Source organism: Marmota flaviventris, chromosome 4, assembly GCF_047511675.1.
Source record: "Marmota flaviventris isolate mMarFla1 chromosome 4, mMarFla1.hap1, whole genome shotgun sequence".
Classification (NCBI taxonomy): Eukaryota; Metazoa; Chordata; class Mammalia; order Rodentia; family Sciuridae; genus Marmota; species Marmota flaviventris.
Genome location: NC_092501.1, coordinates 89391077 through 89535255, shown reverse-complemented (window position 1 = coordinate 89535255; position 144179 = coordinate 89391077). Strand labels below are relative to the sequence as shown.

The following is a 144179-nucleotide window of genomic DNA, read 5'->3' as shown; positions in this document are numbered from 1 at the left end:
TGCTGATTGATGGTATCTCTTCTGTAAAGTATATGTTCAGTTTCTCAGTCCATTTATTGATTGGCTTATTTGTATTTTTGGTGGGGTTTTTTTTTGAGTTCTTTATATGTTCTGGAGATTAGTGCTCTATCTGAGGTGTGTGTGGTAAATATACATATATTTTTTTCCATTCTGTAGGTTTCTCTTAATGTTATTGTTTCCTTCCAAAAAAAAAGATTTTTAAACATCTACTTGATATACATATTTGTTGTGACAGGCAAAAAACATAAGGTTTTATTTCATTGGCTGTAGGGGACCTTTGACAGATTCTAGATGCCATGTATTTTAGATAGTACCACACTGGGGAAGGCCTGTCTGGCAGGAGAAGGAGGAGACTAGAGGCCAGGAATTAACCTAAGTGAACAGGATTGGAGAGACACCAGGTGGGGGAGGAGGGAGCGGCCTCATATGGATTGTTTCCTATAGCCCGAGGGCAAAATCTTGGTCCAGAAAGCACAGTTCCATCTACTGGAAGTGAAGAAAATAAAAGCCTAACAGTGCTTTTTTTATTGTAATTTTTATTTTACTTTATTTTATTATTTTTTTTATCATTTCTTCTTTTTCTTTTCTATTCGTTTTTCACTTTCTTTCTTCTCTCCCTCTCTCTTTCTTGGTTTGCTTCCTTACCTTTTTCCTAACTTTCCTCCCAAGCATGACCACTCTGATTACGTGTAATTTACTAAATGCAAATAGATGAATGTTACGAGATGGTCTATAGTCTGCCTAAGACCTTAACTACCCCCAAGTACTCCTGTCTGTTCTCTTGTTAATATCCGCCTGCATTTGAGCAACCCTCCAAAGAAACTAAGATATACTAACCTCCATAACCTTACAACTCCTGACCTCAACATAAAATCCTAAGTTCAAACCTCAATTGTCTATATGCCATCAAAATCCTTAGGCCTTTAATGAAACTAATGAATTTACCTTAAATCACAATTAAATCCAACATCTCTAAATATTGTCTCTCAACCCAAAGGAGAGATCTTGGAGTTATACAAAACCAAAACAAATTTATAGGAGAAAATAATAACACAACAGTCAAACAGAGCTGAAAAGAAACATGAGCACCACGAAAAAAGGAAGAAAAGGAACACAAACAATGCAGGACAGCATAAATTTACAGGAGATGCTAGATGCATCAGAAAAATGGTCAAATAAAGAACTCAAGGCATACCTGACTCAGATTGAATGGAATCTTAAAGAGATCAATAGACAGCAAATGCAAGCAATGAAAGAACACCTTGACAATGAATTACACAAATTCAAAAAGCAAACGAGCAATTCTACAGGGATATAGAGGTTATTAAAAAAAAAAAAAAAAACAGAAATCCTAGAAATGAAGTAAAGTATAAACCAAATTAAAAAAATCAAATGAAAGTATCACCAGTAGAATAGACCAAGTAGAAAACAGAACATCAGACAATGAAGACAAAATATATCATTTCGAAAAGAGTCTAGTCAACTCAGAAAGGTTGGTAAGAAATCATGAGCAAAACATCCAAGAGATATGGGATATCATAAAAAAAAACACAATTTAAGAGTCATTGGGATAAAGGAATGTATAGAGGTCCAAAACAAAGGAATGAGCAATCTGTTAAAGGAAATAATTTTAGAAAACTTTCCAGACATGAAGAATGAAACAGATTTACAAATACTAGAAGCCTACAGGACACCAAACATACAGAATCACAATAGACCAACTCCAAGACACATTGTTATGAAGACATCCAACATACAGAACAAGGAGAGAATATTAAAAACTACAAGAGAAAGGAGGCAGATTACATTTAGGGGTAAACCAATTAGGTTAATGGTGGATTTCTCAACACAGACACAGAAAGCAAGAAGATCCTGGAACAACGTTTTTCAAATGCTGAAAGATAATGGGTGCAAACCAAGAGTTTTGTATTCAGCAAAACTAAGCTTCAGGTTTGACAATGAAATAAAAATCTTCCATGATAAACAAAAGTTAAAAGAATTCATAGCCAGAAAACCAGCAGTGCAAAGCATTTTGGGCAAAACACTACACAAAGAAGAAATGAAAAACAAGAAAAAACAACAGTGGGCAGTACCTCAGTAAAGGGGGGGGGATGAAAAACTAAACAAAGAGGAAAAACAAACCAAATCTTAAAAATAATTAAATAAATAAACAAACATGTCTGGAAGTACAAGCCATATAAAAATAGTAACTCTAAATGTTAATGACTTAAACTCACCAATTAAACGACATAGGCTAGCAACATGGATTTAAAAAGCAAATCCAACGATATGCTGCCTTCAGGAGACTCATCTGATAGGAAAACACACACGGGCTGAAGGTGAAAGTCTGGGAAAAATCATACCATGCACATGGGCCGCAGAAGCAAGCAAGGGTGGCTATACTCATATCAAATAAAATTGACGTCAAGCCTAAATTAATCAAAAGGAATAAAGAAGGACACTATATACTGTTAACGGGAACCATTTACCAACAAGACATAACAATTATCAATTTATATGCCCCAATCAATGGTGCTGCTATGTTCATAAAACAAACCCTCCTCAAGTTCAAGGGACAAATTGACCACAACACAATAATTACAGGTGACTTCAACACACCTCTCTCACCACTGGACAGATCTTCCAAACAAAAGTTGAATAAAGAAAATATAGAACTCAATAACACAATTAATAACCTAGACTTTACCGACATATATAGGATATGTCAACCATCAGCAAGAGGATACACTTTTTTCTCAGCAGCACATGGATCCTTTTCAAAAATAGACCATATATTATGCCATAGGGCAACTCTTAGCAATTATAAAGGAGTAGAGATAATACCATGCACCTTATCAGATCATAATGGAATGAAACTGGAAATCAACTATAAAAGAAGAAGGGAAAAACCCTACATCACTTGGAGAATTAACAATATGTTACTGAATGATCAATGGGTTACAGATAATATCAAGGAGGAAATTTAAAAAATTCATTGAGATAAATGAAAACACAGACACAACATATCAGAATCTATGGGACACAATGAAAGCTGTTCGAAGAGGAAAATTCATTGCTTGGAGCTCATTCCTCAAAAAAAGGAAAAACCAACAAATAAATGATCTCACACTTCATCTCAAAGCCCTTGAAAAAGAAGAGCAAAACCACAGAAAATGCAGTAGAAGGCAAGAAATAACTAAAATCAGAGCTGAAATCAATGAAACTGGAATAAAAGAAACAATTGAAAAAATTGACAAAACTAAAAGTTGGTTCTTTGAAAAAATAAATAAGATCGACAGACTCTTAGCTATACTAATGAAGAGAAGAAGAGGGAGAACTCAGATTGCTAGCATACGGGATGAAAAAGGCAATATCACAACAGACACTACAGAAATACAGAAGATAATGAGAAATTATTTGAAACCTTATATGCTAATAAAATAGAAGATAGTGAAGGCATCGATAAATTTCTTAAGTCATATGATCTGCCCAGATTGAGTCAAGAGGATATCCTCAACTTAAACAGACCAATATCAATTGAGGAAATAGAAGAAGCCATCAAAAGAATACCAACCAAGAAAAGCCCAGGACCGGATGGGTATACAGCAGAGTTTTACAAAACCTTTAAAGAAGAACTAATACCAATACTTCTCAAGCTATTTCACGAAATAGAAAAAGAGGGAGTACTTCCAAATTCATTCTACGAGGCCAACATCACCCTGATTCCTAAACCAGAAAAGGACACTTCAAAGAAAGAAAACTACAGACCAATATCTCTAATGAACATAGATGCAAAAATCCTCAGTAAAATTCTGGCAAATCGGATACAAAAATATATCAAAAAGATTGTGCACCATGATCAAGTAGGAATTATTCCTGGGATGCAAGGCTGGTTCAATATATGGAAATCAATAAATATAATTCACCACATCAATAGACTTAAAGATAAAAACCATATGATCATCTTAATAGACGCAGGAAAAAGCTTTCGACAAAATACAACATCCCTTTATGTTCAAAACACTAGAAAAACTAGGGATAACAGGAACTTACCTCAACATTGTAAAAGCTATTTATGCTAAGCCTCAGGCCAGCATCATTCTAAATGGAGAAAAATTGAAGGCATTCCCTCTAAAATCTGGAACAAGACAGGTATACCCTGTCTCACCACTCCTATTCAACATAGTTCTCGAAACCCTGGCCATAGCAATAAGACAGACAATAGAAATTAAAGGCATAAAAATAGGAAAAGAAGAACTGAAATTAGCACTATTTGCAGATGACATGAACCTATACCTAATGGACCCAAAATGTTCTACCAAAAAACTTCTAGAACTAGTAAACGAATTCAGCAGAGTGGTGGGATATAAAATCAACACTCATAAATCTAAGCCATTCCTGTATATCAGTGACAAATCCTCTGAAAGGGAAATCAGGAAAACTAACCCATTCACAATATCCTAAAAAAAAATAAAATAAAATATTTGGGAATCAACCTAACAAAAGAGGAGAAAGAACTTTACAACGAAAACTACAGAACATTAAAGAGGGAAATAGAAGAAGACATTAGAAGATGGAAAGATATACCTTGTTCATGGATAGGCAGAATTAAAATCATTAAAATGGCCATACTACCAAAAGTACTCCATAGGTTTAATGCAATGTCAATCAAAATCCCAACGGCATGCCTCGCAGAATAGAAAAAGCAATCATGAAATTCATCTTGAGAAACAAAAGACCCATAATAGCTAAAGCAATCCTAAGCAGGAAGAGTGAAACAGGTGGTATAGCCATATCAGATTTCAAACTATTCTATAGAGCAATAGTTACAAAAACAGCATGGTACTGGTACCAAAACAGGCGGGTAGACCAATGGTACAGAATACAGGACAGAGAGATCAATCCACAAAATTACAACTACCTTATATTAGACAAAGGTGCTAAAAGCATGCAATGGAGAAAGGATAGCATCTTCAACAAATGGTGCTGGGAAAATTGGAAATCCATATGCAACAAAATGAAATTGAATCTCGTTCTCTCACCATGTACAAAAATTAACTCAAAATGGATTAAAGAACTAGGAATCAAACCAGAGACTCTGCATCTAATAGAAGAAAAAGTTGGCCCTAATCTCCATCTCGTGGGATTGGGCTCCAAATTCCTTAATAGGACATAGCACAAGAGTTAAAATCAAGAATCAACAAATGGGACATATTCAAACTAAAATTTTTTTTCTCAGCAAGAGAAATAATAAGTGAGGTAAATAGGGAGCCTACATCCTGGGAACAAATTTTTACCCCTCACACTTCAGATAGAGCACTAATCTCCAGAGTATACGAAGAACACAAAAAGTTAAACAACAAAAAATACAAATAACCCAATCAACAAATGGGCCAAAGATCTAAACAGACACTTCACAGAGGAAGATATACAATCAATCAACAAGTACACACACAAAAAAATGCTCACCATCTCTAGCTAACAGAGAATTGCAAATTAAAACCACTCTAAGATACCATCTCACTTCAGTAATAAAGGCAGCCATTATGAAGTCAAACAACAACAAGTGCTGGCAAGGATGTGGAGAAAAAGGTACACTTGTACATTGCTGGTGGGACTGCAAACTGGTGCAGCCAATTTGGAGAGCAGTATGGAGATTCCTTGGAAAGCTGGGAATGGAACCACCATTTGACCCAACTATTCCCCTTCTTGGACTATACCCAAAAGACCTAAAAAGAGCATACTACAGGGGTACAGCTACATCAATGTTCATACAATGGAATATTACTCAGCATTAAAAAATAACAAAATCATGGCATTTGCAAGGAAATGGATGGCACTAGAGCAAATTATGCTAAGCAAAGTTAGCCAATCCCTAAAAAACAAATGCCGAATGTCTTCACTGACATAAGGGAGGTGACTCAAAACAATGTAGGAAGGAAGAGCATGAGAAGATTACCACCAAATAAGGAAAAGAGGGAGGAGGGAAAAGGAGGGAGAAGGGGAATTGCCCGGAAAACAGAAGGAGACCCTCATGGGTTCGATGGTGTGAGGGGGAAGGGAAGGGGAAAAAAGAGAGAGAGAGAGAGATAAGTGTCACAGTAGAATGAGTAGAGAATAGGGATGGGAGGGGAGGGGAGGGGGGATAGGGAGGGCAGCAGAATACAACTGACACTAGGATTGCTGTATGTATAAACATGGATGTATAACCAATGTGATCCTGCAATCTGTACACGTGGAAAAATGAGAATTCATACCCTATTTGAATCAAATGTATGATATGTCAAGATCATTGTATTGTCTTGAACAACTAATAAAAAAGAAAAGAAAAGAAAATTACCAACCTATTATTAGAAAAAAAAAAATCATAGCAGAGAGAGGAAAAGGAAAGAGGAGAAAAAGGAAAAGAAGGAAATACAAGGACAATAAGAATAAGGAGAGCCATGAGGAGAAGAAAAAGTGGGCAAATAACTGAAATTTTATGTATTTCTTCACTATATTTGGGGGGAATACTACACTGGTTATATATGTAATATAATATTAAAAAACTATACTGATATGGAACCTTTATATAGTTCTCTTTTCACTCATGCCTTAAAACAAACAAACAACAAAACAGTGCTGTGTTTTGTCTCATGGCCTCATGTTAGCTTTCATTTCTTTGAAGTGCACTGAAGGCAAGTAGCTGCTGATATGGGTTTCTCCTCTAATAAGTCTCTGAAGATAATTAACACTAAAAATTATCATAAACTATGGCTTCTTTTAGCATCTCTTACCATAAATTTTTCTATGATGAGCACAGGCAATCAACAGTGATGAACCTCATTACAGGATTGAAAAAATCTTGTAGCTAGTTGATTTTTGAAGAAACAAATCATCAGACATTTTTTTTCTTTTATGTAGTATGGAGGACACACAGGACATTTAACCATCTTCAGTATTGTAATTAAATATGATATGATAGGCTTTGCTATCACTGAACCATAGCAATTTTGACAGACATAAAGAAAATGGAAAAACCTGGGAGTATGCAGCTAAAATGCCTTTGCTGGAATAAGAGAAAGAAGGGTGATTATATGTTTAGAATATTAAGTAGTTCAATAATAATTGAAGTTTTACCACCTGACTATGGGACTTTGCTCTCAGGTCTGGACTTTTGCTTTATGATTTTTAAAGTGTAGAGACTGGAATAGACTATCTTAAAGTTTCCTTTAGTTATAAAATTTCACAGTAATTCTGAGGCATACCAACTCTAAGACTAATTTAATGTTAGAAACATCAACAGGCAAAGGGCTCTTATGTCAGGGAGTTGTACATATTTGAATCAATATGGCAGGAAGAGAATATCAGGGATTGTCCCATTTAAGTAGTCTTACTCTTAGACTATGTCTCAGAAGCACTGATTTCTATTTAACTTAAATCATATGAAACTGTCATTTGTGTATGTCAAAGATAGAGAATTTTGTATGTTTTTATTTATTATTCTAGTATCAATATAAGCAAGCCATTGCATTTTGTTTTGATTCATTTTATTTTTGGAAAATAAAAATTTGATAACCAATTCCTTAACACACAAAGGGGTGCAACATTATACAGTGAAATATTTTGAAATATTTAGAAATATAGATACAATATAATTACTACACCGATGGAGTGTTGTGTAAAAAAGACATAGTGTTCAATATATGATAGAGGCTTTTGATACAGTACTAAAATTCTTTATTCAGCAATTGTTCTGTTTCCATATCCATCTGGATAAAATCTTCCTTTGTATAGAATCGACTTTGCCTGCAATATTCTATATCAGAGCAACCCATCTTTGTCTTTCCAACAAGATCAATCAAAACTAGAACCTATCTCACTTCGGCAGCACATATACTAAAATTGGAATGATACAGAGAAGATTAGCATGGCCCCTGCACAAGGATAACACACAAATTCATGAAGCGTTTCATAATTTTTAAAGTTTCCTCATAGATGATGTATTGTTGATACTGGGAATTGTTAACATTGTCTTTCTCCACAAAAGAGAGATTTTGGACTTATACAAGAGCAATATAAATATATAGGGGAAAAAACATTAACACAACAGTCACAAAGAGCTGGAAAGAAATGCAAATCAAAACTACTCTAAGATATCACCTCACTCCAGTCAGAATGGCAGCTATTATGAAGACAAACAACAAGTGTTGGCGAGGATGTGGGGGGAAAGGTACACTCATACATTGCTGGTGGGACTGCAAATTGGTGCAGTCAATTTGGAAAGTAGTATGGAGATTCCTTGGAAATCTGGAAATGGAACCACAATTTGACCCAGCTATCCCTCTCCTTGGTTTATACCCAAAAGACTTAAAATCAGCATACTACAGGGACACAGCCACATCAATGTTTATAGCAGCACAATTCACAATAGCTAAATTGTGGAGGCAACCTAGATGCCCTTCAGTGGATGAATGGATAAAAAAACGTGGCATATATACACAATGGAATTTTACTCAGTAATAAAAAAAAGAATAAAATCATGGCAGTTGCAGGAAAATGGATGGAGTTAGAGAAGATAATGTTAAGTGAAGTTAGCCAAAAGTTTTCTTTGAAATAAAGAAGTTGATTAATAGAGGGATAGAAAGAGGGAGCATGGGAGGAATAGAGGCACTCTAGATATGGCAGAGGGGTTAGAGGGTAAGGGATGGGGCATAGGGTTAGAAATGATGGTGGAATGCAATGGACATCATTATCCAAAGTATATGTATGAAGACATAAATTGGTGTGTATATACTTTGTATACAACCAGAGATATGAAAAAGTTGTGCTCTATAAGAATTGTAATGCATTTGCTGTCATATATAAATAAATAAAAGTAGGAATTATATAGCTAGCTCATAAATTTACTGGGAGGGGTTGGGGTAGAGCTTAGCAATAGAGTATCCACTTAGCCTGAGCAAGGTCTCAGTTAGATGCATAGCAGTAAAACAAAAACAGAACAGAACAAAAACAAAACAAAAAGTTGTTGGAAGAATTAAATAAATGATATCATATCTCTAAATTGTAAAGCAAATTACCTAGCCCCTTTCACAGGGCTCACTAATTCTCACTAATTTATTATCTCCTCCACCCAAAAGGCTATATATTTGCAGATTATATTACAATATTTTTAAAAATCATTATAACAACTTAGACATTTAGAGAATTTACATATGCAAGTTTTGATTGCTTTCAAGGAACTTCAGTGGTCCACATAATGTAATACTTTAAACTTTGTCAATGCACACATGGTTTGCAGAGTTTTCACTTAACCTGGGCTCGAGCCTGTTCAGCAGTAACCATCCTCATCTCATCCTGAATTTATAGTTCTTAGCTCATGTTTCCATCCATGTACCTGTTGTGAAACAGGAAAGTCTCTATATCTTTTGGGAAATGCCCACTCTAAACAAAAGAACAAATAGGAAAAAAGCAAAATAAGGTAACAACAAAAACATTCTAAATCTAACCAGCAAATAGTATCAGCCCACAACTGAAGAAAAAGTGCAGAAATCTGTGCTTACTCAGAAAAATAGAAATTTAGGATGAATTATGGAGTTGGAATGCCACATGGACAAGTGGCTTGGATGCATATGATGAATTTTGTCGTGCATTCTGTGAGGAGGTAGAGGAAACTCACAAAATTTCAATAAATTTTCCAGACAGAATTTTATTATTTAGCTTTATTAATGAGTCTAGCTCTCAATTTACAGACATATATAAGTCTTAAGGAGTTAATTAAAAGGTTTTAGTAATACTGTACTGCAATTTGTGAGAGAAATTCCATGCTATAATGGTATTTCTAGTTTGGAGAATTTGTAAATGTCTCAGGACCCATCTCTTAAGATTGCTTGCTACATAGCATGAGTCTCTAAGATTTCATCTCACTCCACTCAGAATGGCAGCTATTAAGAATACAAACAACAATAAGTGTTGGTGAGGATGTGGGGAAAAATTCACACTCACACATTGCTGGTGGGACTGCAAATTGGTGCAGCCAATTTGGAAAGCAATATTGAGATTCCTTGGCAAGCTTGGCATGGAACCACCATTTGACACACCTATCCCACTCCCCAGTCTATACCCAAAGGACTTAAAAACAGCATACTACAGGAACACAGCCACATCAATGCTTATAGCAGCACAATTCACAATAGCTAAATTGTGGAAACAACCTAGATGTCCTTCAGTAGATGAATGAATAAAGAATATCTGGTATATATACACAATGTAATATTATTCAACCTCCAACAAGAATGAAATTATGGCATTTGCTATTAAATAGATGGAGCTGGACAATATGATAGTAAGTGAAATAAGCCAATTCCAAGGAACCAAATGCTGAATGTTTTCTGATATGTGGATGCTAACCCACAGTAAGGGAGTAGGGTAGGGAAGCATAGAGGAACTTTGGATTAGACAGAGGGGAGTGAAGTGAGGTAGGAAGGATAGTAGAATGAATCAGACATTATTACCATATGTGCATATATAACTGCATGACTGGTATAATTCTACATAATGTACAACCAGAAGAATGAGAAGTTATACTTATGTGTGATGTTCAATATGCATTCTACTGTCATGTATAACTACTTGGAACAAATAAAAAAATTAAAAAATAAATTTAAAAAATTCTTTATGCAAGAATCACAGCAAATAATCCATTCCTAAAATAATCTATAATATTATTTATTAATCTAAGTAATCTAAAATAATCTCTAAAATACATTTTGATCTACTTCACAGTGTTACTGTGGCTCACGGTAAATTCTCAATAAATACAAACTCTTAGAATTACGTTTTTTTTTTTATTGTTGTTGTGCTGGTGGTGGTTTGTGGTACTAATGATTGAACCCAAGAATGCTCTACAAGTAAGCTACATTCCCATCTCCATTTTCCTTTTTATGTTTTTTTCTGGAACATGGATTCCTACTGATTCAGCCTCTTGAGTATAATTTATCTTTTTGAAGAATATACTCTCTGTTTTTGAAGATGTTGTATAAAGACATATGTGATAATGATAATATCCTCAAAATTGATTTTCCCATGAGAACATATTTGGTTTCAACTTAAAATATTCACTATCCTAAACCAAATTTTATTCTCAAATGTCATATTCTATTCACTATTCCATAAGGTCCAGGATGAGCAAGTAAGGAATATGTTATGAAATGACAGTAAGAGATCCACGTTCCAGCACATGCTGGAGTGTAACCTGTGTATGTCAATGTAATCTGTCAGATTAGGAGAATGAGTTTAATATGAATGAGAAATACAATATGATTATAGTACAAAGCACTTCTCAATTTAGGCTGCATTATTATGAAATGGCCTCCCCAATACAAAATAGAATGGGCCTCTTATATAAGCAGCCAATAGGGCTATTCTTCAACTATCATCTGTTATTATTCATCTTCTATAGGAGTATGTAAGTTACCAAAATCAGCTGCAACAGAAACAGGTAGAAATCAGCCATCTTCAAGCAAGCCAGATGGCACTACAGGAGCAATTGTTGAGCCTGCAGTCAGCTGCTCAATCAATAGCTTCAGGAGCAGGTGGTGTACCTGCAACCAGCATACTTTGTTTATTTGGTTATGGACTTAGTGAAGTCTGCAAACTACAAAATACTATTAAGTTCCTGGAACAAAACCAAAGTCAGGACAGGGATCATCACCAACATGAAATGTCCATTTTGCAGAATGCACATCAACAGAAATTGGCAGAGTTAAGTCACCAGCATCAACAGGAGTCAGATGACTACGAAGGACGGATTGCAGAACTTGAAAAGCTGTTACATGAAGGTGACTCAGGAGTTACGGTAACTGATGAGTCTCATGTCTGGGAGATGCAAAACATGATTCAGGTTCTACAAAGTGAAAACTAGAGTCCACAAGAAGAATTAAAGAACTTGAGGATACAATAAGACATAAAGAAAAAATTATCCTCCACAGAACATGACAGAGATGTCCTGAAGGGAGAAAAAGAGCAGCTCAGTGTGGAAAAGCAACAAATAATTGAAGAATGTGAAAACTTGAAACTGGAATGCAGTAAATTGCAGCCTTCTATGATGGAGGAGAGTGATCCTGTGGCAGGAAAGGGAACAATTCCTCCACAGAGTTCATCAGTGGGAGAAGTGTTCAGACTACAGCAAGCCCTGTCTGATGCTGAAAATGAAAAAAAATGAGACTGAGTAGCTTAAGACAGGATAGCTGTCTTGCTGAAGACAATCTGAAACTTCAACATGTGCAAGTTTTAGAAAAAGAGAAGTCATTATTGAGTCAAGAAAAGGAAGAACTTCAGATATCACTTTCCAAACTTAGCTGGGAATGTGAAGTCATTAAAAGTAAGGCTTCAACAGACATGAATTTGAATATACAAATACATGACTTAACACTGAACTTGGAGGCTAAGGAGCAAGAACTGAATGAGAGTATTAATGAAAAGGAAATGCTGATAGCTCAGTTAGAAGAACTGGACAATGAGCACCTGGAAGCTACAAAGCACATGAATTTGATAATAGATGAGCTATCAAAACAGCAAAATGAAGGAGATGGTCTAATCAAGAAGTTGAAACAAGATCTAGAGTATGAAAAAGAGAGAGTTCATCAACTTGAGGAGGATAATATGGACATAACTAAAGAGTTGCATGTACAGAAAGAAAAGTTAACTGAGAGTGCACTGAGCCTCCATGATTTGCATTTAACCAAGCAGAAGCTTGAAGATAAAGTCGAAGATTTAGTAGGTCAGCTAAGTCAGTCACAAAAAAGTAGTTTAAACATCCAGCAGGAAAATCTGGAACTTAAGGAACACATTAGCCAAAAGGAGGAGGAACTATGTAGAGTTCAAAATGTGTTAAGACATGCTGTTACACATCATCAAAAGGTCATTGAAGATCAAAACCAGAGTCACATGCAACTACTTCAGTCACTACAGGAGCAGAAGGAGGAAATGGATAAATTTAAATACCAGTATGAGCAGATGAAGGCTGCACATACCCAAATGTTTTTTCAAAAAGACAAGGAAATTAAGAATTTGCAGAAAACCATTGAACAAATAAAAGCCCAGGGGCATGAAGAGAGACAGGACATTCAAACAGAGAATGCTGATAGTTTTCAAGAAACAAAAGTGAAAAGCCTTAATACAGAAAATGGGAGTGAAAACGATGCCATATGTAAAGCCAAAATGGAAAATTTTGTGAAAAGAGTCAAAGAACGAGTACTTGAGATTAAACTTCAGAATTCAAAGAATATATCTTTAACCAAACAGATAGATCAGCTGTCTAAAGATGAGGTTGAGAAACTCACTCAAATTATCCAGCAGAAAGACATGGAGAGAGGAGCTCTTCCTGCTAGAATGTCTCTAGTTTCATACACCTAGGATGTCCTTGACCTCCAGCAGCAACTCCAGACCTTCGTTATGGAAAAGAGAACAAGGATTAGTATTTTGATTGGGAAGTTCCAAAAGTGACCCCAACATACCTTTGAGACCAGCTGAGAAAACTGGGCTTAATAGATCTTTTTCAGGACTTTTTATTCAATTTCTGGAAACAGAATCTCATCCAGCTATTCTACCATGAAAAATTTCTGATCATATCTTGAAACTTTTAGATTCACCAGGAAGGAGAAAGCCAGGTATAAAAGTACCAGGAAGTTTTAAATATGAAACATAATTCAGCCATTCTTGGCTCCCCATTTGGAAGCTGTGACTTTTATTAACCCAGCTGGACTTGGTTGGACCTGGTGGACCTGGGCATCTTCATTTGACCTCTACACTATTGCCAATGCCCCTTGACAACAGCCCCAGAGTTGTATTAAAGGACCTTTTAAGGCAATAGATAATTATCAAGCCAGAGATAATTTAGCACTTTACAGAATCCATAAACACAAGGTACTTTTTCCTTTTGGAAAAAAGTCATATATTTGTAGAAAAAAGATAAATAAAAAACCTGATATATAGAGCTACCAGGTTTTTTGTTTTTGTTTTTATTTTTGTTTCTCTTTTTTTGATGTAGCACTTAAAATTGTTCTTTGTTTCTGTAGCACTTTTGGTTTATTAAAATTTGTTCTGATGTTATGAGGTAATCATATGCTGTAATCAATTCTTAAATACTTTGATTGTGAATCAGAGCAGTATCAGTGAACTATACAGCTCAACTTCTTTTTTATAGTATTTGTTAAATTTAATTGTATTAAAATAAAAATGATACACTTAAATAACAAACAGAAAAGAAGAAAAATCCAACCCATATGATAAAGATATATCTCCAAAGTTAGAGTATATGAAAACAAAATATGATGTTGTGAATTCTTTATCAAAGAAAACGTTGTACAACTACTAACATAAAATTACAGTTGGAGGGCCCAAACATGAAATTTAGTGGATTAATTTTAAGAATCTTTTAATCAAAATACTATGAACCTATCCATTTAACTATTTTCAATTGTCTAAAAAGTCACTTCAGGTTAAATTCAATTTTCTAGGTGTTAAATATGTCCATAAGGAAAATAGTTTCTACACGTTAAGTTTGAGTCAAACCAAAAGACTTACTACATCATTTCCAATGAAAAGTTAATTTGTAAAAATGTATCATTAAAATCTGGACTGTTTATCTAAACACTTCTCTGGGTTAACAAAAAAGTATTTAAAATTAATCTTTTTTATTTTTCTAAATTAAGATAAAAGATGAATCAAGAGTTTCCAGCTTGAGTTGGGTGAAGTTGGAGATGAGAGAAAGCAGATTATGTGGCAATTGCTTCTCTGAAACCTGTAGTTTTAGAATAATAAAGAGACTGACAGCATCATTTTTTTTTCAGAGTTTATTAGTAGGGGAGAAGAGAAAAGGGATATACTCAAGGGACAGAGTGGGTCATCTCTGACAGGTGAGGAACATTGTGCCTCTTCTTCACTCCAGTATTGGGGATCCCAAAGAAATTACCAGATGGTCCCACTCAGGTACACTTCTTGACTTTTAACTGACAGCAAGGTGATATCACATTGTCAAGTCCCCAAAAGCACCATTTTTTGAAAATAAAAAAAACAGATTTTAGAAAATAAGCGGTTCTTATAAAAGTAATTGAAAAGCAAGAATGTTTTAATAACATATGTATCAAAAATATAACCTGATAAAATATACAGAAGGTGCTTGTAAAACTTATGACTTTTTTACTTTATGATGGTATGAAGATAACTCACTGTCAGTAGAATCCATAGTTGCAGTTTTGAATTTTGATCTTTTCACTAGTTAGCAGTTTGTGGTTCCATACTGTGATATGATGCCCAGGGCTGTAGCAGTGAACAGCCTGCCATCACAACTGATACCCAACAGAAACTGTACTGCTAAATCGTTTGGTAGGAAGGGGTATTAAAGGGATTTTCAGGATGTTTTCACTGTAGAATGGGTTTAAGAGGACATCCTACCCAACATGATATATCCAGGAACATATATGCAAATGCTGGACTTGAATGGGGATATCAATAATTATCAATCAATAATTGTAGTAGGATAATTTACTACAAACTTCTTAAAGCAGCTAAATTGAGAAAACATAAAGCAAGCAATGATTCAGAAGATCTGAAAAATACAAGTAACATGAACAACCTAGTAGACAAAACTCCATAAGCAACTTTTGTTTTAATTTTTATGTGAAACTTTTTTGAAAGATTATTCCTATGCTGGGCCATAAGAGAATTAATATTATGTTGCATTAATAAATGTCATATAAACTATGTTCTGTGGCCAAATGTGATAAAAATTACCAGAACAAAATAAAGGTTGTATAAATCCCACATATCTGGAAACAAAATAACCTATTCTAAAGAGTTTTAGGGTTTTAAAAAATTTTTAAAAATTGCAAGAAAAATTAAAATGTTCATAGAATTGTACAACATATAGCATTTCCAAATATTTGTAGAAACTGTTAAAACCATACTCCAAAGAAAATTTAAATCATTAATGAGGATGAAGTGAGATACTTCATAGTTATAAAAGAAATAGCACTTCAAGAAGATAAAAGAAATCATGATTTTAATTAATGTTTAAAAGGATATTTGGCAATAAAAAAGTTATAAGACCAAGTTGACAAATTTATAATTATTATATAAAATTTTAATGCATCTTATCAGAAACTGATATTTATTATTGATTAAATGGTGGTTCACTCATACAATTTTGTCATACTTTGTAATCTTAAATGTTCCACTGTAGCTCTGTGCTTATATACAGCAATATTCATGGCACATTTAAAGGAAAAAAAAAAAAACATAAACTAATGTCAGTGTAAATTTATGTGCATGTGTATGTGTGTGCATATGAGTTGTATAAACAAAAATCTACCTAGCTTTTTCAGAGACTGAGGCAGAATTTCAATGCTAGCCTGGGCAATAGTGAGAACCTGTCTCAAATTATAAAATGGGGGAATGGTGATTTAGGGTGTAGCTCTTTGGTAACAGCCCCTGGGTTCAAACCCCAGTACTACAAAACAAAACCACAATAACAACAAATACTAGAAGAAATTATAATTTCTTGGTGGTGGGGTTATACTTATTCTATACTTCTTCTTTATGTCTTAAGTATATTACTTTTTCAGTGATCATGTATTAACTTTTATATTCAGAAAAGAGCAAACAGTAATAATATTTTGGAAGAAAAAAAAATCAAGACTATTTGCCCCTTTATGGTGCAGAATTTCTTTATAAGAGTTTTTTTTTTTTTAATTCTTAATCTCTTTATAGTTAGAACCACTTCCCTTATCCATGAAACCTAATTCATGAAAGGCATGAAATTCTTCCTATCCCCATAATTTGGTTATTTTGGGAATGCCAAATAAATGGAATCATAAACTCTATGACCTTTTGAGATTGGCTTCTGTCACTTTTTAACAGAATGTCCTTATTTCATCCCAGTTACTCTGAATACCAGTAGTCCATTCCTCTTTGTTACTAAGTTGTACTCCATGCTATGATGTACCACATTTTTTCTAGACATTTACAAATATACATTTTGTATATATACAAATATACATTTTTAACAAATTAAAATAAACATTTAATAACATTATTTTATTTATTTATTTTTATGTGGTGTTGAGGATCGAACCCTGTGAATCATATGTGCTAGGCAAGTGCTCTACCATTGAGCCACAATCGCAGCCCCCAAATATCCATTTGTATTAGTACTTCTCTCAGTAAATCTTTTTATACAAATTATACAGTAATCATAAATCTGTATTAATGAAATGAACCATTTTTTCATGGCAAATTTGCTTTTGTTTCTACTATCATTATTTAAATAATTAAAAGATGATATTGCTAGCTAATATTTTAATCTTCCTTCTTTTTGTTTAATTTTCTGATTATATTTTAGAAATCTATGCTTATTGTTGGCAAAGTAATGGTGACTTCTGCTTTATTAGTGGCTAAAAATGGTAAAGATACATTGTAATAAAATTCTTTTAACTGAGCCTGCTTCACCAAATCTCAACACAGATTCATTTTCTACAAGCCTTTTTAGACCTCATCTTATGTTTAATGACCAAATTATATACACAACATAAATGTAAATGATGATCCTTTATGTTTATTTCAAGATTATCTCCTCTTTCTGGTGAGTACTCAAGGACCTGGCATTTCTTATAGGGCAACCACAATATTTAGTAGATTTATGTTGCATATTACTTGCTTATAGGGCAAGCACAATACAGGGCAAACATCTACTGCAAAGGAAACTTAAGCATCTACATCTCTGCATCCCAGACGGTTCTAAAGAAGTCTTTTAAGAGGTTCTGCTGGAGAAGTACACGAGACCAACATGCCTGCTTGGAGAAGTGTACTCATTAAGTATATTATTTTCCAGCTGTCAGCTCTCTACAGTGGAGGGATCCATCTAAAGCATCAAGTCCTTGATGACCTTATGGTAGAATTAAGGAATGCCCTCAGATAGGCAGAGTAAGGTAAAAATCCCCTCCTATATCCACAGACAATAATGAGAAGGTGATGCAAAAGCTCAGTCACCTAAGAGAAGTGTTACTCCAGACCCTGTTCTGGAAGGATTGAGAGAGAGCTCCATGGTAAATATTTAGGAAGAAGTACAGTAGGCAAGGGAGAGTCCAGGTTTGCTTGGGGAAGTGGAAGCAGGAAAGGTAGTCTCTCAAGAAGTAAGGCTATCCAGTTAGGCTAATGCATTTCTAGAGGTAAACTGCTCAGCAGGCAGTCAAGAAAAACTCTGAGGATATTCACTTTGAAATGCAAAAATTGTGGAGCGTGGGTAACCAGCCATAACTGGACTCTGGTTCTTGACAACTGTTAATGAGAATACTCAAGATATATCACTTCATAATATAAATGCATACTGTGAATCATTCTTTGGGACGAATCTTGAATTACTTGACTGCTAAGACCCCATCCAACCCAAAGATTATGATTTTAAGGTATTAAATATTGACAAATAATATGAACTCAATAAATATTTGCCCAAATGAACTTAGTTGAATTGAATTCAGGAAGTAAAAGGGTCTCTATTTTACGATCTGTTTTTCTAATTCTCACAAAGAACTGTATGAGCTTCCTTTTCTTTGAAATTCTTACATTTGCTCACTACATTTCCCTGAGAAAATCTGCAAGGTAGAGCTCATCCTACTATCTATATTTCAAAGGGCAAATTGTCTTCATTGGTTTATTTTCGAGTGTCCTTTCTCTAATGTTATTATTCCAAAAACAGAGTTTTCTTATTTTTTATCTAAAAATAAATTACATGAACTTGATTGCACATAGGTTCATAGAATAATAAACATGGATTTTTGCTTAGCATATATCCATTTGTTTCTTGCAAAGATACTTTATGATTTATGTTCCTTAATGTCCCACTTATTTGAAAAAAATACAAGTCTCAATGAGTTTTCTGCAATGAGTTAAAATATCATGCATTTCTTTCACTAGTTCAGACATCTTTTTCTTTCATCCCAATTCACAGAATTTAGTGAGTATGTAGAAAAGAGAATTGTTACAGAAATGAATGAACCACATGATGGACAAAGGATCATAGAAATAATAAAATGTTTTTTTAATTTCAAAAATAAGTCTGAAAATGTGAGAATATTTAGATAAGGAAACAAAATCTCACTTTAGCAGAAATTTGTGAATCTAATACATATTATATATTCTGACCAGAGGAACCACATTTACTTATAATCATGAACCCTCTGATAATATTCTTTCTAATAGTCTTCTGAAATTCAGCAAGACACTTTTGTTGTTCATAGTTACTATAAGAATAGTATGAAATATCAAATATTTAGTAGATTTATGTTGCATGTTACTGTTACAAAACTATTTTATATGCATATTTGATTTTATCTTCTTGTTTGTATATACAAGATGATCTAGATATTATCAAAATGGATTATATAATCAATATTATTAGCATCCAGAAATGATTTTCTATGACTTTTCATGATTTAAACATTTCAATAAATGAACATGGCATAAAATTATTATATTTTTTAATAATATGAAAATATAAAGCATAATTACTAATAGATCAGACAACTTATTTTTCTTACCATGTTTGTTTTAGTTTTATAAAAACATTTGTATTGATTTGACAATTTTTGCTAAATTCATTTAGAACTTGCTTTCACCTTCTCTATTCAAATAATGTAGCAATGCCATAACCTAATTAGGAAAACCTCAAGAGATAGTGGTTATTTCTTATGATTAATATGAAGTGAGAATCTTGTCTTATTTTCTCAATTCACAAATTTTTTAAAAAATTTATTTACCTTTAATAAGACTGAAAATACTTTAACAGTGATCCTGTTCAAAGTAATCAAAGCTTAAAGGGTATTTCTCCTATATAATTTTTTAAATAGGCATATATAAAAAGTTGCCAAGTCAAAAAGGATTATATATCAAGTGGGTTGTCTAAGACTTGGAACACATTTTCTTAGAAACAATGTTGTAAATAATGTTCAAATGCACTACTGATTCATGAATATGTTTATCACATGTAGAAATGTTGCATATATTATAGAATGTATACTACCACTTTTTTCAATAAATAAAACAAAAAGAGGTTGAAATACAATTTTATTTAATTTATGTACTATGCTAGAAGTAAATCCAGCTTTATTAGGGATATTTATCAGGGTAATTTTAAAAGACACATAGGTCACTGTCTTTTCAAACACTTTTTACAAATTCTATACAATTATTGTTTTCATATATTAAGTAATAAACTTCACTGGAGAAAATTGTGGAAATATGAAAAGTAGGAAAAAATATAAAAGTCCTTCTCGAATATAACCATTCTTATGATAGTAGCAGTAGTTACCTGTTGCTTTATAACAAAACACTTCTAAATTGTCAACTTGAAATCAAAAAACATTGATTAGTTCATTGTTTATGAGGTTTAGGTATGTAGGAAGGGCTTACCTGAATGATTCTTTTTAAATTTTTTTTTCTATTATTTTATTTCCACCTAACCCTATTATTAAACATTACAAAATAAAAAAAACAAATATAAACTCCATCTAATTATTGTTCTGTAATTAAACAACAAAACACTATGATGACATACTCAAACACATCTCTCTCTCTCTCTTTTTTTTTTTTTTTTGATACCAGTAGATTTAGTAGATTGAAGCTAGCAGCAATAAACACTGAGCCACATCCCCATCCTCATTTATTTTGAGAGAGGGTCTCTCTACATTTCTGAGGCTGCCTTTGAACTTGTGATCCTCCTGCTTCAGCCTCCCAAGTTGCTAGTATGAGAGACATGCATCAACATGCCCAGCTAAACATATCTCTTAATCAGCAAAAATAAAATTAAAACTTCTTAGTTTTTTTCTATGTACTTCACACCTGTCAAACAGTGTATCTTACTTCATTTGAGCTTACAGTATATGAAAATAATTTTAAAGGCGTAACAGGACAAGTCACTTTATTTTGATAAAAAATTTAAATTCCTTTTGAAAAATCCTTGAGGAAGGGCTGAGGTTGTGGCTCAGTGGCAGAGCACTTGCCTCCCACGTGTGAGGCTGTGGGTTCGATCCTCAGCACCACATAAAAATAAATAAACAAAATAAAGTTATTGTGTCCATGTATAACTTTAAAAAAACTTGAAAAAAAAAATCCTTGAGGAAGAGATGAAGGGGTCTCCTAAAGTTCAGAAACAGAAGCACTTGTTTGCCCTTCCATTTTCAGGCTTTATCAGTGATGTACTGCTGTGAATCAGAACTATCCAGGCAGCTCTGACTTCAGGCAGAACAGCCAGCTCAGCAGCCTGCCTTGTGCTTCCAGGACCTACAGACAGCCTGAACTCATGAGCTCAGAACCCAGCTTCTCATTAGCGCTACTAGGTGCTAGATGAGTCCCCAGGGTATTTTTCAGAACATTTAAAGAATAAAAGTACACACATGAACAAGAGTTGGGGGGCATTATCTAAAATATTAAGACCAGTTCCACCATCTTTAATAATAACTTTAATAACAAATATATATTATATACAGATTAAAGTTATTTTTCTTACCAAGGAACGTTTCTTTTAACCTAGATTGTTCTTCTATGCCTTCAGTCATAATCCACCACCTCCACATTCCTCTCCCTGAAGTGCTGAGCACTGAACCCAGCATCTCACACATGTCAGTCTAGTGCTCTACCACTGAGTCACACCCCCAATGGTTTCAGTTTTAAAATGAGTCATGTTGAGACTATGGGTAAATCTTAATGTGGGAAGTCAGCATGTAATTGAAAAATAGCAGGTAAGTGCCTTAAATTTTAGAACACAGGACTCTTCCTGTGCATCTTTCCAGAGTTGCTTCTCAGAGAAAAAACTACAGCACATTCAGGGGACTATAGAGATAGAGAAGAACCAGAGCATACAGGGTGAGCCCATTCTACTCTGTCTTCCTTACTGTTTTTACCAGAAGGGTTACTAAGAAGGCAAAGTCACTTACTCTTTGACAAACAATAGTAAAGGCACTTACAGGTATTTGAACAACAGCCTGTCTGTGGCAAGTGAAGTTTCCCAGAAAAGTAGTCAGGGAAGGCAGCTTTTTTTGAGGGCTTCTCATAAATGCTTCTAGAAACAATGACACAGAATCACAAAACTGGGTGAAACCCATTTAGGTGGTCTTCCTGGATGTTCAGGAGACAAACCAAAAAATATGCTAATGGTAATAAAAATCCTGCCACAGAAATTTTGCATTTAATTGAAAAACTAATCTAATAGAAAATGAAAACCCTAAATGTGTTATAAAATTTTTAGTGTAGTTTATCTGTGTATTTAGTACTGGGGATGGAACACAGGGGTGTTTAACCATCATGCCACATACTCCAGTTCTTTTTATTTTGAGACAGAATCTCACTAAGCTTTTGAGGCTGGCTTCAAACATGGGATCCTTCTGCCTCAGCCTCCCCAGTTGCTGGGATCACTAGTATGTAGCACCACATTTGGCATTTTATATATCCCTAACCATTTATTTATTCATTTATGGTATAAATGAAACCAATACCTTTATTTTATTTATTATTTTTTATGCATTGGTGCAGAGGATAGAACCCAGTGCCTCTCAAGTGCTAGGCAAGCACTCTACCACTGAGCTACACCCCCACCCCCTGTAGCCTTAGACTTTTGAAAACTGCTGATGAAAGCACTATTGCCTTCTGGCATTTGAGGACTGAAACCAAGTTCTTTGAAATCTTATCTTAGGAAACAAAGGCAATGTGAAAACCCTCTGTAGTGGAATTTCACTGCAGCATTATTAGAGAACATAACTGAATGGTCACAGAAGCATTTGCTCTTTCAACCTGTTTTGACTGTTTGGGAAACAGAGCAGGAAGAGGTTAAAAAGATATGACCCTAAAAACAAACAAGTGACTAAGCCTCCAACTAGCAACCAGCAAAAGAAATATTCAGTATTTCAAAAGCATCTTAAGAGTAAAGTAGTAAAATAATTTTGGTATCTCAGGACATCCAGAAGGCAGAGTTTGCATTGAAAACAGCCAAACGCTTGCTTCTGAACTTTTAGATTTTTAACTATAAATCTTCAATGATAAAATTTGATCCTTAAAATTTGCACGTTTGTTTTATGTAGGAGATACAGCAGTTCGAGAAATTTTTGAATAGACTGGTATAAAGTCCGAATTCAGGTTCTTCCTGCGTATTGGACAACGGCACACCAGTCCTGCAGCCTTCAGGAAGACGGATATGTACGTCATCTGCCGCCTCCAGCCATATTCATTCCGCATAAACTGCTGCCAGCATGAATGTCTAAGGTGCGAGAGGATGGACCTCGGAGATCTGGTCAGGACAACTGGAGTTATTTCCTTGACCCGTAAATATTGTAGTTATTTTATTCCATCATTCAAAAAGAAACACTCCTGCGTAACACATTTACAGTCAGCGGCCTCCCATCCTCCTTCATGGCAAGGTGGTGGTTCGCACACACTCCCTTGATGGACACCACCCCTCTGTCTTCTGCTCCTAGACCCGTCCACTTGCTGTCCGGGTGCATGTGCAGGAAGAAGCATCCATTTTTTGCAATACAACCCCTTGGGGTCCTTGAAGTGGCAGGGCAAGAAAGCGCCCTCAGGCAGCATAGGCAGGTGGTGATGCTCCTGGCTGCCCTGTCCCTACCTGGGGCCTGCTGGACCCCTGGGCCGCCTGGGCTGCTGTAGCCTCCACACCTGGGTTCTGACCCCGCCCGGCCTGGCTCCTCTCCTGGGCTGCAGCCTAGGCCCCGGGGTCCCCAACCTAGGGCCGTGGCAGTGTCCTGCTCAGGTTGCCGCTGTGTATGCGCCCTGAAGGATTCTTGTTCAGATTCTTTCATGAGGTTGTGATCAAATTGTTAGCCAAAATCTAAACTACCTCTAATAGAGACAACTATCAAAGAAGATCCTGCTGCCAAGGTCACTCACATAGTCACAGGGAGCCTCTGTTCTTCCTGTCTGTTGGCCCAATATTATACTTGCCCACCATTTAGGCATCTGCTTAAGAGTGATCATACATGGAGCTTGCCTGAGCCAGTGATATAAGTCATAGATCCAGACCCCTAGATGAAAGTCACCATCTGTTTTACATAAGTTCACGTAGCATACGATCACGTGTGTCATATGCTATTAGTCATTCAAAGTAAGCCTGAACATTAAGGGAAGGGACAACACAAGGCCATTAATTCTAGGAGGTAAGGATTATTATGGTCCCTCTTGAAGGGTGGTATCACAATGGTATGTTTCTTATGGGTCGTCTTTTGATAAATTCCTGTATGCTATGGTCCCATTAAATAATATAAGAACAGTTTATTTCATTAATCCTTCCCATAAATATTATTTTATTGGCTAGACTATATTGTATTTTGTTGACATTTTATATTGTTTCCAAATAATGTGCTATTAAAAAATTCTAATGACAAAAATCTTTTACATAAAACTTCTTTATTTGCATATCAGGTCATTTCTTTTGGATTAAAATGTAGCTAATTTAACACAAATAGCCCAATTGTTTTCCAATTAGGTTCTATCAGTTCACTCACAGGGTATAAGAGTATGTGTTTCACTTTTCCCTTATTGGATGGACTTTCAGTGTGGTGGTATATATCTCTAATCCCAGAGACTGGGGATGCTAAGTCAGGAAGATCATAAATTCAAGGTCAACCTCAGCAACATAGATACTCTACCTCAAAACAAAAAGTAAAAATAGAAAAAGGATGGGTGTTGTAGATCAGTGGTAAAGTGCCTCTAGGCTTCATCCCCAGTACCAAAAAAAAAAAAAAAAAACACAAAGGAAACAAAAATAAGAATACTAGTATTTTATTTTCACGTTAGTTTTCCTGTTCCTTGATTCCTTATATTACCATCTCTGCTCTTTAATGGAGCAATGATAATTGTGTGTTTATGTATCTGGAAGAGAAGAAAGATGAGAAATAGAATTAGGAAGAGGTGCTCTCCTGAATTAAATGAGAAGTGGGAAGGAATTTTGACGGGTGAGAATATACAACTGAGAGTGAGGGATAAATATTAATTTATTGAGGGACTGGAGTGAAAGATGAGAGGCAGGAAACCAGCATGTGCCTAGATAGGATAGAACAAGGTGGTTGGTGGGAGAAGACAAAGGGGAATGTAATTCCCTATGACTTTCTCCAGGATACCCTCTTGTCTTTCCTCTATTGAGAGTTAGAGAAGATAATGGGAGAAGAAAACAAGCAAATCCCTTCTTCAATTCAGAACAGTTATAAATTCTTTTCCTTTTTCCTTGTCAGTTCTTTTGCTTTTACTTTCTTTCCATTTTCTGTTTCAAAACTGATATCTTGTGGTGAAATTATGACACATTAGGAATAATATTTGGATAAAAGTGTATTCCATGAGCAAGAGTAACATGAAATAATTAAAGGAACTGATTTAGTGCCTCTTCACAGTTGATAACTCATCATTTTCTTTTATATAACTATCTATTATTTTACCACAAATTTGTGATTTTTTCCAAAGACAATAAGTTTTCTAAGGCTGCTATTTGATGAACTACATATTTTTATCAAAAGTTGTATTTTTAACTTTGTTTTTTAAGTGATGAGCTAAAATTAACTAAAAAGTAGGGCTGTGTTACTTTGTAACTGAAGCCTCCAGTAATATTTTATCTGGTTCCACAGTGTACTAGAACTACCTCTATATTATATTTTACTGAAATGCATGCCTGACTGAAATGATCTACTTATATATTGTATTTCTCTTACTAGAATATAATCTGGCCAGGGTTCTAAGCTTATACATCTTTAATTCTCAGATTAATACTCAGAATACCTACCACATTGCTTAGTATATAAATGTATGTTGAGCCATTAAATGATGTAGTTGAGAATTTGAATGCCAGATTTAATATACCTTTATATCTAGGTGTTAACTTTTTTAATATGGAAAATAATGAAAATATTCCATTACAACTGTTTTAGTAAGATATTTTGGTAGCAAAGCAGACTCACAAATTTTCTAAAAATGATACATAGGTAGAAATAAATCTGATAATGTTGTGACAGAATATACTTAATATATAAATATATTTTGTGGCGTATAATTTTCATTCATTCGTTTTAAAAAAGATTTTTTTACTTTTATATTTTACTTTTTATTGGTGTATTATAAGTATACATAACTGTTTGATTTTTTTATAGTATATTCTTGTATACACACAATGAAACAGTATAATTTGATCAATTTCATTCCCCAGTACCTCCTCTTTTCCTTCCTTTCCTCCCTCTGATTCCCTTCTTCTATTCTACTGGTCTTCCTTCTATTCTGACAGCAGAATGTATTTTGACACATTGTACTCAAATGGAGCACAACTTCTAATTCCTCTGGCTGTGCATGATTGCACCAATAATGTAATATATATATATATATATATATATATATATATATATATATATATATATATATATATATATATATATAATATCAATATCTTTCTACTATCTTTCCCATCCCCTCAGCTCCACCTCCAACCCTCATTCCCCTGTGCACAATCCAAAGTTTCTTTATTCTTCCTTACTCGCCCCCCACACACAATATGATCAGCATCCACTTATCAGAGAAAATATTTGGCCTTTGGGTTTTTTTCTTTTTTTAGATTGGCTTATTTCACTTAGCATGATGTTCTCTAGTTCCATGCATTTACCTGAAAATGCCATAATTTCATTTTTTTCTTTAAGGCTGAGTAATATTCCATTGTGTGTATGTACCACATTTTCTTTATCCATTCATGTATTGAAGGGCATCTAGGTTCATTCCATAGTTTAGCTATTGTGAATTGGGATGCTATGAACATTGATGTGGATGCATCACCTGGAGTATGCTGGTTTTAAGTCCTTTGGGTATAAACCTAGGAGTGGGATAGCTAGGTCAAATGGTGGCTCCATTCCAAGTTTTCTGAGGAATTTCCAGACTGCTTTCCAAAGAGGATGCACCAATTTGCAGTCCCACCAGCAATGTATGAGTGTACCTTTTCCTCCACATCCTTGCCAACACTTATTATTGTTTGTATTTTTTATGATTGCCATTCTGACTGGATGTGGGGACAAGTGCATGGAGTACTGCATACATGGCATAAGTTCAGGGTGTCTGAGTGGCAAACCACTCCCCTGTGCTAGGCATGTGAGTGGCAAACACTTAACCCATAGGCACAGCCCTGGGCTTGTTATAGTCCCTGAGCTTTCTCCATGGCCCACTCCTCAATTGGTTGCTGCAAGAACAGTTAGCCAGCAATTGTATGGGTGGCTACCTATAATCTGCCTAGCTACTGCCTAAGTGTATATATATATACAATCATGCACAGCCAGAGGAATTAGAAGTTGTGCTTCATTTGAATATGTGTGTGTGTATGTATGTGTGTGTGTGTATATATATATATATCAACTGAACAAAAAAAAAAAATCAGACCTGCTTCCTGCTTGGTCTCCAGAGGTCTTGATTAGCGACTCTGCAGCCACACTCACCTCTACCCTGTTCCATGGACCTCCTCACTGGACAAGAGAGAGCCCACTCAACTGGAGTGAGATGAAATAGTAGAGTAGTTTTGATTTGCATTTCTCTAATTGCTAGAGATGATGAATATTTTCCCATGTGTTTGTTGATTGCTAGTATTTCTCCTGTGAACTGTCTGCTTAGTTTCTCAGCCCATTTATTGATTGGCTTATTTGTACTTTTGGTGTTAATTTTTTGAGCTCTTTATATATTCTGGAGATTAGTGCTCTATCTGAGTTGCGTGTGGTAAATATTTTTTTCCCATTCTGTAGGTCTTTCTTAATGTTATTGATTGTTTCCTTCAAAAAAGATTTTTTAAACATCTACTTGCTATGCATATTTGTTGTGACAGGCAAAAATGTAACGTTTTATTTTATTAGGGGACCTTTGACAGATTCTAGATGCCAGATGTTTTCGACAGTAATAAGGGGAAAGTACTGGAACAAAGAGATATGAACATCTTTGTTTGTAAGGTGATGGAAAGTTATAAGAATGACTGAGTAAGAATTTGTGAAGGATAAAAGTTAGGTAGCAACTCTGGGGGTAGATGGAAGACGGAAATGGAAGAAAATAGGTAAGAATACACAAAGCTAAATGTTATTTGGATATGAGAAGATGGAGGGATTGACTTAGATCTTTTTTGCTATATTTGTATATTGCCACTCTGACTGGATGTGGGTTAAATTGTGATTGACAATAAGTTGAGGTTAAAATATAGGTGGCTAAGAAGATAGTGGGCAAGCTGGTACTTCCACACCATTCTGATGGTGCAATAATAAACAATCAAATAGACAGATTTGGTATTTGGGTAAAATATAGCTGTGGGAAATTTTAGAAGTTGACATAGTGAAAATAGTGACAAAAAAGGAGGAGGAAAAAGAGGAGAAGGAAATACAAAGGACAATAAGAATAAGGAGGATCATCAGGAGAATGAAAAGTGGGCAAATAACTGAAATTTTATGTAGCTTTTTACAATTAATCACTTCACTATATTTTGGGGCATAGTACACTGGTTATGAGTGTCATATAATATTCAAAATAAAAATCTATACTGATATAGAAACTTGATATAGTTCTCTTTTTACTCATGGCTTAAAAAACAAAACAGTGCTGTATTTTTCTCATGGCTTCATATTAGCCTTCATTTCTTTGAAGTGCACAGAAGGCAATTTGTTGCTAATATGGGTTTATCCTCCAATGAGTCCCTGAAGATAATTAACCCTAAAAAATATCATAAATTATGGCTTATTTTAGCATCTCTTACCATAAGATTTTCTATGATGAGCACAGGCAATCAACAGTGATGCACCTCTTTACAGGATTGGAAAAAAAATCTTGTAGTTAATTGACTTTTGAAGAAACAATTCATCAGATATTCTTTTTTCCTATGTAGTGTGGAGGACACACAAGACAGTTAACTATCTTCAGGATTGTAAATATGATATGATAGGCTTTGCTATCACTGAACCAAAGCAATTTGATGGACATGAAGAAAATGGAAAGACCTGGGAGTATGTGACTAAAATGCTTTTTCTGGAATAAGAGAAATAAGGGTGGTTATGTTTAGAATATGAAGTATCTCAATAATAATTGAAATTCTACAAACTGGCTATGGTACTTTGTTCTTACATCCGGGCTTTTGCTTTATGATTTTTAAAATTTAGGGATTGGAATAGACTATCATGAAGTTTCCTTTAGTTTTAAAATTTCACAAATTCTGAGACATATCAACTCTAAGACTAATTTAATGTTAGAAACATCAACAGGCAAAGGGCTCTTATGTCAGTCAGTTCTACAGATTTGAATAAATATGGCAGGAAATAAATATCAGAGATTTAACTTAAATCATATGAAATTGTCTTTTATGTAGGTCAAAGATAGACAATTTTGTATGTTTCAACCTATTATTCTAGTATCAATATAAGCAAGCCATTGCATTTTGTTTTGATTCATTTTATTTTTTGGAAAATAAAAATTTGATAACTAATTCCTTAACACACAAAGGGGTGCAACATCATACAATGAAATACTTTGAAGTTCTTAGAAATATAGACACAATATAAATACTACATCATCATAGTTTTGTGTAAAAAAAGACAGTGTTCAAAGTATGATATAGGCTTCTGATTCAGTACTGGAATTCTTTATTTGGTAATTGTTCCTTTTCCATATTCACCTGGATAAAATCTTCCTTTATATAGAATCTATTTTGTCTGCAATACCCTATCCCAGAGCAAACCATCTTTGTCTTTCCAACAGGATTTATCAAATCTAGAACCTAATATTAACTATCTTCCATTTTTTGACACTCGCATTCAACTTCTTAGCAGAGATATATTGTATTTATATGTTTGAGATTAGATATACTAACAAAAATTAGGTTGTATTTATTCAAGAAAGAACTGGGCATCATTTTTTACTGCAAGAAACTGCTGGCCCCTGAAGTTGAGTCTTCATGGTTCATATCAGCAGCTTACTAGATCCCAGAGTAGGGTCTGGGGGTGATGGAAATCTGCCGACACACAGCTGAGTTGAAAGGGCTTTATCCTCAGGTTGACAGATGTGGGGTATTTATTTTCTGAAGAGTAGAGAATCCTGGTAGAAGTACAGGGCTTATGAACAAACATTTGTTTCCCCAGAATCCTCATAAATTCAGAACACAGGTTATGGAAACACAATGGAAAGTATAGGAAAAAAAAAAGAAAAGAAAATGTTGGGGAAGCTCATTAAAATTTATTATAGGTCCCAAATTTTGTAATTCTGAAGCTTAACGACAGATGGTGGTGTAACTCCACCAATTTCACAAACATCTACATACAATTTTCATTATAATACATATTATCCTTGTTTTGACTTTGGTGCAACTAGAATTTTCTTTTTTTTTTTTTCTAAAATGTATCTGGGAGGAGAGTGGGGATAGACTGCCGAAAAGGAGTCTGTTTATTTGCTCATCTTTGGAAAACTACAGTGGAAGTGAAAAATAGTAAGCTGGCAAGAGAACAGTCTATTTGAAGTAATACAACTTTGAAAGTGGCATCTTTAGGAGGAAAAAATATTTTTAAAAATTGTGATCTTCCAGACATCTAACAAGTGAGTTAAAATTTAGGTGTAAGTCATAAATATTCCAATAAGATGGCGCTAAAAAAAAAGTGTAGTTTTTGTTAGACTCAAAGTTCTGGAGAAAACAGATTATGTATGTGAGTATTTATAATTATTCCTTACATTTTTATAACAAATAACTAAAAATCCATGCGGCTCACTCAGACTATCCTTAAAATTGAACCAACATTTCTAGTGTGTCATTCACGTCCCTCACTTTTCTTCAAAATACCTTTAGTTAGTCTTATTTCGTGTGGTTTATTTTGCACAAGATTCTCTAGCAGACATCATTCCAAATGAATTTACCTTTCCTTGGGACAGCAAAAGAGCAGTGTTTCAGATTTTGTTGATTGGTGGTTTTATCATAAAATAAACTAGAAATCAAATAAACTTTTTGTGAGGGAACCTCGAGGTCCTCTTGCTGAAACTGCTGTAATCCAATTTAACTTTTCCTTGGAATCTCTTTAAATGCCTTTTGCAGATCCATGTGCTCCAAAGAAGACCTGAACTGTGGCTATGAGCTGGGTGGGAACTTCAAGGACAGGATTTGGCTTTCAGTCTCTCTCCTATAGGTAGCATTTCCTTTAAGCCTGGCATGATCCAGTGAGCTGACCAGTGACAAGTGCAAAAGAAAACTATTCGTTCCTTGTTTGTCTTTTCAGTGTTTTCCTCAGCTGCAGAAACCCAGTTTTCCTGTTATTATACTTGAACCTTTTTGGAGTCTGTTGTAAAGAGTGCTAAACCCCTGCTGGCTCCAGCAGCCTAGACAAAGAAAAAAAAAAGCCTGCAGTGTTCTCAACCAAGCTGGGGCAGGGTGGTGGGTGAGTTCAAGGAATTACAAATTAATATATTTTTTGACCACCCATCAACAAGTAGGTGCCAAGGTGGCAGCCCCTGGTAGCCAGCTGTGTCTGCAGTGTGGCCAGAATTGGGGGCTGGAAGGGAGGAGAGGGACAAGGGGAGCAAGCGCAAGCTTAATAACTGCCCAGCTCTACCTTGGTCCTCATACACTGCCTGGGGCCGCCTTTTTAAGACCAGCCCCATGGCTTATTGACTTAATTGGTTTCACTAAATAACCTGAAGGTGTGTTTACAAATGTGGGTGCCAGGGCTGCTTCCTCCCCAGGAAAACTGTGGGTTCTGATTGGGATTGTTAGTGTCCTGTGCCATGTGCCTTCATATAAAAGGGCCTGCTGCCCTTTGAGAAAAGGGAAGAGTAGGGAGACAAGTTGGTGCTGCTGGCCCCTCTCCCCAATACCACCCTCTCTTCTGCCACTTAGATGCTAAAGTTTTCTGGTTTTTCTCCAGGAAGGAAGGTCAGGAAGAAGTCCCCTGGGGCGAGGCTGGGTTCACTATTGCCTCTTGGCAGCAGCTATTTGGAGGAAAGTTTCAGCGCCTTTTGGAAAGCCACACTTTGAGATTGACTTAGGAGCAGAGCACAGGCTCAGGCAGCAAGGCACAGTGAAGGTGTGGGGGGGAAGGGGGGCAGCAGCCCCAGGGCTGGAGGGACTGGTGGGCTGGTGGGAAATGGCAGAGAGGGACTGCTTGCCCAGAGCTAGGGTTGGGAAGGGGCTCAGGAGGAAGCTCCTCCCTGATTCAGGTCTTGCTGCCCACTGGGGCTATCTTGCCTTTTGCCTTTCTCCTGTCATTTCCCTGGGTCCTTAGCTGGCCATGGCCAGCAAGCCTTGTCACACCCTGTGGATGGGAGCTGGGAACAGGTGCTAGACAAAAGACCTAAGCATCCCTCATACTGGAGCTTTTGGCTTTGAAGTGTGTATGGAGCAGGCTCTGGCAATCTCTTTTTTCCTTTTTATTTTTGCTTGCCCAGTAACTGTTAAGGGTACTCATGAAAGTCTCAGAACCTCGTGGCTCCATTCTCCCTAGACCCGCTTCGGTGACCTGGGCTTGACCACCAGGAAGCCCAAGAACTCCTGTGCCCAAGTGAGGCAGGAGCCACTACAATGAAGAGGGAGAAAGACACTCAACCTGTCTCCATCCCAGGACCTAGAGGTGCACAAGGGGAAAATAAAGACCAGTGTGTTAACTCACTCTCAGGTCTCCCTTTCTGACTCCCTTGTACTTTACCTGCCACCAAGGGCTTTGAATCCCTTTGAGGCTTTCTGTATTTCACGTGGAATCCCCTTTCATTTGCCAGCAGCTACATCTGCTGAGAGGACCTATTTGGGGACTGCCAAGAAGCAGCAGACGCAACTTGGTTTTGCCAATACAGTATGTGGTTTTGTTCTCCTCTCCTTCCTCACCCCATTTCCTTGACTCGCTAACTGGGGAAAGCAGGAGGAGGCAGAACAGAAGGTGGGCAGAAGGGTAGGGATGGGGGAAGATAGGGTGCAGAACAAACAAGTTCTCCAGCAAGTTATTTACATTACAGGTGAACTGACATCAGTCTGGAGGCTCCACTGACAGTTGGAACAATATTCTGCCCGGCAGGCATTTTCCCCTCCCTTGAAGTTGGGAAACAGTGGGGATAGGTGGAATGGGGAGACAGGCATCTTATCCGGCTACGGCTACTTCCTAACCACTTTTTGGATCAAGAACAAGGACTACAGTGACAGCTTAAAGACAAAACAAGCAAGTTTTGTCTCCCCCCCAATGGGCCCCTTGGGAAGGAGGCAGCTCAGCACACGGTGAGTGAACAGTTTGCACAGCCAACAACGCGAGGGCCCAGGTGTGTATGCACGCCCACTAGCGCCTACATACACACACGCAGGAGATCCGGGTGGGGGGAGTGGTTGCAAGAGAAGGCGCGGGCCTCTGAGCTTCCCAGAAAGCGGTAGACACGCCGGCTGGCGCAGGGAGCTCCAGGGCTGCAGCTTCGCCAGGCCTCAAGCACAGAGCCTTCGAAGTCCGCCAACGACAGCCAGCTGTGGTTATTTATGTGACGGCGGGTCAGCCGGCTGTGGTTCCTCAGCCCCCATCCTGGCGCGCCTCCATCTGCCCGCAGCAGCTGCCGCGACTCGCGCGTGGGTGTGTTGTTTGGGTTGTCTGTCTGGGAACCGCGGGTGTCACCTTCTGGATCGCTGCCGACTGTGTCCTCGGTCGCGGTAAGTTTCTTCGCCCCCATTCTGGGACATTGTACCTCCGCCCTGCACTCTGTCCCAGCCACCTTCAGGCCCCGGGCCAGGCTGCGACTTTATTCCGTGCTCCTCCCGCCGCCGCAGCAGAGTTTGGCCCCGCCGCCTGCTCTCCGCGCCAGGGGGCGAGTGTAAGGAGTCAAATTTGCTTCAGCCTTGGGGTCATCACCATTTGTTTTCTTTTGCATTTTGCTATGAATGGGGGAAGGAGGAGTCGAGAAGGGAGAAAGGAGAGTTTCGCTGTTGGTTCAGGGATTTTTAGTTTTGAATAAGCAAAATACATCTTCCAGAGAGACCGCAGCTGGGGGAAAATGTGTATGGAAACACCAGATGTGTGTTTGTTTACTGTTCTTTTAAAAATCATTTCTTGTCTTTTCCTCCTCTTCCCTCCCCCCCACCACCCTAGAGAAACACAGTAAAAATGTGTTGATTTAGAAACACACACTTTAATAATCCAAGTGCTGATCTTTATTCAGTTGGGCTAGTGCACGCCTCTTGTTCCTAAATTAGGTTCTTAGGTGTTCATTTCCAAAGTACTTTTCTTTGCACAAGAAAGGACAGTAAAGAAACTCGTGACTCTTCAGGACAATCTTATGTCTTAATTGCTGCCCCTGAGGGAGCTCTTTACCAAGTGCATGCTCTAGCATTGCCTGCTTCCCCCCAGATCTGTCCTGGTGTGTACTTTTATTTCCCTTTGGGCTGGAATCTTTACTTTTGGTGGATTTGGAGTGAAATCATGCCTCAGGGTATTCAGAGAGGAAATGTCGGAGGGGCACAGACACCTCTGGCAAAAGGGAGAGCTTCTTCCTTGGCTTTTATCTGTAGGTCCACAAAGGTCCTCCTGGCAAAGCAAAGGTCCCTAGGACCCTTCCTGCTTGCTGAGGCGCAAGTGTGGCAGCAGTTGTTGGGGTGGCAGAGGTGGCACATGCATCTCTCCCTTTCCCTGAGGCCAGACTTCTCCCTAGCCCTGACCTGGAAGTGGGCCCTCCCTTGGTGTGGGTGTTTGGGTCTGTAGCCCAAGGATGAAAAATTGTCTTACTGTCCTAACTCTGAGTGCTCTTAGGTAGGTGCTCTCAGGGCACCTGGCATTTAGGGTGACACTTTGATTAGACTGAATAGGAAGAGAAAGGCTGTGTACAGGGCTGGGGCTTTGGAAAGGGGAGCCAAAGGGCATTTTGCATGAGAATGAGTCAAGAGAGGCCAAATTGGCCACCTTGGGAGGCGCCTCAGAATCCTGAATGGCCAAGAACTAGACCCATCTGTGTATTTGTTTACTCAGCTTTTTAACCAACAGATTTAAACCCCTTAAGGGACAGCTGCTATCGGTATTGCTCATATGCTTCCCCCCCACACAGGTTTCCTCTCACCACATGTTGAAATCCAGTCAATTACTTGATCTTGAGGATTATTCCTCTAGTACTGAATACTGGTTGCTTCCAGGTGGGCAGGCATTGGCAACAAGAAGAGCACCAAGGGGCCTGGGTGAGTTTCAGAAAGGGCAGGAAGGAGGAGAGGGTCACATATCTGTGGGAGTGTGTAAAATGTAATATTTTCAGTGATCATGGATTTAGAACTGCTAAAAAGATCTACCTCCCAACATGCTCACAGTCTACTTGGAAGGATAGTTACATAGTAGCAGGGAAGCTCAAAGGAGAAATGTGACATCCTGAAGTGGACACTTTCCAAGGAAGTGGACATTTCCAACTTTAAGTATTTGGGGGAGGTTTACTTCAGAAAACAAAAGTTTGCCTGGAAGGCACATCTTTGCACTGTCTCCCTCAAATAGGTTGGTTAGGCAGCAGTGGAGACAGGAAGGGGTGTGTTTAATAGGAAATCTGTCTCAGAGGTCAAAGCTGAATTGAATATGAACTTTGAGATAATTTCATCTTCGAGTTTGCATTGTGCCCTACCTTGGCAAATGTTTTATGTTGTCAAGGGACCTGTTTATTTTTTTCTGTCACTATGAGTTATGGATACATATATTATCAGTGTACTGGAGTTTTTTAAATTTTTTATTTATTTTTTGTAGTTGTAGATGGGCAGCATGCCTTTATTTTATTTGCATATTTTTGTGTGTGGTGCTAAGAATTGAGCCCAGTGCCTCACCCATGCTAGGCAAGCACTCTGCCACTGAGCTAGAGCCCTAGTCAGTCCTGTACTGGAGTTTTTAAATGTAGTGTTTTATTAATGTAGTTAAACACAATTTACAGTTTTGATTCATTTGCATCTACGTTCATACAGTGAATATAAAGTTATGTAAAGTGATCATTAGGGCCATAAAATTTCATATGCTAGCTGGGGTTGTGGCTCAGCAGTACAGGGCTCCCCTATCATGTGTGAGGCACTGGGTTTGATACTCAGCACCACATAAAAGTAAAGTAAAGGTCTACCTACAACTAAAAAATAAATGTTTTAAAACAAATTTTATATGAGCTTTAGAGCTTTTTAAAGTCCTTTTTCCTGCCTTCCTTCATTCTTTCATTCCTTCCATTACTTAACTTGACACATGTTCAGTGGTTTGGTCAACTCAATACTTCCTTAAGAAACCTACTGCTTCTCTGTTCTCTAAAAATTAAATAAAAGAAAAGAGGGCACTCAATGTAAGTTAAACTCAAAACTCACTTTAAGCACACAGAATAAAAGGGCTTTTCAGGAAATCATTTTTAACATTCAAATTGAATAGGAATGTGATAAATTTTAGTTTCTATACATAGCTGATAAAATGTTACCATTCCACTTTAGTGAGTATTGTAATAAACAAAGCAGTTAAAGGAGAAGATATACAAATAACAGTTATGAACTTCTTGTAATTGATTTTTTTTTTCAAAATGGCCTAAATTATGCTTTGGGATATCATTTTCATAGAATCCATATTCTGAAGTGGAAAGAAAGGCCTTAGTTACATTATGATATGAATAGATTTATAAACTAGCTTTGTCTGAGTAAACTGTCTTTGGAGTTTTATTTATTTGCACTCATAATAGTGTAGTAGTTTTGTTTAAAAATTTATAACTTTCTAGGAACCTTAAATAGGGAGAAAATAGACATTTTTATCTATACAGATAACCTGTGATGAGAAGTGATATTTCCTTTGTAGGAACATGATATGAAAAGTACAAAAGAAAATACCTATTAGCTTATAGGTATGCTTATGCTTTATGAAAAGTGTAAATAGTCAAAATAACACCTGGTTTGATAGAGATTTGTAGAGCATATAACACTGTAATGAATGTAGTTAAATGAATTTACCAACTGTTTTTTATTTCAAGAGAAGATGTGACAGATACAGAATGGACTTACATAAAAAGGATATTCTTTGTGATTTTTAAGAGGATTTATAGTTGGCTCTGCTTTATCACCCTTATTCTATTTCTGTGTTGAGAGTCTCATGTTAAATCTGCTATTAGTTATAGTACTGATTTAAACAACCCAGAATGATGGACATGACATATTTTCTGCCTTTCTGAACTAAATCAGAAAGTGGTAATTGATTTTAAGAAAAGAATATGATTTAGGACACACTTCACTAAGAAGTTTTCTTTACATGATTGTTAGTAGACAAAATTGGAAATCCTAGTTGAATTCAGCAATGCTCTCAGCTCCAAGTCAACTACTGAATATTAATTTTTGGCATACTCCAACTATTTTCAAAGCTTTGTGATAAATAGTAGTACTCTTATCAATAAATGAAGGGACCCAAAATGTTCTAAGCAGTGCCCAAATACATACTGCTGCTTGATAAACGAAAGCCTATTTCCTTTATTAGTCCAATCAGATCTTAATATTTGTATACGTTTCTGATAGAAGCCTTATAGATGTGACCTTTAATTCAGAGTGCCAACAAATTGGAGGAAATCCAACCCAGAAAGAGCTGCTTGTATTCTTAAGACTTCTGTAATGGTAATTCAGGTGCTTGAAACTAAAAAAAAAAAAAAAAAAAAAGATCCCAATGTTTGTGGTTTGCAGTTTGCAGGTAGTTTAATGCCTAATTTGAATTTCACATACTATTGGCTACATCTGTTTTTTCTTTGACTGCAATAACATTTTCTTAGATCTGACTATTTATCTCTTCATATACTTGGACTAGTGTTGTATCTTTTGTATAGTCTTTATCAAGCAGAATAATATAAATTCTTTGGGCATTTTTTTCCCCCTCATGTGGCCTATCAGGTCATTTTTATTGTTTTCTTAAGATTTCCTTCTAAACTTTTAGCTTCTTCATGTTTTTCTCAGAACTTTGAAGTGGGCCCCACAACTACTTTTTGTTTAGTTTTCTCTTAAATTTTAAACATAGCTAGAAGGAGTGTCTAAAAGTGTCATTACTTTTTTTTTTTTTTAAACCAAGCATTGGTTATGTGAAAATTCATCATTTTTAAATTATATAAATACTCATAATGTATTCTTTCCTATAGAAATTCTTTGCTTGTAGATATTCTCTCTTCAGAAAATACTTCTATTTGTGTATTTGCTTATCATTTATATATACTATTTTTGCTCTGCCCCATCTGTTTATCTATTCTTTGCCCTAAATTTTCCAGACAAAACAAAGAAGTGATGAGCTTTGGTAAAATGGAAAAAAATATGACTAAGAAGCTAATATTAAAATATGAAGATGCCATAGAGAGGGTTTTAGAGAATATTTCTCTGTATTAAGTGCAATAAGAGTAATATTCAAACAAAACAAAGTCAACTTATATGTATGTAGTGAGTTGTTTGCAGTAGAATTAGACATTAAAAGTATTTTTTCTTTATATAGTTGCTTTGCTAATTTGCTGTTTCTTCAAAGGAAGTATTATGAAGTATGTGCCTAATTAATTTTAGAAGTATAATTTCCATTTTATAATTGACTAGGTATTCTGTTTATTCATACAGATATTTTCCTAGCAGCCTACTAAACAGAATATATCTGTGCTCTAAAATGGGGTATACTGACATCATGCTTATTTCATTTTTTTTAAAAAAAAGATTGTATTTAGGTTATTTGTAGCTTATGATTCACTTTTACTTTTTCATTTTTTAATGGTGAACTTTTTTTACTCCCTGTAAGTCGTGTTATGTTAAATTTCCCAACTTTCCACATACACTTTAAATTCAAAAATTAGTTCATTTAAATTTTATCTAAATTTTTATTTAAATGCATTTTCTCCATAAGTCTCCAAGGGGATTCCTTTGCATCTGAAACATTTGTTCTTGGACCAGTACTCAACTCCAGCTAGCTTTCAGCTTTCTAATCAGTTGCATTTTTTCCTCTTCCTACTATCCACTAAGGATATCTAGAACATACCCTCTCTTTATATTGATTAGGATGTCATAGGACACTGTTGTCTTCATTCTTCTCTGCTATGGCAAATTATTTTCATTAGCAAGAGTGAATAAAATTTAATGTTGAGAAAGCACATTGCTATAAAGCAAATGAATTCCCAGGGGTTTAAAAGCTCCCAGCATGTTTAGTTTATTAATGTTCCTCAGTTTCTTTCAATTAAAATATACTTTGTGGAAGATAATGTTTATTTAAAATTTATTTAAGTCTTTTGCAGTTTCTTTTGAAGATTTTTCTAAGGTAAGTCTAAAAGATTGTACCATTAGAATGTCACAAGTGTTTTTTTTTTTTTTTTCAACAGGGTAAAGAAATTAACTTTGACTGACCCAAAGGATGCTACTACAAAAGAACTTAAAGTTTTTCTGGTATGCATTTATTTTTTTCTTTTTTCTCAATTTTTAAGTTATTTGAAAGCATATTCTTTGAAAGCTTTCTGCATAATTTTGTTTTGTAACATTTTAGAACACATATTACAACCATAGCCATGATTTTGTAACTTTATTTAAACCTTAAGAAAAACCAAACTTTGTTAAGGTGTATTTCAAGGAGAAGAAAAAGAAATCGATGACAGACGTATTTTGGAGAAAGCTTAACATTTCTCACTGGTGGATCATGAGGAGGAAGTTAACAGTACACTAATCCAAATATCTTATTATCTTAGCATATGTATACTGTCATAAAATCATCTCATTTAAAAATGATCCCTAGCATCTTTCAGAACTATTCCTCACTGTTACTTCACCCAAACTTATGTTCCAGGTTTTGGTTGATTTTCATATATGAACCTGTTTCTAACTCTCACTTTCTTTTGTCTTTTGTTTCTTCCTTTTGGAATCTGCCTTTAGTTAAAGGGCAACACAAAAATGATCTTGTTTTATGTGTGTGTGTGTACACATGTATCTATTAATTTGTTTTATATATATATTACATGTACTGAATTACATGTATATATATTTGGTTTATAATACCAACATGGTCAAATACAACATTGTCTCCTACCTGAACTGTTGCAGATACCACAATTGATGCTTCATACAGTATGTTGGTCTACTCTAGATACACTGGTATTCTTGATATGCCTAAAAGTAAGATAACTGATTTCTATTCCAGACATTTTCTCTCTGTTCTCTGTCTGGAATGCTCTGTACTCAGATATCTCTGATCTGGTGTATTCCTCTTTGGGAAATCCTCTCAATGCACTGTATAAAACAGCAAATCCTTACTGTTCATACTTTATATCCTTTACCATATTTTACTTTTCTCCATACCACCAAAACCAACTAACATTTTAGAAAGTTACTTATTTTTCATCTGTTCCCTAAGTGAGAATGTATATTACAAGGTGCCAGAGATTTTGTTTTGTTCTGTTCTCTAGCTCAATGCGTACAAAAGTGCCTCGGCACATGGTAGGAACTCCATAAATAAATGTTGAATGAAAGAATGAATAACTCACTGGAGGCCCCAGATATAACTTCCATCTATGTCATTGTATAACTTGTTTGTCACATAATCAAAATTAGTTTTCATCCTGCAACCATTTGATACCATTTCATATTTGGAAAGATTCTTCACTATTACATTGTCAGAAATATCCAAGATGGACTTATGTCTAGCTCTAGCTCAATTTTATAGATCCTTTTTTAAAATTTAACCTTTTTTTTTTTTTGGGGGGGGGTGCCACCGGGAATTGAACTCAGGGATACTCAACTACTGAGCCACATCCCCAGCCCTATATTGTATTTAATTAAGAGACAGGGTCTCACTGAGTTGCTTAGTGCCTCAGCTGTTGCTGAGGCTGGTTTTGAACTAGTGATCCTCTTTAATTTTTGTTGTTGTTATAGATGGAGAGGATGCCTTTATTTTATTTGTTTATTTTATGTGGTGCTAAGGATTGAACAAAGTGCCTTACACATGCTAGGCAAAGTGCTCTGCCACTGAGCTACAGCCTCAGCCCTTTTATTTAATTCTTGATCTGAGAAATAATAATATATTTAATTTTGAACGTTGGGAGTGGATATATATGGTTTGGAAAACAAACTCTCAATAGTTGAATGCTTTAATGTAATAATGCTGAACACAAGTTAAAAGTGACATTTAATTAATTAATATATCTTAGTATAAATGTTTCTAATGGATATACCATGAATACAACATGGACAAACCACATATTTCTGGGTCTTTTTGCAGTAAAAAATGGAGGGAAGTGGATTGAATCCAGGTCTTTTTTGAGATTCTGGGTTTTATAACCAACCTAGATGGTTTTACTTCTTTGCATTGGAAAACATAACAAAAGTTTACAAGTTCCTTTTGTCCGTTTCCTCCCCAATATATACCCTTAAACAGAACACACTGAAGGTTTATGATTTAATGAAAACTCCAACTCTTCAAATTTAAAATCCCACCCTTTAGCTTGCTTGTGAATACTAACTCATGAATGAACCATAGAACTTTTCATATAATGAAACACAGCCCCAACTACAGGAGTACTGCATATATTACTGTAGATTGTTTTAAAGAAAATGGAAGAGAGATTTTGTACAGTGCACCACGTAAGACATTTTGTGTCAAATCTCATGCGACATGTTTCTTCTTCCCTTGGGGACTGCCAAAAGTGTGTAGAGCCTCATGGAGGTGGTCCCCCATAGCTTCCCTTCCCCAGGCCCCAATGTGTGATGCGTGTGTTCATGCTGAGCCAACAAACTCCATGAAGTGTGCTGTCTCTGGTGTTTTCTTCTCTCCTTCAACACTCTGCAAATTTAGCACAACCAAAGGAACAGAGGGCAGGGAATAATATCTTGTTAGTTTTTTACAGTCATACAACTTTGTAAATATTCATATTTCATTACATTTTACCTTGTGTATGGTTTGGAGTATGTCTGTTTGACTAAAAATAATATTTCTTTTACACACTTTATGTTATCCCCAATAAAATAGTGTTAAAACTCAATTTTCTTTCTGGGCACAGTGGTGCATGCCTGTAATCCCAGCAGCTTGGGAGGCTGAGGGAGGAGGATCATGAGTTCAAAGCCAGCCTCTGCAACTTAGCAAGGTCCTAAGCAACTCATCAAGAATAAGTCCCTAAATAAAATATAAAAGGAGCTGTGGATGTGGCTCAGGCTGTGGATAAGGCTATGGATAAGCAACCCCAGGTTCAATCCCTGTACCACGAAAAAAACAAAATTTTTTTTCATCAATTTCTTATACTTCCTTAAAAGTATGACTTTAAAATTTCTCTTTTGTGACACTTTGCTTATTTGTAACTTTAAGAATGTCATGATATTCCCAATCGCACATGTCTGTTCCTGAGATTATTCTATTAACGGGAAAAAGGCAATGCAATTTGTTATTTCTAATTGGCATTAGAGTTTACATATCTGTTCTCTTAGACATTCCTCTAATTGTGTCTTGACAACATCTTGTTAGCTGAAACAAAGCCAAATTCTAAAATAAGGTGAAGTACATGTTTATTCATCCTACATTAAAAGAAGTTCTGTTTTACTTTTGGAGATGACTTGTTTTTCTGTCTTTGAACCAATTCTAAGTGCAAACATACTCTCACAATTGGTAGCAAAATATAGGACATATGACTAATGAAAAAACAATATTTTTTATTGGAATTATATGTCTTACTATAGTAAGATAATTTAAAAAGTAGCATGTGACTGGATAATTTTATTTTTTACATGATACCTATTCATGTAAAAGTGAAAATGTATTATTTATAAAAAGCAAGCTGCTTATATATTTGACATTTGAATTTAAGGTAAGATTAATTACTATATTCTAGAAATAATTCTGATAAATCTCAATATGTTTATTTTTATTATGTTTGTTAGTTACATAGCCATATTTTCGTAACTGATTATTACAGAGTTTTTTCAAAGAGTTTTATTTTTCTATTTTGCAGTCAAAGGTTATTTACATGGAAAAAAATTCACCCCTCTTTAGTGTTTAGATCTTCATATTTTGACAAACATACAGTTGTGTAATCACCACTACAATTAAGATATAGAACATTTTCCTCACCAAATTTCTTCATGTGGCTTTTCCTCAGTCCTTCCTCCTATCTTCCAGTCCCTGTGTATCCATTAATCTGTTTTCTATTACTTTTCAAGTCTGTTTTATAAATAGAATCATGTGGTATGTAGCCTTTGAATCAGAGTTTTTCAGTTAACATAATGTTTTAGTTAGCTATGCATTGGTGTGACCAAAAGGCCCAACAATAACAGCTTAAAGGAGGAAGAGTTTATTTTGGCTCACAGTTTCAGAGGTTTCAGTGCAGAGACAGCTGACTCCATAGCTCTGGGCCCAAGGTGAGGCAGAACATCATGCAAAAGGCATGTTGCAGAAATAGTAGCTCAGGACATGGTTACTAGTGAAGCCAGAATTAGACAGGCAGTCAGTATAGATAGGTAAATTTAATCAGGTTGAATCAAGGAGGCCAATTTTGAGTGAATCCAGGCAGTATGAGACTGTCCCCTGAGGTATTGAAATGTTAATTCCTTCAGAGCCCTTTCTCCACCCTTATCAAGAACTTGCCCCTGCTTCTACTTCTTGCTGATGTAACCTCTCCCAGGAACTGCCCCTTCCTACAGGGAGCCATAAGATTGTTAGTTAGCATGTTCTAGGCTGCTCCATCTGCCCTTCCCCTTCAGCCCTCCTGTCTCCCACCTTTTGGCCATCCCACCTAGCATTCCTGGGTGTAGTCACCTATGCTGTAAAGAGAGAGATGAGGGGAAGAGAGCAGGAGAAAAAAAGAAAGCCTGAGACATATGAAAAGGGAGAACACCTCACTTCTTGAGATACCAGGATACCAACTATGTCCCCCTTCTCCCTCCAGGGAGAAGTCTATGTTACCTCTTTTTAATAAACCCTGCTTTATTTGCTTGCCTTAGCGTGCTTCTCTAAGGATCAAACTGCAACATGTGAGGAAGCAGAACTCATCACTGATAACCTGCAGTATCATTAGGAAGCAGTGGGGCTGGTCACTATGAAGCAGTGGGGGTGGAGGGAAGCACAGGAGAGCAAGCCAGCACTAGACTAGTGCACCCACACCACAGTCAGAAAATATAAATGCCAAAGTAACACCTTCAGTGACCTGCTTCCTCTAGCTACACCCTACCTGCCTACAGTTACGACACAGTTAATTCATTTCAGTGGATTAATGTATTGATAAGCTTATACCTCTCATAATTTAATCACTTCACCTTTCTAAAACTTCTTTCATTGTTTTACACAAGAGCTTTTGATGGACATCTCATATCTAAACCGTAGCATTCCCTTTGACCCCTCCAAAGCTAATATCCATCTTACAACTCAAAGTACATTTAGTACATTTCCAAGCAGTCCCTATAGTCTTTACTGGTCCTGCCTTGCCCCAAAGTCCAAGTCCAAAACCTCATCTGAGACTCAAAGCGTACTCTTAGCTATGAAAGTAAAGATCAAAATCAAGTGACATATATCCAACATATAATGGCATAGAATAATGGCTACAGTCTGCCAGGCTTCCAAAGCCTTCCTGTAAAATCTCAGAGGAAGCCTCCATGACCCTCTAACTCTAGGATGCCGATTCCTATAAACTAGCACCATGTGGTTGATGCCCAGGTCTGCTACCATCTTGAGAAGTAGCCAGGTAGCCAAGTCTCCTCTTAGTGCCATGGCTGTAGCAGCTTCTGAGCACCTGTACAGTTCAGCATGGTCAAACATAAGCCCCACTGTGCAATAATATATTCCCATCATCTTTTCTCAAATATTTTTTTTATTTTTACATGCGTGAGCCTGAAATGGGAATTGTCTTGCCAATTTCTGAAAAGCCCTCAAGTCATCTTTTCTATTGTCTTTGTAAAAAGTACTTAGCATCTCATTAGTGGCTATGTTGTCTTTAGTAAACAGAACTTCCTCAGTCGTAGTTTTACACAGATTTTTCTGGCCAAGTTCCAAATTTTTCAAAACTTTCTGCCTTGGTTTTGCTGATTATCACAGTAAACCTGACTGAAAGCCATCAGGAATATCATTACCACTGCCTGAATGCTGTGCTGCCTGGAAATTCCTTCTGCCAGATTAATTAGACCATTTCCTTTAAGGTCATCATCACAGAAATTCTCTGACATGGGCAAAATGTAAACAACTTCTTTGCCATAAAATAACATAAATGTCCTGTAGTTCAATTTCCAGTAGAGTCCTCCTCTGAAACCCCATGATCTCAGTCTTACTCTCCACAATTATATTGGCATTTTGGTCTTATGCACTCCTGCAGGAATCATCCACTAAGCTCCATATATGATATTTTAAAGCTTTTCCACATTCATCTCCAAATTTTTCACAATTCCTTTCTCTCAAACCAACACCAAAGGCTTCTGAACCACACAGTCAAGTTAGTCAGAGCAATGGCCCCATTCCCAGTACCAACTTTTGTTTTAGTTAGCTTTGCATCACTGAGACCAAAAGACCTGCAATAACTACTTAGAGGAGGGAAAAATTATTTGAGGTTCATGGTTTCAAAGTCTCAGTCCATAGATGGTCAACTCCAAAGCTCTGGACTCATAGAGAGGTAGAATATCCTGGTGGAAGGATATGGTGCAGGGAAGTAGCTCAGAACATAACAACTATGAAATAGAGAGCAAAGAGAGAGAGAGAAAAAGAGACCTGGGGGTGGCCCATGCTCTTTGCTCAACAGGGACAAAATATAAACCCAATATGCACACCCCCAGTGACCTACTTCATCCAACCACACCCTATTTGGCTACAGTTACTGCCCAGTTAATCCATACCTGTGGATTAATTCACTGATTTGATTACACCTCTCATAATCTAATCATTGCATCTCTGAAAATTTTTGTGTTGTCTCAAACAGGAGCTTTTGGGGGGACACCTCATACATAAGCCATGCATTTGAGATTAATCTATATTGTTATGTGTATTATTTTTGCTTTTGCAAGAATGTATTAGAGTTTTCCTGTCATAATTAGGAGTTTGGAATGAAGACAGGTTAATAATTTCTAACATTAAGAATTTATCTGGGGTGTTCATCATAAGTAGTTTTCTCCCTAGTCTCACTTCAACCTCCAGTCTCTGTTTTGCTTTTTTCCTCTCTCACACTTGCTTTTCTTGTTTTGATGGGTGTTTTTTTGGTCTGTGCCAGTGTAGTCCTTGTCATCTTCTTGGCTAATTGAAAGATTTAAGACCCACTGAGGTAACAAATTCTTAAGAAAGAAGCTCATTATCAATTGTTTAATGATGTTAATTCATGTGCTCATTCTTCAGCCATGGACATCCTTTGGTTTTTCTAAATGGCAAAATAAGTAAGAAGAGTCCAGAAATCCAAGAATTAAAAGGAAATTTGAAATTTTAAAATTTCCTCCAAATCAACGGTGGGGGTATGGGTTGCAGTTATTACCCGAGAGTGTCTGTTGAACTGTTTTGGACTGCAGGCTGTACAAAGAAGGAATAACCAGAGAGTTAAATCAGAAAGCCAGATTGAATCTTAAGAAAAAATTGTCAGTTTGAAGTGGCTTAGTAGAAATGGAACAGAAATATAAGAAGAGAAGATAGGAATGAAAATATTCAAGAAACATGAAGAAATTATCTGTGTCTTTGCTTTTGTATGGACAAGAAATTCAAAGACATCTTAATGTGCAGGAGGGAGTTTCAATTGGTAGTCCTGGCTAGTGACTTTCAAAAACTTACATGAATGAAAAACTTTTAATCTCCAACTTTTTTTTTTTAGTTTTAATTTCATTCACTCATTTGTTTAATAAATATTTTTATTTTTATGTTTTTATTAGAGCATTATAGTCATACACAGCTATATGTTATGTTCATTTTGACATAATCATATATGCATGGAATATAACTTGCTCCACTTGAGTCCCCACTACTTTTCCTTTCGCTTTTCTCTCCCTCCCCTGTTTCTTTTCCTCTACTGGTGTTCTGTTTTTTTATAGTTTTTATTTATTTTTTCATTCTTTTTACAAATATATGACAGTAGAGTATGTTTTGATGTATTATATATACAAGGAATATAACATTTGATTTAGGATCCTGGTCTTGTGGTTATACATGATGTGGAATTTCACTGGTTATGTGTTCATATATGCATGTAGTAAAGTCATATCCAATTCATTCAACTGTCTTTCCTGTTCCTGTCCTCTCTCCCTTCCCTTCCTTGTCTTTGTCCAATCCACTGAACTCTTATTCTCCCCAACCTCATTGTGTGCTAGCATCCACTTTTGGAGAGGACATTTGACATTTGCATTTTGGGGACTGGCTTATTCATTTAGCAGATATTCTCCAGTTCCATCCATTTATTGGCATATTCCATAGTCTCATTCTTCTTTATGTCTGAGTAGTAGCTTCTCAGCTAAAAAAACAACAATGTGAAGAGAGAGCTTACAGATTAGGAGAAAATCTTTACCACATGCACATCAGATAGAGTACTAATCTCCAGAGTATATAAAGAACTCAAAAAACTTAACACCAAAAATATAAATAAGCCAATCAATAAATGGACTGAGAAACTGAATAGACACTTCACAGAAGAAATACCATCAATCAACAAACATATGGAAAAATGTTCATAATCTCTAGAAATTAGAGAAATGCAAATCAAAACTACTCTAAGATTTCATCTCATTGCAGTCACAATGGCAATCATCAAGAATACAAACAATAATTAGTGTTGTTGAGGATGTAGAGGAAAAAGCAGTATGGGAATTCCTTACAAAACTTGGAATGGAACCACCATTTGACCCAGCTATCCCACTTCTAGGTTTATACCCAAATGATTTAAAACCAGCATACTACAGTGATGTAGCCACATAAATGTTCATAGCAGCCCAATTCACAATAGCTAAACTATGGAACCAACCTAGATGTCTTTCAATAAATAAATGGATGAAGACAATGTGGTACATATACACAATGAAATATTACTCAGCTTTAAAGAAGAATGAAATAATGGCATTTGCTAGTAAATTAATGGTGTTGGAGAATATCATGGTAAGCAAAATAAGCCAATCCCCAAAAACCAAAGACTTAATATTTTCTCTGATATGCAGTTGCTAATTCACTATAAGGGAAGAATAGATTTATCTTAGATTAGGTAGAGTGGAATGATGGAAGGGACAGGAATATAGGGATAGGACATAGAATGAAACAGATATTATTAACTTCTGTACATATATGACTGCATGACTGATGTGATTCTACAACATGTACAATCAGAAAAATAAGAAATTATACCCCATCTATGTATGATATATCAAAGTTCATAAATACATTTTACTTTCATATATTAATAATTAAATAAAAATGAAATACAAAAGAATACAAGTAACAATAAATGTTAGTGAAGGTGTGGGGAAAAGTGTACACTCATATCATACATTGCTGGTGGGACTGCAAATTGGTGCAACCACTTTTTTTGAGGAATCACACAAAACTATGAATGGAACCAGTATTTGACCCAGTTATCCCACTCCTCAGTATATATCCAAAGGAAATAAAATTATCAGAGTATAGTGATGCAGCCGTATCAACATTTACAGCAGCTCAACTCATAATAGCTAAGCTATGGAACTAATCTAAGTGCCCTTCAACATATGATTGGATAAAGAAAATTGTGTGTGTGTATGTGTGTGTGTGTGTGTATACACACACACACACATATATACACACATACATACATACAGTATGGAATAATATCCAACATTTGAAAAAAATCAATAGAACATTCTTTCTTACATTGAATTGAAATCAGTCAACCAAAATTTATGCCATATATTTGCATAACATATTTTACCTACAAAAGATGTTTGAAAAGTTATCATTTCCAATACATTTTTCTTTCTCCATTGACAGAAGTCAAGTTTCTCTATTTTTTATATACTAAAATAATCTGGTTGCCTAAATATTAATATTTGCTGAAGTTTCTCTTTAAAATGTTGTATTTGGAGCTAGACGCCATTCTGTAGATGAGACCTGGTTGGAAATTAAGTTTTAGACATGTTACATTGTTAACAGAACTGTAATTCATTTCATATAAGTTGCAATCAATGTCCATTTAAATACTTGATTTTTGGAATAAGATTTGTACCTTGGTTAAATTTGTGTATTTTTAGGTCAGTTATTGAGTATGTCAACTTTTTTTTTTTTTGAAAGAGTGAGAGAGAGAGAGTGAGAGATAGAGAGAGAATTTTTTTTTTTTAATATTTATTTTTTAGTTCTCGGTGGACACAACATCTTTGTTTGTATGTGGTGCTGAGGATCGAACCCGGGCCGCACGCATGCCAGGCGAGCGTGCTACCACTTGAGCCACATCCCCAGCCCAAGTATGTCAACTTTTAAGAAATGCTGCTTGTTTTATCTGTTAGTATTTGTGTCATTCATAATTTTTTTTTTTTAATTTTTTATTGTGGGTTTTTCAAAACATTACAAATTTCTTGACATATCATATTCCACACTTTGATTCAAGTGGGTTATGAACTCCCACCTTCACCCCATACACAGATTGCAGAATCACATCAGTTACACATCCATTGATTTACAAATTGCCATACTAGTGTCTGTTGTGCTCCACTGCCTTTCCCATCCTCCACCCTCCCCCCTCCCCACCTCTCCCCTCCCCTCCCCTCCTCTCTCTCTACCTCCTCCACTGTATAACCCTGAGGGTCTCCTTCCATTACCATGCAATTATCCTTCTCTCTCCCTTTCCCTCCCACCTCTCATCCCTGTTTAATGTTAATCTTCTTCTCCTGCTCTTCGTCCCTACACTATTCTTAGTTACTCTCCTTATAGCAAAGAAGACATTTGGCATTTGTTTTTAGGGATTGGCTAGCTTCACTTAGCATAATCTGCTCTAATGCCATCCATTTCCCTGTAAATTCTATGATTTTGTCATTTTTTAATGCAGAGTAATACTCCATTGTGTATAAATGCCACATTTTTTTTATCCATTCGTCTATTGAAGGGCATCTAAGTTGGTTCCACAGTCTTGCTATTGTGAACTGTGCTGCTATGAACATCGATGTAGCAGTGTCCCTGTAGCATGCTCTTTTTAGGTCTTAAGGAATAGACCAAGAAGGGGAATAGCTGGGTCAAATGGTGGCTCCATTCCCAGCTTTCCAAGAAATCTCCATACTGCTTTCCAAATTGGCTGCACCAATCTGCAGTCCCACCAGCAATGTACAAGTGTACCCTTTTCCCCACATCCTCGCCAGCACTTGTTGTTGTTTGACTTCCTAATGGCTGCCAATCTTACTGGAGTGAGATGGTATCTTAGGGTGGTTTTGATTTGCATTTCTCTGACAGCTAGAGATGTTGAGCATTTTTTCATGTACTTGTTGATTGACTGTATGTCCTCCTCTGAGAAGTGTCTGTTCAGGTCCTTGGCCCATTTGTTGATTGGGCTGTTTGTTTTCTTATTGTCTAATTTTTTGAGTTCTTTGTATACTCTGGATATTAGGGCTCTATCTGAAGTGTGAGGAGTAAAGATTTGTTCCCAGGGTGTAGGCTCCCTATTTACCTCTCTTATTGTTTCTTTTGCTGAGAAAAAACTTTTTAGTTTGAGTAAGTCCCATTTGTTGATTCTAGTTATTAACTTTTGTGCTATGGGTGTCCTATTGAGGAATTTGGAGCCCGACCCCACCGACTGTAGATCGTAGCCAACTTTTTCTTCTATCAGACGGCGCGTCTCTGATTTGATATCAAGCTCCTTGATCCATTTTGAATTCACTTTTGTGCATGGCGAGAGAAAGGGATTCAGTTTCATTTTGTTGCATATGGATTTCCAGTTTTCCCAGCACCATTTGTTGAAGATGCTATCCTTCCTCCATTGCATGCTTTTAGCCCCTTTATCAAATATAAGATAGTTGTAGTTTTGTGGATTGGTTTCTGTGTCCTCTATTCTGTACCATTGGTCCACCCGCCTGTTTTGGTACCAGTACCATGCTGTTTTTGTTACTATTGCTCTGTAATATAGTTTTAAGTCTGGTATCGCTATACCGCCTGATTCACACTTCCTGCTTAGCATTGTTTTTGCTATTCTGGGTCTTTTATTTTTCCATATGAATTTCATGATTGCTTTCTCTATTTCTACAAGAAATGCCGTTGGGATTTTGATTGGCATTGCATTAAACCTATAGAGAAATGGGATGGATTCAAACTAGGAACTTTCTTCTCAGCGAAAGAAACAATCCATGAGGTGAACAGACAGCCTATATCCTGGGAGCAAATTTTTACTCCTCAAACAACAGATAGAACACTAATCTCTAGGGTATACGTAGACCTCAAGAAGGTAAGCACCAAAAAAACAAATATTTCAATCAATAAATGGGCCAGGGACCTGAACAGACACTTCTCAGAAGAGGATATACAATCAATCAACAAATATATGAAAAAATGCTCATCATCTCTAGCAATTAGAGAAATGCAAATTAATACTACTTTAAGATATCATCTCACTCCAGTCAGAATGGCAGCTATTATGAAGACAACAATAAGTGTTGGTGAGGATGTGGGAGAAAGGTACACTAATACATTGCTGGTGGGACTGCAAATTGGTGATGTCATTATGGAAAGCAGTATGGAGATTCCTTGGAAATCTGGGAATGGAACCACCATTTGACCCAGTTATCCCTCTCCTTGGTCTAAACCCAAAGGACTTAAAATACTACAGAGACACAACCACATCAATGATTATAGCAGCACAATTCACAATAGCTAAACTCTGGAGCCAACCTAGATGCCCTTCAGTGGATGAATGTTTAAAAAAAAATGTGGCAATTACACAATGTAATTTTACTCAGCAATAAAAGAGAATAAAATCATGGCATTATCAGATAAGTGGATGGCATTGGAGAATATAATGCTAAGTGAAGTTAGTCAATTCCCCAAATGCTGAATGTTTTCTCTGATATAAGAAGGCTGACTCATAGTGAGGTAGGGAGGGGAGAAAGGGAGGAATAGATAAATTCTAGATAGGGTAGAGGGGTGGGATGGAAAAGGAGAGGACAGGGGATTATCAAGGATGGTGGAATGTGATGTGACACCATTATCCAAAGTACATGTATGAAGACACAAATTGGTGTCAACACACTTTATATACACCCAGAGATATGAAAATTGAGCTGTATATGTGTAATAAGAACTGTAATGTATTTTGCTGTCATAAATAAATAAAAAGAAACACAAATCCAAAGACACAACATAATATATCTATATATCTATATCTATCTATATCTATATCTATATCTATCTTTTAATCTATATATTTTTTAAAAGACATATATATATGTCTTTTAAAAAAGAATATATATATATATATATATATATATATATATATATATATTAAAGACTCTATTAAAAACAAAAGAAAGATTTCCAAATAAATAAGATTACGCTCCACCTCAAGACATTAGTAAAAAACAAACTAATACCAAAACCAGTAGAAGATAAGACATAGGTCTGAGTGGAAATCAATGAAATTGAAAATAAGTCCCAGGTCATGCAGAGGTACCTTGGTTCACCATCTGTAAACAGCCACATACAGAATTGAACATCCTATGAAATGCTGGTACTTTTTTAGCACCTTTGGGAACTTAGGAATCATAGGATTTGTCATGGGCAGATGGAGACCACTATTGTAATGGTTCTTTTTGAAAACCAGAAGGATGGAGGAAAGGAGGAAGGCAAGAAAGAAGGTAGCTAATTGTGAAATAATGTCATGTACCAGGGACGTAGAATTTTACTTGAATTCATTTAAATAGTTACTTGGAAAGGCTTGTATGAAAACACTTGATATGGTGGCCATCTCTGAAAACCTCTGAAATGTTTCTATTTATGAGTCTTTTGTATCCCCAATTTTAAGTGAAGAGTGAAGATTGGATACAAAAAAGACCAATGTCAACATAGGCATTCATTTTTGTACAAAATTGCCTTTACGAGCATAAGAAAAATATTTTTAAAAGCAACCATTATCTAAGATGTGTGTCAAATCCAAAATGCACCAATGGACTCCTTACATATTTTATTTTATTTTTTTTTAATTTTTTATTGTTGGTTGTTCAAAACATTACATAGTTCTTGACATATCATATTTCACACTTTGATTCAAGTGGGTTATGAACTCCCATTTTTACCCCATATACAGATGGCAGAATCACATCAGTTACACATCCATTGATTTACATATTGCCATACTAGTGTCTGTTGTGTTCTGCTGCCTTTCCTATCCTCTACTATCCCCCCTCCCCTCCTTCCCCTCCCCTCTTCTCTCTCTACCCCCTCTACTGTCATTCATTTCTCCCCCTTGTATTATTTTTCCCTTTCCCCTCACTTCCTCTTGTATGTACTTTTGTATAACCCTGAGGGTCTCCTTACATTTCCATGCAATTTCCCTTCTCTCTCCCTTTCCCTCCCACCTCTCATCCCTGTTTAATGTTAATCTTCTTCTCCTGCTCTTCGTCCCTACTCTGTTCTTAGTTACTCTCCTTATATCAAAGAAGACATTTGGCATTTGTTTTTTAGGGATTGGCTAGCTTCACTTAGCATAATCTGCTCTAATGCCATCCATTTCCCTGTAAATTCTATGATTTTGTCATTTTTTAATGCAGAGTAATACTCCATTGTGTATAAATGCCACATTTTTTTTTATCCATTCGTCTATTGAAGGGCATCTAGGTTGGTTCCACAGTCTTGCTATTGTGAATTGTGCTGCTATGAACATCGATGTAGCAGTGTCCCTGTAGCATGCTCTTTTTAGGTCTTTAGGGAATAGACCGAGAAGGGGAATAGCTGGGTCAAATGGTGGCTCCATTCCCAGCTTTCCAAGAAATCTCCATACTGCTTTCCAAATTGGCTGCACCAATTTGCAATCCCACCAGCAATGTACCCTTTTCCCCACATCCTCTCCAGCACTTGTTGTTGTTTGACTTCATAATGGCTGCCAATCTTACTGGAGTGAGATGGTATCTTAGGGTGGTTTTGATTTGCATTTCTCTGACTGCTAGAGATGGTGAGCATTTTTTCATGTACTTGTTGATTGATTGTATGTCCTCCTCTGAGAAGTGTCTGTTCAGATCCTTGGCCCATTTGTTGATTGGGTTGTTTGTTCTCTTATTGTCTAATTTTTTGAGTTCTTTGTATACTCTGGATATTAGGGCTCTATCTGAAGTGTGAGGAGTAAAGATTTGTTCCCAGGATGTAGGCTCCCTATTTACCTCTCTTATTGTTTCTTTTGCTGAGAAAAAAACTTTTTAGTTTGAGTAAGTCCCATTTGTTGATTCTAGTTATTAACTTTTGTGCTATGGGTGTCCTATTGAGGAATTTGGAGCCCGACCCCACTGTATGTAGATCGTAGCCAACTTTTTCTTCTATCAGACAGCGTGTCTCTGATTTGATATCAAGCTCCTTTATCCATTTTGAATTCACTTTTGTGCATGGCAAGAGAGGGATTCAGTTTCATTTTGTTGCATATGGATTTCCAGTTTTCCCAGCACCATTTGTTGAAGATGCTATCCTTCCTCCATTGCATGCTTTTAGCCCCTTTATCAAATATAAGATAGTTGTAGTTTTGTGGATTGGTTTCTGTGTCCTCTATTCTGTACCATTGGTCCACCCGCCTGTTTTGGTACCAGTACCATGCTGTTTTTGTTACTATTGCTCTGTAGTATAGTTTGAAGTCTGGTATCGCTATACCGCCTGATTCACACTTCCTGCTTAGCATTGTTTTTGCTATTCTGGGTCTTTTATTTTTCCATATGAATTTCATGATTGCTTTCTCTATTTCTATAAGAAATGCCATTGGGATTTTGATTGGCATTGCATTAAACCTATAGAGAACTTTGGGTAATATCGCCATTTTGATGATGTTAGTTCTGCCTATCCATGAACAGGGTATATTTTTCCATCTTCTAAGATCTTCTTCTATTTCTCTCTTTAGGGTTCTGTAGTTTTCATTGTATAAGTCTTTCACCTCTTTTGTTAGGTTGATTCCCAAGTATTTTATTTTTTTTGAAGATATTTTGAATGGAGTGGTTGTCCTCATTTCCATTTCAGAGGATTTGTCGCTGATATACAGGAATGCCTTTGATTTATGCATGTTGATTTTATATCCTGCCACTTTGCTGAATTCATTTATTAGCTCTAATAGTTTCTTTGTAGAGCCTTTTGGGTCTGCTAGGTATATAATCATGTCAACTGCAAATAGTGATAATTTAAGTTCTTCTTTTCCTATTTTAATGCCTTTAATTTCTTTCGTCTGTCTAATTGCTCTGGCCAGTGTTTCGAGAACTATGTTGAACAGAAGTGGAGAGAGAGGGCATCCCTGTCTTGTTCCAGATTTTAGAGGGAATGCCTTCAATTTTTCTCCATTCAGAATGATGCTAGCCTGAGGCTTAGCATAGATTGCCTTTACAATATTGAGGTATGTTCCTGTTATCCCTAGTTTTTCTAGAGTTTTGAACATAAAGGGATGCTGTACTTTGTCGAATGCTTTTTCCGCATCTATCGAGATGATCATATGGTTCTTATTTTTAAGTCTATTGATGTGGTGAATAACATTTATTGATTTCCGTATATTGAACCAGCCTTGCATCCCAGGGATGAATCCTACTTGATCATGGTGCACAATTTTTTTAATATGTTTTTGTATCCGATTCAGCAGAATTTTATTGAGGATTTTTGCATCTAGGTTCATTAGAGATATTGGTCTGTAGTTTTCTTTCTTTGAAGTGTCTTTATCTGGTTTAGGTATCAGGGTGATGTTGGCCTCGTAGAATGAATTTGGAAGTTCTCCCTCTTTTTCTATTTCCTGAAGTAGCTTGAAAAGTATTGGTATTAGTTCCTCTTTAAAGGTTTTGTAAAACTCTGCTGTATACCCATCCGGTCCTGGGCTTTTCTTAGTTGGTAGTCTTTTGATGGTTTCTTCTATTTCCTCAATTGCTATTGGTCTGTTTAGGTTGTCTATATCCTCCTGGCTCAATCTGGGCAGATCATATGACTTAAGAAATTTATCTATGCCTTCACTATCTTCTAATTTATTGGAGTATAAGGATTCAAAATAATTTTTGATTATCTTCTGTATTTCTGAAGTGTCTGTTGTGATATTGCCTTTTTCATCCCGTATGCTAGTAATTTGAGTTCTCTCTCTTCTTCTCTTCGCTAGCATGGCTAAGGGTCTGTCGATTTTGTTTATTTTTTCAAAGAACCAACTTTTAGTTTTGTCAATTTTTTCAATTGTTTCTTTTGTTTCGATTTCATTAATTTCAGCTCTGATTTTAATTATTTCTTGCCTTCTACTTCTTTTGCTGTTGTTTTGCTCTTTTTTCCTAGGATTTTGAGATGAAGTATGAGATCATTTATTTGTTGGTTTTTTCTTTTTTTAAGGAATGATCTCCAAGCAATGAATTTTCCTCTTAGAACTGCTTTCAATGTGTCCCATAGATTCCGATATGTTGTGTCTGTGTTTTCATTTATCTCTAAGAATTTTTTAATTTCCTCCTTGATGTCTTCTATAACCCATTGATCATTCAGTAACCTATTGTTCATTCTCCAAGTGATGTATGCTTTTTCCTTCCTTCTTTTATCGTTGATTTTCAGTTTCATTCCATTATGATCAGATAAGATGCATGGTATTATCTCTACTCCTTTATATTGTCTAAGAGTTGCCCTGTGACATAATATATGATCTATTTTTGAGAAGGATCCATGTGCTGCTGAGAAAAAAGTGTAACTGCTTGATGTTGGGTGGTATATTCTATATATGTCAATTAAGTCTAGGTTATTAATTGTGTTATTGAGTTCTATAGTTTCCTTATTCAACTTTTGTTTGGAAGATCTGTCCAGTGGCAAGCGAGGTGTGTTGAAGTCTCCCATGATTATGGTATGGTGGTCTATTAGACTCTTGAACTTGAGAAGAGTTTGTTTGATGAACATAGCTGCACCATTGTTTGGGGCATATATATTTATGATTGTTATGTCTTGTTGGTGTATGGTTCCCTTGAGCAGTATGTAGTGTCCCTCTTTATCCCTTTTGATTAACTTTGGCTTGAAATCTATTTTATTTGATATGAGTATGGACACTCCTGCTTGTTTCCGAAGTCCATATGAGTGATAGGATTTTTCCCAACCTTTCACCTTCAGCCTATGTATGTCTTTTCCTATCAAATGCGTCTCCTTAGGCAGCATATCGTTGGGTCTTGTTTTGTGATCCATTCTACTAGCCTGTGTCTCTTAATTGGTGAGTTTAAGCCATTAACATTTAGGGTTATTATTGAGATATGGGTTGTTCTTCCAGCCATATTTGTTTATTTCTGTTACTAAACATGGTTTGTTTTCCTCTTTGATTATTTTCCCCCCTTTACTGTCCTACCTCCCACTGTTGGTTTTCATTGTTATTTTCCATTTCCTCTTCCTGTAATGTTTTGCCGAGGATGTTTTGAAGAGATGGTTTTCTAGCTGCAAATTCTTTTAACTTTTGTTTATCGTGGAAGGTTTTAATTTCATCTTCCATTCTGAAGCTTAATTTCGCTGGAAACACAATTCTTGGTTAGAACCCATTTTCTTTCAGTGTTTGAAATATGTTATTCCAGGATCTTCTAGCTTTCAGAGTCTGTGTTGAAAGATCAGCTGTTATCCTGATTGGCTTACCCCTAAATGTAATCTGCTTCCTTTCTCTTGTAGCTTTTAAAATTCTCTCCTTATTCTGTATGTTGGGCATCTTCATTATAATGTGTCTAGGTGTGGATCTCTTATGATTTTGCCCATTCGGCGTCCTGTAGGCTTCTAGGATTTGGGATTCTGTCCCATTCTTCAAGTCTGGGAAGTTTTCTCGTATTATCTCATTGAATAGATTGCTCATTCCTTTGGTTTGGAGTTCTGTACCTTCTTGTATCCCAATTACTCTTAAGTTTGGTCTCTTAATGTTATCCCATATTTCTTGGATGTTCTGCTCATGGTTTCTTAACAGTCTTGCTGAGCTGTCTATGTTCTTTTCCAGTTGAAATACTTTGTCTTCATTGTCTGATGTTCTATCTTCTAAGTGTTCTACTCTGCTGGTAGTATTCTCCATTGAGTTTTTAAGTTGGTTTATTGCTTCCTGCATTTCTAGGATTTCTGTTTGTTTGTTTTTTATAACCTCTATCTCCCTGTATAGTTGATCCTTTGCTTCCTGGATTTGTTTGTGTAATTCGTTGTCGAAGTGATCTTTCATTGTCTGATTTTGCTGTCTAATGTCTTCCTTGATACTCCAGATCATCTGAAGCATGTATATCCTGAATTCTTTATCTGACATTCCATCTGCTGCAGCTGTTACCTCTTCTAAAGTTGAGTTGACCTGCATTGCTTGTGGTCCTTTCTTTCCTTGTCTTTTCATACTGCTTGCGTTTCTTTCTGCTTGGTGAAACTGTTGTGTTTGTGAAATGTTTTTTTCCCCTATATATTTATATTGCTCTTGTATAGTTGAAAAGTCTCCCTTGCAGGGTCGGGCAGTGGTCTGCCTACCTTGCAGGCGCGGGCGGGGGCTCTGCTCTGCCCCTCCTCCAATTGGGGTGACGAGTGTACCACACCGGCAGACCACCGGGCCTGATCCGCCCGTCGGTTGCAGGTCTCCCTACCCTGCAGGTGCGGGAGGCGGCTCTGCTCTGCCCCCCCCCCTCCAATTGGTGTGACTTGTCTACCACACCCGCGGACCGCTGGGCCTGTTCCGGGCGCGGGCGAAGGCTCTGCTCTGCTCCTACTCCAATTGGGGTGATGTGTCTGTTGCACTGGCAGGCCACTGGGCCTGTCCCGCTGGTCGGTCGCAGGTCTGCCCACCTTTCGGGCAAGGGTGGCGGCTCTGCTCTGCCCCTACTCCAATTGGGGTGTCCTGACTACCACGCCGGCAGGTCGCTGGGCCTGTTCCTGGCGCGGGCGGTGGCTCTGCTCTGCCCCTACTCCAATTGGGGTGACGTGTGTACCACGCCGGCAGGCCGCTGGGCCTGATCCACCGGTCTGTCGTAGGTCTGACTACCTTGCAGGCGCGTGCGGTGGCTCTGCCCTGCCCCTCCTACCACGCCCGCGGACCGCTGGGCCTGATCTGCAGGTTGGTCGCAGGTCTGCCCACCCTGCGGGCACGGGTGGCGGTTCCGCTCCGCCCCCACTCCAATTGGGGTCACATGACCACCACACCGGCGGGGCCTGATCCGGGCACGGGCGAAGGCTCTGCTCTGCCCCTACTCCAGTTGGGGTGACGTGTGTACCACGCTGGCAGGCCGCTGGGCCTGACCCGCCAGTCTTTCGCAGGTCTGCTTACCTTGCAGGCGCAGGCGGCGGCTCTGCCCTGCCCCTCCTACCACGCCCGCGTACCACTGGGTCGCCAGTCTGCCCACCTTGCGGGCGCGGGTGGCAGCTCCGCTCTGCCCCCTCTCCAATTGGGGTCACGCGACCACCACGCCGGCGAGCCGCTGGGCCTGCTCCGGGCGCAGGCGGTGGCCCGGCTCCTCCCCTCTGGCTCGAAGACAAAGCGAGAGAGACTCGGGTGTCTGTGACTCACCCTTCCTACCAGGATACCAACTGTTTCTGTTGCCGCTGGTATTGATGAAGTTCTCTCATCCGCCGCTTTCTGATGACATCAGATCTCTGCCATGTTGGTATCCTATGTGAATGGCAGCACTTCGTTCCCTTTGCCGGGTGACCAAAGCAACAGGTGAGTCCTGACCGGCCCTCACAGGCCCCGTCTCAGTCCTGTTGCCACTGCCCACAAAGGCTCGGTTGGTATTTACCTCCACAGTACTCAGCAGGACCCGGACCAAGGAGCAGTTTCTGCGGGCTCCTTAGCCCTGGGCCAGAGCAGTTCTGGGAGCCGGAACTCAGCCGCTCCGTACTCGGTGTATGCTCCGATAAGAGCAGGCTCCAAGAAGCAGTCTCCGCGGGTCATCTAGCACTGAGCCTGAGTAATCTGTCTGCAAGCCGCAGGCGAATGGCAGCCTGAAATTACCTGTTCTATGGCTGAATGAGCTGCGGTCAGTCAAAACAGGGATGGTGACGTCAGCTCTCCAAGATGGTGGCCGCTGGCCTCCTCTGTGATCTGACCGGTGTGGAGAACCGAATTGGACCGCTTCCTTCCCCCATCTCGAACCCAGAATTCAGCACTGGGTACGGTGCTTGCACGGCTGGCAGAAACTGCAGCGCTATATCCCTGCGTCGCTATCTCTTTGTTTCCCAGCGTGCGCTGCAGACTCTAGCCGCGGGGCGATTTGTTGAATAAGCAGTGTTACCCTCCATGCGACAAATCTCTCGTGTTTGAGTCCCCGCAGCCGATCCTCGTTTGATGGAAATCCTTCCTCCAGGTTCCGGAGCACCCCACTATTGCTGGAAATTTCTAACAAGATAGCCTTTAGCAGTCCTGACTCGTCATTCTCCCACACAGTGACGCGGTACACGGGGGCAAAGCACTCCCCTCGCCGCCATCTTCCCCTGGTTCTCCTTACATGTTTTAGTGTGAATATCTCTCAAGGATAATTTGATGAAGAGGAAGGAAGTAGAGATAGGAAAATAGAAAATGTTTGCAATTTTATGTGGTGATTAGGGCAAATGAAGTGGTGACATAGGATGTGTTGATTATGAGGATGAAAGAATATATAGAGAAATAAAAATTTCAAGGAAGAGTTAAAGAGTATAGTAGAATTTGGCTGTTAGCAATGAAAGGAGAAAGGGTGTGAAATAGAGAAGTGAAATAGACAATACAAAACTAAATCAAAATTTATTAATTGAAAATCCTAGCCCTCAAAATGCAGAGTAAGAAAAATTGACTTCTTTCATTAAAAAAGCCTAGAAATGGGAATATATATATATATATATATATATATATATATATATATATTATATCTATCCTATGTATATATATGACACACTCAAAAAATAAAGAACAATGAAAAAAAGAAAAAAGTGAAAATGTTTTTGTTTTAATTGATTATAGATAACAGTATAATGCATTTATGCAGTTTGACATATCATACAAAGATGGGATATAATTTCTCATTTTTCTGAGTGTACATGTTATATAATCACATTGGCCATGTAAATATATATATATATATATATATATATATATATGTATGTGTGTGTGTGTGTGTATGTATATACATATATATACACATATATATAAATTATATATGTATAATTATATATATAAATTAATAATATCTGCTTTGTTCTACTACCCTTTATATCCTCTCATCCCCTTCCCTCCCTTTACTCTACCCTCTATCTAATCTAAGGAAAATCTATTCCTCTCTAGTGCCGTGCCCCACTTTACTGTGAATTAACATCTGCATATTAGAGAGAACAGTTGACCTTTGGTTTTGGGGGATTTAATTTATTTTGCTTAGCATGATATTCTCCAACTCTACCATTTACTGGCAAATGCCATAATTTTATTCTTCTTTAAAGCTTAGTAACATTTCATTGGAAATACATACCACATTTTCTCTATCCATTCATCTATTGCAGGGCACCTAGGTTTGTTCCATAGTTTAGCTATTGGGAATTGAGCTGTTATAAACATTGACATGGTTGCATTCCCATAGTATGCTGATTTTACATCCTTAGAGTATAAACTGAGGAGTAGGATAGCTGAATCAAATGGTGGCTTTATTCCATGTTTTCTGAGGAATTTTTTACTGCTTTCCATAGTGGTTGTACCAATTTGCAATCCCACCAGCAATACATGAGTATACCTTTTTCCTCACATGCACATCAACATTTACTGCTGTCTCTATTTTTGATGATTGCCATTCTGACTGGAGTGAGATGAAATCTTAGTGTAGCTTTGATTTGCATTTCTCTAATTGCCAGAGATGTTGAACACTTTTTTATATATTTGTTGATTGATTGTATTTTTTCTTCTGTGAAAATCTTGGTAAAAAGTAAAGGAGTATTTTCCATTACAGTAGTTAATATAGTCAATAAGAATATATGTTCACTGTTTGTGCACAATTGATTTTCTTTTTATTTTCTTCTTGATGCATAAACTGAGCATGTGCATAATGGCTGCAGGCTGTCAGGTCCTTCCTTTTTATTATTAGTGTGGCATGGAATAGGAAGAGTTAAGGGCTTCACTATCTGTAGGTGTTTGCTACTGGGTTCTGTGAGAAGAGTTCCCATAGATGGTGTTCCAAGGGATGGGATTTAGGTTTAGTAAGACTTGAGGTGCCTTATTGCATGGCACATTGTCTGTTGGGGCTGAATCAATCCTCTTCCAGAGATCAGTAGACACTGATATTTCTTTGGGGACACTGTACCCCACGAATTTCCCCAGGGTACTAAATATGGGACAGGGGGAGCTATCATTTGCCATTTCTGTTGCTCTTGGCCTCCTGGAAGAGGAGGATCCAGTACTGAGTGGTGGGCCAAGCACCAACCACCTTTGCACCCACTTCTTCAAATACTTAACCTACTTTAGTTGACCTTGTGGCCACCTTCAAACCTCCTGACTGAAAGGATTGGAAGGAACTGGGTTCTCCACAGCATCCTCAGCTGGTATTTCTCCAGGAAAAATGCTCTTATTTTCTGATTGTCCCTGGGTTGGCAAGGCTCAGTTAACCTTTTGCTAGGTTCAAATAATACCAGAGGAAAACAGCCCTGAATTCTTGGATCTAAGTTCCCAGTTGTCATTAGCACCACTTGCTGGTAATCCAAAGATGGCACCTGGCTCAACTTTCTGTTGACTGCTGATAAATTTGGGGTGTCTTCTGTGGACCCTTTTAGTGAGTTGAACAGACTCTGGTTCTGCTAGGGCTGCTCCTCCAGTCTAAGTATTTTCCAGGCAAGGCAGCTAGTAGTATTTCTCCACTTTTTCCATCCTTGTGTCAAATTCAACTCCTCCAGCAAGCAGCTTATCTCTAATTATGTCCTCTTTCCTTGTTTAATTTAGCCAAACTTTTTATTTTTCTAAGGCTTCTGTCCAATATTGAATATTAGTGAAATACTTTTTCACCCACCTCAAGGAGAAGGAGTAATCTGGTTGCTGGAGTCCCAGAGAGCTGAGCTACAAGAAATGCTGCTTTATGCTAATCCATCCTCTTATATCCATCTCCTCTGTTTTTCTTTGGGATTGCCACATTTTAGTATTTGAAGCTTATTATTTATTATTTCACAGATGTGGTTTCTATGTTTTCTCACATGAGTGGATCAAGAAAAGATATAGTGTCTAAACCAGAGGATGCAAGAGTTGTCACTGTACCAGTGTCCCAAATAAGTATGAAAAGACAAGAATATTTGTATAAGCTGTCATTCTAAAAGTATATGTCTAAGCTGATTAGTGCAGAGAACATCCTTGGAAGAGAAATAAACTGTACAAATCCCTGGGCGTTATTACAACTTGATATTTGTTAACTTGAAGAACAAATAGAGGGACAAGGCACATAAATATAACATTATGGATTAAATAATTCTTATAATGTTACATTAAAAATACATTCTGTTACATTTTTATATCAGCTTTGACATTTATCTTCCCAGGGTCCTGCTTTTGTCCTCTAAATAGAGGTCACATATCTTTCCACTAATCTGCATGTTTACTTTCATCTGTGTACATATTCCTATTTTATTTTTTTATCACTGAATACATAATCTTACTTTTGAAATATTACTTCAAGCTGTATGAAACCCATATTACTGGTGCTCCTTAATATATTTTAGTCATGACTACATTAACCACAACTAAGCAAACACACACAAAAAACAATCGTTATCAAAGCTAAACAGAGTATTTCAGATCCATGCTAATTCAGCAGGAATATAAGAGTGGATTTGTCCTATGAACCTTTGGTTATGTATGTCCCTTTTGTTTTTCACTATCTCAAGAGAAAATTCCTGGCTTCAAGGTAATTACATTTCTATTTGTATCCTGAATTATTAAAAGCATATTGAATGAAATGTGTGTGTGTGTGTGTGTGTGTGTGTGTGTGTGTATATATATATATATATATATATATATATATATATATATATATATATATATATTTACTATTTTTTTCCAAACCCATATAGACTACCACTACATTAACACATTCCCTTCTAAATAAAGTAGTAAGGAAGAAGAATATAATGACACTCAAATCGGGTAAATATTGCAGTAAAAATTCTCTAGAAAGAGGGATAATGAAATGTATGATACTGTAGCAATTATCACATTACTAATTCTTCTCTGGTTCTTCAAAATTTGAGGGGAAGATTTGGCATAAGAAAGACGAGTGTCAATGTTGGTACCAATGATTAAAACAGATAATTACAAGCAATGTAGCAAGGCCCTAAGCCACTCAGCAAGACTCTGTCTCTAAAGAGAATACAAGCCTATCACCATAGCACCCTCAAAGCACTCAGTTTCATCTAAATAGAAAGCAAATTAATAAGAACAAAAAAAAAAGACTGTACATATGTCTCAGTGGTGAAGAGCCCCTGGGTGGTTATATCCCTGATGCAAAAAAAAATTATGTAAGAATTATATAATTTATTTATATAATTTATATATAATTATATATAAATATATATATATATATATATATATATATATATATATATATATATATATAAATAAAATGGAATGCTCAGTGGTACAAAACTATAATCCCAGCTACAAATTAGATTGAGACAAATGTTTTACTAGATCCCAGGAGTTCAATGTCAATCTGGGAAATATTGAAATCTCATCTCTTAAAATAATCAATTTTATTTCCAATATGACACTCAGCCTATTGAGCAATTGCATTGAGTGTGTTGTATGTTGAGTCAAAGATTATTTGATGCCCATAATTACTCGTGTGATCAGGACTGCTTTTAGAACATCAAACAATATATTGTTATATATCTTTTTATATTGCTATTATTTTCATTTTATTTAATATTTTCAGTTCCACATGGCAGTAGAATCTATCTGAATATATTTATAAAAGGATGGAAGATACCATATTCTAATTGGAAACCCAGTCTTGTGGATGTACAGGGCATTGAAATTCACTATGATGTATTCATATATACACATAGGAAAGCTATGTCAGATTCATTCCACTGTGTTCCAGTAGAATGAATTGGCATTGTATTTTGTAGGCAGCAATTATTCGTTTCCAAGAGTAGTGACTTGATAAATCCCAAGTAGCCTATGTGTTCTGCTCCTTTTTTCTCTTATTTTGTATCTTTTTTTTCCTTGTTTGATTTTTGTTTACACAGTGACAACTGAATCCCATTCCCAGATGTTAAGCATCTGCTTAACTAGTAAGATTTACCACTGTACTTATCTTACAGGTTGAGGAGTCTCATATATCCTACTCTCATAATGTTCCAAATAAAATACCTACATGATTTCCCTTAACATAGAAAGATGTGTAAATGTGGAACTACATGGTGAACACAATCCTCATAAACAGTTCATTCTCCATCTCAGTTGATAACTTTGATTGGTTTCATCATGAGCAGAAAACTTGGATAGCATGAGTTCTGTTCAACTATCTTTATCCCTTTCCTCAGTCTGTCCAATTGTCTGGCATTCCTCCTCACCAATCCCAATATTTTAGACAAATACAGACCCCATTTAGAGATGCTATCCTATCTTGTAACTGCCTTCCATCTGCTCATTCTTTATTTCCTTCTAGCTCCTATCCTCATACTTGAACTCTCAGGTCACTATTATTTCTAGAAAAGTCATCTCCAACACCATTATCTACATTAGCACTTACTAGAAACCCACAGAGTAATTATGGCATCCAACAATAAAATCTTTTTGGAGAAAAGTGGCTGATTGATTGTCTCCTGTTCACAATCAAGAGAGATTTACATGCAATAAATAATGTACAGTTTAAGTCATACATGTACAGTAGAAAACAGATAAAGTGATAAGGAAACGTGAAGAAAAGAAACACCACTTTTTAAGAAAGAATGATAGACATACTCAAGGAAGACTTTCTAAAGCAGACAAGAGTCCTAAAGAAGAAAGGAAATTTTTCATATTAGAGGACAAAATTATTTCAGAAATAAAGGACAGTGTAATCATTGATAAAGGGGTAGAAATATCTGTCAATTTGAAAACAATTGGTGATGAAAGGGATTTTTTAAAAGTTAATATTCTGAGGTAGAACATAGTAAACTGTGTGGATCTTCATGTTTCTATGGTATTTTGTTTCTGAGAACTTTCCACTTGTCTTGAGTGGTGAATCTTTGAGATGCTTGTGTGCATTGATCTGATAACATCTAGTGTCTCCCCAAGAGTTTATTTGAAGTTTTGAGGTAGAGAACTTGGAAATGAATCAGTATAGTCCAAGAGTCTCAACATTTAATGAGTCATCATCTGGGGACTATGTCCAGAATATACATTCAGATTCAGCAGTTTTTGATTCTACCTTTTCTGATACAACATAAGGTGATTCCAATGTTCCAGCTCCCTAGACCACATACTGGGTAGCAAGGGAATGGACCTCTCTTGAGAGATTGTCAGTAAGGACCATTGAATCATAGTTCAGGATATAGTTCAGATCATGGGGAAACATCAATCTTGTTTATAATCTAAGTATGTCTCTTGACAGGTGAGAAGGAAGACAAAATTAAGAAACTGAGACAATGAATTTCATGTGGCTTCAGTATATTTGCATCAATAAAAGATGAGATTTTAGTGGTCCTGAGTTATTGGAAGAGGTGGGGCTGCTAATATTGTGTAATCTACAGCTACTCATTCCTCTTGCTTTAATGACCAGCCATTGGGAATGGGTGTTGCATCATGTATTTGTTCACATGAGATACATATCATTTCAGAAACTTTGGTTATCTTATTAAAGATAGCTTATTTTTTTCATTTTGGGTAGTGATGGTACTATGAACTGACCCCATGGCCTTGGGCCTGCTATGGTTATACTCTTTTGTGACTGACATTCTCATTCTTACATAGCTAATTTTCTGATAAGATCCTTTAAAGACTAACATGATGTACCAAAACAGATTAATTTTTTAAGCAGAAGACTTTGTAGATTTAATACCTTGAACACAAAAATTGTCATTTTAAATATAATGATTTTGAATCATAATTGTTCTTGATATATGATAATTCTGTGACACATGCTTTCTTCTTTGTGATTACCACATTTTAGTATTTTAAGCTTATTATACTTTATTTCTCAGATGTGGGTCCTATGTCTTCCCTCATGAGTGGATCAAGTAATGATAACATGGCTAAAATAGAGGAAATAAGAATTATCAGTGTACCTATGTCTCCCATATATGTATGGAAAAAGAAGAATATTTTCATAAGCTGGCATTCTAAAAGAATGTCTGAGCTGATCAATGCAGAGAATTTCCTTTGATTAGCAGTGAATTGTACAATTCCCTGGACCTTTATGACAACTTTGTACTACTAAACTTGTAGAATAAATGGAGGGACATGACACACAAATATAATATAATGGATTAAATAATTTTTTGTGTTACATTAAAGATACAAGCTATTACATTCTGAAATCACTTTCACATTTAGCCTGTCAAGGTCCTGCTTTTGTCCTCTGATTAGAGGTCAAGTTTCTCTCCATCAGTCTGCATATTTAGAATGGTAAACATACATTCCTAATTGATTTTGGTCATCGGAAACATAATCTCACTTTTGGAAACTTAACTACATATTCCTGGTGTTCTTCAGTACATTTAGGTCATGTGACTCTACCAACCCCCAAAAGGAGACACACCCAAAAATATAATAATCATTATATCACCTAAGCACAGTGATTCAGCTCCATACTAATTCAGCAGGAATGGAGGAGTGATTTTTGTCCTATTAATGTTTAGTGATATATGTCCCTTATGCTCTTTCTATTCCTAATTCTTTTTTCCCCACATTTGAAATGATGATTTTGCACAATCATGACCAGTGCCTATGTTGGCACCTATGATAAAAAGTAGATATTAATAAGCATAAGAAAGATTTTTAAGTTGTAACATTTATCTCAGATATTTATGTTTTAAGCTCTGCTATTGAAGTCACTACACATTTTAGTGCTTCACAAAGGTGTATTATTGGGCCAATATTTTTCTCCATGTTGAAATATTTTTAACATTGGGGTAGGCAGTGAGACCTAGTGTAATCCTAGCTTCTCATGAGATTGAAGCAGGAAAACTTATCTCTTTAAATAACTGATTTTATTTCCATTATAACATCCAGCCTATTGAGTAATTGCACTGGGGTGTTGTATATTGTGTTACACTTTATGTGATGCTCATAACACTTATGTGCATTTAGAAAATCAAATAACATATTGTATATATCTATTTAATTTTCTCAGACCTTTAAAATTATATTGTATTTTGTAGAGAACAATCATTTATGTCATTGAGTAGTGACCATGAGTGATAAATTCAAAGTTACTTATGTGTACCACTAATGTTTTTCCTCTCATTTTTGTCATTACTTCTTTGTTTTGTTTTTTGATTTCTATGGTGGGGATTGATACAATTTATTTTGCAAACTAAATAGCTGCTTTGCCACTAAGATTCACCATCAGTCTTCTATTATTTTTTTAAAATTTTATTGGCTGTTTTTATTTTTTCATGAACTTGGGATTCATTTAGACACAATTATGAAATTACAGAATATTTTTTTGCTCTAGTTCGTGTCCCTGTACTTTACTTTTACCTTTTGACTTTCTTCCCCTGTTCCTAGGTCTCCTTTCCCCCCCCCCTTTATTCTATTATTTTGTGCATTTATTTGTTTACCTTGTCTATTTATTTATTTGTGGTACTAGGGATTTCCACATTCCCAGCATTTTTACTTTTTGAGAAAGGATCTCACTAGGTTGCTTATACTCTCACTCCCACTAAGCTGCTCAGGCTGGTTTCAAAAGTGCCATCCTTCCATCTCCTATTCCTGAGCCACTGGGATACAGGCATGCACTACCACACCTGACTGTTTGTTTGTTTGTTTATATTATTGTCTTGCAAATATATATAATGTTGAGATTCACTGTGGTATATTCATATATGGACATGAGAAACTTATGTCAGATTTATTCTGCTTTACTTCCCTTATCCCATCTTCTCCACTACCCCCAGGCCCCTTCATCTAATCCATGAATCTTTCTTCTACTTTCATGGAATCCTCCTCCCCACACATACCTTTTTTCTTTCTTTCTCACTTTCCCTTTTCCCCCTTTTATTTTGGACTACCTTTCACATGTCAGAGAAAACTTTTGACCTTTGACTTTTCAAACCTATTTTATTTCACTTAGCATGATAGTCTCCAGTTCCATCCACTTACCAGAAAATGCCATAATTTTATTCTTCTTTGTGGTTTACTAATACTCCATTAGGTTTAGATACCACATTTTCTTTAGGAATAACCCAATCAATTGATGATCAAATGATCTAAGCAGATGTTTCTCAAATAAAGACATATAATTGGCCCACAAATGTATGAAATATGCTCAACATCTTTAGCAATCAGGGAGATGCAAGTCAAAATTAAAGTGAGATTTCATCACAATTCTGTCAAAATGGAAATTATTGAGCATACAAATAATAATAAGATTGGTGAAGGATGTTGGGGGGAAAAGGTGCACTCAAAAAATGTTGTTGGAATTGCAAATTAGCGCAGCCTCTCATGAAAATATGACAATTTGTCAAAAAACACCATGAATGGCATATGATCCTGCTTTCCCTCTCCTTGGAATATATCCAAAATGTCTAAAATCAGCATACCATAGGGAAATAGGCACATAGTCTTTACAGTAGCACAATTTATAATAGTCAAGCTATGGGGAATAAACCAAGGTAACTTTCAAGAGATGAACTATGATTCAGCCAGACTTCTCTTTAAAGTTGGTGAGTCTCATAGATCTTCAGTATCATGATATTCCACTTAGTAAATGATTTCCCTCAACATAGGAAGATGCATAAAAGTAGAACCACATGATAAACACAGCTACTTAAACACTTAAAGGAGTTCATTTGATATCTCATTTGATACATTTGGTTTGTTTAGTCATGAGCAGAGTCTCATTTTCCATGGACTCAGATTGGTAATTTTATTGATTTAGTGAAACATAATCTTCCCTGAGGACTGAATATTTAGGATCCTATGTGATCCTGAGAATGTTCCCTCCATTTAGGCCCCTGTCATCTTTATGTTGAACCTTTTCCTTATATTTATTCATCTCCTTGTATTTATGCATATGCCCTTCATTTCCATTCTGCTCAACAACATTAGAGTGATTTTGTTCCCATGCATGTATACCTGTGAACCACTCTTGAGAGTATTCATGTCTAAGCACCTTAAACTTACCTAGAAAGCATTGATAGAATGAGTTCTGTTCAACAATTTTTAACCTTTTCTACATTTTTTACTGTCTTCTGCCATTCCTCCTCACCATCCCAATATTTTAGACAAACATAGACCCTATTTAAGACTTGCCACCCTCTCTTGTAATTGCTTTCATGCTCTCATTCTTAATATCTCTCTGGATAGTATGCTCATATTTTAACTCTCAGCTTAGGACTACATCAAGCAAAATCATCTCCCCACACCATTTATCTACATTTTCACTTACCAGGGACTCAAAATATAATTAAGGAGTCAAAGAAATAAAGGCTGAGTACACAAAGGTGACTGAAAAGATTTCCTCCTGTTCACAAGTAAAAGAAATTTACATGTAGAGAAATAATTTACAGTTTAAGCCATAAAGGTGTAGACAAATGCTAAAGTTTTCCCTTAGGAAAGAAGCTCCTTTTTATTGAGAGAACAACAGCCCAAATTAAGGACCAATTCAGAGAACACCACATCTTTAGAGTAGAAAAGAAATTTGTCAGAAATGTGGACAAACAAAAGGGACAGAGTGTTCATTGTAAAGGAGTAAAAAGTACAAGTCACATTGGAAACCATTAAAGATGCACAGGGCTTGGTTAAAACTTACTATTAGGAAGTAGAGAATAATGTAGAATGTGGATTTGTATGTTTCTATGGCACTGAAAAGTTTTGTTTCTGAGGATTTGTCATTTTATGTTTAGTGGGTGAATTTGTAGATGAAATTTTGGGGTATTTGTTGCACTGAAGCTAACAATATCCAATTCTCCCCAAGGGTTAGTTGAAGTTTGGGGTCAGTAGAAATATCTTCTAAGGAAGTCAAGTCTCACTGGCTCAGCAGAGCACATCTGTATAGGCCCAGGTGTTCAGGTGGCTGAGGCCAGGTGGATGGCTGGTTTTAGGCTATTCTGGGCACCTCAGAGAGACCCCATCCCCAAATAAAATCAAAAATACTAAAGCAGATGAATCTCAGCAGTTGAGAGTGTGCTAAGAATGCAGTGGAATGAATGTGACATAGTTTTCCTGGGTATATATGTGAAAACACCATGGTGAATCTCACCATTGTATACATAAACAAATTGACATCCTAATTAGAATAAGATATAGCCCATATTATTATATAATAAAATAAATCTGCCTGAAAAAAGTATGCACAAGGCATTGGTTTTAGTACAAAGTACCACATTATAAATAATAACTGTGCAAGTGATGTTTAAATTCAATTTCTAATTAATAAAATAAATGCTACTGTTATTATTAGTACTAGGCATTTTCTTTTTACTCTGATCATTCTTCTAACTGTTTAAAGTAGTGTAAATAGACATATACATTTTTTTGGCAGAATCATATTTAAAAGTGAAAAAAAGAAGAAAAGAAAAAAGTGCTTGATTACTCTGAAAATAATCAGCCACAGGTATGCAATCATGTATATTTCGCACCCATTTTTCATGCTATTTTCCTTGCTTCAACAATTTAGATTAATCCAAATGAAATGTCTTTCAGAATAGTCCTTTAGTATCCTAAGATAAATGAAAGCTATTGAATAGTGAAGAAAGAAATTGTTTGCTATGGTAGCCATAGGATCAAAAATTCAATACAATTTAATGCAATTCACATCAAAACACCAATCCTGTTTTGCAAAGAACTATAAAAAAAATTTAAATTCATGTGGAAGAAAAAAGGACTCAAAATAGTCAAAGAAATTCCAAGTTAAAAAAGCAATGCTGGAGGCATCACAATACCTGACTTCAAATCATGCTACAGAGCTATAGTTAACAAAAAATGATGGTACTGACATAACAAAGATACATAGATAAATGGTACAGAGGAGAAGACAGAGACAAACCCACACCCATGCAGGCATCCAATCCTTGACACAGGTGCCAGAAACATAGCCTTTTTATCAAAAGGTACTGTGAAAACTGTTTTTCCAAGAGTAAAAGAATGTGACTAGTAACTTATTTCACAGCCTCTCCCCCAGATCAACTCAATAGTGGATCAGAGACCTAGGAATTAGAACAAACCTATGTAACTTCTGAAAGAAAACATCAGGTCAACACAAGTAGAAGGTAGAAGATAAGACATAAGGTCTGAGTGGAAATCAATGAAATTGAAAATAAGTCCCTATGACTTTGGCATATGTACATTGCTTAGAATTGTGTACAGTCATTTCATTGTAGATCCTGAAAAAGAACACTATAATTATTGCAACAGGTTTTCCATCCCATAAAGATTTAAGTACTCTTTTACAAATGGGGTTTAGTAACTTGTATGAATTTTATTTTTTGGAAAATGACAATAACAAAATCAAATTTCTATCAAATAATGCAAGTGCCATTATTCATTTTGTTTTCACTGTAAGAAGGCATGATCTAATTAGTTCTTTGTTTTGAGACTATTAGTAGTATTGTTCTTGATTTCTTAATATTGTATTTTTGTTTACACTTGAATCCCTATTGTGGAACATGGACATAAAATTTATGGTTACAAGAAATAAATTTAAAATATGGAGATTTTTATATATAAAAGATAATAGTCTTGTTGCATTTTACATACTTAGTATTTGTCTGAAAGAATATTATGTGTTTCTTTTTCTCTATTAGGCACACTGAGAAAACATCTAATTTAAAGAGCAAGGTATTGTTACAAATAATACAAGATAATATTTATTGATAAAATGCATTATGAAAGTCAAAGTGATACAAACAAAAATATATTGTAGAAGGTAAAGTGAAAGAATGGATAATTTTTTTTGCTATGTACAGCTTTTGAATTTGAAAATTAGTAAGACAAAATAACCATTGATAAAGATTTTTTTGTTTTTGTTTTTGTTTTTTGACAGAAATTACTTCTTTGAAAAACTACCTGTGCTTTTGCTTATATACCATGGTGGATAATTGTCACCTGTATGTATTGAGTCTATGTTATATGTATTTGGGGTACATTTTGATATTGGATTATTGTTTTATAGGTCAAAAAATGCTATGGAAGACCTTGATGAATCAGAGCCAACTTTAATAGCCTCAATGGCCTTTCAAGTGACTTGCCCTAATTATAAGGATATTTGGGCATACATTGAAAAACCAAGCACTTCATATGAAGGTAGGACCTTTGCATAATGATGTACACTATAGTAATAGATACACACATTACTTAGCACTGAACCATAGAACACTGATGTGTTACAGTACTGTTCATTTCAGAAAGGTGCTTTGCATTAAAATATAATGAGAAGTGTGATAAACTCTCAAGTAAACACCTGGATCATCTCCACTGCACTTTTCTTTGTGAATGGCACCCTACTCCTTTTGTTGGCTCTGTTGCTCCCTTGTGCCTGGAGGATGATCATATCAGCTTGCCATTATCTCTACATGAATTCTGTAGTAACCTTAGACCTCCTTTCCCTGCTACCCACCTCATCAAACTGTTCTTTTCTGGAACCAAATCATATACTTTAAAAAATTCAGTTCTGATATTGCTTACCCCTTCCTTAAAACCCAAGTATTACTTGTTTTTGCTATAAGATTAAAGACCTCAACCCTCTAGCTTTCTCCTGTGTCTGGATCCCAATCACTAAGGTGTTTCTTCTTACAATACAGCTTTTTGTTTTCAGAAGATTTAATGAGGTATTATTGACATAAGGTAAGCTGCACATATAAAAAATGTGCAATTTGACAAGTTTTGACCTACCTATTAAACACATGTTGAATAGCCATAATCAAGATAGTTAAGAAATCCTGTAAAAGTCTTCTCATGTTCCTTTATATGCCCTTAATAAGATACTGCCAACTTATTTTTCAATGTATTTCTGCCATTTTCCATGCTAATCAACATGGATTAGTTAGATGGTAATCATAGTCAAGTAGGGTGTGCTTTGAGGAAGTGGGTCACTTGGGGACTACCTGTTGAGTGAAGCTCTAACTGTTTTCTAGTAGGTGGCCCATTTTGAACTGCTTTCCTTTGCCAAGTCTTTCTTCCATGATGTTCTGCCTCACCTTGGGCCCTGAGCTGTGGAGTCAGCTGTGTATGGACTATGACTTCTGAAACCTTGAGCCCCAAATACATTTTCCCTTCTCTACATTTTTCACGTCAGATCTTTGTGTCACAGTGAGAAAACCTAAATAAGACAATTCCCAGGAATTTTAATTTTTTTTTAATTTTTAAAATTTTTCTTAATTTTAATGGGATAGATTTCTTCATTTTTTGTCTTAGCAGAAGTATTTTTCATGTACAGGAAAGCTGTTGATTAATGATTGTTGATCTTGTTACCAGCTGTTTTGCTGAATTCCTTATCAGTGAATAAGTCCTCTGGTGGAGTTTTTTTGGGTTTTCTAGAATAGGATGATGTCAATAGCAAAAAGATAATTTGAATTCTTCTTTTCCTATAAATAGCCCTGTAATGTCCTTCTCTTGCCTGATTGTTCTGCCTTGAGTTTCAAAACATACATTGAATAGGATTGATAAAATCGGACATCTTTTCTTTGCTCCTAATTTTAGAGAAAATGCAACATAATGTTGGTTTTGGCTTTGTGATATATAGGCTTTATACTGTAAGTTTCCTCCATGCCTAGTTTCTTTATCATTTTTAATATGAATGGGTGCTAAATTTTTATCAAAGCCTTTTCTGCATCTGTTGAGATGATCATATGATTCTTGTCCTTAATTCTATTTATGTGGTGAATTACATTTATTGATTTGCCTATGTTGAACCAACCTTGCATTGCTGGGAGTAAAACAACTTTTTCATGGTATGTTAACTTCTTGATGTGTTTTTGAATGCTATTTGCTAATATTTCATTAAAGATTTTTACATGTATGTTCATCAGGGATATTGTTCTGTAGTTTTCTTTATTGAATATGTCAGGATTATACTGGTTCCATAGAATGTATTTGGGAGTGTTCCTTTCCTCTAAGTTTTGTGGAAGAATTTGACAAAGATTTATGTTTGTTCTTCACTAAAAGTCTGTTAGAACTCAGCCGGGATTTCATCTGGTCCTGGCTTTTCTTTGTTGAAAGACTATTCTTTGCTGTTTCAGTTTCATTACTTGATATTGGTTTGTTTTCATTTGGATATATTCCTGGTGCAATTTTGGCAGCTCATATGTGCCTAGAAATTTGTTAAGGTTTCCAGATCTTCCAGTTTATTATAGTACAAACTTTGAAAGTAGTTCCTAATGATCCTCTGGATTTTAGAAATATTGCTAATGGTATCTCATTTTCATCCACAATTTTGTTGATTTGTGTCCTTTTTGTTAGTTTGACTAAGGGTTTATTGAATTTATTTATCTTTTGAAAAAGCTGCCTTCGTCTCTTTGATCCTATGCCTTTTTCCTTCTCAACTAATTTCATCTCTAGATTATTTCCTATATGCTACTTATTTGGGAATTAGTTTATTCTTCCTTTTCTAAGACCTTGAAAGGTGGAACATTATTTTATTTGTTTGGAAACTTTCTATTTTGTTAGTGAAGTCATTCAGTACCATGAATTTTTTCTTCTCAAAACCGACTTCATGATGTCCCAAAGATTTGGATATGTTGTATTTCTGTTCTGATTTCTTTGCAAATATTTCTTTGTTTATTCTCTCATTTCTTTTATACTCCACTCCTCTTTTAAAAGAGTATTTTTTTATTTTGTTCTGTTTATGTGATTCCTCTTATTTTCCTTGCTATTGACTTCTAGTTCCATTTCATTATGATCTGATAGAATGTGTATAATTATATCAGGTTTATTTTATTTTTGCAATGACTTACATTGTGACCTAGAATATGGTTTATTTTGAAAAAGCTTCCATGCATTGTTAGGAAGATAGTGAATTCAGCTATTTTGTGGTGAAATATCCTGTAACTATTAGGTACATTTGAATGATAATATTATTTAGGTCAAAATATCTATTTTTACCCTTGCATATTCTGTCTATTGGTGACAAGGATATTTTTAAATTCCCTAGTGTAATTATTTTGGGTCTATCTGATTTTTAATGTCAAGAAACATTATTAGTTTATTTATGTATATATTTATTTATTTAGGTATATATGACAGCAGAATATATTTAATTCACTGTACATAATTGCAGCATGAGTTTTCATTTCTCTGGTTGTACATGATGTAGTGTCGCATTATATGTGCAGTCATACATGTCCCCAGGGTGATGATGTCCATCTCATTCCACCATCTTTCCTGTTTCCATGCCCCCTCATCTTCTGACCCTCTTGTTTACCCAAAGATCCTCCACTTTTCCCATGTCCCTCCCCCAATTAAGGATTAACATCCACTTATCTGAGAGAACATTCAGTCTTTGGGTTTTTTTTTTTTTTTTTTGATTGGTTTACATTGCTTAGCATGATATTCTCCAACTCCATTCATCTCCCTGAAATGCCATAATTTTATTCTCTTTTAATGCTGAGTAATATTCTATTGTGTGCATATACATTCATCTATTGAAGTACATCTAGGTTGGTACCAGAGTTGAGCTATTGTGATTTAAAGAAGCATTGTTTTTATGTAATTAGAGTCACTATCATTTGAGGCATACATAATTTCTATTGATATATTTTCTTGTTGAATTGAAATTTTACTAGTATAAAATAGCATTCCTTGTCTCTTGTGAGTTTTGCTTCAGATCTGCTTAAATTTTGGAATTTAAGAATGGAAACATTTTCCAGGAGTTTACTTTCAGTCTATGAATGTCTGTCATGGTTTGGATGTGAGGTGTCCCCCACAAGCTCGTGTGTGATACAGTCCAAGAAGGTTCAGAGGAGAAGTGATTGAGTTGTAAGAGTGTTAACACAGTCCATGATTGAATCTCCTGATTGGGATTAAGTATTTGGTAACTGAAAGCTGATAGGGTGGGGCTGGAGGACTTGAGAATTGGGGAGAGTGGCTTTCAGTATATATTAGTAGGCAGCAAGTGGACTCTTTCTGCTTCCTGATCATAACTTGAGCTGCTTCCTTTCAACACATTCTCCCACCATGATACTCAGCCTTGCCTCAATCCCCTACGAATGGATCTGGCCTTCTATGGTCTAAGATTTCAGAAAATGTAAGCCCTCAAATAAAACCTTCCTCCTCTACAGTTGTGTTGGTCAGGTCATTTAGTCAGAGCAGGGAAAAAGCTGACTAATACAGTGGCTTCGCATATGAGATGAGTTTCTTTCAAACAACATCTAGTTGGATCTTGTTTTCAAATCCATTCTACCAATATGTGTCTTTTATTTGGGGAGTTTAGAACATTTACATCAAGAGTTATAGAAAGATGTTTGCTAGTTTCTGCCTTTTTCTTTGCTATATTTTATTTTGTCTTGGTTTCCAGTAGTTGATTGCTCTTCTATGTGATAATCCAGAGTTCAAACCTGTGTTATGCAAGGGTCACCATGCTCTTTGGTTACTTTCAGTTTGCCTCCTAAAAGTGCAATTTGTTTTGAAAAAATATCTTTCAGGCCTCTTCTGCTTTTTCATTATATTTTGGAATTCAGTTAGGTTACATATAAACAGCTTGACCCTTGATGATCTTGTTTTTATGCTTTGTTAGATCATCTGTCTAGGCTGAATTCTGTACTGTAAGTCTTCTCCACTAGACTTTAAGCTAAAGGAGAGCAGGGTTCTCAGCTGGTTTATTTGTAGAACTTAGTATAATGGCTTCCATGTCATAGGTACTCTTTACACATTTGTTCAGTGTATGAGGGAGTGCGTGCAGAGATGTAGAATCCTTCTCAGATGAAAATACTCAAATATTTTATTTCTGTCTTGTTTTCTCCATGATGCAGATCCTCATAGCCTACCAAAAATCCAAAACGCATTTGATTCATGTCAAAGAATAATAGAACTTGACAAAAGTCACTGTTCACAGTGTTTATTACATATGAAAGAAGTGGCAAAACTGGAAAATAAACTTTGTGGAATGAAAGAGAAATTATCAGAAATGGAAAATGTGAAATCTAAGTTAGAGCAGAGAGAAATAAGATGGAAACAAGAACTCTGCCACTTGAGGTATGATACCCTCGATTGAAAGAAAGTTTGAACTCTTTTTCTTCACATTAATAAACATAGGGAATTTTTGTAATTGCTGACTTACCTGCTGGCATTTTTCAAGGGAGAAAACTACTTATACTTGTAGAGTCTGAAATCCTTACAAAAAGGTGACATATTGCTAACTATGATTACTTCTAATAACCAAATTCATGTTATTTCCAATCATAAGATCAATGGCTATATAGAAATCTCACTATAAAAGGAATCTCACTATTGATTTAAAAAGCAGAATTTGGGATTGTTTTTCATTCATATTTTTATTTTTTGTATTACAATCAATGTTTCACTGAAACTCATTTACAAAAGTTATTATTTCCATATTTTTATTGAGTCATTACACTTGTTTAAATGGTGGGATTTTTGTTACATATTCATGTGTACACACTATGTAACTATATAATTTGGTCTATATTATTCCCTACCTTTTTCCTTTCCCCCCTTCTCCCTCTACTTCAATGAGCTCCTTTGATCTCCCTGAGACCACCCCATGCCTTTCTTTTACTCTGCCTTTCTAGTTTCCACATATGAGAGAAAACATATGAAGCTTAACCTTACAAATTTGACTTAATTTGCATAAAAAATTGTCTCATTTTCCATCCATTTCCTGAATATGACCTAATTTCATAGAAATTAATGTTTATTTTTCTTTAGTTAGAATACATTTTTCAATATAGAATTATTTGGGCAAAGAATAGTAACTTCATGAACAGATATTTGATCAATATTTCTAAATTGCTCTTGGGACAGTTTATAGTAATTTATATTTTCACCAAAGAGGATGAAATGGCCATTTTTAAAAAATTTGTTCTAATTAGATACACATGACAATAGAATACATTTTGAGACATTGTACACAAATGGAGACAAGTTCTTCCTATGGCTCAACGTGCCATACCAGTAATGTAATCATACATGTATACGGAGTAAGAATGTCCAACTGATTCCACCATTATTCCCATCCCTGCAAACCCTCCCCTCTCCTCACTCCCCTCTACACAATCTAAAGTTCCTTCATTCTTCCTCACACACCCATTCTCCATTATGGAATAACATCCACTTATCAGAGAAAACATTTGGCCTTTGTTTTTTGGGGTTTGCCTTATGAAAAAGTAATTTTGTGCACCCCAAAATGTGTTTTTAAATATTTATGCAGTTTTTTTTTTCTTTTTTTCTGGTGCTTGGGATCAAACCCAAGGGTTGGCACAACTAAATGAGTATGCTTCTGCACCCTGGGCTATGGATGGAATCCTAACATCTATTAAACAAAATGTGAAATGGAAAGTAATAATTTTTTTAATTTCTCCCTCATTTGTAATAAAATTTGTTTAAATTTCTATGTTGAAAGGACATGTATTCTTTATCATTGGAATAAATATTAGGTTATGCCTTGTTCCAAAGGGGATTGTGAGTTGTTTATAAAATACATAATGGTAAACAAGCTAAATTGAAGTGTTACCTAAAAGAAACATTAACAGGTGGAACTACAGGAACTGGACCCCTTAGCCTGGTCTTCAGTTATGGTAATGTGCAGACATATGCTATCTAAACAACTTCTGAAGGTGGTATGTTACAGTGGCAATCAATTGCAGTAGTTCCTATTTTATTCATGAATATAAAAGCTAAATACTAATGAATTTATAAACTTGTTAGTTTTTAAAACTCTCTTAACTAAGGAAGAATTATAACAATGCAAAAACGATCTTTGTTTTTTTTTGCTTTGGCAATGTTTGGGATGGAACACAGGAGCCCCAGCAGGCAAGCACTCTGAGGATTCCCCACCCCAAATTATTTCAAACACTCAATTTATGGATACATTTCAAGAGTCCCTTTCCATAATATCTACTGAAGTAACTAGTAACAGCCTTTTCCCAACTGACAGAAAAATCTTTCATTATTAACTTTCATGTATATATGTTTCCAAAAAGATTGAAGGAGAAATTTAAAGAGGTGAGAACTAGAAGGAAAATAATCATAGAACATAGAATTTTTATTAGCCTAATGAATTAACCTATGAAGAACAAGAACACAAAATGCACCTTTTTGTTTTCTGATTAAAATCATTTTAAGATAACCATATTTAACTGCAGGCATGATTTAAAAGAAAAAGAGAAGAAGTTAAGAGATTTTGATCAGCTTTTGGAAAAAATGAATAACCAGTTAAGAGAAAAAGATGAGAAACATAATAAACAAATTGAATTGAACAAAGAATTTCAACTGTCTTCTGGGAAACTGAAGGCAGAATTAAAGACTGCAAGAAGTAACTCAAATCTGGTAAATTAGTCTTCAGTATAGCATCAAATTTCTTACATTATTTATAATATCCCTTTAACATAATATGTGTGGTCATGTTTCACATAATGATGGGGACATGATGTGAGAATGTTGTTGGCATTCACTATGCAATCATTGTAGGTATGTGCTTATACAAAATGCCTATATCTTCCACAAACTTCTGGGACCACTATTAAAATATGTAGTCTGTTGTCTCACAAAGCATTGTTACACAGTGTGTGACTCTCTATTATTTGGATTTCAACCAAAATTTCATATCTCCCTAAGATGAAATCATAACATTTATGGCTAAATTTATTCATTGCTTATTTTGGCATCTTATAGATGATCAGCATGTTTTCTGAATGGAGGAATAAAAGGTGAGTTGAGTTCAATTGGTAGCAAAAATGTTAATTTAGGGATATTTATGTTCAGATACAGGATAAAGAGCTTTGAAAATATCATGGGACAAGTTAACTGAGTTTAAATTTTTTTTTAATTCTATTTTGTTTTCTAAAAATTTTTTCTCTGACAAATTTACCTGTCATTTCTACAGTTGAAATTTGAGTAATTCATGTGGAATAAAGGTCTGTATAGTTTGATCAACTACTTGTTTTTAGTATTTTTTTTTTAATTTAAAGATACTGCTCTTGATTAAGCTTTTAGACTTTCTCCCCACTTACTGAAATGAATCTTCAGGTGTAAGCAGAACCTAAGGACACCCAGAGGCAATATATATTTGAGAATATAATGCCAGAATTTAACAGATAGAATTCTGTCAAATCATCTTTGCAAACAAAAGGAGAGAGGCATGGCAGGAAAAAAATGTTTCTTAAATCATTTTCTGTTGTTTTCAAATGCTTGTTTCTTTGTGTGAATGTATTGCATTTGTGTGTGAACATATATGGAACAGTAACTAGATCCACCAAGGAAAAGCATAGAGAATTTTAAAGCCATACATGTATATCATTAATGTACCTATTTTGGGGTTGAGAGTGGCATTTTGGTCTCATTGGCCTAATTAATGTTCTTAATTCAACTTCATTTGTCAGCAGCAGTACAGTAGTGACTTTCACACTGGCCATATCCAGAGAAAAGGCTTTTAAAAATGTACACAGGAATTGATGACTTTCCCATAATCTCAAAACCCTTGTTACTAACATAACTTCTCTAGTTTGGGGCAGTGATTTCACCCTCTTGGTATATTAATATGGAGGTTAGCTTATTATTCCCACCATTCAGTAAGCAGGCAAAGCATAACCAGCAGAGACTCTATTTAGGGCAGCATTTCCTCATGTAGGAGAAGAGGAACACTTTTCTCCAAGTAATCTTCTATTTCAGTACAAAAAACATTTGGAGACAATGATATACTATAATACTTTATGGTAATTATGTCATTTGTAATAAATTAAGTCAGTTTATTTCCATTATTTCACATTTACTCATGTTTCAGACTTTACAAAAAAAGAAAAAAGAAACAAATCTTACTGAGCAGCAAAAAATCTCAGAATTTTCTGAGACGAGCACAACAAATAGGATCTTTACAAATGGTATTATGAAACACAAGCCTTCTTTTGTGTTTTATTTTTACAGCAGAGAAATAACTAGGTTGATGGAAGAGCACTAGAAGCAGCTTGCTTATATTTATATCATTCCATGTTTCAGATGGTAATAGAAAGTTCATTGGTATATGTAAAATGCTTAATTAAGTACAGTGCCTGGATTTATCATTTATCAATAGCTACAATTCTTATAACTGACTGCAAAAATGTTGAAATAATAGAATACATGTAGAATACTTTCAGGAATAGGGAACTTAAAGAACTTTGGAATATTTTATCTATCCAAATGTGTGTAGAGCTAAGACACTTATTATGGATTGGCTGGCTGTATACATGAGTTATCAGTATCAGAGTGCAGAATTTATTTATTTTGTATATTTTAGTTGTTGATAGATCTTTATTTTATTCACTTATTTATGTGTGGTGCCTGGGATTGAGCCCAGTGCCTCACACATGCAATGCAAGCGTTCTTCTACTGATCCACAACCATAGCTCTCAAACTTTATGTTTTAACACGGCCAAAGTTCCTAATCTTTATGTCTTCAACCTGTTGTAATTTAGAAAAAGGCTTTTTCAGTTTTAAAATTCTTTATAATTAGCATTTCTTATGTTCCTAGATTGATTTTCTTCAATATATCTTGCTAACTCTTGGGAAGTTTTACTTCTCTAAGCTCTGAAATTTACATCTAAATTTTCTCCAGTTGGATATCCATGTATTGCAACCCTTCCATTGAATAAATGTACATGTTCAAACTTTGGCTTCAGAGGTAATTTTGACACATACTTCATTGAGTGTTAGCTAAAGGTCTCCTTGATTTTTCTTAGGTTTCTACCAGGAATGAAACAGAGAAAGTGCTCTTCCATAAATACCACATGTTGAAGGATAAATGTGATATGGTTACATATTGTATACATATTTTGAAGTAACACACTTTATCTGATAAATATGTAAAATTGTGTGCCAGTTAAAAACAAAAAGTTTAGCCTTGCATGAAACTGATTTTAAAAAGGGGGTGGGGGACATTTAAAGCCTTGGAACTGCAGATGAGTTATTTTGAGTAAAGACATTATGTCTTTTCTAGGCATTGTTTCTTTACATAGGAATGAAGTTTCAAGAGGATAAGTCATAGATTTTTAGTTGAGATATGCTGATATTGATGATTAATAATGTAGGATTAACATTGCTGAAACAATATCTGCTTTTGGTGTTGAGGATGGAATCAATGGACTTGTGCAAGCTATGCCCATGTTCTAACACCAGGAGTACACTCCAGCACTCAATACTAACTTGAAAGTCTTTATGTTGCCATACTTTTTAAAACCATGATTTAATACATAAATGGAAATGCTCATATCTAGTTTAAATTCAGTGGGATACTTTGACAATCCATTCCAAGTTTCCCAGCTGAAGTGAAATGTAGATGATATTGTTTTTAATTGACTTCTTTCACTAGCATTTTATACATTTCTAATTGGTAATTTGATTTTATAAAGCTAAATTTGACTTAATTCTGAAAACAACTTGCTCAATTTTTTTATCCTCATCTCCTTCCAACACAATTAAAGGATCTACTGTCATTAACATAATTTGGGACAAATGTATTGCATTGCAGCAAAACCCATGTTGATTTAATTTTTCTGTTGTCTCTGGAATTTATTGCCTATCTTCACAGATAACTTGCTAATACTTTTCATTTCAAGTTTCAAATGCTGTCATGTAACAGATAGGAACTATTCTAGTACAAAGGTAATTGCAGATACCTGATTTATTAATTTGGCACTGAATTCCCATTTTCAACAAAGTTGTTTAAATTCCCATTTAAACAAGTAGATTTTTGTACTGTGAGAATGGGGTGAGGAGGGGAGACAGTTGAAGGAGTTGAAGAGAGGGAGGGAGGTGAAGGTCAGATTGCATTGGGTCTTATTTTTTAAGAGACAGGAATTTATGGATCTGTGCAGAGGATTGAATATGTTTAGAACTCAGTTTTTAAGTTGAGCTTCTGTTAAAAAAAAGGATGATTTTCTGTATAGTATTCACTACTCCTAGTTGGACCTGCATAACCATTTCTGTTGGAGAATTCACTAGGTTGTGAAGCATTTCATGAAGTGTGAAGTGGATACAGGGCTAAATCTATTGTCTAAGGGATATGATAGTAACTAGGCAGGAAGAAAGCACCTTCCATGTCCTTGTTGGAATTCAGAAATAAACAGAATTTTATACACATGAGGAAAAGAAAATGGATTAATGATAATATTTCTCAGAGTTCCTTTCAGTTTTAAATATTATTAACAGTGAAGTGATTTACAAAATATTTAACAGACATATCTCCTCAGGTAGATGTGAGACAACTTCCACAAGAACTTACTGATAACCTGACAGAGCAACCTATGTCAGAGGATTCTCTAGAATACTCATCAAGTAATTACCTTGAAGTAGAAGATGAGGTACAGGGTTTGAAGAAGAAACTAGATCAAATCACAGGGGAAGTATGTACTAAATTGTATTTGTCAACCATTGATCTGTACCTGTTTAAATAATGTTAAATGTTTTAGGATAAAAATGTCAGTGGACAGAGTTCTTTGAAATTTTATTATAATTAATTTTATTACATTTTAATTATCTTTATAGTGCATTTGTTCATAAATTCTGAATTTCATTTTTTATAATATCATGCATTATTTCTCACTTGCAATCCAGTGACTTGGAAGACCAAGGCAGGAAGATCACAAATTTAAGGCCAATCTCAGCAACTTAGCAAATCCCTGTCTCAAAAAGAAGTGGGGATATAGCTCAGTGGTTAAGCATTCCTGGGATCAATCAGTGGTTAAGAGAAAACTAACTAAATAAATAAATAAAAATTAAAAAATAAACTACTTAAATACCCTCCGGAATGCTGAGAATTGTACATCTATCCTCACATGTGTTGAGAGTTTTTTTTTTTTTTTTTTTTTGGTTAACTAATTTTTTTTTTTTTTTTTACTGCTACCTCCATTGCCATGGTGTAGCAAGGCAGATTAAATCAGAGAATACCATTTCATGGAATGTTCCAGGGAATTGAATTATTTCATACCTTCATTTATATGATTGGATACAGAATCTGTGTGTAATTGTTAAATGGATTTCTAGATAACTTGCACAGAAAGGCTATTATGCTTTCCTCAAATTTCAGGTTAATTTTAAAATAATGGGACAAGTCAGTGTTTTTTTTTTTAATTTAAATAGATTATAAAACCATACAAATGTTTCAATCATGTCTGGTACCTCTATCCAAAGCAGAGAATGAAGAACTTACATAGGTTTTCCAGTAGATCTTTGAAAAGGCAATCTTACTAGGATTTGTTAGACAAATTTGTGCTCAAATATTCTCAACATGCTTCTTTTATTATGAAACACTGTTGTTTTATTCATGCAGGCCAATAATCTCAATACAAACCTAGAAGCTACATTTTCAAAATATTCACACTTGGATGGACAATTTGAACTTGCTTTTAAAAGCCTACAAAATACATGTGAAGAAATACAGAACAACCAAAAGAAATTGGAAGAAGATTTTGCAAACCTCAAAGTATATGTGCAAGACTATAAAATTAAAAATGGTCAAGGAGAGCTTCATAGATGTGAGATCAGACAAAGAACAAGAGAGATTTTAGAGGAAAACCCAAAACGAGCATCTCTATTTTCAGAGGTTATTTTATTTATCTGTAATGTGCTTTAATTGTTTTCACTGAAAATTTTATTTTGGAAATTTGCATTTTATGTGGGTCATCTACATTCCTTGAGGAAACTTCTTTTGTAGAATTTTCAGAGTAAGATGGCATTTTTAAATATTTCATTTTCCATCATTGTAAAAACTGACTTTATCTTTCAGAAAAATGACTTTATCAGAGAACCATTCAATATTTAAGGATAGTTGTATTAATAAGACAATTAGCAAGAACCAAAAAAATGTGAAGTCAAAGTATACCATACTCTTGAATTGTTAAATAATTTTTTTCAATTATGAAATAATTTTACAACTTTTTACTTTTCACATTACTGATACTAACATGAGAATGATTCATGGCTGGAGCCCTAGTCATTGGAATATAGTTTGTGTAGCCTTTGCAAGTCCCAGGGTTCCAACCCCAAAGAATATACAAAAAGCAATTGACTTTGATGATAAAATCCCAGCATCTTTTATACACATATTTAAAATTTCTCTCTGAGTTATTGATTCTAAACTAAAGAACAAAATATAAAAGTGATTATTTGGGTAACAATTATTTTAAAAATATGTCACTTCGGGCTGGGGATATAGCTCAGTTGGTAGAGTACTTGCCTAGCATGTGTGAGGCACTGGGTTCAATCCTCAGCACCACATAAAATTAAAATAAAGACATTGTGTTCATATACTATAAAAATATTTTTAAAATATGTTCTTTCAATTTTTTTAGACATTCAATAGAGCTTCAAAAATTTTAGAGGAGTTGAATGAAAATAATGAGTTTTCATTAATGAAGTTGATGCAATTCAGAATTGGCAAGGTAGAATCTCAAGTGTTTGAAACTCCAAATGAAATTTGTGATGAAGTACAAAGGTAAGAATATAATGAACTCCATATAGCAGGATAAAAATTCCTGAAGTATGTCCAAATGTACACCAACAGAAAATAACTTAATCTCCTTAATTTGTCTCCAATGCATACATTTTAGTGAGAAAGGTATATGAGATTAGTAAGATCTAATCAGATAATACAATTTTCAGGAGTAATTTTAGTAAATGAACTTATTTAGTAAATGAACTTACTTTTGAAATATTGGTTTAGGAAGTTTATATCCCTCATGTATTTTTTTGTATCTCTATGGCTTTCTCTCCTTTCCAGACTTTCACCTCAGTACTTTTGAAGCTTTATAATTCAGTTATATTGTGACCAAGTTACTTACAGGCTTTTCTTTATGTAGAAGAGTAAAAAAAAATAATTATTGGTTGAAAGTGTTCAACTTAAACCCCAAGGATACTGTATTGCTAGTACTACCCTCTTGGCACATTCTGATACTTAATAAATTAACCATTTTTAATTGTGACATTTGATGATACCCCCAGATGGTGCCTAGAGACAAACTGAACTTTGCCTTGTTTCTCTACATAAGGTCTACTTTTCATATAGGGAAAGAATATCACAGGGCTGAAAGGAAGTATACTTTGCAATGTGGTTAAAAATAATTCCATGGTCAGTGTTGGGGGCAATTAAAATCAGAATTGACAGGTCCCACCTCTGATACCTCAGTAACAAAATTATGAGCTGATTGTCTTCAATTCTTAATCACCAACTCAGCTATCATGTTCTGCCCCAGTGATTGTTGCTATGAATTATTTCTCAGTGCCCAGTGCTTGATTCCTCCAGGTGATGGTTAGAATGTGTAGATTGTGAGAGCAAATGCTTGCCAATGTCTTTAAGGGATGGTTTTTAAATTCTTCAATTGGTTTAATAAGACAAGTATTTCTAGCTTAGCTTCACTCTTATTTTCTAGTTGTATATGTTTAATTAAGGAGTACATGATGCTTTAATATACTTTAGCATAGTGAAATGTCTTTGTAGTCAAATTAACTAAGGTATCCATCATCTCACCTGATTACTATTTAAAAACCAGGATTTTTAATGGTGTCCTCAAAAAGCCCTTAAGGAGAGCCTTTCAAGAAGGCCGCAGTGTTACCCTTTAAGTCACACATCTCCACCTGCATTGTTTGAATTTCTTGTTTGTTAGCAGGCCCCAAGAAATATGGATACATCTTCAGAACTCTTTAAAACCTATAATTGTATGCCCTACTCTATTTTGTTAAGAATCATACTGTATTGTCATCTAAAAATAGGAGTTGAATTGTTGCCCATTAGTTATCTAAAGCAGCACCATCTGAAATGACTTATATTTAATAGACCAGTGTGGATTGGGAAATTTAACAGCATTGTGCATACATATTCTCTGTCTAAACTTAAAATAAGTAGGACTTTTATTTTGTTTGTGTGATTATTTTAAGCCATCTTCCTGTTAGTTCTAGTCCCTTAAAGTTGTATTGAAAAAGCTACATTTTCTAAGTAATGTATCATTTTCATGATAATCTCTGATTAAACTAAGCAATGTAAATAATAATTGCCTTATTTCAGATGAATGAGAAGTTGGCCAGGGGTTTTATCAAGAAAAGCTAAAGCAGGTATGTTGCCAAATTACTGTTGAATTTAGATTCATTAATTGATTTCTGAGAACAAACAACATAGCAGATGGCATAGCTTTCCTTGGATTGGTGAATAGATTTTACATGAATTAAATTGTTTTTCTTGCAAACAAACATCAAATGAAAAATTTGAAAAAAAAAAATCCCAATGAAGAATACACTCATTCATCATTTACCCATGTTCATGGCCTCTAAAGGCTCAGACTGTCTGTACATAACTTTTTCTAGATTTACTTTTTTTTTTCACTTCTGCCACCTCTATGAAAACAAAGGCATCACCCGCTTCTATCTGGTCAAGGGCCAAAAGCCCAAACTCATCTAGGAACACTTGGCCAAGCATTTCAAATACCCTGACATTGACTTTGTCATTGGTTTTGCTCTCAAGAAAAGTTCCAGCTTTCCTAGCAAGGAATTCAGATATCCAAATAAATTGAATTCTCATTAGGTCATTCAGCTTATCTCTTGCACAAACCTACTCTGCCCCTCTGCTCTAGCTTCAAGTCATGCTATGATACTTCTATTCCTCACCTCTCACTCTTTGCAGGCACCTCTTCTCTCTCTGTGTCATACTTCCTTTTTATCCTTCAGGTCTCATCTCAACTCCAAAACTTATGCCATTGACCTAAAACAGGGAACAGAAGTCTGTTCTGTGTTCCAATAGTGCCCTTGTTTTATACCTCTCATAGCACCCACCACTCTCTAAGAAAATATCCTGTCCTGTATTTTTCAATTTAGGTGATCTTATTGGGAGGGGTGGCTTTCATCATCTTCATCTTCTCACTCAGAGCTTGCCAAATGCTTTAACATAAGGCTGTTGAATTCCTGAATGCAGGATGGAAAACCTGAAGTTCTGATCCTCAGCCACATTGATAATTCAGTGTGCAACTCTGGACAAATTTTATTTCAAAGTTACCTTGTAGTTTTGCACACATGGTTTTCACTCTTATTAACATGGATAAGTTATTAACTTTTTGTTTACTGATTCTTGCTTAGTTAACTATGAAATGTTGAGATGAAGAATATAATTTTTTTCTTTCCACTTGCTACAGAATTTGTGTCTTGACCCACTTTCTGCCTTAAGATCTTCTAATAAGCCAAGAAAAGATCTACTTTTGGAAGCACCACAGGAATACACAGAAGTTTTAAGGGGAAATATTTGATATTAATGATAGCATTATATCTATCAGACCATTGACATTTTAATTCTTTCCCACTAAAAGTATGATGTGGAAACTTTATTGAAGGAAAATATGTTTGTCACATAGATACGTGAGAAAATTCATACAATATTTGAAACTTTCTTTGCATGTATCACTATTGGAAGTACAAGTATTTCAGATGTTAATGTCCTCAAACTGTCCAAATGCAGATATTTCAAAGGCACCTAATCAATTGAGTAATCAATATTACCTCTGTGGATCAAAATGTAACATTAATGATGGATTATTTGTATCACCATATATGGACCTAGATATTAGACAGACAATATTTTGGTGGGCCAGTACTCTAGTCAATACCAATGCTTTAAAGTATTACAATTATTATACTGTCCTCAAACTAACATACTTTTAATGGTTTATGCATTAACTTATATCCCTTTCCTGGTGAGAAACAAAATTCACTTAAGGCTTTTCACCCTTTCTCTTTGTTCATTTATACGATTTTGATGTTTGGTTAATAGTCTTAATATTAAAGAAAAGTTCCAGCCTCTAGTATAGGAAACATTTCCCCCCTGAGACATTTACGAGTAAATTTCTGAAATACACAACCATTTGTGATTACTTTAGTATTTCCTACAATTCAGAACATGCTACAAAACTACAATATGACCTTTGTTGCTGATGTGTTAATGCTAATACATTCCATTATAATATATTCTACCATCCTGAGATTCTTTCCAGTTTTGCTACTTTCCTAGTAATGTGCTTTATAACAACAGTATCCCATTCAGATTCATGAAATGCACCCAATTGTTGCATTTTGTTGACTCCTTCAGGCTCAAACATTCCTTAGTCTCTTCCTGGACCTTCATGATCATGAATCTGATAAGGAAGAATGCTCATATAATGTTCCTCAGATGTGCTCTTCTGTTTTGTTTTGTTTTTTTTTTTTTAAGGATTGGAACCACATTACATGTTATTTGGCAAGAGTATTGCTGAAATGCTTCTATGACTTTCCCCTTGAATCCCATTACTGATGATGTTAGCATTGATCCCTAAAGGTGGTAGGGTTTCTGTTCTGTAATGTTGCCTTTACTCTTTGTAGTTATTTAGCATTTTATATGAAGATAATTTGAGACTGTTACATATATCCCTATGCCTCATCCAACTTTCCCTTTATTCAATTAATAGTATCTATATAGATCTATGGGTTATTTTATTGAGTGTAATGTTAAAAATTTATTTTTCTCTTAGAAATATTCTGTTTTGATGATTCTAGACTTCTTAGATGTTTTGTAACATTAGAACAAAGTATTCCTAGAAAACATTCCCAAAATGTTAACATTTTACTACCTTTGCTTTATCCCTTGTCCTCCTGTCTTTCTAGATAAATATAAATATATAACAAAGATAATTTTATCTCAGCCATTTGTGAGTTGGAGACATGATACCTCTTTTTGACAAAATACTTGTATTTTCTAAAAACCAAATTATCTTATATAACTATAGTATAATGACCAATATAAAAAAATAAAACTTTGTTAAATGTTAATATGTAATCTACAAAACTTATTTATAATTTGCTAATTATTTCAACAATTCTCTTTATACCAAAATAAAACCTAGCTTGGGGCTTTTTTGGATCCATAATTCATTGTGTCCAGTGTTCCTGTTTCTTTAGTCTCCTCTATTCTGGGACAGTTCCTGAGTCTTGCTGTGCTTCTAAGTTGTTGCTGACATTTAGGTTGTTGAATGGTATATGTTAATCCTGTAGCATTGTCTTCAGTTTGGGATCAGATGATGTTACCTCATGACTGGATGCAGGATATGCCATTACATAGGAATGTCATGCATATGATGCTGAGTTCTTCCAATGCAGTAGATTTCAGCTGCACTGACAGACCCTGCTGGATTGACATGGAGGAAGTCCACAGGCCCAGACTTGGGTGAACAGCATCTAGGAAAGGCAGGCATTCTCTAAGACCTAGTCATAGTACAGATTCTTATGTAGCCATTAATAGTTAGGCTCTTTGGCTGGGGTTGTGGCACAGTTATAAAGTTCTTGCCTCCCATGCGTGAGGCACTGAGTGTGATTCTCAGCACCACATATAAATAAATGAATAAAATAAGGCTCAACAACATCTAAAAAAATTCTAAAAAATAGGTTATCAAAAATGATTTAAAGAAAACAGACTATGTTCAAATTATATTTCCAAGCTTAAAAAAGAGTTACAAAGAAAGCATGAATAATAAGATCACAGTTTTAATTGTGATTACAATACTAAATTTCCTCTATATATACTAAGGTAAACAGTGGGGGGAATTAATAGAATGAAGTTCTATTTAATGGCAGTATTAAAGTTTTTAATTTATTCATTATAATGTTGTATATTTTACAAAATTTTTATAGCTTTATTTATGAAAATTATTTTGTGCTTTTATTTTAAAGAAATTTTAATTATTAGAAGTCCACGGCCTCACTACATTGGTGATGATGTATAAAGAGCCTATGGTAAAATAAAATAACTCATAAAGAATAGAAAAAAGATATGTGTGTATATATGTGTGTGTGTGTGTGTGTGTGTGTATATATATATATATATATATATATATATATATTTGATGGAAATCAGAACAGTGGAACTAAGGCAGCAGATGCAGAAGCAGAGTGAAAAATTATAATAAAGAAACACATGGATATTTAGAACACGTTTTGGGAAGGCTTTGGATGGGAGACACAGACAAACATGCACAGATGTCTCATTCCACAGTTCTGATTTCCTCACTCTTAACAGATTACTAAGTTTCTAAGTAGGATTCCAGTTCAGGAACATCTACCATACTAGATGTGTATAACCAATTATAATAAACATTCAATTGCCCAGAGTAAGCAACCATCTCGGTGGTATTGAAATAGAAAAGCATGAACAGTGGAGGTAGGGAAGGGACAGTAAAGGTCAACAAGAAGGCAAGCCTGAGGACAGCCATTTGAACAATCCCTGACATGTTATGAGACAGTTTCTGTTTCAGAAAGGGCATAAGTCTCCACTGTTCAGAAAGTGACAGCGTAATCCATAATCCATAATCTGTAACCTGGCCCATGCCCACTGCAGGGCAACTGAAATATCAAAAACCAATCAAGAGGAGTTTATCAACTGCTCCTTACATGCCATATTAGAATTAGCAAATATTGCCATGAATCTACAAAGCCCACTTATACAGTGCTCATTTTATAACAGATCATCTGCTGGACATCTCATAGCTACAAGCAAGAGTTCACTTTCCTCTGCACACCCTCTATCAGTGTTCTCTTCTTCAAAGAGTGAGACAGCCTTCTCTAACCACCACTGGTGGGAGAAAATACCAGCAAGACATGAAAGGACATATAGAAAGTCACAACCCAACATTTTCGGCATGTCCTCCCTGTCAGGTGACAATGATCTGGAATGGTGAAATTCCTGGCCTTCAGGTATTTGGCATTGTTTTTTGAAAAGCACACAACTGAGCTTTCATAAGGGAAGCAATAAGGAATGGCAAGATGTTGAAAATTTTGAAAAAGCTTAAGGCTGTGATCATGAGAAGGAACTCCAAATGCCACTCACAAGGGTTATGGTTCTGATAGGCTAAAGTTGTTGTCCCATGAAGAAAGTGTGTATCATTTGATGAGTCTGTACCATCATGTACAACTGAAGAATGTGATAATTGTCATTCTTACTGGAGTGGGGTGAAATCTCAGGGTAGTTGTTGTCCCATGAAGAAAGTGTGTATCATTTGATCAAAAGTTGACTTTTGATCCTGGCACAGTAGAAGATGGCTTAAGTTTAAGCTGGGCCACCCTTTCTATGTTAAAAATAAAGGTTGGTCATAATTTTATCCAACCTTGACTGTGGTACAGCATGGAATTCCATGTTGTGAAATTCATACTGACGATGTATGTCTGCCTCCTGGTCATGCAGATGCCATTAATTTTGATGAGTCAGTTGTTTTTGATACATTTAAAATATATGACTTTACACCTATGGATTCCTCTGCAGTTAATGTGTTAAGTAGTATGGCTCATAAGCATCATGCATCTTTGTCTTGTGGAGGACCTTGTGGAGACTTTGCACAATTTGGATTCAGTAAAAACTATGGCTCCCCTAGATCATCACAGCTCTCTTCTGATTATTTGTATGCTAAAGATGTCAAAAAACACAGCTCAGGGACAGTGAGGGCCACTTCTCCTAATAAGTGCAAAAGGCCAATAAATGCCTTCATGATTTTTGCCAGAAAATATATATTTGAATATATTTATATGTATCCAGGGAAAGAGAGCCATAAGTGTAATCTCTGGTGACAGGTAGAAGGAAATGAAGAATGAAGAGAGGAGGACACATATATTAGAAGCAAAGGCTTTGGCTGAAGAACAAGAATGTTTAAGTACTGACTGTTGGAAAAGGAAAAGAACCAATACAGGCTCACAAAAGCATTAAAGCAGGATGCTTATGTTCTTAAGTCTATAGTTACATAAACATTGACTCTTGATGGAAAGACTTAAGAAGATTCAGGACTTTCCATTTCTCCTGAATTTGTGTGACCATAAGATACTGATAACACTTAGTCTTCAAATGATTTAACGATATGAGTGTAACTTTTCCCCCACATTCTTATCAATGTTTATTGTTGCTTGTATGTTTTTTCAAAATACTTCTCCAGTTTTAGATGAACACAAATCTTTTATTTATTTTTATTGGTGCTGAGGATTGAACCCAGTGCCTCACATATGCGAGGCAGGCACTCCGCCACTGAGCCACAACCCCAGCCCTTGCTTGTATTCTTGATAACTGTCATTCTTACTGGAGTGGGGTGAAATCTCAGGGTAGCTTTGATTTGCATTTCTCTAATTCCTAGACATGTTGAACATTTTTTCATATATTTGTTGATCTAGGGTATATCTTCTTCTGAGAAGTATCTGTTCAGTTCCTTAGTCCATTTGTTTATTGGTTGTTTTTTTTTTCTTTTGGTATTAAGTTTTCTGGGTTCTTTGTATATCCTGGAGATTAATGCTATATCTAATGTGCATGTGGTAAATATTTTTCCCCATTCTGTAAGCAAATTGGAAAGCAGAATGGAGATTTTTTAGAAAACTTGGAATGGAACCACCATTTGACCCACCTATCCCACTCCTCATTTTAAACTCAAAGAACTTAAAATCAGCATACTACAGTGATACAGCCACATCAATGTTTATAGCAACTCAGTTCACTCTAGCCAAACTATGGAACCAACCTAGATGCCTTTCAACACATGAATGGATAAAGAAACTGTGGTGTATATACATAATATAATATTACTCAGCCTTAAAGAAGAAAGAAATTCTGACATTTTTAGGTAAATGGATGGAGCTGGAGAATATCATGCTAAGTAAAATAAGCCAATACCCAAAACAATGCTGAATGTTTTTTCTGATATATGAATGCTAATTCATAGTAAGGGGAAGGAAAGCTAGAGAAAAATCGAGGTACTTTGGATTAGGCAGAGGGGAGTGATGTGAAGGGAGATGGTATGGGTGTAGGAAGGATAGTAGAATGAATTGAATGTTATTAGCCCATGTACATATTTGATTACACAACCATCATGTACAATTGAAGAATGAGAAGTTACACTTCATTTATGTACAATGTGTCAAAATGTATTCTACTGTCATGTATAACTAATTAGAACAAATAAAAAATAATATGAGTGAGGATTTGCTTTCTTCATTAGAGCATTACTGCTAAAACTATACACTAGAAACCAAATTGCCATATTGTCCTTCCAAACTTCATACATGTCTAGCAGGTAATAAAGGCTAGAAAATTGATATCCTGTGGTGCTAAAGTACAGTGGAAAGAGAGGAGAAGTGTATACTTCTTTAATTTTAAGTTGTATGAAAGGGGAATTTGAAAACATGTATCTGCTATTTATACATTGGTTCCTTAGTGCTTATTAATCTGTATTGTAAACAAGATGAAATGAAGCAGATGCTGGTATTGGCCTTTCTGTGAGCACCCACTATGTGGCCTGATATCTGTGCCAAATACAGGTGCTCTTTGTCTGGCCAATGTCAAGAGAGTGCATAACATGTGGAAGGTTGTTGGTGTGTCTGTCCCACTGCAAAATGCCACCAGCTGCAGTTACCACAGGCATGCTGAATTCATGCAGCAAGTGGCAGCCTTCATTAATTATTCCAGTGGAGGCCTAGCCTGGGCCAAGTAAAGTTGGCTAATAGCAATGCATATGATCACTGTAATGGTGCTATTAATAGTCTGACACCATTGTATTTTTGTGTCATATATCTCCTCAGCAATGTATCTTAAATATATTTTCTCATCATCTTTATAGTGGAGGCACACTTTGAACTTATTGCAACACTTGCACATTACTTTTCCTCCAACTGTCCAAAATTAGAGCAAATACATCTGCAATACAGGAAATACAGCTGCTTTAGCTCTGAGCTACAATCATGACTTTTTGTGTTACTTACCAAGTGGTGTTTCCTTTTAGGAATCACAACTGTAAAATTGATTTCAGTTCATTTACATTTCTTAATGATGATGCCCCTCAATTTTGTACACTATATTGTTATATATTATTTCAAATAGAATTTTTTTAAAGTTAAAAAAAAATTCAGGGAGATTGTATAGGGCACCAAGAATATTAAACAATACTCATCTTTAACTTCCTTAAGTTTTCAAGTCATAGTTTTATTTTTTATACAAAAAAAGCTACTCCATACTTGCTCAGGTACTTCTCAGTGTTGGATTATATGACGTTCTCCTTAATTTTGTTAAGATGAATTATTAAATGTTTGAGGAAGTGCGACTTAACATAAAGATAAAAATATAAGACTTTAATGTCAATCAGCAAAGTCCCTTTTCTCTGTACAATTTCCTTTTCTTTTGTCAAATCCCATGTTCCCTCCCTTAAAGTAAACAGGAGAAAAAAGAATTGCAAGAACATACCTCTCTGAACATAATAAACTACAAAAATATTAACATTATTAATATTATTCAAGTGATATATAAAACTCCTATGGGAGAATTTTTTTCTCATTTATTGAAACAAATGTAGTTTATAAAAACTGTTTTCTATACGTAATTATTTTCAGTTGTACTTTTTTATTCAGAAGTTTCATTTGGAAGTGTTTCATAGCAAAAATGATGGAACCAAACAATATGAGCAAAACTCTGGTATTTTATGCAAGTTGCAATTATATCAGCAATATCACTTTAAAGTATGAAAAGTGACGCTGTGACTGACATTTGGACCAATCAGATGGCAGCTGAACATCTAACCACATGGCTTCTCAAGCTCTGAGTGTTTGGTAACCAAACGCAGGAGTAACTAATGTGGTCTGTTTTAAACAGTAAAGTTTAAATTACCTGTGGTTAGTAATAAATAATAATATAATTACCAGATATCAATTACAGAGATGTTTTTGAGTGGACAAAAATGACATAAAATTCAAACTAGGTTAAAGTAAACACAAACGTGGAAAGTTTGGGAAGTATGTAACTAGCTCTATGATGTTACCTATTTCAAAAGATACACCTGCATTTCCTGAATTTTGATCCAGAATAATTGGGAAGCAACTGAACCTGGGCATAGAGTCATATGCGAAACTGTGCTGCAGAGGTGCCATCTACATAATGTATGATTTGATTGGTGATTTACAGAGTTGGTCATCAGTGACCCCTTACGTGAATGGTTCACATTAGAGGCTTTCCCACTTACAAGCTACATAAATATGGGAAAAGTCTCTAAACTTCTGGTCTCAATGTTTTCATCTGAGAATGGAAATAAAATAGGAAAAACCTTTTTGAACCAAAATACATGGTGCTGTAGAAATGTCATTTGCCACAATACCATTTTTTGTGTGTGTGTGCTGTGTTTTTTTTTTTTTTTTTTTTTTTTGGTAAGGGTTGAGTGTATATAGTTTTGTGTCATCCAATTTAATAGCCACTAGTTACCTGCAGCTCCAAAGCACATTAGATCTACCTAGTCCAAACAAAGATGTAAAAAGTATAAAACACACCCCTGATTTGAAGATTTAGCATGAAAAGAGAATGTAAAATATCTCAATAATTTTAATTTTCTGTTAAAATGATATTTTTATTATATTGATTTAATAAAATATGTTGGGCTGGTGGCAGAGCTCAGTTATAGAGTGCTTGCCTGACATGCAAATGTCCTGGGTTTAATCTCCACTATCTGAGTGTGTATATGTGTGTGTGTGTGTGTGTGTGTGTGTGTGTGTGTGTATAGGTGTATACACATGAATGTATGTAACATCATAGAGCTAGTTAGTTACATACTTCCCAAACTTTTCACATTTGTGTTTACTGTAACCTAGTTTGAATTTTATGTCATTTTTGTTTTTTTATTTATTTTTTAAATACAACTACACACACACATACACACACACAGAGTTAAAATTAATCTTATCTATTTCCTTTTACTTTTAGAAATTTAAAATTGCATATGTACTTCACATTTGTAGCTCACACTGTATTTCTATTGACAGAACTGCATAGGCTGATAATTGTAGTAGAAAAAAGGTAGATATGAGAATAGTATTCACTTAGAGTGTCAGATTTCATGTTTTTAAGGATTAAGTATCTTAGTACACAAGTAAATATAATTAATGAGAAAAGTAAGCCATAAATGAAAGACAAGCTTTTCTAAAAAGTAAATTCAATACTATTTTTTATTACATAAAGCTAACACAGTGTTCAGCTATTGTGAATTCATAGTTTGTCAGATCAGAAAAGAATTATGTTTACTAAGGAAAAATTAGAAACTAATCAAGCAAATCAAATATAATTAGGCATGCATTCAATTATGTGATGAAGAAATTAAAAACTTTCATTTGTTGTAATTTTAAGGCATTTCAGACTTTTAAAAATGAACAATCACAAAATAAATCATAAAAAGACAATTAGTTCACACAAAATTATGATCTCATATTTAAAATATGATATCTTCTTTCTGAAATAACTTCTATAAAGCTATATAGTGTATGCAGTAGACTCAATACTATACCACCCCCAAAGATATTCACACACCAATATTTAGAATCTGTATTTTATATCATATGGCAAAAGAAATTTTGCCTATGTAATTAAGTTATAGGTGTGAAATGCTAAGAATATTAGCATAATTATTCTGTATTATTTCAGCTCAATGTGTTCTTTTGAGAGGAAAGAGGATCAGAGTGGAGGAAAGATATAATAACAGATGCAGAATTTAAAAAATATGCACCCTGAAGAGGGAGGATGGGGCCATAAGTTAAGGAATGTAAGTGAACTCTAGGAGCCACAGAAGGCAAGAAAATGGGTCTTTTCATCTCCAGAAAAAAATGCAGCTCTGTTTATCAGATGCATTCTGCCTCACAAGACCCATTTTAGACTTCAGGCCTCCATAACTGTAAGAAAATAAATTTGTGTTGCTTTAAGCCATTGCTAGTGATAATCAATTGGAAATAACACAGTGAATAACTGTTGCTAGTTGATTTGAAAGTTCTAATTATTTGCACATATACAATGTCTTTCTCAAATCGAAGATGCTTCCTGTCTTCTTCATAAGGTCCATGTGAATATATTATAAGATAAAATACAATGAATGCTTTAAAAAGTATAACACATTATATAAATACATAATATTATCAATGTTTCATACAGAGCATGGCTCTTTAGCTATGATGGTAATATATTTTAATAGTTGGGATTGTTTGGAACTTATCTGCTAAGAAAGAATACATTAATATGTATGTGTTAGTATGGGTTTACTCTGACGAAGATTTGCATACTAGTAGTTCATTTAAGAGGTCGTTCCCAAGAAATTTTCAAAGAGTAGGAAGTGACAGACTAGAAAAGAGGGGCAATAAAGTGTTGAATGTTTTTACCTAGGAATTTGTTACTTTGGTAACTGAAGCTTGTTTCCTCTGTGTAAACCTGAGAGCCACTTTGCAGCACAGTGCTTCAAGTGATTACTCCTCTAGAGTCAGGAAACTGAGGTATTTGTATATTAGTATCTGTCAGTCAATTGTTGAGGGCTATTCCCAGAAGCAGTTAGTTCTCTGGTGCTTCTGGCCTGCTCTAGGGACAGATTACAATAATCCTTTCTTTTTCCAAATGTTAGTCAGGACTGTTGCTCTTCCTCATGACCAAGCCTCAGCCTTGACCTATTGTAGCAAGTCTTGCTAAGCCAGTTTAGGGAGAATCTCCTTAATCTTTGATATCTACCCAAGTTCCTCTTGTTCCTGCCTTGATACCTGACCAAATTACTCTTAGTAATTTTCATCCATTGACCCCTTACACTGCCCATTGGTTATAAATCCCAAGATGTCCTTGTTGTATTTAGAGTTCAGTTGTTGTAATAGCTGTGACCCTTGCTGCAATTGCTTCTTTAACTCTCTTTTGTGAATTTTCTTGGACACAGGCATATGAATCTCAGGCTTCTAAGAGAAGCCCACAGGCAAAGGATTGCAGGTATTAACAATGGGAAGTTGTGCCTTTGGTAAGTGAGAGGATATGTGCAAGAAACTAACACATTATTCTCTGTGTACCCTTGGCTTTAAGTACAGCATTCCTTTCTTTAAATTAACAATTTATATAAATTTCAATTTTTCTCTTCTGTAAAATGGAGATAATATTTGGACACAGTGGAGCATGCCTGTAATACCAGTAGCTTGGGGGGTTGAGGCAGGAGGATCCCTACTTCAAAAGAAGCATTAGCAAGTTAGCAAGATCTTCACCAATTCAATGAGACCCTTATGTCAAAATAAAAGAAAAAAAAAATAAAAAGGGCTGTGATGTGGCTAAGTGGTTAAGTGCCCTTGGGTTCAATACCTGGTAATAAAAATAAAAAGAGGAAGAGGAGGAGGAGGAGGACGACGATGACGATGACGATGACAAAAGAATGTCCACTGCATAAGATTACTGAGAAAAATAAATTAAAAATGCATGTGAATGCTAATCATTTAAAGGTATTCTAGAATGTTTTAATTTAAAGTTTTTTTTAGTTAAAGGATTGAAAAGCCAAATGATACATCAGTCAGAGATCTTACTGGTTTTAAGTTTTACTAATAATTTCATGGAAATATGCAATTATGAGGCAGAGGAGAAGCAGGTAAATGTTGGTACACCTGCCTACTCAGGTCCTTCTTGTATCAGGTACATGTTCTCTGACTTCTAGTTCTCTAGGAAGTCCCTAAAGAGTACATGGGTTACTTATACACCAGGGAACATTCTAGAATGCTTTAATAGATTATGAAATATTTCCTTTTCACATGCTAGAGAGTTGTAGAGATCACATGATTTTCTCTTAGGAGCCATAAGCAATCCTATGGCAATGATATATTATTAAGAGCATTCCATAGATAAGGATATGCCTTCTAGTATCTATTTTTGAATTGTTTCCCTAGAGACCTAGTTATTCTATTTCAAAGGAGGCAATATAGGCTATTTGTCTACTTTCTTAGTTCAGGAATATTAACATGGTAATCAGGAAAGAAGTAGATCACAATCTACCTGCCTTAATTCCTTCCTCCTCAATTCAAACAGAAAAACCTCATCCTTTCTTCATGTTTCATCATGCTATGTTTCATTCTAGAATTATAGTTCAATGTTTACTAAATGTTTAATAAATGTAAGGCTCTTTTTCAAAAGTCTTAACTCTCCTTAATTCTCAAAACAACCTATGAGATAAATATTATCTTCATCCATAATATATATGGTGAAACAGAAGTACAGAGAGATTATGTAATATACATGAAGACTTCTATAAATAGCAGAAACTAAATCCAGTCCAGGTAGTTTGGACCTAAAATCTGAGCTCTTAATCACTGTTATGCCACCTTATTACATTAAAAAGGAATTCAGAGGGATCAACACAGGTTGTTAAGTAATTAAGACTCTGTATTTGTGTCAATCTTCTCAAAAAGCTCCAAGTAAATATAACATGCTATCCATAGCCATTCATCCCAAGATAATGTGTGAGAAACCTTAAAAATAAATGTTTAACTTTATATTTTCTCATTAGCCATCAAAAATTATAATATTAATTGGAAAGTACACTTAGATAGAAATACAAAATTGTTACATAAATAAATGTGTCAAATTAAAAATTGATTTTTTAGTGTGTCCAGCATCTATTTATCTCATTTCTAGACATTGTATTACTATTGATCTAGCTCTACTTTATCTTATCCCATTATTCTTATAGCAATATGTTGAGAATAAAGGATAAAGAATCGAAAAACAGAAATGATATTTTATACACTGAAATATACTGAAGCATTTTTAATAACTCAATATAACCAGCATAAAAGAAATGTAGGGAATTCTAATTACAAGGGTTTATATTTTTAGGAGGAAGTTTATTAAGCCATTTGTTCATGTAACAAATATTTATTGAGTTTCTATGTACCAGACATTATTTAGATGTCAGAGTAGTAGAGAACAAAGACAAGAAAATTGTTCTATTTGAATTTATATTTTGGTGAACTATGGCCAGTGATACAGACACAACACAACTCAATGAAAAGAAAAATATAGTATAGACTGCTATGAAAATAATTAAGTAGGATGTTGTTATACAGAATTACTCTGATGGCTTCCTTAGAACAGGTTATGTTTAGGGGAGACCTCTCTGGAGTGGTGACAGGAAGCTTTGAACAACAAAGAGGAGCCAGTATATCAAAGAAGCATAGAACCTAGAAGCATACTGGGCAGCATGTGGTGTAAAGATCTTGAGGAGTCTTCTTAGCATGTTCTAGAAACAAAAACAAGGCTGAAAAGCCTCCAGGGTAACAGGCATACAGGTGGGGCAGAATGCAATTCACACTGGGCTAGGAGATTTGGGATTTTTTTCTTAATATATTGGGAAACCATGCTACAGTAGGGGCTAGCTTTTGAAATGGTGAACATTGTAGAAGATCATTCAATGGGGACGTGGAGAATATGGATTTGGGGAGTATCAATTAAGGACTGAGTTTAGCTGCATGTAATAAAAAATCTAATAACAGTATCTTATGTAAAACAATTTTCTTATTCTCATATAACATAACATCCAGAAGCAGGCAGTCTGAGTTGTTGAAATCAATTCCTTGGATCTTTTTCTTCATGGTCAATATTAGCTCCAGATATCTGGTCTTTTAAAACTTTCAGTAAAAAGAAAAAGGGAAACCCAAAGAATAGGAAAAGCTTCTGTCAACTGACTCACGACCTTTTTGAACAGTTTATTCAAGACATATCACCTAAAATTTTTTTTTCACAACTCAGGGGTCAGTACTGTGTATACTGCCATTGTTATATTGAAGTAAGACTATTTTTGGAATGATATAGGCCAAATTATGTGGTTATATTGTGTGCATGTACTAATGTGTCACAACAAACCCCACCATTATGTACAACTATAATTCACCAATAAACCTTTTTTGGGGGAAAAAGACTATTTTTGAGTTTTGAGCTACACATAGTGATTCTTCCATCAGAATCATGTTTGGTTACCATCTCACTTCTGTTTTCTTGGGTATAAAACAATAACAGTACCAATAGTGACAACTAGATATCTCATTGTGCTGACTTTTAAGGTTTTAGTGAGATGATGCTAAAAGAACATTTAGTGCAACCATGGCATGCAATAAATAAGCAGTAAGTACTAATAAAATGTAAATTTCATGAAGGTGAAAATCAAGTCTGTCTCAAGCAAGAACTCAATAAATATTTGCTGTATGTGAGGACAATCTGATGCAACATCTGTCACCTGATTGATCACCAGGGTTGATTCAGCATATCTGGCTGGCTAGGTGTGTGTCCCCATCCTCCCTCACCGTTCCAAGTGCATCCCTCCAAAAGCTGAGTGCTTAGTTGAAGAGGATGACCTTCCCCAGTAGAAGAGGACCATTGTTTCATCAAGGATATACAAGTAGCTGCCCTCTCTTGCTAGAACCTCCAAACAGGATCTCAATAAATATTTATTAGGAATGTTGAATAAATAAATAAATGAAAGCAGTAAATCCTCATGAAATTTAGAGTGTATAACTGTGGGTTGTATCACAGGAGGTAGAATGTATGCATCTGTGTTAAAAATAAATACCTTTGGGCTGGGGATGTGGCTCAAGCGGTAGCGCACTCGCCTGACATGCGTGAGACCAGGGTTCAATCCTCAGCACCACATACAAACAAAGATGTTGTGTCCGCAGAAAACTAAAAAAAATAAATATTAAAAAATTCTCTCTCTCTCTCTCAAAAATAAATAAATAAATAAATAAATAAATACCTGAGGAAAAGAACACCAGCAGAGTGGGTTTTTAAAAATATTTATTTATTTATTTATAGTTGTAGTGGAATGTGAACGTCTAGAGCGTTCGGGTCCCTGGGTAAGGGTCGCGAAATAACCAGGACACAGGGGATGCAGAGCCAAGGCAGCAATCACAACTGCATGCTGAAGTTTATTTGCAAGTTCCTTTTATACACTTCTTCTAACAAAGCAAGCAATTCTTTAATATCACGTTGCCCACATTGCCCAAATATCATGCCTCAGTGGATACACAGAGCTAGATTCAGATTGTTCCTGTTTGTTTGATAAGTACCCTCCTAAAGTTCTTTGTAGACATTATCTAGTCCCCTGAGGATGCATTTGTTTCTTTAGAATGTACTGTTCCCAGGATAAGTATGCAGGAAGCTTCTTCCTCTTGGCCAAACCATGCAGAACTTGTGCCTTGCGATAAGGGGAAGAGAACGTTTCCTCCTCCTAGCTGAGGTTTGCCTCAGCTGACCTAAATCACAGCCACAGCTCTTGCAAAAAGTCAGGCCTGAGGGAGCTAAACTCTGCACACTTAAACCCCAACAGTGGAAGATAATATCTTTATTTATTTATTTTTATGTGGTGCAGGGGATTGAACCCAGGGCCTCACTCGCCTAGCACCAGTAAGCTGAGCCACAACCCTGCCCAGCAGAGTGTTTTATAAACATATAATTAACAGAGGCCAGATTAAACTCACATTGTATTCTCTGAGTTTCTGGAAGAAATCTCATTGCTGGTAATGTTTATCCTGGAGTAGCATCAAGATTCAAAAGTATCAAATTGTTGGGGTAAGGTTGCAGCTCAGTGGTAGAGCACTTACCTAGCATGTGTGCGGCACTGGGTTTGATCCTCAACACCACATATAAATAGATAAATACAATAAAGGTATAAAAAATAATAACATTATAAAAAAGTATAAACTTGGTTCAAGTGATATTCTGTGAAGAGGAGAAATAAGTTAACTCTTAAAACTTTAGGGTTTTGAGTTAGTTTAAAAACAAAAGACAGAACCTCTGTACAATTTTAGAATTTTTCACTTTAGAGGAATGATTTATAATCAATTTAGAAAAAAAATGAACAAACTGATACTAATCCTTTTAAAACTGGGAATTACATTCCAAAGTGGTTATTTATTTTTCTTAAGAAACATCATTGGTTCTTTAATTATCAAGTCATTTAATGAGGCCTTAGAATTTCTTCTATTGAATAACTGCATACTAAAGACTGCCTGCCATATGCTATATTTTTTTAAATCTATGTATAATTTCAAGCTCTATTATTTTAGTTTCACTTTCTAAAAATAGTTTCATGCCATTGCAAATTAATCTTATAGAAAAATGAAAATTTTTATATGAGCAATTTTGAAAAAATTAACTTCAGGGAAGAAGATTGAACTTAGCAGAGCTTTACCACTGAGTTACATCCCCAGACTTTTTTTTTTTTTTTTTGACACAGGTTTTTGGTAAGTTGCTGAAGTTGACCTCAAACTTGCAATCTTCCTGCTTCAGCTTTCCTAAGCTGCTAGAAATAGAGGCATGTGACACCGAGCTGGACAAAATAATTAACTTTCTAAAGTTCAATGACTACACATGAGTTTCTGAAACAGAGGAGAAAAAGTATAAGCATAGCTCTCTTTTTGGTTGAAGCCAGAAAGTAAGTCAAGTATCTTAGCTCTTGGAGTTCATGCAAATGTATATAGAGACTATTGATGACCATGAGGAGCCATTGAAGGCTTTCTAAAGGGGTAAAATGTGTTTCATGTTTAGGTTAGAAATATAATTCTTCCTGAAGGTTGTAGATGGATTGAGGGAGTTGTGTGATAAAAATGGTCACGAAGAAGGATACTGAACTGGTCAAGAATGGTGTAGTTCTTGTTTAGAGTCCCTGCAGTACTTTGTGTGTGAAATAATTCATTTTATTTTAAAAGTAGAACCAAGGATATTTAACAGAACATGGATATGGAGAAGTAAGGAAGAGGAGGTACTGGTTATCCTCAGAAGACCATTCAATTGGGCCATTAACTGAATTGCAAAGACAAGAATATTTGGGGAGATATAAGACTAAATTTTAGATATGTAGTGCAGCCCCTGATGTCTCATTAGATGTTGAAGGTACAATGAGAGTATTAGAGTCAACTAAAAAGAGTACAGAAAGCCAAGTTAGCAGAGCACAAATAAGTTTCAAATTATAGAGCAAAGGGAGCCTCTGGCAGAGGTGACTGAAAAACTGACCTGTCAAATACATGGGCACATAGAACAGTGGGTTGAATGTGGGAAATTGGGGAGTTTCATGCCCAAGTATTGTAACAATAAAGAGTTGGGCTGTGTTCACATTTGAAAAAGGGAAATCTGGTGTGTTAGCTATCCCAAAGAGCCAAGGCTTTATCTCACACTTAATGGGAAACCAATGAAAGTTTTGTAGCAGAAAGCAATATGATTCCATCATACTGGTGGCAGTTATGACAGATGGTATGTCAGGAGTCTGGCTGGAAAGAGGGAGACTAATTAGGAAGCTCTTGCAATCATTAGGTGTGAGATAATGAGAGTGTTTATTAAGATAGCAGTAGTAGGAAAAGATGTGTGGACAAAGATATATTTAGAGCTGGATGTATATTTAGAGCAGGATGGCCAAGAGGGCAGAAGGAAAGTGAGGGGTCAAAGATTTTCCCTGGTGTTCTTATTTGCGCAGCTGGAGAAGTAAAACATAACAATTGTGGAAATGGAAGGAGAAAAGGAAAAAGAGATTGAGAAGATAGGGCCAAATAATTAGGAAGCCATATGGAAAGAAAGGAGCATGAAGTCTACATTAAAAGCATATCAACAGGGTAGAGAGTTTAAAGAAGTCAAAATAGTGCCAAATGCTTTTATCTGTCAAGTAAGTTAAGAACCAAAATTTCCCCCTGTGATTTACTGACCAAGAAGACAGTCTCTGGGTGAAGTTTCAGTGGGGTGGTACAGACGGAAACCAGACTGCTGTGGGAGGAAGATAAAGAGAGGAATATAATAAACACATACAAATATATGTGTATGACATGTCATTTCTCATCAAAACATATGCTAATCTCTATTTGCCTATAGGTTAAATTTAATGATTCAATATACAATGTGAACTAATTTAAATTATACAATTAGAAGATGAATAGGATTATCGTCATTTAATATTGTAGTGAACACTTTTAAATAAAGCTGGATCATGAAAATAATAATATTGAATGTCAAAGAATCATTGTATTATTGTTTTACATTTTAAAATATTTTAGTTAAATATTACTTACTTTGTCAACTAAAACATTAAAGAATACAATACTGCTTAAAAAGCAGAAGTCTTTCCCCACTGTTTACATTTTCCATGTTATTTATTTTTTATAAATAGGATAATTATTACCAGGTTCCCATTTAACTCTCAGGGTGTCTGGAATGTGTCTTTACTTGGGCTTTTGTCTTATTGTTGTGGTGCTAAGTATTTTTTTTAGAATAGGATTTGTATAATGAGAGTTAACATTCATGGAACAGCAGAGCTCTCTCATCAAGCAGAACACAACTGCAATAACTTCATGGCCTTATAAAACAAAAAGTTTTCCCCTGTTTAAAAAGAGAAAGTATCATCTATGATAGAATGAATGATGTTCCTGCATGATTATGTTCTTAACCATCTTTCAGGGGATTTATTTATTCATTAATTCATTTATCACATAATACTTAGCATCTGTGTCTTCTAGGTGCCAAGCACTGTTTAGGTGCTAGAAGAGGCATCAAAACAACATATAAAATCCCTTAGTTTTGTAGTTTCCAGAGTTCTAAATCACAAATATGATCCCTAACTCTAGGTGCTGCAAGGCTGCCTTGTATACTCAACTCAAGCTCTAATGCTCCACATCATGTTGCCCCCACCAGGGTCTGGCATCTCACACTGAATTATGATGTCCTTTTCCATATGAATACTGTCAAGGAAAGGCAGTGTAAGTCAAAGTTAAAAGTTTATTCAGCTGGTGCACATCAGGAAAGATTTGAAGATCAAGTAACTCCTCTCACAAAGCAGGATAGGAGTTTTAGGGTGCAAGGGAAGGAGAGGTGTATTGTACATGTGAGTCTAGCCCAGTCTGAGGTAATCTTCATCTTTAACTTCTGCCTAACTTCCAGGCAAGTTGATTGGAGATTGTCCTCACTTTCATGCTTCTTGCTTGGGATAGATCTTAAAAAAATTCTATCCCTCCTGAAAACTGTCAGAACAGTGCTTTCAAGAGCTTTTTTTTTTTTCCTCAATCTTTGCTGTTTTTCAAGGTTGGTTGGGCAGCAAGGAGATAGCTAAACAGTAGAGGAGGGATAAAGGAAAAGAGGAAGAGAAAACAGCAGATGAGGTTGAAGCATGCAAAGCAGGGGTCTGTTTTTATTCACTTACCAGCCCTCTTCACCCTGGTCATGTCTGACTCTTCATGCAGGGAGCTTCTCTGTGGATGTGTCCTTTCTTCTGACTGAGTTCCAGCCCCCTAATTTGCTCTGCCCACATAGGCATAAGCATTAGGATGAATTTGTTCTGAAAGTAAAAAGAAGGAAAGGAAAGGGAGAAGAAAGGAATTAAAGGAAAAAGGAGGAAGGCAAGAAGATTCTCATTTCCTTTCAATTCTCCTACCACTAAAATGTCTCTCCCATCCATAAAACTTCAATGATGACTTGGATTTCACAATACAGAGTTATTTGTTAATATCAAAGACTATGCAGTCAGAATTATTATATTCTATATTCCAGTTAATTATTTCAATTACTTACAGATATGGCCTTGGGGAAAATACTCAATCTAACAATCTATCAGTTAAATATATATGATTGTAATAGTGGAAAAATGTTGATGCAATTGGCAGAAATCTAGGACCAATCAGTTTACTCAGAAAATGTATTGGGTTTATAGAATTTGAACATGGGAAAGAAGAGCTAATGTCAGGAAGGATGGAATCTGTTATGGTTTGGATGTGAGGTGTCCCTCAAAAGCATACATGTTAGACAATGTAAGAAGGTTCAGAGAAGAAAAACTGGGTTGTGAGATCCTTAACCCAATCAGTGTATTAGTCCCCTGATAGGGATTAACTGAGTGGTAACTAAATGCTTGTAATGTGTGACTGGAGGAGGTGGGACATTGGGGTGTGTGGCTTTGGGGTATATATTTTGTATCTGGTGAGTGGAGGCTCTCTCTCCACTGTCTGATCATCATGTGAGCTTCTTGGCTTTGCCACACTCTTCTCCCATGATGTCCTGCCTCATCTTGAGCCCCAAGTAATGGAGACAGCCACTTAGGGACTGAGACCTCTGAAACCATAAGCCCCTGAATAAACCTTTTCTCCTCTACAGTTGTTCTGGTCAGGTCTTTCAGTTGCAGCAGTGAAAAAACTGACTAAACAGAAATTGGTACCAAGAAGTGGGGTTGTTGCTTTGACTAATCTGACCATGTTGTTCAGAAGCTTTTTAAGTTTTTTTTAATTGGTGGGAGGAATTTTAAGATGTTTAGTAGTGCAAGTTAGAAATGCTTTAGGTTGTTGTAAGTGGAGCTTAATGGCCAATTCTGGTGGGAACTTAGAAGATCAGAATGCCAGTCACAACATGAACAATGAAGAGAGGGCTCAAGAGGGTTCACAGGAGGACTCTATTAGAACATGGAGTAGAGGCTATTTGTGTTATGTTCTGCCTAAGAAGCTGTCTGCATTTTTCCCATCTCCCAAGACTTTCTGTGAGGTTGATTTTAAAAGACAAGTACATGGTAGGAATAGAATTTTATGAAAGTTATGAAAATGACTCTCATACAATTCCACAGTGAACATCTATGAAAGAGTCATATAACTCATTAGTAAGAGAACCAGCAGGATGGTAAAGCCAGTTCAAAGAGTATTTGAGAAACTATACATAGGTACTGAAGAAAAATATTCAAAACTATATGGTAGATTGCATACAAAAATAATGTCCTAAAGATCAATAAAACTGTTACTTCAGAATTGTCTTTTATAGTAGACAGAGATAACTAAATCTCTACTGGACAAGAATCTGTAGGTAAACATGTAATTTCTTAGACTTGTTTGGGTTATTTTTAACTATGCATAGCATTAGGATTCATTTTGATATAATTATAAAAGTGTAGAATATAATTTGCTCTAATTCAGTCTCCAGCATCTCTCCTTTCTTTTTCCTCCTTCCTCTCCCTATTCCCTTTCTTCTACTGTACCGATCTTTCTGCTATTTACTTTTAGGCTTTTGTTTTTTATAGTTAGTGTCATTTGACACACTCTCTCAAGTCTGTTTTTTGCATTGTTTCTAAGTTTTATAAAATTTTTAGGTTCATGTAGGCTGTTGTCATCACTGAGAATATACTTTTCTCACATTGCAGCTCTGATTCTCAGAAAATCTAGTCAATTTCTGCACCTGCACTTACAGAAGCACATATTATGCTAAAATCTTAGACCCTTCTCAAGTGACCAGAAGTGGGAAAAACACCTCTTCCTCTCCTGGGGAAAAGCAGAGCAATGAGGAGGTGCCACATCAGAGACCTTGGAAGACTCCTCCAGTAGCCTCTTTAGCCCTATTGAATAGGAGCAGGAACACAATAGCTTTTGCCATCTCTTACTTTGCCCTGCTAATGTGTTGCCTAGGTCTGAGTACTTGCTACTCTTCCTTAAGTGTTTCTAGCAAAAGTTTTAGCCAACCAGAGATACATTCCACATCCCACATCTTCTTTATATATGAATATCTCAGTAGCAAGGCCAGATGATCCCGAGGGTGAATACCTCCTTCAAGTAGATGCTCTGAGAGCATCTACTGCCTCATCCTCATTCTACCCACTGTGCTCCTCCTCCACTAGAGCAGCTGTTCACATGGGCATTGTGGTTGAGAACATGCAGTTTGTGGTTAGGCAGAATTGAATCTGAATCAACTGTGTGAATCATCATTTGGGACCTAAGGCAAATTACTCAACCAATGAAGTCTTCAGTTTCCTTATATCTACAATAAAGGTAATAGAAACTTCTTGATACAGTGTTATAATATTAAAAGAGAAAATGTACTTGAAATACTTAACATATAGTGCTTGCTCCATAAATAATGGGTACCCTATTTGTGACTCTCAATCCTCCTATTCTTGGTTATACCTTCCTGTTCTGTATGATGCTAGATTGGGAAACTATTGTCAAATAGTCTTTTTCAAATTAGCAGATAGATATCTTACAAGTAATTGGTTCCTTTAATAAGCATAAATAGTTATTAATTTATGCAGTGTTATCAAAAGCAAATATATAACATACACAAAAGTATTCATATACTATCCTTGCTATGCAAATATGAATAGCAGGAATGGAAATGTTAACTGAGTAACTCAGTTTCTCAAAATAAATTATCTGATTCATCAGTAAAAAATCAAGAAGCCCAAGTGAGTCATTTTCCTTTTTAGTTCATAAATGAAGTGAGTAGTAAATACAGAGATGAGATTTAAGACAACTATAAGCAGACCATTTATAATCTTTGCTATACTTTACAAAGTTTACTCCCTCCATCTTTAATATTCTTTTATTTTCATTGAAAATTTGTAGCAAATTTTTTAAGGCACTTAAGGATCAAGATTTAATTTCTAGACCTTGTTCTGGCTGTGTGATTTTGCTCTCCAGGCCTCAGGTTCTCACATGTATATATAAGAGAAGTATAGTTGAATTCACCCAGTGCTTCCCTGAAAATATGATTATGTTACCTGTTATCTTCAAAGCACATACTAACACTCCATAGAAACAGCTCTGGAAATTATATCTTTCAAAAGCATTTTGGAAAATAAAAGTATTTCAATATATCAAACCAATAATTAAATCACATGAAGTAAAAGTAGGAAATAAAACTATTGGAATGACACAAAAGATGACTATAGTTTTCAGACATACTTTTATTCCTAACTTATACAAACAGAACCAGTTAAAAGTCTTATTTGAACGAAATGAAATTGAAGCTCAGTGACTTAGCTTTTTTTCTAATTTTTTTAGTTGTTTATGGACCTTTATTTTATTTATTCATTTATATGTGGTGCTGAGAATTGAACTCAGTACCTCACACATGCGAGACAAGCACTCTGCCAGTAAGCCACAACCCTAGCCCTAGCTTTTGATTTTAATTGAGCAAAATACATAAGCATCATTTATTCATTTATTTTCTAATATTTATTTTTTAGTTATAGGTGCACACAATATCTTTATTTTACTTTATGTGGTGCTGAGTATTGAACCCAGTGCCTTACACATGCTAAGTGAGTACACTACCTCTGACCATAACCCCAGCCTTCATCATTTGTTTTTTAAAAAAAATATTTTAGTTATTGATGGACCTTTATTTTATTTATTTATTTATATGTGATACTGAGAATCAAACCCAGAGCCTCATACACGCTAAGCAAGCATTCTACCACTGAGCTACAATCCCAGCCCCAAAAGTGTCATTTATAATAGCAACAAAAATATAAAAACATTTGGAATATTACATAATAAAATATGTGCCGGGGACTGTCAGGTTCAATGTGAGGACTGCTAAGAAGCTTTGTAAAAGGCATGATGAAAAAAAAATGTGGTTCTGACATTCATATTGTAAATATATTGAGACATTGAAAACTTGTAGTTGTGCATTGTTTCCCATCAAATTTCAAGTGACTTTCTCAGAGGATAATTTGATGAAAAAGTCATCTTTACTATTTACTAAATTATCTAGATGTGGCAGGCACCTACATTTAAGCATTTTATATATGTTAGTACACTGGCCCCCTAATATTAAACCTTTGAAGAAGTATTATTATTACAATATCTTTCTTCAATTTAAGGAAATAAGCCTTGGCAATTTTGCAGCTGCTTCTAGAATGCAAAAAATTAATAAATGAAGCTTCCAAGATTTCAACACAACAATCTAAATTTACTGAGATTGAACACCTCTTCACCCAGAGCTCAGAGTGACAACTGCAAACCATATTTTCAGCCCATTTTGTATTTTCCATTTTGAGACAGGGTCGCAGTAAGATGCTGACAGCCCTCTCTAGGTTGGTGAGTACCTGGCTTGTAACAGTATTCTTAAGGGAGTAAGGAGGAAGGAATTACTTTATCAATTAGATAAATAAATAGGTTTATTTTATTTTGCATACCACAAATACAAAATCCAGATGAAATAAGAATCAAGTGGGAAAAAATAGATAGTAATAAAATATATAAAAATAGAATTAACATCATCCCTTGTTTTAGACTAATTCCGGAAGTGATCAATTAATACAAAAAATACAAATGTTGTCTTGTTATTTGCCATATGTCATTATGCTAGTGTGCTATGAGGATGATGTGATGATAAACATACAACCAGTCTTTGCTGTAAAGGCATGGGCATTACCCAGATATTAAGCCAGTATTTACTCACTACAACTACTGAATTACTCTGAAGATTATTGACCAAGATACCTGACCTACCTGTTAGGATCAGCAAAGACATCCTTGAAGCAAGGACATTGGAGAGGAGATATGAAGTGTGCAGAAGATGGTCAATAAGAAGTAGGCATGAAGAGGTGAAGGGAGAAAAATTGCAGAAGAGGGAACACCATATATAGAGACTGTATGTGGACTGGAACTGGGCCTGTTGAAAGCTAATAGCCAACAGCATGTATTGAGTAGAGACAGAAAAAGTGTCAAGGATGAAATTTCTGAGTAAATAAACAAGTAGAATGTTTACATATTAAAATCACTTATTTTAAAGCACAAATAATGAACTGATGAAAATTTTTTTTTATAACATAATTAGTTAAAGAGTGTGTGCACAGTGAAAAGTATCAAAAAATTGTACTCAATTATACATAAAAGTGGATCTAAGAAACAAATAGGGTGCTGGGTTTGTGGTTCAGTGGTAGAACACTTATGTAGGCACTGGGTTTGATCCTCAGCAACTCATAAAACTAAATAAACAAAATAAAGATATGTGTCCATCTACAACTAAAAAGTAAGTTTTTACAAAAATGAAGAGACAACTCATCAAAGAAAAATGACAATGAACATGGAGAATATTTAATCTCATTGTATTCAATAGACGGGTATATCAGATTCATAATAATTTAGTAAATATTTTGAGAGAGAGAGAGAATTTTTTAATATTTATTTTTTAGTTTTCAGTGGACACAACATCTTTATTTGTATGTGGTGCTGAGGATCCAACCCAGTGCTGTGCGCATGCCAGGTGAGCGCGCATTCCAGGTAAGCACGCTACTGCTTGAGCCACATCCCCAGCCCCTTTAGTAAATATTAATCAGTGTAGTTAAATTCAACTGAAATGAATTCTCCATTAGTGAACTAGATCATCTTTTACAACACATTTTGTCACTATATAACAAACTTTTTATGCAGTCATTACTTGACCGTGTAATTCTATTTCAATAATCAATTGATTGATGTGTCTATTCATTCATCAGAGTCTAACAGGGAAACATTCCACAATAAGGAGAAAATTTTCATTAAAGGAAGGATAGAATAATTGAAGAAATTAGAATATGAGAAGAGTTTCTTAGAAAAAAAAAAGAGTTTCTTAGAAAACTGTACTAGTTTTCAGAAGTTAAGCCCAAGTACTCTCAAGCAATTTACATAATAAATTTACATAATAAATAAATAATCCTAATGTATGTATCTGCACAACAGGCACACACACAAGGGAAATTGAGAATATTTTGTAGCAGTTTATTTTATGTAAACAATATCTGCTGAAAAGAAATACTAAGAAAACAAATGGATGTTCAATTTTATGTTATCAAGGGATCTTTTGGAAAACCATATATTTTTTAATCTTTTTCTTTCTTTTGAAAAATATTTTGTATGTGAAAGTAAAGTCTAAGTAAACTAGGGGCTGGGGTTGTGGCTCAGTGGTAGAGCGCTCGCCTAGCACGTGTGAGGCACTGGGTTCAATCCTCAGCACCACATAAAAATAAATAAATAAATAAATAAATAAATAAATAAAATGAAGATATTGTATCCAACTACAACTAAAACTTATTAAAAAATGTCTAAGTAAACTGGTTAATGAAAAAAGTTTTTCCCATTTTCTGGAGTCAATTATATTAGATAGATGGAATGACATTCAAGATAGGCAATTTGTTTCACATTCCTTTTCACTAGGAAATAATAAATTTTAGTTATTTGGATTTGCAGGGTAAAACAAACGAGAAAACCTCAGTCTCTCTCTAAAATATGTGTGTGTGTGTGTGTGTGTACACTCATGTGTATTTCTAAATCATTCAATCTAGATACACTTACATGCACACACAAAAATGAAATGGTATGGGTGAACCTACCCATGACAGTAGGTAACTCAATGACTTTGTGCCACTTAATATTTTTTTCTGTTTTTCTTTTGTTTTTAACCTCTGGGGAATCTAATTTCTTATCTGTGTATAGAAAGCATTAGTCATAGTTCTCCAAGTCTCTGGATAAACATTATAGTGACTTTGAATAACATTCTATGCTTCCAACCTTATTAGGATTGGCATTGCATAATATTAAAGTTGCAGGATGGACAGGTGCCAAATCCTAAATGTGTTTATCCTAGGAAAATAATAGTTAATAAATAATATATCAAGGTAATGATTTTATATGAAGATGCTTATGGTCAAATTATTTCCCAAATCAATACAGGGACACAGCTACATCAATGTTCATAGCAGCACAATTCACAATAGCTAGACTGTGGAACCAATCCAGATGCCCTTCAACAGATGAATGGATTAAAAAAGTGGCATTTATACACAATGGAATATTACTCAGCATTAAAAAAATAACAAAATCATGGCATTTTCAGGGAAATGGATGGCCTAGAGCAGATTATGCTAAGCAAAGTTAGCCAACCCCTAAAAAAAAATGCCGAATGTCTTCTCTTATATAAGGGAGGTGATTCAAAACAGAGTAGGAAGGAAGAGCATGAGAAGAAAATTACCAGGAAACAAGGAAAAGAGGAGGGAGGGAAAGGGAGGGAGAAGGGGAATTGCACAGAAGATGGAAGGTACATATATGATGGTGTGCAGGGGAAGGGAAGAAAAAAAGAGAGATAAGTGTTACAGTAGAATTGGTAGAGAATAGTGATGGGAGGGGAGGGGAGGGGAGCGGGGGACAGGGAGGGCAAAAGAATACAACTGACACTAGGATTGCTGTATGTATACACATGGATGTATAACCAATGTGATCCTGCAATCTGTACACATGGAAAAATGAGAAGTCATACCCTATTTGAATCAAATGTATGATATGTCAAGATCATTGTATTGTCTTGAGCAACTAATAAAAAATAAATAAACAAATAAAACTCTTGGATAACAAAAAAATTAATTGAAATATATAAGTAGGGATATTTAATTTTTAGTAGATAAATATGATGATATTTTCAGCTTTTATGAAGTATATTCCTAAAGATTATGAATAATAAAATATTATGGTTGAGATATGAAGTGTCTTCCTAAACCTCCTGTGTTAATGCAGGAATATTCAGAGGTACAATGTTTATACTATAAGAACTGTAACCTAATCAATCCTTTCTAGTTTTTTTTTAATATCTTTATTTTATTTTTAATGTGATGCTGAGGATCGAACCCAGGGCCTTGCACATGCTAGGTGAGCACTCTACTGCTGAGCCACAATCCCAGCCCCTCAATCCTTTCTAGTTTGAATAGACTAACTGGGTGGTAACTGGAGGCAGGTGGAATGTGGCTAGAGGTGGTAGATCACTGGAATTGTGCCTTGGACAGATTCATTTTCCCTGTGGTGCCTTTCCTTTTCCTTTTCTCTCTGCTTCCTGGGCACAATGAGGTGAGCAGCTTTCCTTTGCACTTTCCTTCTGTCAAATGTCCCATCTCACCTTGGGCCCACAGCAATGCAATTGGCTAAGACCATGGGCTGTACAGCTATGAGCCAAAATAAACTTCTCTTCCTCTAAGGTATTCTTGCTGGGTATTGTGGTCACAGAAATGAAAAGCTGACTAACACATTCAGGAAATGGTTATTCATGCATATGTAAATATGCATGAATATGTAAAATATATATATTGCTCAAGAAAAAACAATATAAAACTATCTTATATATACCTTAATGTTAATTTTTTAAAATTTTTTATATTTAAAAAAAATGCAAAGAAATATACCAAAATAGCATAGGTGGTCATGCCTAAGGTTAGAATTTTAAAAGATTTTAAAATACATTTTATATTTCTATTCTTATTTTCTAGCTTTCTTATTTTAATATGTAACTTTTTCATGTAATAAAATATATAATATTATTTTTTATAAATTCAGAACAGAGTTTTTAAGCTCTACTATGAATAAAACATTTACTGGACATTCACTAGGCACAAAATTCCATGCTAGGCAATAAAGATAAGACATGCTAAAAGGAGCTTATTTTTAACAAAGAAATTACACAAACAATCTCAAGTCTGGCTGTGATGGTATTATTGGTGGTATGTACCACTATAACAGTCTTTTGGAGAAGGAATAATAATCTTTTATGGTGTGGTCAAGGAAGGAAGGCTTCATAGGGAAGGTGATGTTTGAGGATTTTGAAAAAATGTATGAGATTTTGCGAATTTCTAACTGATAAAAATGTGAAGTATCATTATTTTTTTATTTATAAAAAGAACATAATAAGTAAAATATATATTTCTTATATAAGATCAAAGAGCACAGTTCAATTTTATGTTCTGAAACATCTGAATTTCATTTATTGTGGTCAGGAACACATTGTCTTCGAAGAAGTTGCTCAAAGAAACTATCTACCTCAGTAAGGCCAGCAATGTCCTTCACTCTCTTCTTAATGAGAAATAAAATCCGACATTGGGCTTGATCCTCAACATACACAACTATCTCTGTGATGAAATCGCAACAAGAAGAGAATTCTGGGGAGAAGCAACTCCTCTTACAGCTTGCCCATCCAGGTCTGGGTAGATGTCTTTCACAAGAGTCATAGAGCAAGGCAGTCAAAGATTCCAGGAACTTGGATTTCTACAAAGCTCCCCAGGAGCTTTGTATACATATGGACCAAAATTAGCCCACAAACTTACATAGAATTCAGAGAATACAAGCATTTTCTTGATTAAAAAAAAGAATAGTGAAGAACTCTGATTATCCTATGAAATTCCTATTCAATTAATACATTTTCTCTTATGCTATGGCACATTTTCAAGGTTAAAGACAGCAAAGAGATTCATATAAGCAATTCAAATGGTGTCGGTTCTCTACTGCAGTAGTCCCCTTTGACTTCGGAGTACAAGCCACCATTCCTAAATGGCCTGTTGCTTTCCACACAATTCGCTGTCCACTCCTTCCTGGCCTCATCTTCTGTTCTTCCCCTGGCTCCATGCTGCCTTCTTCACACAGGACACACCTCTCTGGATGTTCTCCTCTGGTATAGAGAATCAGCTCTTTCTGTTCCCTCTGCCTGGCACATTCATCACCATAAATTGCTTGCTAATTTACGCTGTATTAAAGGTTTTGATCAGATTTTCTCATTTCAGTAAATCCCATCATGACCATTTTTTATATAACACTATAGTCTCTCACCTTCTCTTCCCCCACAGCTCTATACTCTTGATTACTTTTCCTTTCCTCTATTTTAATTTTTCATTTCATTTTAACCTTCAATTTTACCATATTTTGTTTATTTTTTGGTAATTAATTTATTTAATAGTCATGTTCTCTTCACTAGAGTATGAGCTCCTCAATGGCAAGAATACACCTTTCCTGTATTCTCTCACTTGTGTTCAAACACCAAGTAGTGCCTGATGCACAGTAGGTACTCTTTGTAGACAACATAGATGATTCTGATAAAATACTGAACCACTTATTTGAAATGGTACAAGTAGATACAAAGTAACCAATTTACTAATTAACGTGATAGTTACAACAGATAATTCATGATGAGAATACATGCCTTATTTTTTAAATATTAAGTATATTTCTACTTGTACACAATATAACTGGATGGTGTTTTTTAATCCTCTGTGCCAATCTTTTACATAACACTATAGTCTCTCACCTTCTCTTCCCTGCAGATCTGGCTTTAGATCATTTACACTTGACATAAGAATTGATATTTTACATATAAATCTGCCATTTTTGTTTTCTGATCACTCAATTTTTTATTTTTCCAATATATTTTTATTGTCTTCTTATTGTTCAAACTGAACAGCTTTAGAATTCCTTTTGGATTTATATATAATATTTTAGGTAATATATATATTATATATATATTATAATATAATATATATATATATATTATATTATAATAGTCTATTGGTATCAACATTTTACCAACTCAAGTAAAATGTAGAAAACTTAACTTGCTTTACCTTCCCTAACTTATAATTTTTAAAAATATTTCTCCTACAATTAAAACCACAACAAAAAGCATTATAATTTTTTATGAAACCATCAAACCTAATTTAGAAAATTCAGGAGAGAAGAAAAAACATTTTTATTTTTACATATATATTGATGTTCCAATAGGCCTTGTTCTCATCATTTTCCTTCTGCTTGCAGAACTTCCTGTAGCCATTCTTTCAGGGTAAATCTGTTAGGGGTATAATCTTATGAAAATGTCTTGATTTCCTTTTCATTATTAATAGAATATTCTCACTGGATATAGATTTCAGGATTAACAACTCTTTTCTTTGGCACTTGAAAAATATGCCACTTGCCTCTTCTGTCTTCCATGATTTTTGATAAGAGATCTATAGCCATTCTAATGATTTTTATCTTTCAGATTAGGTATCACTTTTTCCTCTCTGATTTCAATATATTTACTTTGTCCTTGGTGTTCAGATGTCCGACTCTGATGGTTTAGGCATGGATTTCTTTGAGTTTATTCTGTGTGTGTTTCACTCAGCTTCTTGAATATGTGGGTGTATATCTTTTGCCAAATTTGAAAACTTAACTTGTTTGCTATTATTTCTTTTCTTTTCTTAGTTGTTATTTCTTTGAATTCATTTCAGCTCATTTTTTTCTTTTCCTCTCTGGACTCTGATGAGAGCAGGGTTAGGTCTTTTGTTGTCACAGCTACCTAAAGCCCCATTCATTTTGTTGTTGTTCTGTTTTACCCATGGCATTCAGGTTTGGTAACTTCTTTTTTTTTTAATTTCTTAGTTTTTCCTTTGTCCTTTGCATTTTGCTGTTGAGGCCACCCACTTGTTTTATTATTATTATTACTATCTTAGTTATTTTTTAATTTTTATTTTATTCTCTTGAATATTCTATCTTTATTTTTTTAGCCAAGACTTCATTTTTTTTGCCAGTATTTCCTCTTTTTTAAGATTTTTTTGAAGCACTGAAGTATGTTTGTAATGGTCATGGAAACATTTTAATTAAGGCTGCTTTAGTAATATATGTACTACACTAATGTTGAATCTATTTTTTTTTCTTATTTATATAGAAATTTTCCTGTTTCATGGTGTAAAGAATGAGTTTTTATGAAAAACATTTGATATGTTTTAAGATTCTAAGACTAATTTCAGAGCTGTGTTTTATCAGGCCTCATCTGACATCTTCCTGAAAAGGGAAGGACATATATATATATATCCTCTTAGTGCCATTGAGGTGGAAGTACAAATTACCAATCAGCCTCCATTTATACCTGCAGATGGGTTTCTATGTTACTCTGAATAATAGAGGTGCAACCTCAGACTTCCTAGTAAGCTTTTGTCCTTGCTAGCAAGATCAGGGGATGCTTCATTGCTATTCCCCATGGGTCTTCAATTGATTCCATATAGAGCATGTGTGGACTTTTCATTGCCGGGGGAGTAGTGAAAGTTCTAACTCTTCATTAGACATCTTATGACATCATCTTCATGTAGCACTTTGTTAATCCAAGATGTTTAAGTCCCTATTTGATTTTCTTTGGTATGAGGACTCGTTATACCCTGTGGGGATGAAAGTTCTTCATTTCTAATGGATCCTCTCTGAGAAATAGCCTGGCAGGAAGTTTGGGGAATCTCATTATAGCCTCAGTGTGAAGTCTAGACTTCTACTAAGGCTTGACTGTTGGAAACTTGGGGTGGATCCCCCATTTACCTATATGGATGGGGCAGTTATTGTGTAAAATTTTTCCTTCTCCTAGAATTTTGGTTCAGGATATCCAGCTACTCTTAGTTATTTTAATTGATTTATTTCTGTATCCATTTACATTTCTAGGCTGGCATCTTCAGCAGCATCCAATCTGGAATATATCAGACAAAAAGAAATCCCAGAAATTCACTGTTGTTGAGGTTCCAAGGCTCCTTGCTAGTTGATTTTTCCTTTTCTACCTTTCAGAGTCCTCATATTTGTAATAATGTCTAGGACTTTTAGCTGTACTCACCAGAAGGAAATCAACTGATGAAAAAGATTTTTAAAATCATATTTAATTGTTTCATGCTTGATTTTTCTAGAGATGCCATGACTTTCATCTGTTAGTCAATTAAACAGAGAAGTAATGTTTTTAAAAATTACACTTAGAAGTTCTAACAGGGGTACCACCTCAATCTTTAGACAGCCAATGTGTAGACTTAGTAGAAGCCTACACTTCACCCTGAGGCTACAATGACATGCTCCAGCCTCACCCTGAGGATACAATGAGATGCTCCAACCTCCCTGCCAGGCTGGTTGTCAGAGAACACCCACCAGAGACCAAGAACTTCCATGCCCACAGGGCACCAGTAAGCTCTCATCCACAACAAACTAAATGGGGACCTGGACTTTCATCTCCACCTTAGATTAACAAATTGCCCCAACAAAGGAGGGTGATGTCATAAGTGGTCTATGTACTGGCTGTTGTCTCATATCTGGGCATTTGTCTTCTTGGTGTGTGTGTTTTTGAGTTCTTTGAAGGCCAGTCCTATTTCTCCACCACAACTGAACACCAAACACACACTCACTACTGCATGCTAGGTGCTTTTTCAGGCAGGGTCCTAGTCCATGCAGAACCTCCCACCCCCTGCCACAGGAAGAGGTCCAGTGGTGAGGGTCAGGGAGGCTGAGGGAATGAAGGGGAAGGGAGCTGTGCACTGAGACACTGGATGCTTCTCAGAGCCCTAACAGAAGATCTCCCTCTAGTCTTGTTCTTCGTGCTCTGTGCACAAGCTGTGCCCACGCACTTTGAGCTAGGGATGGGCAGCATCTGTGAAGGGGCAGGCCTGTTTGGCCATGGCTCTGTTGCAGGAACAGTGATCCCTAAGAGAAGGGAAAAAATGAGCTGAGCCAGGGGCACCAGCTCCATACCCTAGGAGAACCCAGGGGATAGCGGATGCTCAGGATGGCATGGGGAGAACTCCCGCCTGAGTGAGACAGTTGAGGATCAGGGGCCAGGGCCACTGGAGTTTGCACACTAACATGGAACTTGCTGCAGAGCATCCTCTCAAGGTCCTTTTCCTACATTCAAGGAGAGAGTCAGGAAGAGAGGGAAGGGAAGTCTTGTCTTCCTTGGGGCATGGCAGGGTCCTCTGTGAGGCACCAACTCAAGGTTGAAAGACCATATTTGCCCTGGAGTAGATTTCCCTGTCCCTTTCCGACAGTGGAACCCAAGCCTCACAAAGCCAGACCTTGCCAGTACTTCAGTAGCATCTCAGAACAAAACAGAGTAAAAATTTTTTTCTTTTTAAATTTTTTCCCAGTCCTATGTCCATAAAATAAAATTGTAGTACCTGGTTTCCAGGGGTGGGGGGGAAGGTGCACAGAAGCAGGAAAGTAACACCCTACAGGGTAGTCCTTAGTCAGAGGAAACACCCTGACTCAAAACCATACAAGTTTGCCCTAGGGGACGAGGTTCAGAAAGCAGAGAGGAAGCCGGAGTGTGCTTAGGCATGGGTGAAGGTGGGCGCATCGATGAGCAAGCCTGCAGAGTGCGGCAACAGAGCAGCAGCAGAGCTGGGTGAGGCGCTGGAGGAGCTCCCGGGTGGCCGGAATGGGGGCTGGGGGGGTGGACAGGTGCTGGAAGAAACAGTGGCTGTAAAATGCCCTCATTCAACAGAATTATAAACCTAGGGATCCAAGAACCCTGACTCGCACCCAAGAGAAATGCGAAGACATGCCATGGTCAAATTCCCTGAAACTAACGGAAAGTGGCCAGAGGAAGAAGACTGTTTGGAGAACACCGATGAGGACAGCAGCAGACTAGTCATTACAAACCCAACAGGCACCATGACAGCTGTGAACAGCTCAGAATACTGGGCGCTTCTGTTGAGGTTCTGCTCCCAGGAGCGGACCTCTGGATCCTGGAGAGCAAGTCAGAGCTGAAGTCCTGTAGGCAGGTCTCAGCTTCACTGAACCATCCAACAGGGCTGCCTGACCCTGGACCAGAACCGCGAGCCCAAGTGAATCTCTTTTCTTTGAAATGTACCCAGACTGTGGTTTTGACTCACTCATTGAAAAATATTTGACAAAAGCAAAAGTGAAATACCTTTCAGACAGGTAAGAGCTGAAACAATGACAAGCAAGGAATGTCAAAGGAGCTTTTCAGACAGGAGGAGATTTTACCAGATGAAAAGGAGACCTGTAGTGAGCCTGGAAGCTCAGGGTGAGTGAGTGCAGGAGGCCTCCAGGTTGTGTTGAAAATATCTGGGAAGGACAACTGGCCTTGCAGAGAAAAGGCTGACCCTCCTCCCCCGCCACCCCCGCAAGAACATAGGCAAAGGACTTGAGTAGACACTTCTTAGAAGGGTCCCCAGTGACCCATCGCACAGACAGAGGGGCCAGACCCACCAATCTTGGGCACTTCCACTCCTGTACCCCGCGCACTTAGGGCGCCAACCACCATGGAGGAGCCTGTGCACTGCTGGTCCCTGCCTCACCGGTGGACCTGAAAATGTCTGCTGAGTACATAAGCCAGACAGAAAGATGCTGCAATATCACTTATTGAGGCCCCTGAGCAGATGGTCTGGCAGTAGCAGAGAGCAGACCCTGGGGAGCAGGGCAATGGGAGTCACTGCTTGAGGGGCACAGTGTCTGTTGGTGAAGACAGAAGCCTCCAGAAAGACATGGCTGTGGCTGCACAACAGCTTCCTGTACTTGATGCACATGGGTATTGTGGTAAAATTTTTATCTTTACTTTAACACAACAAAAATATTTTTTCAAAAAGCATTTGTTTAATAAACAAAAATGAATAAATAAAAAATAGAAAAATGGGCTGGGGAAGTGGCCCAGTGGTTGTGATCCTGGGTTCAATCTTTGGTACAAAAAAAAAAAAAAAGTTGGATTTCAACTCTGCTTGTTTTACATATTTTTAAGTTAATTTTTTGTTTTAACTAGTTATACATGACAGTAGAATGCATTTATGCACTTTGATATATCATACAGAGATGGGATATAATTTCTCATTTTAAAATGACGAAAATTATCTAAAGGCATGGAAGATAAACTGTTCCAATTTTCATTTACTATAACAACAATAAGGACCAAATTTTAAATTAGTGTATTTAACTATGATTGGCATTAATGATTTAAAAATTGGCACATTAGGTGATAATTGATAAGGCAAGATCAGTGTTCAGAAAAATATTTCTGAGTTGAGTTTCTGGGGTCAGAATGGCAAATTCAACTCTAGCTCTGTTATTAGTTGTGTGACGTTGGGAAATCACTTAAATCCACTTTTAGTGTGTTCATTGTAGTAATAATGTATAATGGGTAAAGCTGGATATCACTATCTCAAGATACCTTCAGAAAGAAATATGGAGAATGATTCTGGAGCATCAGAGTTCCTGGAGGCAGGTGGTTCTGGAAATTGGTGGTCCAATCTTTCTGTAGACCTCATAGGAATATTAGTTTGTCCTTTGTGCTTCAGCAAGTTTTATACTTGTTGTTAGTAGGGTAAAACATTTATTCTGTTTTATATTGATCAAATATATTAATGAAAACATTCTTCCAGGCAACCATTTTAAAACCAAGATTTAAAAATTAGTTTATTTACATGGATGAGGGGAGTAAACATCTTGAAAAAGTGAGAAAAGTAAACCATGTTTTCCCTGAAAAGGTAAACTCCAAAAAACAGTATAATTAGCAAAAAAAAAAGGCAAATTGACATGCATTTTTAAAGAATACTTTATCGAATATTAGTAAGTTGTGTGTGCGATCGAGTGGTACACAGACATGATCCTATCTTGCAAGTGATTAATCACCAGAAAACTAATTTGATAACTAATCCCATCTTCAATCCTTCATTTTTTATCTATTTTCCCCTCTGTGTTTCTCCATTTAATACTGCAAATTACTTCTCAATATTCTAAGCTCTGGCTTTAGGACTTTTCCTTGGGTTGGTAAAGACTTTTCCTTGAATTGGGAAATCCATAGAATTTCTGATTTTCCAAAATACATTTTTATCAAAGAAGTTCTGTGCTTTTTTATGGTCTTCACTTATAAACCTCAAGTAGTTTTCTTTTCCAAAACTTGCCCTTCCTTCATAGTATGATCTGAATACCAACTTGTCCAAATCTGTTCCATTGGGTGTGCCATTTCTATGACTTGATCTCCTGAAGATCTTCTAACAAAAACTTTATTTTAAAAATAAAAAAACATACATAAAGCACTTATTGTTATGATAAAGATTGAAAATTGCATTTGGTAAAGAATAAAAGAGACAATGGCAATACTCTTAATAAATTACTATGTAGAATTTTTAAAAAGAAAAGAATAAAACCTATGAAAATATATGTAGGGACCTGAAGATAAAACACAAGATGATAAATTTATTATCATTGGTACCAATTTTGAGAAAACCAAGTATCATGTGTGGCAGAAAATAATTTGGAACAGTTTAAACAAGCTGGCTCATATTTACATATAAGAAGTCTTCACTATGGTTAGAGCCTACATCAGTTGTTGTCAAAGAATTTGCCGGATACTAGTGCTTTGGAACTCAAAAGTTGGATTTTAAACAAATATCCAGATGATTGTATCGCAACAGTATGTTTCAGAGTAATTTTCCTGTTTGCCTGAATGTAATTCAGGTTCATTGTTACAATGTTTGACTCCAGATTGTAGATGTCTCTATTCTAGAACATTTAAAATTCAGCCCTTTCAAACTTGTTCCCTATTTTAAGATTTATACTAATTGTGCTTGGAACTAGGTTGAAGACAAGTAATGATTAAGGGTGGGGGGAATTAGGATGTAATATGTCTTAAATTATTATCCATTCTTAACTATAGACAATTTATTTGCTATCTTTTATTTGTTATCATAGATATTTAGGATCAAAAACACCATAAAGATATTCTTTCCATTTCTTAAGATAAATTTCATGAATGTATACTACATTCTTAGCAATGATCATCAAAAAGTTAAAAGAGTTAAAAGACACAAAACTAATAACCTCTATAGGGGAGTGCTTAAATATGATAAAGTCACTGGGATGGGGAAACATTCAATATAAATCATATTTTAAAGGCACATTTAAAGATGTGAAAAATGGTCATGACACTGATCAGCTAAGGCAAAAAAAGAAAATTGTTTAGCATAAAGTTTTCTTATGCCTAGTACAGGCAGAGATGAGATAATATTTTTTGGAGCAAATTCAGATTCATTAATGCAAGATACTATCTACTTCTCGTTTCTAGAGCTTGTGAGACTAGAATACCAGTACTTTTGAATTTGTCTTAACAAACATCTGATTCTGACACTTAAAAGGTGAAGCTAGAGGCTGAGCATGGTGGCACACACCTGTAATCCCAGCAGCTCAGGAGGCTGAGGCAGTAAGATTGTGAGTTCAAAGCCAGCCTCAGCAACCTAGCAATGCCTTAAGCAACTCAGTGAGACCCTGTTTCTAATAAAATACAAAAAAGGGCTGGAGATGTGGCTCAGTGTTTAAGTGCCCCAGAAACAGACCTGGTACCAAAAAAGGAAAAAAAAAGGAGAAGCTAGAGAAAACCATAAATGGATAAATGCTTTGAAAGTTTTATAGAAAATTCTACCCATGCAAACAGAACCCAAGTGTCCCTCTTTCTTAGTGAGTTTCAGACATAGCCGACTTCCTTATAAAATAGCTCATCATGTACTTTGGCAGAACCACACAAAACTCCCAAACCAACCTGGCACTGCTGTTGCTATTTTCAAATTGAAATCCAGAGTATCCCAAGAATCAGGATCCAAGGAAAAGGTCACGAAATCTCTGAGATGTAGTTTATAGAAATCTGAATCAGCATCTTGTGAAGAGTTCCAGAAAAATTTCAATGGTAAATGAGAAACAACATTTAACTATTGCTTCTTCTCGCACTCACTTTATGAACAAAGTAACAGCCAGTAACAGGGATATTAAATTTCTGAATCTGATATTCTAAACTTCTCTTGGACACAAGCAAGCACAGAAGGGCATACATTTCAAGGCAATTACACATATTTATAGGACACAGCGTTATAACAGACTCATCTTAATGGTACTTCTGAGATAACAATTAACTTCTAGCATAGAGGTGGTCCATCAGTGGTGGGAAAAGACCTATTGCTTTGAGGGTGAAAATAATTTTGCAGTTCAAGTTTGTGAAGGATGGCATTTCTTCTTCCATTATATTCAGTTAAATCAGTGTGCTGCAGTATTTTTTTTAATGGCTTCCTCATGATAATGTTGTGGTTACTTTAGCAAGGGGTGGAAAACTTGTAAATGTAATTGCCCTAATCACAGGATGAATAGGACCTAAATATATGTAGAGAAGTTAAAAATTATTTTCCTTCTTAACACAAAAAGCACATCTGAACAGCAATCCAGTGTAGATTTTAGAAAAATAAGTGGGAAAAAGATTTTTAAGTGGCAAGAGTATGAAATGATTTATTGAGCACTAATTTTGTGGTTTGGTCAGATGTGAATTCAGGGGAAAGAGAGCAAAATACTGTGGATCAGGAGAAATGTGTCATCAAATAAACATAAATCTCAAGAGAACACCCTGTGGTTATAAAGGTGTGGTACTGTCAATTATCCTCTCAAGCTGGCACATTGTTTGGGGGTGATACCTAAATACCAGGTTGTTATTGAAATAAGCCAAGGGGCTAGCTTCATTTGGTAAACTCTTTTATGATTGTAGTCAAAATAAATCATGCCAAATTACCACCATCACAATAATGGCAGTTTTCTCGGAGAATAAACTTCCCTTTTCCACTCTATATTGCAAGTAATATTTGATCATATTTGTCCCATATCTGCCAAATTTCTGCACATTTCCTAATGTTTACTGCCATCAGGGGTTAGTATTGTGTATTGCCTATGGTATGGAAAGTCTATATTCTTTATTGTGTTGATGAGAGTGCTTGTATAGGGAAGAGGAGGATCAGAAAACCCAGAGATGTTTCTACAGTAACTTAACATTTATACACTCCAAATAATTTGGGACTTGTTACACTCTATATTTGACCTCACCTTGCATTTCATCTATGCTTCTGATTAAAAAAAATGAGACAAGCCAAAATAAGACACTAAAATGTTATAAATAGTAACTTATGGTTGCAAACCTTCAAGTTGACTCTCTTAAGGGTATATTATCATTTTGAAGTTTTTTTTAACCTCTTCTAATGCTATTAGTATCTAGGGACATGCAATCTCATGAGCACACATAGAAGGGAGCTTTGACCCACTTGGTCCTCGATTAGCCCTGCTAACACTTAGGAATAATTGACAGGTCATGGCATCTCCACTCACCTTGCAGCATGTTTCCCCAAGTGTCTGATTATGGCACTTGAGATCTGTGCCCTTGGAGAAAGCAGAACCAGCAACAACTCCCATGAAGCTCAGCAAGTTCTTCATGCTAACAACGCTTTGGATTCTCATTCTTTCAGGCGGTATTGATTCTCTGAGGCTCACTGGCCTTTCCTTAGGGCTTTGGACAGCAGTGGTTTCCCAGTACCATTTGTTGAAGATGCTATCTTTTCTCCAGTGCATGTTTTTGGCATTTTTGTCTAATGTAAGATAATTGTAATTTTGTGGGTTAGTCTCTGTGTCCTCTATTCTGTATTCTTGGTCTACCAGCCTGTTTTGGTGCCAATACCATGCTGTATTTGTTACTATTGCTCTGTAGTATAGTTTAAGGTCTAGTATAGCAATACCACCTGCTTCACTCTTCCTGCTTAGAATTGCTTTAGCTATTCTGGGTCTCTTATTTTTCCAGATGAATTTCATGATTGCTTTTTCTATTTCTATGAGGAATGCCATTGGGATTTTGATTGGAATTGCATTAAACCTGTATAGTGTTTTTGGTAGTATGGTCATTTTGATAATATTAATTTTGCCTATCCATGAGCAAGGTAGATCTTTCCATCTTCTAAGGTCTTCTTTGATTTCTCTCTTTAGGGTTCTGTAGATTTCATTATATAGATCTTTCACCACTTTTGTTAAGTTGATTCTAAAAGATCTTCTTCTTCTTTTTTTTTTTTTTTTTTTTTGAGGATAATGAGAATGGGGTAGTTTTCTTCATTTCCTTCTCAGAGGATTTGTCACTGATATACAGAAATGCCTTTGATTTTTATGTTGCTGATTTTATATCCTGCTACTTTGCTGAATTCATTTACTATTTCTAGAAGTTTTATGGTGGAGATTTTAGGTCTTCTAGGTATAGAATCATAAGGTCAGCAAATAGTGCTAGTATAAGTTCTTCTTTTCCTATACTTATTCCTTTAATTTCTTTTGTCTAATTGCTCTGGCCAGTGTTTCAAAACTATGTTGAATAGAAGTGGTTAGAGAGGGCATCCCTGACTCGTTTCAGATTTTAGAGGGAATGCCTTCAATTTTTCTCTGTTTAGAATGATGTTGGCCTGAGGCTTAGTGTAGATAGCCTTTACAATGTTGAGTCATGTTCCTGTTATCCCTAGTTTTTCTAGTGTTTTGAACATAAAGGGGTGCTGTATTTTTTCAAATGCTTTTTCTGTGTTTATCGAGATGATCATATGATTCTTATCTTTAAGTCTATTGATGTGATGAATTACATTTATTAATTTTCTTATGTTGAACCAACTTTGCATCCCTGGGATGAATCCTAGTTGATCATGGTGCACAGCAGTTTTGACATGTTTTTGTATTTGATTTACCAGAATTTTATTGAGGATTTTTGAATCTATGTTCATTATATATATTGGTCTGAAGTTTTCTTTCTTTGAAGTGTCTTTGTCTGGTTTTGGAATTAGGGTGATATTAGCCTCATAGAATGAGTTTGGAAGTACTCCCTCTTTTTCTATTTCCTAAAATAAATTGAAGAGTATTGGTATTAGTTCTTCTTTAAAGGTTTTCTAGAACTCAGTTGTGTATCCATCTGGTCCTGTACTTTTCTTGGTTTGTAGTCTTTTGATGGCTTCTTCTATTTCCTCACTTGATATTGGTCTGTTTAAGTTGTGTATATCTTTCTGACTCAATCTGGGCAAATCATATGACTTAAAAATTTATCGATGCCTTCACTGTCTTGTATTTTATTATAGTATAAGTTTCCCAAATGATTTCTAATTATCTTCTGTATTTCTGTAGTTTCTGTTGTGATATTGCTTTTTTCATCATGTATGCTGTTAATTTGAGTTCTCTCTCTCTCCTTCTTTTCATTAGCATGAATAAGAGTTTGTTAATTTTATTTATTTTTCAAAGAACCAATTTTTAGTTTTGTCTGCTTTTTTCTTCAATTGTTTCTTTTGTTTTGATTTCATTGATTTCAACTCCAATTTTAATTATTTCTTGCCTTCTACTGCTTTTGCTGCTGATTTGTTCTTCTTTTCCAAGGGCCTTGAGATGTAGTGGGAGGTCATTTATTTGTTGACTTTTTTCAATATGTTATGTCTGTATTCTCATTTACCTCTAAGAATTTTTTTAATCTCCTCCTTGATGTCTTCTGTAACCCATGTTCATTCAGTAGCATATTGTTCAGTCTTCATGTGATGTGGAATTTTTTATTTTTATTTTGTTGTTGATTTCCAATTTCATTACATTATGATATGATAAAATGCATGGTAGTGTCTCTACTCCTTTGTATTTGCTAAGAGTTGCCCAGTGGCATAATATATGGTCTATTTTTGAGAAGGATCCATGTGCTGCTGAAAAGAAAGTGTATCCACCTGATGCTGGTTGATATATTCTATATATTTCAGTTAAGTCTAAGTTATTGATTGTGTTATTGAGCTCTATGGATTTTTTATTCAACTTTTGTTTGGAAGATCTGTCCAGTGGTGAGAGAGGTGTGTTAAAGTCACCCAACATTATTTTGTTGTGGTCAATTTGACTCTTGAACTTGAGAAGAGTTTATTTGATGAACATAGCCACACCATTGTTTGGGACATATATATTTATTTATGATTGTTATGTCTTGTTGGTGTGTGGTTCCCTTGAGCAGTATGAAATGTCCATCTTTATCCCTTTTAATTAACTTTGGCTTGAAGTCTACTTTATTTGATATGAATATGGAGACCCTGCTTGCTTCTGCAGTCCATGTGAGTGGTATGATTTTTCCCAACCTTTCACCTTCAGTCTGAGTATGTCTTTTCCTATCAAAGGAGTCTCCTATAGGCAGAATATTATTGAATTTTTAAAAATCCAACCTGCTAGCCTATGTCTTTTGATTGGTGAGTTTAATTCATTAACATTTAGGGTTACTATTGAGACATGGTTTGTATTTCCAGCTATATATATATATATATATATATATATATATATATATATATATTTGTTATTTAACTTGACTTGGTTTTCATCTTTGATTAGTTTTTCTTTTTAGTGTACTACCTCCCCCTGTTGGTTATCTTTGTTGTTTTTCATTTCCTCTTCATGAAATATTTTGCCAAGGATGTTTGTTGTGCCAGTTTTCTAGCTGTAAATTATTTTAACTTTTGTTTATAGTGGAAAGTTTTTATTTCATCTTGAAATCTGAAGCTTAGTTTTGGTGGATACAAGATTCTTGGCTAGAACCCATTATCTTTCAGAGTTTGAAATATGTTGTTCCAGGATCTTCTAGCTTTCAGAGTCTGTGTTGAAAAATCTGCTGTTATCCTAATTTGTTTACCCCTATATATAACCTGATTCCTTCTCTTGTGGCTTTTAAAATTCTCTCCTTATTCTGTATCTTGGGCATTTTCATTATGATGTGTCTTGATGTAGATCCATTGTGCTTTTGCACATTTGGCATCCTATAGGTTTCTTCAATTTGAATTTCCACTTCATTCTTCATGTCTGGAAAGTTTTCTGATATTATTTAATTGAACAGATTTCTCATTCCTCTATGCCTTTCTCTATCCCAATAACTCTTAAATTAGGTCTTTTTATGCTATCTCATATTTCTTGGATGTTCTGCTCATGGTTTCTTATCATTTTCACTGTACTGTCTAAGTTCTTTTCAAGATTATATACATTGTCTTCATTGTCTGATGTCCTATATTCTAAGTTGTCTATTCTGCTGGTGATGCTTTCATTTATGTTTTAAATTTTATTATTTCTTTCATTTCAAGGATTTCTGTTTGTTTGTTTGCTTTTTATAACCTCTGTCTCACTGTAGAGGTGATCTTTTGCTTCTTGGATTTGTTTATGTAACTCATTGTCAAAGTGATCTTTCACTGTCTGTATTGTTTTCTGATGTCCTGTTTGAGATTCCAAAACATGTAATTCATGTAAATCCTGAAATCTCTCTCTGTCATTTTTTCTGCTGTTTCTGTTAATTCTTCTAATGTGTGTTGTCTTGAATTGTTTGTGGTACTTTCTTCCCTTTTTCTTTTCATGATGCTCGTGGTTTTTTTCCCACTCTGTGGGACTGGTGTGTTATTGTTTTTACCCTATAGATTTGTAGTGCTCTTATATAGAGTCAAGATCCTTTTGTGTGTGTGTGTGTGTGTATGTGGGGAAGGAGAATGTTGACAGTCCCCAACACCAACCATACATCACCTATGAGTAAATTATTATTATTAAGACATTTATAGTTAGTCTCAATGTCTAGAAATGTTGGATTCAATTATTATTTAAAATATAATCAGTAGTTTCATAAAAGTTGTACTATTTCTGGTGGCAGATAGAGAACTGGGGGTCAGATATATGATGTTATATTAAGGAGGAAAGATGTGAGGGTATGCGGTTAATATAACTTAGGAAATTTGGAGGAGAACTCTAATAAAGATGGTTAGTAGCAAGGGAATAGACAGGAGGTCATGTAAGGCAGACAAGTACATGGGAGGACAGTAGAATGCATAAAAACAAACACATATATGTATTTTAAAAATTACTCAAAGTAAAAATAGTAAAAATTAGGAGGTTGAATGAGGAAGAGAGGGAGGAAGAAAAATAAAAAGGAAATAAAGAAAGAGAAAAAAGAGGGAGAAAAAAGGGGGGCTTATGCAATTTCTCTATATTATATTATTCTGGTGTCTCATTTCTTAAAATTCTATTATATGCAAATTTCTTGGTTTCACATATGTTGGGGTTGTGAGGGCCAGAGGAGGAAGGGTAGAGGAGAAAGGAAGGGGATAAAGTGGAAGAGAAGAAAACAAACAAACAAAATACCACACAAAAACAAACAAACAAACAACATCAACAACAAAAATACTCCTACAGTCCCATTTTCTTCTTTTCTCTTCCAGTAGGTGGAGTTGTGTATTCCAAGCTTGAGTCTCTGCCCTCAGGGTGGTGTAAGTAACCAATGTGAGAAGACTAGAGCTCTCCCTCTCTTGTCTGGAGCTTCCCTAATGTTGGTCACTCTGAATTGCTCCAGGTTTTTAGACCCCTCCCCTCGCTTGCTTATCAGGTCTCAGCTGCAGGACCTCTGGCCCCTCGGATTGCACCAGGTGGGTAACGCCCTTGTCGCACTGCACTCCTGTTCAACTGAGAGCTGTTTTTGTGCTGGATAGTCACTGTGCCTGGTTATCACAGTTGGGGCAAGGGGGAGTTGGAAATCAGGTACCTGTTCAGTCGCAGATCCACGCTGATAGCCACACCCACCAAAAGATGGCAAGAAAGATTTTCCAAGATGGAGTCCATCTGTTTTCCCATCAGGGTGTCTGGTGATGTGGTGGGGAGCTGGGATGTCCTTGTGCTGTGGTTAGAATGTGGTCCGGTGACCTGTGAGGGAGCGGAGCCAAGTCTGGAGTTCTGCTGCTCTGTCCAGGTGCTGATTTGGTGTTTTTGCTTCACTGCTTAAGAGTCCTGTGGGTGCTCAAACTGTGGGCTTTGAGAGGGGAGTCTGGAGTCTTACCAGACACAGAGGCTCTGAGTTCTGCTGGTGCTCGCAGCCCTGGTGGATTCTGGGAAAATCCGCTGTATGGGGTCCTGTCACACACTCTGAGATGTTGTATTTCGTCAAGGCAAGACCCCATGGAGAAGCTGCCTGATAGTTTTCTCAGATTCATGCACAGAGCAGCTAGAAATGGTATCTCCTCTAGTCTGCCATCTTGGATCCGCCACTTGGGGCTAGTTTTTAATGTAATAGTTTAGGTATGAGATGTCCCCTAAAAGCACATATTTGAGACAATGTAAGAATTTTCAGAGTGAAATAATCAGATTGTGAGAGTTGTAACTTATTCAGTGATTTAATCACTCATGGATGAACTGGGCAGTAACTGTAGGTAGACAGGGTATAGCTAGAGGCCATGCTCATGAGATTTGTGTTTTACCCCTGGTGAACATAACTCTATCTCTGCTTTTTTATTTCATGTCCTGAGTTGATTTCCTCTGCCATGCCTTCCTCCCTTGGGTCCAGAGCTATGGAATCAGATGACCACTGAAGGAAACTTCTTAAAATATCAAACCCAAATAAATGTTCTTCCTTTACATTGTTCTTGTCAGTTTTTCTGGTCACAACAATAAAAGTGTACAAAAATTGTCACCTTTGTGTAAACTGCCTCTCTTTTTTGACCCCATAATTATTTTGTTCAGCTTCTGGTAAGTGTCAATGGAGACACATGGTGTCAGAAATGATTTTTCTAGAAGCAATGTCTTAGCTGAGACTTAAAGAATGGTGTTTCCAGCTAAAGGGAAATAAAGGATGAGAGCATAAAAGGCTACAGTAGCAAGAGGGGAAGGAAACTATTAAAGGGGGTCTGTATTTGTCTAAAGATACAGGGATGAGGGGTAATGCCAGAGGAAAAGGCAGCTAGGTATTTTGTTTGGAATATACAGATAGTAGAATCCACCAGATTTGTCAACACTAAGGAGAATCTCTGTGGTAGAATCACTTAGCATGAAAAATACCTGGTTTTTATTTCAACAACAGAAATGGAAAAAAAAAATTAAGAGGAAATAATACAAAAAAACAAGAGGAAATACATCAGTAGTACACATAAGTAACTTTGGATTTGCCACTCATAACCACTGCTTTAGAAAATAATTTTTGGTTCTCTACAAAATATAATACTGAATTTAAAGTGATGGGAAAACTAAAATATATATAATATAATATCATTGACAGGGCTACCTGGCTGCCAAGAAAGGAGCTGGCTTACTGGTCTTCCATGAAGTTACAGCAGAGGGATGGAGTGGTAGAGTGGCAGACTGGGTGGGTCAGAGCACCAGGGTGAGCACAGCGTATGGCTACATGGATCACTTCATGCAGGTGTGGCAGATGGAAGTGCTGTGAGCCAAAGCATGCCAAGAAATCAGGCGGTGGCCATCTTTTGGCACAGTCCGGATGCCTGTTGCAGAACCCTGTTGCATGTGGTGCTGTATCCCAGAATCTGCAAGTATGAACCATTCAATTACCTCAACCTCCTGCTTCCTGACCTGTGATGAGAAAATGGCAGTGGGATAAAAAGGAATGAAAGTTGGACTCAAAGTTGACCAATCGTGTTAGCACTTTTCCAAAACTTTATTAGCATAAGTTTGTACCGGTAGCCTTTTTACTTTCTTGAAACACTGATTAGCATAATTTTGGACCAACAGCAGTGACCCCAGTGCTACATAAAGCCATAGACCAGCATACTTAGATGAAGATTTTGCTATCAGGCCCCTCTCACATTGCAAGAGTTCTGCTCCTGTCACTATTCTTCAATAAATCCTACTCTTTCACTCATCCATCCTGGTCTGTGGGTTTTATTCTTCAAATTCACAAGTCAAGAACCCAGCAATAAGAAAAAACTGATGGTGAGCTGCTGGGCTCTTCTGCAACACAGAAGGGTCTCGCCCACCATCAAGAGTTGCAACACTTCTTAGCTGCAGAAGACTGCAACTTACACAGACTCCACCTGAAAGCAGAGCAGAGAAACTCCAGTCTCACCAGCCACCAGAAGCAGGAATTGAGTTTCACCTCAAAACTTTGGTTTCAATATGTTGTCTGATTTTTTTTACAACAATCTTGATTACATTATTTATTAAGGGAACTACATATGGTATTACAGAAAGTACAACATATATTCAATGCAATTACTCACAAGAATGGTTGTCATACTAGAAGTAAAATTATTTTTTTTCAGAAATGTGTTATCCATGTTTCCCAGTCTTGACTTGAGCACCTGGGCTCCAGCAACATTTTTGTCTTAATCTCTAAGATACTGGGATTATACTTGTGCTTAGCTCTCCAGATCTCCACTAAAGATATTAAAACATTGCAAAAAACTCACAACCTAATAATAAAGTGAATCTTTGAAATGAGTCATAATTCCAGTTGGGGAAACCAAACATAAAAATTACTGAGACAAAGATTATAGTTTAAAAACATATTGCTTATAAATTTCTTTTTGTTAAAAGATGGATGCTAACATAGTCATTGTTTTTTCTCTGTGTATGTGTTTAATCTTCCAAATTTTGGGGAAAAAAGATTAGGTATAGGAACTTGTATTGCAAATTTTACCTCATTTAAGTATCCTTGCACCATTCATCTCTCCAGTTTTAGGTGGAGGAGAATCTTTCACTTCAATGGTAGTCTGTATGGCTTTGGAAAGAAGTTGTTAAATATGAATACACACAACATGCAGTTAATAATTCAATAAAAGTAACAAGTGCAATTACCTCCCAGTAAGCATGTATCTCATGATGCTAAAAAGAAAAGGGATATAATCAGAATGAATGGGACAAAACCAAACATACATTCCTGCTGAATTAGTATGGAGCTGAATCACTGTGCTTAATTTGACAATTATTACTTTAGTTTTTGCTCCTTTGTGGGTTAGTACAGTCACACAACTGAAAGGTACTGAAGAACACCAGAAATATAGGTTTCACAAAATATTCAGGTAAGTTTCCAAAAGTTAAATTTTGGTTCCAATGACCACAAATAAGACAGGAGCCGCACATGGTGGCATACACCTGCAATCTCAGCAACACAAGAGGCAGAGGCAGGAGGATTGTGAGTTTCAAGCCAGCCTCAGCTACTTAGCAAGGCTCAAAGCAAATCAGTAAAACCCTATCTCTAACTAGAATACAAAAAAGTGCTGGGGATGAGGCTCAGTGGGTAAGCATATGATGGTACCTGATGATGATGATGATGATGATTATGATGATCTAATGTATTACAAAAACAAAAATTATCATGCTTAAGGAACAACATGGGTGTTCAAAACTCCTTAAAATATTCTGATTAGAAAATGAGTACTTTGGTATATCTTATTAGTCTTTCAAGAATTTTCATGAAATGACTATCTCATCAAAATATTAGTTCTCTGGGCTGGGGTTGTAGCTTAGTGGTTGAGCACTTGCCTTGCATGCATGAGGCACTAGGTTCAATCCTTAGCACCACATAAAATAAATAAATAAAACAAAGATTTTGTGTCACAACTAAAAACAAATTTAAACAAAACATTAGATCTTTCAAAGATGAGAATGTGGCTTCCTAAAAAATAGTGTATTCCCAGCATGCCCAAGACCATAAGTTCAATCCTCAGAACTACCCTCCCCCCGCGCAAAAAAAAAAATTATCTATCCTTCTGAAACCAGATGTATATAATTTGAACACTTAATACCAATGCAATAAGCATGACCCCTTCCTGGAAATTATGAAAAGGATAATTGACTAGCTGGCAAAATAGCCAAATTGTCCCCTTTCCCTCTGCTTCCAATAATCTCTTAATGAGTAATAGGTTTTCCTTTGGTTTGAATGAAACATAATGAAGCCAGCTAAAATGCAATCTCTAAAATCTTCCTTTCCTTCCTAATTTTCTATCCTTCTACCTTAGAAAAGCCAACCCCTAGATCTGTGGTCTTTATGCTTTGCATCCTGCTTTTTTCATCTGGTTTAATCTCAATAAGTACTTACATATAATTCAGTAATATTGTCTTAGAATTGTAATTTTTTTTATCTCCAATATTTTTGTGCTTCAACCTTGTCAAGTGACATGATCTGAATAAAAGCAGGATTTATGCTTTGTTTTGACTGGCATAGTCCTGAACTATAATCAATGGCTCCTCCTCACTGAGATTTGCCTAAGGGGAAATCATTCCCTTGTCATCCAGTTTCATAAAACAAACACCACAGGAGATAAAGGGAGAAACAGACCCCAAATAAAGTTAGTACAGGTAACTTCAGTACAACAGATGAATCAGTAACTAGCAAGAGAGTTAAATTACACTATAGATCAAATGGACTTAACAGATGGCTATATAGAATATTCCATGTGTTTTAGTCACCTTTTCCACTACTGTGAGTAAAAGAAAAGTTTTAGAAGGGGAAAAGTTTATTTGGGGGCCTCATAGTTTCAGACACCCCAGTCCATAAATAGCCAGCTCCATTTCTTGGCCAAAGTGAGGCAGAATATTGTGGTGAAAGAATGTAGCAGTGGGAAGCAGCTCAAGACCATCACACCAGGAAACAGAGAGAGGGCTCCACTCATGAAGAATAAAATATATATACCCCAAAGCACACTGCCAGTGACCAGCTTCCCCCATCAAACCCTACCAGCCAACAGTCACCACTCAGTGAATCCCTATCAGGGCACTAATTTACTGATTGGTTAAGGCTCTCATAACCCAATCGTTTCACCTCTAAACCTTCTTACATTGTCTCACACATGAGCTTTTGGGGGACCCCTCACATCTAAACTATAATACCATGCACAAACTCCAGTATACACAGTCTTTTTATCAGCTTATGGAACTTAAAAAAAAAGATATAGTATAAAAAGTTAAATTATCTGATTAGACAAGAAAATCTTAAAAAAAAAGTGATCAAATCATTTCTTGCATCAGGTTGGACTATAATAGAATAAAACTGAAAACAGTAAGAAAAAAATAGAAACTATAAAATATATGAAATTGAATGATATACTTTTAAACAAAGAGAAAGTCTTTGTTTAAAAGGGAGATTCTGACTATGAGTGCCTTAATTTAAAAAAATTAGAGATTTTTATGTCTGTAATCCCAGCAGCTCAAGAGGCTGAGGCAGGACGATCGAGAGTTCCAATCTAGCCTCAGCAACTTAGTTTTGCACTAAGCAACTCAGCAAGACCCTGTCTTTAAATAAAATTTAAAAAGGGCTGGGGATGTGGCTCAGTGGTTAAGTGCCCCTGGGTTCAATTACTGGCATCAAACAAGAAATCAACCCTTAAATTAGTAAACATAAGGAAACAGTAAAGATCAGAATTAATTAAATGACTAAAAAACAATGCAAAGGATCAATTAGAAAAAAAGTTAGCTATTTGAAAAGATAAACAAAACTGACAAATCATCAGTCAAATTTACAAAAAGAAAGAGAATACCTAAATTTATGAAACTATATCCAAATAAAGCATGCAGTAACAGATAACCACTGAAATGCAGTTGATCATTAGAAACTATTTTGAAAAATTATATTTCAATAAGTTGGAAAATATAAAAGAAATGAACAAATTTTTAGACATGAGACCCACCACAATAGAATTGAGAGGCTTTAATAAAACCCCCACAAAATAAATAATAAGCAGTTTGATAAAATGTTAACCCCCAACCCCCACACAATAGTATTGGATATATTTACTGATGAATTTTTAAAGACATTTAAATTAGAACTAACATTATTGCTTTTCAAAATATTCTATATAATAAAAATGGAAGGAACATTTTCAAACTCATTCAATAAAGCCAGTATTACCTTGTCACAAAAACCTGATAAGAACACACATATACACACATGGAAACAATACACTAGGCTAATATTTTCAGTGAGCATAGATATAAAAATCTATAATAAAATAGTTAAAAATTTGATCTAACAACACTTTGTAAATCAATTTAGTTTTATCCAAGGAATACAAGGATGGTTCAACATAAGGAGATCTAAATGTAATAAAACACATAAACAAAATCATGGATTAAAAAAACTCACAGCTGCATCTCAATAGGTGCAAAAAGTGCTTTTGGTATAATTTAACATTTGTTCATGGTAAGAGAACCAAGCTAATTAGGTGTAGATTGATCTTATATTAATAAAATAAGGACTATAAGTAACAAAGCCCTAGTGATCATCATACATTACAGGGGAAATTTGAACAAACTTCCTTCAAAATCGGGAAAAAATACAGGATAGCCAAAATCACTAACCAATATGATACTTTAAATTTTAGATAGAGCAATCAGGAAAGAGAAAGCAATATATGGGATACAAATAGGAAAGGAAAAAGTTAAATTATACTTTTTCAGAGTATATAATTTTATACTTGGAAGACCCTACAGACTTCACCAAATGACTATTAGAACAAATTTAGCAAAGCAACAGGAAACAAAAATCAACTTAGTAAAATCAGTAGTTTTTTCAAACACACTAAAAAGAAGTTTGCTGTGAATGAATTTAAGAACATAATTTCATTTACAACAGCCTTAAAACAAGTAAAATGCCAAGGAACAGATATAACCAGGTAGGTAAAAGAACTCTGTAATGAAAGCTACAAAATAGTAAAAAAAAAAAAAAAAATTAAAGCAACCACTGAGAGATTGAAGGGCCTCCCTTGTGCATAGACTGGTAGAATTGATATTCTCAAAATGGCCACATTACTGAAAGTAATCTACAAATTCAACACAGTCTCTATCAAAATACCTTTCTCCACAGAACTAAAAAACAAAAAAAAAAACAAAAACAAAACAAACAAACAAACAAAAAACAATTCTAACTTCATATGGAAGTAGATCATCCCCAAGGTCAAAATAATCCTGAGTAAGTGCTGGAGGCATTATAATATCCAAATTTAAAACTTTATTCAGAGTCATAGTAACAACAATAACAACAACAAAATGGTGCTGGCATGAAAACAGACATGTAGACCAATGGATTAACATAGTGAACCCAAAATAAAAACATGTACCTATAGACATCTATTCTCAACCAAAGCACCAAAAATACATGTTGATGAAAAAAAAGAGACTCTTCAGTGAATGCTCCTGGGAAAACTGAATATCTACATTTTAAAAATTGAAATGATTACTATATCTCCCTCTGTACAGAAATCATCTCAAAATACATGAAAGGCTTTAATGTAGGATCTGTAACTGTAAAGATATTAAAATAATACACAGGTAAATATGCAAGATAAAGACAAAGTTAATAATTTCCTAAATAGACCCCAATAATTCAATAATCAAAAGAAAGAAATGAAAAATTAAAAAGCTTCTGCACAGCAAAGGAAAAAATCTACAGAATGAGATAAAATCTTGCTAGATATTCATTTGAGGGAAGATAAATATGAAGCATATGTGAAGAAGTCAAGATAGTTAACATCAAGAGAACAAGTATTTCAATCAATAGATGGGAACATGATCTAAATAGAAACTTCCCAATAGAAGTAGAAATGGCTAATAAATATATCTTAAAAATATCTTTAACCATCATGGAAATGCAAATTTCACTGTGATTCCACCTAACTGCAGTCAGAATAGGTATTATTGGAAGAAAATATCAAAGCCTAGTGAGTATGTGGAGAACGACAAACCTTTGTATACCATTTGTGGTGATGGAAATAGCACAGCCACTATGAACATAGTATGGTGGTCTCTCAACAAACTAAAAATAGAGCTACCAAATGATACAGCCATGTTACTACAGGGTACATACGTGAAGGATATGCTGTCAACTTATAAAACTATGATTCCATTTCAATCTTTATTGTGGCACTATTTATCACAACCAAGGTCTGCAATTAGCATTGGTATCCATCAATAGATTCATGGAAAAAGAAAATATGTTATAAATGTACAATGGAATTTATCATTCAGTCAAAAAGAAGAATGAAACCAAGATTTATGAAGAATTGCTTTGTCTATTCTCAGACTTCTATTTTGCCAAAATGAATTTTTAAATTGTTTTTTTTTCTATTTCTAGTTCTACGTAGAGTATCATTGGTATTTTAGTGATGACTGCATTGCATCTGTACAGTGCTTTCAGTAGTATGGCCATTTTCACAATATTTATAATAATCCTAGAACATGGGAGGACTTTCACTTTCTAGGGTCTTCAATTTCTTTCCTTAATGATGTATAATTTTTTAATTGTATGAATCTTTTAATTTCTTGGTTATATTAATTCTTTTGATTTATTTTTTTGAAGTTATTATGAATGGGATAGTTTGATTTCAATCACTATCGGCATATAGAGAATCTATGGTATGTGAGTCTGGTATCCTGCTAATTTGCTGAATTCATTTATCAGCTCTATAAGTTGTTTTTGTTAGCTCTAAGGAATGTTTGGGTCTTCCACATAAAAGATTATGTCATCAAGCAAACAGAGGTCATTTGACTTCCTGTTTTCACATTTACATAACTTTAATTTCATTTTCTTGCCCAGTTGCTCAAGAACTATGTTGAATAAAGGTGGTGAGAGTATACAGCTTTGTCTGGTTCCTGATTTTAGAGGAAATGATTTCAGTTTTGCTGCATTTGGTATGATGTTGGCTTTGGGTTTGTCAAATAAAGCTAGTTTCCCTAGCATTATTAACATGAATGGGTGTTGGCTTTTATCACTGACTTCTTTTGCATCAATTGATATGATTCTATAATTCTTGTCTTTAATTCTTCTGTGGTGAATTACATTTCTTAATTTCCCTATGTTGAACCAACCTTGCATCCCTTGGATGAAAACCACTTGATCGTGGAGTTTTATCATCTTGATGTATTTTTTAATGTGGCTGGCTAAATTGTTTAAGGATTTTTGCATTTAAGTTCATGAGTTATATTGGTCTGAGTGTTCATCTGGGATAGGGTTTCTCCACATTGCCCACACTAGTCATAAATTTTCAGATTCAAGAATCCTGTTTCAGCCTCCTGGTACCTGGAATTCAAGCACATATCACTGAATGCATACGCTTGTAATTAAGAAAGAGAAAAGTAAAATGATATAATCATAATTCAAAGCAATACAGCTCAGAACACTAACTAGTTTTACATGGTGACAATTAGCTTGAACTCAGAACATACACTCTCTCTAAAACGAAGAGCTCTTCGTTCTTGAACAAGTTGTTTCTTTTAGGCTCAAGTCTCTCTAAAATAGAAGGATTGTATTGCTTTAGTTTTCCAGGTCATTATAAAGATTTAATGCGATAATACAAAACCATGTTAAGAGAAATAGCAAAGCAATGGGACAACTTGTTCTTTACTGCTGAGCTATATTGGGCTCCCCTACAAACTGCAAGTTGTATATTTTCACACATCTCAACTTTCAGTGTTTTAATTACCAGGAAATGTTCTTTAGACCCATCTTTGGTTAGCATCTGTGCTCCTGTTTGTACTTTAGATTTAAGGTCAAATCAGCTGCTTATTAATTTATAACTTAACTTTTTAATAATGTGTTCTTTCCTGATATTAGAGAATATAATTGTCCCCTTTTGTGAAACTTATCACACCAAGGGCAGGAAATTAGTAAATACCAAAACTTGGCATGAACTACTGTTACCCCTTCTCTAACATATCAAATGGAATGAACAGACCTTGTTAGAATGATGGTTAATATTCATGTTGCTCTCCAAATGGTTTAGAAGACAAAACCTTCTTTCTGCATGAATACCAATGAGTCATGATAATGTTTAGCTTGATTGAATCTAAAGAATGTGCACTAGATTCATAACATTTTGCTACCGGATTCTTTGTGAAGCAGAATTTGAAAATACTCTGAAAACAGTAGGCAAGATGCTAATAGCTTAGGGAATTTTCATCACTATGGAATTTTGGAGGAGTACTGGAAGAGAAAATCATTAGTATGAATTCAAGAATGAATGAGGGGCCTGGGACATGGTTCCTGGGTATGACCCAAGCATGACTCTCCCCCTCCATAAAAAAGAAAATAGAAAAATTAATTTAAGTTCAAGAGAAAAAATCCTCATTTCAAAGACATCATATCTAAGTGACATAATGAAGAGGATCCAATTCTCTTCTTCATTCACTCTATTTTTCAATCCTTACATAATGAT

The 144179-nt window shown here is 35.6% G+C and overlaps 1 protein-coding gene, 1 non-coding gene and 2 pseudogenes across 15 annotated transcripts; all 4 read left to right on the top strand.

Moving 5' to 3' along the window:
• The first annotated feature begins 7879 nt into the window (after positions 1-7879).
• Positions 7880-7982, top strand: LOC114097669 (U6 spliceosomal RNA). Its single transcript, XR_003583618.1, has one exon. It is a non-coding gene; the product is annotated as a U6 spliceosomal RNA (small nuclear RNA).
• Positions 7983-12219: 4237 nt separating this feature from the next.
• On the top strand, positions 12220-13416 carry LOC114097610 (thyroid receptor-interacting protein 11 pseudogene; annotated as a pseudogene).
• A 19790-nt stretch (positions 13417-33206) lies between these two features.
• LOC114097611 (ankyrin repeat domain-containing protein 26) lies at positions 33207-134655 on the top strand. 14 transcript variants are annotated; one of them, XR_011707365.1, is made up of 14 exons: positions 33382-33706; positions 39358-39421; positions 73331-73461; positions 78123-78345; positions 80475-80658; positions 84555-84707; positions 85634-85906; positions 86655-86797; positions 88364-88410; positions 92831-93060; positions 100053-100130; positions 133470-133517; positions 133634-133673; positions 133882-134655. XR_011707365.1 is itself a non-coding variant. In XM_071611389.1 (10 exons), the coding sequence occupies exons 2-9, from the start codon at positions 39390-39392 to the stop codon at positions 88365-88367; spliced, it is 1143 nt and encodes a 380-aa protein (XP_071467490.1). In that variant the 5' UTR covers positions 33382-33706; positions 39358-39389; the 3' UTR covers positions 88368-88410; positions 133470-134655. The 14 variants fall into 14 exon arrangements, 3 of the variants coding, with proteins under 3 accessions (XP_071467490.1, XP_071467492.1, XP_071467491.1); XR_011707367.1 differs by adding exons at positions 71702-71773; positions 72963-72996 and having other exon boundaries at positions 33383-33706; positions 133470-134655; XR_011707360.1 differs by having other exon boundaries at positions 133634-134655.
• LOC139701358 (HMG box-containing protein 1 pseudogene) lies at positions 93038-95226 on the top strand (annotated as a pseudogene).
• Positions 134656-144179: the final 9524 nt, after the last annotated feature.

Coding starts and splice junctions, on each gene's coding strand:
- LOC114097611 (XM_071611389.1), top strand. CDS start 39,390: ATGCTACTACAAAAGAACTTAAAGTTTTTCTG. Junction 78,346..80,474: donor CAAGAACTCTGCCACTTGAG/GTATGATACCCT, acceptor ATTTAACTGCAG/GCATGATTTAAAAGAAAAAG. Junction 80,659..84,554: donor CAAGAAGTAACTCAAATCTG/GTAAATTAGTCT, acceptor ATATCTCCTCAG/GTAGATGTGAGACAACTTCC.